General features: G+C 43.0%; 2 protein-coding genes across 2 annotated transcripts; both read right to left on the reverse strand.

Moving 5' to 3' along the window:
- Positions 1–1,181: 1,181 nt before the first annotated feature.
- Positions 1,182–40,735, reverse strand: NEK9 (NIMA related kinase 9). Its single transcript, XM_052646169.1, has 22 exons — positions 40,383–40,735; positions 37,801–37,978; positions 35,860–35,915; positions 35,242–35,312; positions 33,929–34,034; positions 32,153–32,284; positions 30,489–30,599; positions 29,426–29,490; positions 24,722–24,772; positions 24,068–24,260; positions 22,167–22,311; positions 21,316–21,516; positions 21,085–21,131; positions 19,710–19,865; positions 17,994–18,102; positions 16,970–17,131; positions 12,811–12,981; positions 12,009–12,068; positions 9,280–9,482; positions 7,738–7,899; positions 5,157–5,366; positions 1,182–3,657 (listed from the first exon to the last, which is right to left on the reverse strand). Exons 1-22 carry the CDS (start codon positions 40,599–40,601, stop codon positions 3,535–3,537), a joined length of 2,931 nt encoding a protein of 976 aa, XP_052502129.1. The 5' UTR covers positions 40,602–40,735; the 3' UTR covers positions 1,182–3,534.
- Positions 40,736–46,023: 5,288 nt separating this feature from the next.
- TMED10 (transmembrane p24 trafficking protein 10) lies at positions 46,024–80,812 on the reverse strand. The gene is made up of 5 exons (XM_052646574.1): positions 80,540–80,812; positions 62,605–62,716; positions 57,173–57,246; positions 50,029–50,155; positions 46,024–49,586 (listed from the first exon to the last, which is right to left on the reverse strand). Exons 1-5 carry the CDS (start codon positions 80,762–80,764, stop codon positions 49,465–49,467), a joined length of 660 nt encoding a protein of 219 aa, XP_052502534.1. The 5' UTR covers positions 80,765–80,812; the 3' UTR covers positions 46,024–49,464.
- Positions 80,813–144,179: the final 63,367 nt, after the last annotated feature.

The following is a 144,179-nucleotide window of genomic DNA, read 5'->3' on the forward strand; positions in this document are numbered from 1 at the left end:
GTGTTCCCTTCGATCTCAACATGTTTAGGCCTTGATTACAACAGGAATATCCATTAGCCTTTTAAATTTAGCTTGATTGGATCTTTGGGAAGAAGTAAGAACCCTTTTTCTAAGTCTCTTCCTGGATAGCAGAGGATGACAGAGGATAAATAAATGCTGCTTGTTAATGTCTCTGTGTTATACTACTGTATCCAAGAACCTTTAGTAAGTAGACGCTATAAATTTTTAAAGTTCAAAAGGTTAAGGAATGGGAAAAAAATCTCAACAGTAAGACTCACTTCCTTGAAAAGTATATGCAGACATGCTGAGAGTATTAGCAGCAGTCTGTTGAATGCAGCACAGCACCTCTGGCCAACATTTGCTGTAGGTCATCCATTTGTCACTTTTCACAGCTACACAGGAGGTAGCAGAGAAATGATATAGTGTTTCCCTCCTTAATGTTCATGATTCTGTGAGATTTAATGATCAGCATGAACCACTAAGTTATATCCATGGTTAATCACTGCAGCGATAAATGATTTTTTGCTTTGTGGCTGGAAGGAACATGTTTTGCCGTCCTGACTACAGCCACTCTGCCCTGACACTACCGTGAATAGTACTACTTTGGAGGCCCAGGGATGCTCATTTGAAATTATTTATTTACAATACATCCTTGCACCAGAGTTGTTCTATTATGAATGTTTCCAAATATATGGCAAAATCGAATGAAATGTGAGTTTAGGTCTGTTCTTGCTTTTAACCTTAGTGAAATGTTCAGCCAAGAGAAGTTACAACTTGGCTGTGCTATGTCAGGGAGACCAAATACAGTTCAGCCTTTCTGAGGGAAAACAGTTTTATAAACATAAACTGGCAGTATCACTTGAAAAAGCCCACTGTGACTGAGGAGATAAGTACAAGACATCACCCTTCCTCTTTTAATGGCTCATGTTTTTTTCCTTCGGCACCTTGAGCACTATATTTTAGAAGTTTGAGGGTCAGGGGAAGAAAGTTGTAGCAGCAAAAATGATTCTATTGGCAAGAAAAAACAAATTGGAAAGAAGCAAAGATTATTTCTTTGCAAATGCCCCTTGCATTTATTTATTTATATAAAGACTCACTGAATCAAAGATTCACGAAGGCCTGGAGTCTGTGTGTATCTGATCCCCAGTGACTAAGGTCATGTGCAGGCTCAGAGGCATAGCACTGATTGAGAGTTGAAATGTTTATTTAAAACAGAAATGCCAAACCACTCCACCCTCAACCTTTCAAACATCTGGCTAACAACAATAAGCTAATTCTTCAGCAACAATGTCAGAGCAAGGAGTAACTCAGGTTATACTATAAGGCAAAAGCAATACTACTGGAAAACTTAAAACACCTAGCACTACATAAAGAAGAAAAGTAGGACACAATTTAAAATTAGCTATAGAAAACCAGTCAAAGGCATTTCTGCTGCCTCACCTTTCACTTTTTTATCTGATGTGTGGTTGCCACCTATGAACTGGTTTCTGTTTGCATAGCTTTTTGGTGGGAAAAATCATATGGCTGTCCCAGGCACAATTTGGGAAAGTGCAAATTGTCTCTAAGGCACAGAACTTAGATTCTCAGCCAGATTAACAGCAAACCAAGACTTCCCAAGGGAACATGCTAGAGCAAACGACCCCAGCGTCTCACTGCTGGAGAGTGACTCCCTCTCTGGAGCCAGGGCTCCCACCCTCCCTTCAGTGCTCCTTCACCCCACGGTCTCAGCAACGTGCCCATGTCCCTCGGTTCCATGGCACAAGCAATACTCATGATTAACACCCAAACTGACCCTGCCTCTCAGGCCTGCTGAGATGGTGAGCATAAGGGATACAGGAACATGAAAGGCCAGTCAGTCCTTTTTAAAAAAAATCAAAGTTGCATTTACATGATGAACCAAAACCCATTGTTAGGGTTTGTTGCAAACCCCCCAAGTCCCCAGAACTTGTAACTTTAATCCAGGGTTGGCCCCTTCCCTTATTTTAAGAAAAGGCTTCGGTGATTACATTAGTACCATTGTACTAGGCTTCCCAGAATTGAGAAAACAATGGGAATATCAAACCAAAGAAGATCCCATTGAGTAGAGTTGCCCATCCCCAGCTGTGGGGTTTTCCTGGAGCAGCAGCCTTCACACCACCAATTTTAGGGAAATGGCAAAATTTCCATTGCACAGGTCCTTCCAAAATATTAAATAGATACCAAACATTTACTTGTTGGTTGGGGAAAATGAAACAGATCATTTCAGCTCTTTCTAAGGAGGTAGGAGTGACAGTCATCAAGGCAGCTCATGTAAAGGTGAGCTGGAAACACAAAGCTCACCTCCTTAAGTAAAACCATCAAACGTTTCTAGGACACTTGCTCTCTTTGGAAGAGCTGGCTTGCTGCTGTCTACAAGGACACGAAGACACAGGGATTGGCTCTCAGCCAAATTCCTCTCCAAATTGGCAGGATCCTCCTGTTCTGTCAGGCTTCAGGGACTACCAGGTTTGGGTGCTGGCTCTGGGCCACTCAAGTAGGAAAGATGATACAGATTCACTGATATGGCTTCATAAAACACCAAAAGGGGAAAAATACTGACTAGACATACAGAAAGGGAGTGGCTGGGGCTGCTGATGTCAAGATTAGAACCCTAAGAGCCACGAAGGCAGAGGCACAAGTAGCCTTCTCAGGGGAGAAGACTCAAGTCACTCTAGGTCCTCTCGAAGATGCCAAGCAGAGGCAGCTAAGGAGGATCTCCCCTCATGGTTTCCTCCAAAGTCCATTCCCTCTGCCCCATGGACTCAATTCTCTGAGACGCCTCATCTCTCAAAAGGCTTTTCCAAAGCTAGGAAATCCCACCCTGACACTCCTGCTGTGTGACGAGGAGGGACCTGCCCTTCTTTCTCTGCTCCTCACTGAAAAAGTTCCACTCAACTCTCAGAGGAAAAGCAACCTAAGCCCATTGTTCCTCCTAAAGCATTCAGCTGCACAAATTCAACTTTCTGAAAACAAGCTGGAGATTGGCTCCACCAGACATACTTTCCTGGACTAAGGCTCCTGAGAGGGCTTAGAACACTTCACCACTCTCCAGATGACCCTGGACGGGCTGCACCTGGTTGCAGCCCTCTCCAGCTTTACACTTTAACCTCCTCCACCCAGAGGTGCAATGCCTGGCACTGAATTCCCAAGGCAGCTTCCAATTAACGGTGAAAGTGATAAGTGGGATATAAGCTGCTAGCAGCAAAATGAACGTGAGCATCGTGTCTCCTCTTCAAAGGTGGGATCACCAGATGAGGTACAGAGCTGCTGTTGCTATGGCAGTCACTGAGGACAAAGCCAGGGCCATGGGGCCCTCCGTTCTCCAACACAAAACCACTCCTAGATCCTAATAGGCAGTGCTACTCTCCAAGTGTACACGGAAAGTGCTTCAGAACCTCCGCCTCGCGCTCCTTGTCTGCAAGTGAACGAAGCCAGGAAAGCGCGCTCTGCGTTCAGTAAGTGTGCTGTGAAGGTCTTTGGATCCCAGTTTCCTGGAGGCTAGACAGGCTCAGGAGACTAGAGGCTGGGTCTACAGGAGTCTGTTCCCAGGAGACACCAGGAATCTGAATCTAAGTCAGGCTTTGGATCCATTTCCGTCTCATCCTTTGCTGTCTGAGTTCCTTTGGAATGCATCCCCACCTGTCCAGATAAAACACAGTTCCAGGTTAACTGCCACTTGGTTACGGCAGTTCAGGACTACATTTTCAACGCCAACCCCTAAGAATGTATAGGGCTTTGTATAGGGCTCACGGTTTTGTGAGCCCATACTACTACCTGAGTAACAGGACTTTATGTAAGGTCCACTCCTGTACACTTGTTGCAGGTAGGGTGACCAAGTGTTGCAATCTGCCTAGGGCTGCAGGGTTTTCTGGGCTGCAGAATTTTTGGTTTTAAAACTCTAACAGCCCTAGGCAAAATGGTCCTCCTGCCTGCTACTGCTGCCAATCACTCCATGCTTACCTCAAGTGTGTATATTACTTTCCAAAATACCTTCACAGACATTATTTCATTTCATCCTCAAAACAACCATACAGGGTAGGCAGTATTATTTTCTTCTTTCAGGTGAAAACAAGGGCTCAGAGAAACAAACTGATTTGTGCAAACGTGTAAAGCTGGTAAAGGAAAAAGCCAATGGTTCACAGTATTTCCCTATCCTAGTTCACTCTATACAGAGCAATACTATGACCCTTTAAAAATGATGCAAGCAGCAACACCAGTGAAGTATTTTTTACCAAAAATGCTTAGCTTGAATCTAATCAAGCCTTAAGTCTAGCTTATAGTTTACAGAAATGACAAGGGACAAAAGAACAAGTGAAGCAACGTCTCGAGAAGATAAAACAAAGCCAGAACTTAGGACATTCTGTTACACGACTAACCCTGCTGCTTCTATAAACCAATGCTATGAAAACTACTTTTAAAAAGCAGGTAGGAGTGGTCATGCAGGGAATTGTTCTACATAAAAGAAATAAGAAACATAATGTAAAAGGAGGTTCTTAACTGGTTGCTGGTCTGATAAAAAGTTGTAAAGAACATTTTTTTTTGTGGGAAACCTTGGAAAATTTGAGTGTCAACTGAGTACTAGTGAGAATTAAGAATCCTAGTGTTATTTTTGTTAAGTGTGATAATAATACTATGGTTCTCCAGAAGAATGAATGTCTATTTTTGGATGTATGTAATAAAGTATTTAGGGCAGCTATGTCATGACTTCCATAATTTATTTGAAAATGGTTTAGCTCAAGAAAAAAAATATATACACACATACACACAATCCTATTTCAAATACACATGGATAAATACCAACACATATTTAAACATATACACTTTTGAAACAATCACAGCAACATATTAACGACTGCTGAATACAGATGGTGGATATACGGGAGTCCACTGAACTGCAATGTTTAAGATTTTTCATAAGTAAAAGAAAAAGGTAACAAAAAAACAATGGAAGTTATGTGATGAGATGATTCAATCCAGGTGCCTAAAGACAGACCGAGCTTCTGGGGTTAATTACAAAAACTACACCATCAAAAAATAAGTACTTGCAAAGAAGTAAGTCCATTTCAGTGACTGGTGTTCTGTTTCTGTGATTCTTCAAAACAAAATTAGAAACTGAATTATTCTTTTAATGCTCTCACCTGCTGCCCTCCTTCGAATTTCTTGTTCAGCTTCTGTAGTTGGGTAAAAATCTGAAGGTTTTCTTGTTGTAACTTCTGTTGTTCAGCCAGACACTTCAACACCAGACCCTGCAATCTCTCAACCTCCACCTGCAGAGTACTGCACGCACAGGTAGGAGCCAAGGGTGTTGCCTTCCCAGCACATGTTCCTGCAGGATTCAGCCGAGGTGGCTAGAGAGACAGGAGAAAAGGGGTCATAGGAGCTTCTGCCTGGATTTTACAGCTCCCTAATCCAATGTCCCTTCTATGTGCTACCAGATTTTACTTTTAAAGTAACAAGAAAAAACACACATACACATGAAGTCAATGTAAGAGAAACAGAAAACTTCTGGGATTACTGTAGAGGCTGGCTCTAACGTCACAGAGCCAGGGAGCTCTCAGTGCCTCAGTTGCATTATGGTAAGGTAAAAGAAAAATCATCTATTTTGGAGGACTCTGTGAAATAATTTAAAGTCATTAATATATTCCCAATATTAAGTTGTGGGAGAATACACAATTTGGTTTGGAACAAGTATGCTCACAGTGAGGACACCATAATTCAAAGGGTCAATATTCATGAAATATAGTGGATCACACTTTAGAAGAGATTTAAGAGGTGTTCCATAAACTGTATCACTAAAACAATTCAAGACTGCTAACTGACAGAGGAATAAAAATGTTTACCTTGAAGTTGCAAAGGCCTTATTTCCTCTTCTGGGAAGCTTTTCAATTATGCTAGCCTGGATTTTTCTCCCATCTTCTACTATACTTTTTAAAAAGGATTAACAAATGATAGCCATAGGCCAAATCCAGCCTACGGCCTGTTTTTGTAAAATAAAGTTTTATTGGAACATAAACATGCACATTCATTAGGCATTATTTTTGGCTGCTTTTATGCTACAATGTCAGTGTTGAGTGGTTACAAGAGAATGTATAGTCTGTAGAGCCTAAAATAATTACTATGCAGTCCTTTAGAAAAAGTTTGATGATCCCCCGTTTACAGTTTTATTGAGATATTTACCACAATTTGATTTCTACCAAAGTTGAGAATAAATGCATCGCTCTCCCAATAGACTACAAGTATTATTTCTTACATATACTTAAAACTCCAACCTACCCTCACAATGTCAGGAAAAACTGGTCTTGAATTTTGGAATTTCAATTTTGGTACTTCTAAGGCAGAGAGAAAAACATCGACTACTGCTTTATTGACTACACCAAAGGCTTTTACTGTGTGGATCACAACAAACTGTGGAAAATTCTTAAAAAGATGGGAGTACCAGACCACCTGACCTGCCTCCTGAGAAACCTGTAAGCAGGTCAAGAAAGCAACAGTTAGAACTGGACATGGAACAACAGACTGGTTCCAAATCGGGAAAGGAGCATTTCAAGGCTGTATATTGTCACCCTGCTTATTTAACTTATATATAGAGTACATCATGAGAAACGCTGGGCTGGAAGAAGCACAAGCTGGAATCAAAACTGCTGGGAAAAATATCAATAACCTCAGATATGCAGATGACAAGATCCTTATGGCAGAAAGCGAAAAAGAACTAAAAAGCCTCTTGATGCAAGTAAGGAGAGTGAAAAAGTTGGCTTAAAACTCAACATTCAAAAAACTAAGATCATGGCATCCAGTCCCATCACTTCATGGCAAACAGATGGAGAAACAATGGAAACAGTGAGAGACTTTATTTTGGGGGGCTCCCAAATCACTGCACATGGTGACTGCAGCCATGAAATTAAAAGACGCTTACTCCTTGGAAGGAAAGTTATGACCAACCTAGACAGCATATTAAAAAGCAAAGACATTACTTTGCCAACAAAGATCTGTCTAGTCAAGGCCATGGTTTTTCCAGTAGTCATGCACGGGTGTGAGAGTTGGACTATAAAGAAAGCTGAGCACCAAACAATCGATGCTTTTGAACCGTGCTGTTGGAGAGGACTCTTGAGAGTCCCTTGGACTGCAAGGAGATCTAACCAGTCCATCCTAAAAAAATCAGTCCTGAATTTTCATTGGAAGGATTGATGTTGAAGCTGAAATATTTTGGCCAATACTTTGGCCACCTGATGCGAAGAACTGACTCATTTGAAAAGACTCTGATGCTGGGAGAGATTGAAGGCAGGAAAAGAAGGGGACAACAGAGGATGAGATGGTTGGATGGCATCACTGACTCTACGGACATGAGTTTAAGCAAGCTCCAGGAGCTGGTGATGGACAGGGAAGCCTGGCGTGCTGTAGTCCGTGGGGCTGCAAAGAGTCGGACACGACTGAGCAACTGAAATGAACTGAACTGAACTGAAGGCAGAGAGAAAAGAAAGACAATCATCTGGTATAGAAAGGTGTCGGCCTGTCAGAAATACGAAAGGGTAAATACTTTCCACAGAAGTCAGTTTAGCCTTGCGTAGAGGCTTTAAGCACTACTGAACAGGAGGTGTGAGTTGATGCTGGGCAGCTGGGAAACAATGAAGCTAGAGGGAGAGACAGGGAGGCCAGGAGAATGGGGCAGAGCTTATAGCCACTGTTTATCTAGTCTTGATTTAAAGGCAAAAGCTCAGTTACCCAGGCTCCTGCTGGGGGCCTGTGTTCCAAAGGCGCTTCAGAAGCCATCTTGAGTCCTTGTAGCTCGTCATACGGCAGAGTATCTTTCTCAGATTCTGAAAAAGCTGCACTTAGGGGAGATGGGCTGTCAGGCATAGGGATGAATTCTGCATTTTCCAGCTCCTACGTATGAGAGAAAGAATCTCATCAGTTCCATCTGAGCCTTTCACTTTTGTCCAAATTCCTTCCCTGCTATAGCTTTCACGCTGACGTGTCATCGGCACCCTCTAGCGGAGCAGGACAGTTGTGGTTACAACACAGCTTGCCCTGTCAGTCAATGTACTGGCAGTCCTTCCTTTGAGGAGCAGATAGGGAAGGGAATTCAAACTCAATTTCAAGAACACTTTTTGATACCCAGTGTGATGCCTCAACACGCTCAGTCAACAAAGGCTATTCAAGTTGGGAAGCTCTAAGGTGATTGCCGTGAGGCTAACTGCCAGGCTGCTAAACGCTGAAGTTTTAGATGGAGCTGTGCGCTGCTTCTTTCATTCACATTCCTAAGTAGCTATCAAGTTTAATATTGTTACAGAGGGAGCCTTACATCTAGAGGTTCCCTCTTTTTTGTTGGGGGGGGGGCGTGATTTAAAATTTCTCTTTACTATAATTTTAAGATTTTCTTTTTTAACGTGAACCATTTGTAAAGTCTTTTTATTGAACTTGTTACAATACTGTTTATGTTTCATGTTTTGTTTTTTCTGGCCACTAGGCATGGAGAAGGCAATGGCACCCCACTCCAGTGCTCTTGCCTGGAAAATCCCATGGACGGAAGAGCCTGGTAGGCTGCAGTCCACGGGGTCGCTAAGAGTCGGGCACGACTGAGCGACTTCACTTTCACTTTTCCCTTTCATGCACTGGAGAAGGAAATGGCAACCCGCTCAAGTACTCTTACCTGGAAAATCCCAGGGACAGAGGAACCTAGTGGGCTGCCGTCTATGGGGTCGCACAGAGTCAGACATGACTGAAGCGACTTAGCAGCAGCAGCAGCAGGCATGTGGGATCTTAACTCCCAAATCAGGGATGGAACTTGCATCCCCTGTTTTGGAAGGCAAAGTCTCAACCACTGGACTGCTAGGGAGGTCCCTAACTATAAATATTGACTGTAGAAAATGTGCAAATATTGATAGGCAAAGGGACATGATAAAAATCACCCGTAATTCCATCACTCACAGGTAACCACTGTTAAGGCATTTTTCTACTGTAAGGCATTCCAACTACCTTGATATTCTACGAACCACAGTACAAAATCTATAAGCTTAATCTTCGCACACATGCATTACAAACACTTCTTTCAAGGAAGGTTACGTTAATTTCCATTCACTTAAGTAATATAGGTATGAGACCACCTTATCTTTTCTTGTCAGAAAGAAAAAGGATTAGAGATTTGATGATTTCGGCTCAGGCAGAAATCAGAAACCTAGATGCCTGCTGCAAAGCACTTGAGCAGCACATGGGAAACAGAGATCCTTCTAGCCCCTACAGAGTTCCTGTCACCAAAGGAACTACCTTTCGAAGCCAGCCAGGACAGGAGCTGCTGGCCCCACTGCTGATCCGCATGGCCTCAGTGGGACTGACGAGACCTTCCATGCCTCGGTCTGCTTCCATTGTTCCTCGGAAGCCTCCACTTGGATCAGGAGTTTCAGATTCCTGCTGACTGTCGTCTTCTCTTCCGCCACCGCTGCCACCTCCTGGGCTAGAGCTCTGAACCACTGACAGATACATAGCACAGAAATATAGAGCTTTGCTATGCAACAGTATTTACCAGCTGACAACCCCACCAACCCCTGGAGAGTTTCTGAGAGTTGTGTGAAGTGGAACAGCAACAGTGTAAGTCAGATACCTGGGCCTAAATTTCTAGTTCTTTACACAAGGTATTGTGCATCAGGATCTTTATGACAGTATTCACTTCTACTTTCCAAACTTGCTTGTACTTATGTTCAGCAGATTATCAATGTTCTACTAGATTACTGAATAATCACCCCAACCACTGCATCCAAACCTTAAATATTCAGAGTCCAACATCCTCCATAGAGGTTCATCTTATATATTGAATACAAAAGATTTTTCACATTTGAGCCAAACATCTCTTAAAGTTGCCAGATAAACTCACCATTAATTCCCTTTCTAGGAAAACAATTGAATAGAGAAGTCCTCAACCATTAAGTTCATCAAATTCTTTACTGACTACCTGTAAGAATTTAAAAAAATATGAGGGCTTCCCAGGTGGCTGAGTAGTAAAGAATGTGTCAGGAAGATCCCCTAGAGAAGGAAATGGCAGCCCATTCTAGTATTCTTGCCTGGGAAATCCCAAGGATAGAGGAGCCTGGTGGGATATAGTCCCTGGGATTGCAAAAGAGTTGGACACAACTTAGCAACTAAGCACAACAACAAAAACAAAAAATGTGATGGCTGATTCTTTAATGTCACGCAGCAGATTCCAAGTTACCTTTAATGAAGATGAGCTGATGCACAGTCAGGAAATGAAACTGAATTTTCAAATGGGCCAAAGAAAAATATAACTAAGAAATTTGCCAAAAAACAACAACAAAAAGAATTGCATGGTATCTTTTACAGTTAAATGTAAAGGATTATTTATTCATGGCCACCAGCTAACTTGGTTTGAGGACTGCACTGTGCCACACTGTGCTCGTATTGAAGCAGCACAACTGTAGATGCCAAAATAATCTCTGAAGCTTGCTTTTTTGTCTTAAATGGCTTTAAAAAAATTACATTACAAAAAATAAGTTATATTTCCATTGACATATACATAAGGCTATTTATAACGTGTAAGTTTTGAAGCCTAACAAAATAAACATACATGAATCTACTATGTGAAAGTACAATTACTTTCCAATATGCTAGCAATTAGCTATATTTTGTTATTTAAATTTAAACAGGATTAAAAATTCAGTTCTTCAGTCACAAGAGCCACTTTTTAAGCGCTTGGCAGCCACATGCGATTGGCGGCTATTACACCGGACAGCACAGATACAGAACATTCTGACTGTTGCAGAGTTATAGGACAGGACTGAACAAGGATATTGCTCTATCGACCTTGTGAATTCCCTTCCTTCTCTGGCATCCTACTTAGATATAACAATCTGATTTTGTATTTTTCATTTCTTCTTGAGGAAAAAAAAAACTTTATCACACACTTATGTATCTTTATACAATATATTATTTATTCTGCTTGAACTTTATAGATGTTGTTCATTTGAACACATATAATATTTCACTGGATGGCTGTAACACATTCAATCAACAATACTTACTGACTAATTATAATACCATTTGCAAGGCACTCTTCTAAGCAATGTGGATAAAATTATTGAAGAGAAAAGACAAAAATCCCTGCTCTTACAGAGTTTACATCTTCCAGATAACGGACATGTGCTTTTAATCTTATGTTTTTCCTTTAAATACTGTTCCAGTAAAATAAAGCTGTAACAGAACAGCTGTGTTTAGCAAAAAGATACTTTATCATTTGTAACAGATATTAATATGGACAAACAGACGCGGAGCAATGAGTTACTAAAGAAAACTAATAATAGGTATGATGCGTGTTTGTGTCAACTAGAGTTTAACAAGTCTGGATTAGATTTTCAGCTGTCTTTTTGGAGGATTAATCTGCTTTCATTCTGGGTCTTTATCTGTTTTGATTCTACAAAATATCCAGTTTTGAGACATCAAGGACTATACATAGGTACTCTAGCAAATGGAAAACCAAAAGGAACACAGATTCAGTTTCCTAGCAAGGCCCTAAACAAGGGAACCATGAAGAAAGCAGCCAAAGGAAAAGTATTAGAGACCTTTGGGCTGACTTTCCTGACCACACTGAAAGTAAAGCCAACTTTTAATTCTGAGGGCCTGTTTTGAAGGCCTATTTCTATAGATTAGAATACCCCTGGAACACCATAGAAGTAAAGGGTGGCCAGAACACATGGCCCCCGGCATTCTAAGGAGAGAACAGTACAGAAATCACATTGCACTGTTGGGCTAGCCGCGTAATTACTCCCACATGTGTGGTGGCAAAGATGTACTCTCCCCCTGACCACAAAACGAAAGTCATCATCTATTGTGAAATCTACCAAAATATGCTCTTCCCTCTTGATCACTGTGCTCCTAATTTCCCAAAGATATTTCCTATTTCCTTTTTTTGGGGGAGACTGCATGGAATTCAACCCAAAGACTCGCACCTGAGAAAAACCACTGGTACCTGAGATACTGCTACTTACCAGTTCCGATGGATAAGCCACTGCTATTGGAACGGATGGTCTTAGAATTCAATACTTTCTCTGAGGAAAAATATTCAGTAGGTAAGCATTGTTTACAGCTAGAGGCAGGAAAAGTGACAAGACTTGGATAGGGACTTAATCTAGGCAATAACTGCTATCTCTCACACCAGACAACTAATTACTATTTTAGATATAAATATTAGAAGCCAAGCACCACTAGCAGCTCTAACTATAATCACTATGTGAAGTAGCAACTCTCTACCTTAACTATTCTTTGGAATTAGCTGGGAAGCTTTAGAAAGTAGCAATGCCTAGGTCCCAATCCAGAGGTTCCGATCTAATTGGTCAGGACAATGGGATTTCTAAAAACTCCTCAAGGGATTCTAATGTGCAGCCAAAGCTGAAAACCACTGACCTTTGAACTTGTAGACCTTTACACAGGCCTTTATAATTTAGTTCATAACAAAGGAATCTTTATGCAGAAAATAGTTATGATTTAGTTTCTTTTTAAAGGTGTACTAAATGTTTCTCACAAAAGCATGATTACAGATAAACTAATTAGTAGACGACCAGAAGTAACAAATTCTATGTTAAGGGGGCAGAGCCCAAAGTTTTCATGAGATAGCAAGTGACAAAACTGAGGAAATAACAATGTTCTGTTCCTCCCATCTGATCACTGTTAGATTACAGAAGTAGCTTCTTTTCTTTAGGACACTTTGTTTGTAAGAGTGTGACCCTCAGTAACTTAGGTGTGGGTCAATCCTCTGTCAAAGCCATCCTAACCAACACGTGGAACCCTTACCAACAATGAGAATGGTGTGCCAGCCTCGGCAAGACAGGTCTGGGACATGATGCAAAGATCCAAAGATGGGCCGAGGCCATGAAGTGCAGATATCTGAGCCGTGGGGTCTCTCTGTGGGGGTCATTGCCAAGCGACCATTACCACCATTGCCCCAGGCAAAAATGTGATTATCTGTAAGAAATAAATAAATAGCAGAAAGTTGAACAGAACATTGGCTTCCCAACTCTTTTGGATTCCCCACCTTTATGCTCTAGAGCTAAAAAGATTTTTTGCCCCTGTTTATTCCCTTGTATAAAGCTTAAACAATTTCTGATGCCACCCAGGTAAAAATGACCATCACTTCTACACACTGCCATCCATTCATTCACTCATTCAACATTTTTGGTCATCCATTCAAGTATTTATTGGGCATCTACTTCATGACAAGCACTGCTTGAGGTGCTGGGAAGACGGCAGTGAACAAAACAAAGTTGCTGCCCTTGTAGAACTGACCTTCTAGTGGGGAGAGACTGATTAATTACTTTAGGTAGTATTAAGTGCTTTGAAGGAAGATCAACAATAAGGAAAAGTGGAAATAAACTGTAACAGTGGAGTATCATTTCTTTAGATAGTGTAGTCAGAGAAGTGCTTGCTGATACTTGAGCAGACCTACTGAAGTGAGAGGGAACCAGGTCTATCCAGGGGAAGAGCTTTCCAGGCAGAGAAAACAGCTGAGTACAAAGCTCCATGTAGGTAAGGTGAGTATCACAAACACAGAGGAAGAAGTCCTCTGCAGGTGGAGCAAAGTAAAGGAGTGGACGGTGGCTACAGAAGAGGTCAGGAGGTGACTGAGGTCTGGGTCATGTGGGCCACTGCAACGACTTTAGTTTTTATTGTTTGAGATAGGAGACCAGTAAAGATACTTAACAGTAGGTATTTAAAAGTATCCCCCAGGTTACCATGAGGAGAACGGACTGCAGGGGCCCAAGGGTGGAAGTAGAGAGATCAGTTGTAGTCATGAACTGACGTAGTAGTGAAGTGGTTGGATATATTCAAAGATAATCTATAGAATTTGCTAATGGATGGAATGTGAGGTGTAGGACAGAGGTGTTATTTTCCGAAACAGGAAGGCTGCAGGAAGAACGAATTTGAACAAAAAATCAGAAATTTGTTTTGGAACACAGTAAGTTTGTTTGGGATGCTCATTACATCTTCTACAAATCAGGACACTTTTTAATGAAAAGGGGGTGCTATTAACAATTAAGCTCAGAGAATAGGCATGAATCAGGACCAATCTGGGAAGACTGGGCTATAAAGCCACCTTATCTTTAGACATTCTGTTGAATCAGTGGGTCTGGGAGTCAGGGATGGTAATATAAGGCTATTAGTGTACAAGGGAGGATTTAAGGTAATAACCTCACTCAGAAAATGAAGGGAGGGAAGGATTGAGCCCTGGACACTTTAAGCTTTAGAGCCGGACACTGCAATTAACAGCAGAGAACCTACCTGACTGCACTAATCTGTTTATATGTATATCTCCCCGACCCTACTAGACTATGAATTCCCTGAGGAGAGCAGCTTTCTAAGACTTTTTTTAATTAAGTATAGTTGATTTATAATATTTTATTAGATTCAGATGTACAACATAGTGACTCGAGTTTTATAGATTATATTCCACTTAAATTTACTGTAAAATAATAGCTATATGTTCTTATGCTATGCAATATATCCTTGGTGCTTATGTTTTTTTTTTTTGTGCTTATGTTTTATACATAGCAATTTGCATTTCTTAATCTCATGCCCCTAATTGCTCTTCTCTACTTCTTCCTCCCTGCTGGTAACTACTAGTTTGTTCTCACTCTCTCTGTGAGTTTGCTTGTGTTATGTTATACTCATCCATTTGTTTTATTTTTTAATTCCACATGTAAGTGCTAATATAGAGTGTTTGTCTTCCTTTGACTTATTCCACTAAACCTAATACCCTCTGGGTCCATATACGTTGTTGTAAATGGCAGTATTTCATTCTTTTTAATGGCTGAGTAATATCCCATTCATTGTATAGGTATACCATATCTTCTTTATCCAGTCGTCTTTTGGAGGACACTTATGTTGGTTCCATGTCTTGGCTATTGTAAATAGTGTTGCTATGAACACTGGGGTGCATGTATATTTTTGAATTACTCTTTTCCTTTTATTTGGAGATAAGCCCAGGCATGGAATTGCTGGATCACAGTTCTATTTTTACTGAAACTCACTTCCATATTCCCAGGGCCTAAAAGAGGATCTAGAGCATAGTAGGCACACAGTTGATGTCTGCCATGTGAGTGAGGTGATCAAGTACAGTTCAGAGAAGCAGAGGAACATACATCAGTAGGTAATATGCCCAGTCACAGAATCTAATTCTAAACTCATCATTCTGAAGTTTAACTTGAAAAGTACACAGATGTTTACACTGAAGAAACGTTCCCTCTCTAAGGCCCTGTCAGAAAGTGCTACTGAATTTGCTACAGTATTTTTAATTCTCAATGACATCCTGATTCTATTTCTAACATTTCCAGTTATCTAGCATGAACTAACCAGTCTGTTCCCTAAAACCCACTGTTTTGAGATAAACAACTCTGAAGGCTGGTTCACTTCCTTAAGTATGGTAACAGATCATTTGTCTGACACTATTGCTGGATCTCTCCTGTATAAATACCAGGCACAGACTGAAAGAAAACAAAGACATCTCTGAGCATGAGCAATAACAACAACAAAAAAAGAGTCAACAGATAAGAAAATGAAATGTGTTTTGCTGTTCACCACTTACCAAAAAGAAGTGGCTACAAAAATCAAGGTGATACAGGAAGAGAGAAAAAAAGAAAGCAGAAGAAAGAGGAAAGGGAGTAAAGGGTAGCAGAAGTAACAGCAAGAAGATGCTGAGGAGAAGAAATAGCTGAAAGGAAAGAGAAGAAAATCCCATTAGACCAATTCAGAAAGTTGAGAGACACACGGTATACAGCCTTTCAAGTTTTAGCAATCCCTTATGACCAACCTAGATAGATAACATGTCAAAAAGCAGAGATATTACTTTGCCAACAAAGGTCTGTCTAGTCAAGGCTATGGTTTTTCCTGTGGTCATGTATGGATGAGAGAGTTGGACTGTGAAGAAAGCTGAGCGCCGAAGAATTGATGCTTTTGAACTGTGGTGTTGGAGAAGACTCTTGAGAGTCCCTTGGACTGCAAGGAGATCCAACCAGTCCATTCTGAAGGAGATCAGCCCTGGGATTTCTTCGGAAGGAATGATGCTAACGCTGAAACTCCAATACTTTGGCCACCTCATGCGAACAGTTGACTCATTGGAAAAGACTCTGATGCTGGGAGGGATTGGGGGCAGGAGGAGAAGGGGACGACAGAGGATGAGATGGCTGGATGGCATCACGGACTCGATGGACGTGAGTCTGAGTGAACTCCAGGAGTTGGTGATAGACAGGGAGGCCTGGCATGCTGCGATACATGGGGTCGCAGAAAGTCAGACACGACTGAGCGACTGAACTGAACTGAACTGAAGGACATCACTGCAGTGCAGTGACCTCAACCTAGGAGCAAGGTCAAATCATGATGTTCTCCTCTCTAGCCAGGTGGCACCAGTGATAAAGAATCTGCCTGCCAATGCAGGAGACACAAGAGATAGGTTCGACTCCTGGGTCAGGAAGATCCCCGGAGTCAGGAAATGGCAACCCACTCTAGTATTCTTGCCTGGAGAATACCATGGACAGAGGAGCCTGGTGGGCTACAGTCTGGTGGGTCACATAGAGTTGGACAAGACTGAGCACACAGGTGCGCACACACATTCATCTCTCTAGCTACTCAGCCAACATTTATTGGAACCAATATGGTGCTGGGCAAGGTATAAGTATTTGATAATTCTTAAAACATTGTGCCAAAAAAGTAAAAGTAAAAAAAGTAGGAATTTAAGAGTACTAACTTGCCATTTCCTAGAAATCTAACCTTTTTACAACAATCACTATGTTGGACAGATGAATAGTTAATAAGGTTACATAAAAACATGACCACCAATTTAACACAAATAAAAAAGTAAACATATGACCCAGCTATACATGACCAGTCCACCTCTTTCACACCCCCAAATTAAAATAGACCCATCTGTCCAGCAAGTTTGAAATGTGAACAGACTCACCATCAGTAGCAGCAATGGTAAACTCATCACCGCAGGAGACTCTGATCACTTGTTTTCCACCTAAGGGTCCCCCCAGCAGGTTGATTCCTAGACGCTTCTTATAATTTCCAACGCCCAGCTGTCCACACTTGTTGCAGCCAAAGGTCAGCAGCCGGCCTCGCTCTGAGACAGAAGCAAAAATAAATAACCAGGTACAAATGATCATGAAACAGAGAAAAGGCACACAATGCAGAGTCCCACGGACTAGCTTCTGGTTACTGAGAGTATACAAGTATAAACTGCCACATAACTTCGGACCTAGGGCAGTTAGGGGAACTATGACCAATTAGAGAGAGGGAATGACTCAATATTATATATTCTTTAAAAAAAAATAATCTATTTTATTTTTGGCTGGCTGGATCTTCACTGCTGCAATGGCTTTTTCTCTGGCTGTGGCGAGTGGGAGCTACTCTCTCATTGCAGTGTGCAGGCTTCTCATTGCCATGGCTTCTCTTGTGCAGCACAGGCTCTAGGGCATGTAGGCTTCAACACCTACACCTACACACAACACCTGCAGCACAGCAGTTGCAGATCCCAGGCTCTAGAGCACACGCTCAGTAGCTGTGGTGCACAGGCTTAGCTGCTCTGTGGCATGTGGGATCTTCCTCAACCAGGTATGGAACCTGGGTCTCCTGCATTGGCAGGCAGATTCTTTACCACTGAGCCACCAGGGAAGCCCTATATACTCTACTTTAAAGGAGGGAAATGGGTACTATTTAACTTAGAAAACTTATAGATGGTGCTAATTAGAGACAGTATTTGCCAGAAATTATAGGTATGACATTTTCCTTAAGAAATGTATTGATTATACATTTGTAATGATTACCAATAAAACATTTACTTGAATGCCCAAGTCGTTAACAAGATAATACTTGATGATGGGGGGAAATAAGGAGAATACATTTAGTTAAGAAGAGCTACTACTTGATAGAATAAAATAACCTGAAATTCTAAAGCCTGTGCACACAGTTGTAAATCAACTCACCATCAATAGCAGCAGTGTGAGTCTTGCCTGGGGCGATTGTACGAATCTTATAAAAGGACAACTGTTTGGCCAAGGTAAAGGAGGTGGTGTAGGGAACTTCGTGGTATGCCTGGAACAAGATAAGCAAAGACTCATGAGGTAAAAAATGGAGGGAAAATAGGCTGAAAATATTGTCAGGGTGACCAAAAGGACTTTCAAGCAAATCATGTTATTAAGAAGGTACCAGGTAACTTTTCATCTCCAACAGAATAAAAAAAGAAATAAGTTCAATATGTAACCAGAGAATTTAGTATGAGATTGGACTTTCTGACAACGGAATTTTAAATTCCTAAATTAGGGTATGCAAAACATGAACTCTCCATCCCAGAAGGCATCTATATAAGGACAGAATCATTGACATTTGTCTTGGTTATACACTGTGCATAGCTAACAAAAACAGGGCAAGGAATTAAAGAATCTTGAAGACTCTCTAACCTACTAAGCTATCAGTTTACTGTGACCTAATTTTACCTACAAAGTTCTCAACCTGTTAAAACCCACATCCCCTTAGATTAGCATAAAAATAAATCTTGTCATGTAAATTTAAAATTTCACAATATAATGCAATAACAAAACCCAAATCAAGTAACGTTAATTCTGAATATATCTTTTCAAACTACACAGACACCCTCCCAAGACTTGCTCCAAATGTGTACTCCCCCATTTCACGATCACTACTTTAAAACAGAGACTGCTTAAAATTAATTCCATTTTTTTCCATTGAGTCAGCAAACTTGTCTATTAATACGAATCTTTAGAAAAGGATGAAAACTCATACTACCACAAAGAGAGGACTAGGGCTTAATATTAGAGGTGTATTTTATGACATGCTTGAAGGAGGTAATAGTAATTACATTTAATAAGCCTATATAGGATCAGTGATTTGAGAGTAATCTTAAAAACTCTCCTGGGAGGTGATACATGGAAAAATGTTTCTTTTCATAATGTTAATTTTCTTGTGTTTATATTTCAGGGACAAGGTAGAATCTGAATTCCATCACTTGATTGTTTATAATCAACTAATTTATTGAGGTATAATGTACTATATAATACTATACAGCTTGATATATTTTTCTATAGGTATATAAACATAAAAACTACCCAGATCAAGATACAGACCATTGCCACCATCCTAGGCTCTCTCCTATCTTTCCTGTTAATGCCTATACCCCTCCTCCCAGAAGTAACAGAAGTGGTTACTTCTGTAACCACTATTTTGACTTCTGCCATAAGTTAATTTTGCCTTTAAACTTCAAACAATGGGCATCAGTGGGCTTTCTAGGTGGCACTAGTGGTAAAGAACCTGCCTGCCAACGCAGGAGATGTCAGAGATGTGGGTTTGATCCCTGAGTTGGGAAGACACTCTGGGGGAGGGCATGGCAATCCATTCTAGTATTCTTGTGTGAAGAAGCTCATGGACAGAGGAACCTGGTGGGCTACAGTCCATGGGGTCGCAAAGAGTCAGACACGATTAAAGAGACTTAGCACACAAATTTCAAATAATGGGTAGCATATAGTATGTATTCTTTTGTGGCTGGCTACCTTTCCTGGACTTAGTATCTGTGGAGATCCTCACTTTATTCTTAAGTGATCACAAACCAATAATGGCATTTTCAAAGAAATTTCAACCTAGAGAGGTTCTGATGGTTTATTTAGGACACCAAATGGGATACTCACTTCATGGTTGATGATTCCAGACATGCACTGATTCAGACCCAGTTTGTTGAACTCATTGAGTCCACAGGCTAACACTTTGCCTGACTGGGTCAGCAGAAAAGTCCCATCGCAGCCACATTGAACCGCGACAATAATTAAGGCCTTGGGAACATCCACCTGCAACAAAAAAACAAATTAGAAAAAAAAAAAAATCTACCCAACATAACTTGTATTAGGAAAAAAATCCTCAAATTCTTTCAAAACTGTCATGTCCTGCATTTAGCAGAATGACTACAGGGAGTTCTATTCTCTTCAGATTTGCCCAGCAGCTTAGAGGCTACTGTTTTCAATAAGGAGCTTAAGTTTTATAATAAAGAGGCAACTGCAGGTCGGCTAAATAGATAGCGCCTGTCAAATTTTAGCAATAGGCACTTAGTTACTACTTAGGAACACTTCTCAGAAAACACTGGGGAAGGAGAAGCTTCAATCTATTACTGATTTAGTCCTCTGAGATACAATATCCCATGATGGGTACAGAAGAACTCAGACCTGTGGAGTCCCAGTCATACAATAAGTGAGGTGACCAAGGATTGAGGCAGCAGCCAAGATGTCTGAAGGCTCATATCCCTCTGCAGTTAACTAGACAGGGCTGGAGAATGGTGGGGGACATGATGGGTGTACCTGTGAAATCTGAAAACTCAAACCTTCTAACAATACTAGAGCCTTTTCAGGTGAAGAGGAATAGCTATGAATTCTACTCAGTGAGAATGGTCTCACAGATATATCAGTTAATTTTTAAAATGTAAATAAACATCTTTAATAGTGAATGGTATAGCCGATTACAGTTGGCCTTCCCATGGGTGAGCCTGTGTCCCAGGGTGGGAACGTGGCCACGCTCTCTCTCAGCTGGTTTCCCCTCCCACGCAGGCTCTGGCAGTGCCCGCTTCCACAGTGCTGAGGAATTAGGTATTATGCTTCATACACTATGACCCCAAATACAAACAACTACTTCATCTGGTGTCCAGTTGTGGAAGGAGGAAGGGAAATGGCTGTGCCAGGTGAAAGAATAGCATATTGCTTTCTAGCATCTTTCCACGCAGGGTGTGTTTAGCTTGATGTAACTTTTTCACTGTACATGCTAATTTCAGTGCTCACTAATGAGCAAGCTGTGACTCCAGAGTGTCCACAGTAGCTACATCATTTCTCAACTTTTCATGACTTAGGCAGATGACAAGACCACAGAGTGCTAAATTAGGAATCCTGGATTGTCAATCTCCCAGATAGGGAATATTTCAGAAAGAAAATACCTTGACATGAGGCGGCAGGGAAGGAGGACTTATTACTGAAGGCTGTGTGACCTCAACAGGCTCTAAAAAGAAGCTGCCTCTGATTTTACCTTTTGTGGTGTATAGTAATCCTCTTCTGAATCCAAACCCAGGCGTCCTGAGACAGACATGAGAAAGAAAATCATTAATGTGAGGGCTCCCGTCCCAATGAAAATGTTCCGTAAGATTCTTTTACTAAATTAACACTTAAATAGAGGCTGCATGACATGTTTAGAGGTGCACAAGCTTGAAGTCAGGCTGTGCCCCTGCGAATAAGTGTAGAGAGTCAAGGCAACACCTACCATATTCACCACAGCCCCAAGAGTAGACTTCTTTGTTTCGTGTCAAAACCACCACATGATTATCTCCACAGGAGACCTGCTCCACTGGATTGCTCAGGAAGAAGTCCAGCTGCATGGGTTCTAAGACCTCAGCACCAGCAACCTTGTCCACCCCCATGCAGCCATAATAGTCAGATCCAAAGGCATAGAGCTGACCTTCATCTGTGAGAGGAAGGAAAGCAGAATCCACCAAATGAATTACTTGTTTTGTCTAATGAGAAAGCTGGACAGGACTGGAACGAGGACGACCTCACACAGGGAGCTCATATGAGATGATTGCAGCAGAGAAATCTGACAGACTGTCTATGAAGCCTAGAGTTCTTTGTATTTAGAGGGTCTTGCATACTGTTATGTAACAGTTTTTTTAAAAATGGTGGGATGATTGTGTTAAAAAGGCTTAAAATTTTAAGCCTATTTTACATCTCTATTTTACAGAAAAAAAAGGAAGCACAAAGCAATCATAAAGTGAATAACGGTAAGACCAAAACTAAATTTTAGCTCCTGATTTCTGATTTAGTATTATCTACACCTGACTAGGTAGTGAGGTTATTCCTTCTCAGCCCCCTCAAAATGGGACAGACAATATATTTCTCCTAGTCCCACCTCTTTTGTTACCCACCTGCTTTCTCCTTGCTCATCACTCCTGTAATGCTATATCAAGTTGGGCATGTTGCTATTAAAGTGTATATTTGCTCACTGTCTTTGGTTCTTTGGAATCTTATCTTTTGTGTAAAATCCCAGCTAAAACTGCATAGAATTAAGTACATCACTCCACCTGAAATGCACCTGGGTGCGTTCTGCTGCTGGCTTACCTGTTACACAGACAGTGAAATCATCACCACATGACACCTGACGGATAGCTTTGCCTTGCAACTTTTCTACATGCTTTGGCTGTCGGTAGGAGGCTTTGTCGCCATGGCCCAGCTGACCATGGAGTTTAGTACCCCCTTGCATGTTCTGTGAAATAAACAGGACTTGTGAAGTTTTAAACTTTTCATGCGAAAGCAAATCTTTAACATCACTTCTTATCAAGAAAAACAGTAGGAAAAAGAATCAGCTGATAATTAAGAAACGAAAACAAAACAAAAAGGTAAGGGCATTAAATCTTTTAATGACAGATAGTAAAAATCCCCTGCCAACAGATAAAGATTTTTTAAATATCTTATCAGGACTTAAAAGGAAACATTCCCAATTCTGTCTTTTTCCTCCAAGTCTAAGGTAAACTAATTATGGGTGATGATGAAAACAATGTCTTTATATAGTTTAGCTTGATTTTTTCTATAGGAGGACAGGCTCTTGGAAATCCTTACAAAAGTTTTTACAAATTTTGGTCACAAGGGGGCTTCCCTGGTGGCTCAGCTGGTAAAGAATCTGCCTGCCAATGTAGGAGACCTGGGTTCGATCCCTGGGTTGGGAAGATTCTCTGGAGAAGGGAAAAATTACCCACTCCAGTGTTCTGGCCTAGAGAATTTCATGCACTCTATAGTCCATGGGGTCGCAGAGCTGGACACAACAGCGTCTTTCACTCCCTGAAATATGCAAGTCATGAGGAATTGGGCTACATCAAAGAGGCTGCTAGAAGGCACTGACAATAGTCCTAAATGACTTCCCAGCAGTTTTAGAGAGGCGTGACATTCTTCCCATTTAATAGCTCAACTGTAAGGCCTTCTATAAATGTTTTTTAAGGCACTAATTTCACTCTACCTCTAGAAGTACCCCCAGAAGCTAGTCTTCAAGTGAGAGGATTTTTGGAAATAACAGCAAGCTAAAACTCTGTAACAGAGGTCAAATCACTCATTCTTTCTCTCAACCAATAGCTGAGTGTCTACTCTGTCACACGCTGGGGATAAAGCCTGTCCTCTTGGAGAACTTACCTGAAACTACTGGAAAAAATGAGCTCCCTCCAGAAGGAGGAAGAGTGGGAAGAACTGACGTTCTAAGACAGGTTGGGTAATGAAAAAGCAGCATGAAGTGAGCCTAGGAAGGCACAGCTGAAGAGACAGGAGGGAAGCCAAGAGAGGACAAGGCTTCCTGCAAGAAGGAAAAGTGACCAATATGTTAATACTAGAGGTCAAGCAAGGACTCAAGGGCACCTATCTGTTTCGTTTTCATAATTTAGAGGTCATTTTGTCAAGAGTAGTTTCAACTGACTGGCAGGTGAATGAGGAATGAGTGGGAGGTAAGAAAAGAGACAGCAAAAATATGCAATATGTTCAAGGTGAGAGAGAAGGTAGAATCTAGAGGGGAACAAAGGAAAATTCTACTCAAGATATACCATCTTCAATCCTGATGGAGGTCTTAGAATTTTCCTGACATGGTACACTACTTCATTTATTTACAAAGCTACTTCACAGATATAAGTTGCTCTGAAATGCATGGTAATAGAACAGAGTAAACAAGTGACTTTCTGAAGTCACCCATCTGTAAATGAGAATCCAGTCTCCTGAGTCCGAGCCTTTTAATTCTTTCTCTCCTTCTCTTGCTCTCTCTTTCATTCATTCATTCAAAAAACACTTAAAAGTGTCTAACATGTACCAGGCACTTGGGATACATCAGTGAACTAAACAGAAAAAATCCCTCCTCTCAAAAGAGCTTATATTCCATCATCTTATGCTGCCACTTCGGTAGCACATACTCAATCAACAAAATTCTTATATATCCTGGGCCCAGTGAGGTGCACATCATTGTTCTAAAGTATGTAGCTTTCACTTACCACCCAAGTGTATAGCTCCTTCTCCACTGTGACCACAGCAAAGTGGGTATTCCCTGCACACACCTGCCGGGCACTACAGCCACTCTTGATGACATCCAGTTTCTGGGGAGTGGACTTCCCACCACCCCAGACATAGACTTCACTTGTTCGGGATGTTACCACAGCAATGGGTGCTTCAGTCACAGTGCTTGACCTGCCAACAACCCCCAGAACAAAGGCACATTTAACATAAAAATTATATCAAAGAAAAATGCTTTCAGCCTGTTCCCTGAGTAGAACTGCCAATTATGGTATGAGAAAGTATGTTCTTTCTCGACAACTTACTCCAACCCTCTATCATGGCAGGCTTTGCAATTCTTGCCTCAGGGCTTCATCACAGCCCAGCCAGATCAGATACTAGTCTGATCCATAACACCTACACTTTTCAACTTTTCAACATTCACCACGATAATGAGGTCCACTTTGGTAAGAGGGTGAAATTACAGCTTTCTTTTCCTCTGAAATGACTATTTGATATTTAAATGGATGCTGGGCTTCTGAAAGGATGCCAAAGGCTTCTTACTGGGATCAAACAATGTCCAGACCCAAGAAAGAAAGACCCCCTGGTGGTAATTTAAGATATATTACTTTTTTCAAGAGTCTCCTGAGCATTACCTTGGTCTCTTTGTAGGTGCATTAAGCAGTGTGACTTTTTCCTCCATCTCTCTACCAAAAGAAAAGCAAAGATACATGAGAGAAATAATAGGCTCTATATTGCACCAGTGTCTCTTTAAAACCTTTCACAGACTTAATCTTCTGTAAACCATATGCCTCATACAATGTTATAATACTTTTAGCAAAGTACTTCGATACAACTCAAACAGTTACATAGGCCTAGCATTAGACAATTCATTAACCACAATGAGGCCAGCAGTCTGGGATCATTTGTTTTCTATCTCTGAGGACTGTTCTAGGCTGTACCAGAGAGCCTTGAGAACTTCTTTCTGATGCACATTTTAGGAACCTGCTAACATCTCCATCTAGTCTGTCCAGTGACTCCCTAAACTCTACATTCCTAAAGGTCAGCTCATTGTCTTTCTCCCGATACAGATTTTCTTCCTTACTCTCCTGATTCTTTAACCGGTACCTTCAATCCTCCCAGTGAATTAGGCTTAAAACTTCAGCGATTTTGGATTCCGCTGTCTTCTTTTCTTCAATATTCAAATTCTACAGATTCTACTTGTACAATGCCCTTTATCCTCACCTGTCCTTCCCAGTCTCACCACTTTAGCTCTGGGCAACTTTACTTCCCAACTAGGCCGTTCAGTTCAGTATGTCCTACTCTTTGCAACCCCATGGACTACAGCACACTAGGCTTCCCTGTCCATCAGCAACTTCTGGAGCTTGCTTAAACTCATGTCCATTGAGTCTGTGAGGCCATCCAACCATCTTACCCTCTGTTATCCCTTTCTCCTCCTGCCTTCAATCTTTCAACCTTTCAATCCTTCAACCCCAGCATCAGGGTCTTTTCCAATGAGTCAGTTCTTTGCATCAGGTGGCCAAAGTATTGGAGCTTCAGCTTCAGCATCAGTCCTTCTAATGAATATTCAGGACTGATTTCCTTTAAGACTGACTTGATCTCCTTGCAATCCAAGGGACTCTCAAGAATCTTCTCCAACACCACAGTTCAAAAGCAGCAGTTCTTTAGTGCTCAGCTTTCTTTATGGTCCAATTCTCACAGCCACACAACTAGGATATGGTCCAACTCTCACATCCATACAACTGTCCAACTAGACTGTCAGTTCAATTCAGTTCAGTTGCTCAGTCGTGTCTGACTCTTTGCGATCCCATGATTCGCAGCACGCCAGGCCTCCCTGTTTATCACCATCTCCTGGAGTTCACTCAGACTCACGTCCATCGAGTCCGTGATGCCATCCGCCATCTCATCCTCGGTCGTCCCTTTCTCCTCCTGCCCCCAATCCCTCCCAGCATCAGGGTCTTTTCCAAGGAGTCAACTCTTCACATGAGGTATCCAAAGTACTGGAGTTTCAGCTTTAGCATCATTCCTTCCAAAGAACACCCAGGGTTGATCTCCTTCAGAATGGACTGGTTGGATCTCCTTGCAGTCCAAGGGACTCTCAAGAGTCTTCTCCAACACCACAGTTCAAACACATCAATTCTTCGGCGCTCAGCTTTCTTCACAGTCCAACTCTCTCATCCATACATGACGACTGGAAAAACCAAAGCGTTGACTAGATGGACCTTAGTCAGCAAAGTAATGTCTCTGCTTTTGAATATACTATCTAGGTTGGTCATAACTTTTCTTCCAAGAAGTAAGCGTCTTTTAATTTCATGGCTGCAATCACCATCTGCAGTGATTTTGGAGCCCAAAAATATAAAGTCTGACACCGTTTCCCATCTATTTGCCATGAAGTGATGGGACCAGATGCCATGATTTTCGTTTTCTGAATGTTGAGCTTTAGGCCAACTTTTTCGCTCTCCTCTTTCACTTTCATCAAGAGGCTTTTTAGCTCCTCTTCACTTTCTGCCATAAGGGTGGTGTCATCTGCATATCTGAGGTTACTGATATTTCTCCCGGCAATCTTGATTCCAGCTTGTGTTTCTTCCAGTCCAGGGTTTCTCATGATGTACTCTGCATATAAGTTAAATAAGCAGGGTGACAATATACAGCCTTGACGGACTCCTTTTCCTATTTGGAACCAGTCTGTTGTTCCATGTCCAGTTCTAACTGTTGCTTCCTGATCTGCATACAGGTTTCTCAAGAAGCAGGTTAGGTGGTCTGGTATTCCCATCTCTTTCAGAATTTCCCAGTTTATTGTGATCCACACAGTCAAAGGCTTTGGCATAGTCAATCAAGCAGAAATAGATGTTTTTCTGGAACTCTCTTGCTTTTTCCATGATCCAGCGGATGTTGGCAATTTGATCTCTGGTTCCTCTGCCTTTTCTAAAACCAGCTTGAACATTAGGGAGTTCACGGTTCACGTATTGCTGAAGCCTGGCTTGGAGAATTTTGAGCATTACTTTACTAGCATGTGAGATGAGTGCAACTGTGTGGTAGTTTGAGCATTCTTTGGCATTGCCTTTCTTTGGAATTGGAATGAAAACTGACCTTTTCCAGTCTTGTGGCCACTGCTGAGTTTTCCAAATTTACTGCCATATTGAGTGCAGCACTTTCACAGCATCATCTTTCAGGATTTGAAACAGCTCAACTGGAATTCCATCCCCTCCACTACCTTTGTTCGTAGTGATGCTTTCTAAGGCCCACTTGACTTCACTTTCCAAGATATCTGGCTCTAGATTAGTGATCACATCATCATGATTATCTGGGTCGTGAAGATCTTTTTTGTACAGTTCTTCCATGTATTCTTGCCACCTCTTCTTAATATCTTCTGCTTCTGTTAGGTCCATACCATTTCTGTCCTTTATCGAGCCCATCTTTGCATGAAATGTTCCCTTGGTACCTCTAATTTTGTTGAAGAGATCTCTAGTCTTTCCCATTCTGTTGTTTTCCTCTATTTCTTTGCACTGATTGCTGAAGAAGGCTTTTTTTTAATCTCTTCTTGCTATTCTTTGGAACTCTGCATTTAGATGCTTATATCTTTCCTTTTCTCCTTTGCTTTTCGCCTCTCTTCTTTTCACAGCTATTTGTAAGGCCTCCCCAGACAGCCATTTTGCTTTTTTGCATAGCTCGTTGGTAAACTAGGCTGTAGTAGCACCTAATTGGTCTCACCAAAGTTTCAATCCACTTTATTCAGTCCTGGACTGACTTAACACTGATATTAGTATTGCTAAATAACTTTTCCTAAGATTCCATCTCTCATCACATGAATCGCCCTCTCAAATATCCAACACTTCCATACAATTCCCTGAATACAGCACAAATTCCTTCATCTGGCATTCAAGATCTCTACCTACTTTTAAAGGGTTCCTTCCTTTAGTTCCCATGTTTCAGCTCAGGGTTCCTATTCTGCCTAAACCAATTATACCTGAAGACCTGGGGCGGTGCTTAAGCACCAGTAATTTTTGAAAGTTCTAGTGGTGTTGCTATTGAGAATGCCAGGTCTAAAACCTCTAGTGTAGTCAAACAGGACTTAGTGCTTCCTGAATATTTTCACAATTCTCTGTGTCTGTGCTTTATCTGGAAAGCTCTGTCTTATGTTCTTCCATCAAAGGACAAAGTTCTAAGGAAGTACTATCTGTAAATCTCCAATTATCTCAATAAAAATGGCAATTAAAAATTATCAATGGAAATATTTAAATAAGAGATTTAAACAGTGATTATACTGTTAGAAAATAAGCCAGATAAAGAATTTAAATATGCCTATCCAGCCCTAAAGGGTGACTGCCTGAATATGAATAGAACATAAATAAAAGGTTACAGTGTTGCATCTGGAGTGTTATATGTAATTCTAGGCACTAAAACTCTGGCTAGAGATCAAATGGAAAACCAGAAAAGATCAATTTAACACAACAGAATAAAGGTACTGACCAAAGAACAGAGATTATGGAATTAGCTATACACTTAATGCATCCAAGGGCAAGACTTGAATTTGAATGTTGGGAAGATTCACAAAGAACTGGCAGAAGAAGGAATTAGTAAGGCAAAAATAGTGTAAGAGGATGAAACAGAGACTAGGACATTTAAGAAGCATAAAGAAAGTCTTTTCTTTTGAGCTAGGGTTTGAAGCCTCCTACAAAAGGTGAGGGATAAAGGGCCTTCCTTCTACCTCTAGAGACCTCTAATACTGAATAAATCTCAGAAAATAACCCATCAGGAATCAGTCAAATTCGACTATGGGACATGGGCAAAAGGTATCTGAAGAGGACCCCTACAATTACAACCTATCATCGAAACAAATGCACTAAAAAGCTATGGCCCAGTCCAATCCTACACTCCTATCCAACAACTGCTGAGCATCTTGTGCCAGGCCCGGGGCTGAGCCCTTTATATGCATTGCCTCCTTCAATCCTCAGCCTACTTCACTTCATAGAGAAGAAAACTAAGGGTCAGAGATGTTAAATAACTTGACAAAGACAGTGACAGAACTCAGATACAAACGTAAGGATGACTGAGTCCACAGCCCTCCTCTCTTAATTACTACACTCTCATGCCCAAACTCTAGAGTAGAACTCACAGAAGATGGGGGGGTCTAGGGCCTCATCAGGATCGATTCAGAACAAACTAGCAGGGGCGAGGGAGGTCGAAGTCGAGCGATGAAAACGGAGATGCTGGAAGAAAATAGCACCAGAGTGGCCAGGTCAGGAAACATCACCCTCTCTCTGCGGTACTCTGGTCAGGCCTATACAGTTAGTTGACCATCTACAGAAAGACAATGAAGCGACTTCTTTGTTTTTTACCTTCTGCGTTTCCTGAGAAGGGGTCTATCCAGAAGTTCATCTGCAGTGGGTCTCTGCTCAGGATCCTAAAAAGTACCAATGAGTTAGTTTTAACTTAAAGGAAATGGGCGAAATGGGATCTAAAGAGGCATTTTACTTTTTCTTAGAAGGCTGTAGGTTTGCTATTCAGAGACCACTATATATCATCCTTTTTATTTCAAAAACCTATTATGTCACATTCTATGCTTCATGCTCATTATCATCAGCACTTACATGTGAGAATGAGAATGTACCTTCCTCATGGATTTTAACTGTTAGGGTAGTGGTTCTCAAATTTCAATATACATAAAACATAAGAATCTCCTGGAGTACCTGTTACAAATAAAGATTTCTGGGCTTTATTCACAGAAATTCTGATCCAGAAGGCCTGGGGTAGGGCCCAGGAATCTTCATTTTCTTCTTGTAAGACTTGCCCGCCCCCTGGCGATTCTCATGCCCATGGTTCCTGGACTACCTCTGAGTAATACTGACCTAGAGCTACACTGCAAGGCAACTGTGACATTTAGAACTATATACATTCTGTACATGAGGAATTCTAAATTACCTCTTATACAGTTTATAAAAATTAATCTTGATTATAAAAAATGGAGCACAATTTCACAAACTAATAAAGGAAGAATTTGTTGGCTGAAGCACACAGCTCACATGAATTGCCAATGCTTAGTCATCTGAATGGACTTCCTTGGTGGCTCAGATGGTAAAAAAATCTCCCTGCAACACAAGAGACCTGGGTTTGGTCCTTGGACTCGGAAGATCCTCTGGAAAAGGGAATGGCTACCCGCTCCAGTATTCTGGCCTGGAGAAGTCCATGGACAGAAGAGCCTGGCAGGCTACAGTTCATGTGGTCGCAAACAGGCAGACACGACTGACACTTTCACTTTTCATTCACCTGAATACAGCCACAAATACATCCTACCCTGGGGACGTGGACGTGGTTTTGTGCAAGTTCCTCTGTGCCATACTCCAGACACTAAGGCTGGAAGGGAAAACAGTGAACTGAAATCAATATGCAAATCACACTTACCTGGTCAAGGCATGCATGGACCATTTGGATCAGTTCCAAAGAGTACTGGCTAGAATCAACTTCCATGGCCCGGATGCCTTGTACAATCTTCACACACAAGTTGAGTGGATTCTATGAGAAAATGATTATTGTATTGTCCTTGGTTATATAAAGATGGCATTACAATCTACCAGTAGGGGCTTTGAGATGTCTGTGCTGATCATATAAAGAAATGGTAATAGCTGTAAATTAGGTCTGACTTCTTTTTGCAACTATTAGTATACTTCACTAAGAAATGGCTGGAGATGTACTACTATCATCAGAGAGAATGAAACCAACTGGCCAACACGGAGGTATGACTACGTGACCAACAGAATAATATTCAGAGTATATTATAATCTGACCCCTCAAATGACTCCCAAGAAAAAGGAAAGCAAAGTTAGCAATGCTTCTTGGCTCTAAGTATCTCCTTTGCCAACTAATTTGCCTCCTGATTTATATTTCCTAATAATGGTCAGGTGATACTCTGCTGCAAAAGACAAGGCAATGAATAAGTTGATAGTGGTAAGAAATTATTATAACAATGCCACCACCACCTTTACTGAGAGATCACTATGTAACATAAGTTGCACATATGTTTTTTAACTCTTGTAAACACCACACAAGGTTATCATCACCAATTCAGAGATGTAAAGTAACCTGCCCAAGACTACACAAACAGTAAAAAAAAAAAAAAAAAAAGGAGGCATAATTCCAATCAAAGTCTGTTTGACTCCAAAACTCATTTTCCTTCCACTATATTATTTAAGAAAATAAACTTCAGGACTTAGAAAAATAAACAGGTCTCATAAAAGGCCAAAGAACTTTGCATTATCTTACATTTGCATTTTCATATACATTAGAAGAGCAGCTCTATAAGGGGAATATGTATCTTTTCTCTTGTTACTGACAAAATAGAGAATCAAAGAGATGAGGTGATTTGCCTAAGTTCTCACATCTGGTTTGTAGAGGATAATGGATGTGAATCCACTTGTGCTACTCAAATTGCGGTCCATGAACGAGCACCAGAATCGTCTGGGAGTCTGTCAGAAGTGTAGAGTATCAGGACTAGGTCTAGACACACTAAAATAGAGTCTGCATTTTAACAAGATGCCCAGGTGATTTCCTATGTATATTAAAGCTTGAGAAGCACTACTTAATACCAGGCTTTATTTTAAGAAGAAAAGAGACTTAAAGGTATTTGTTGTTTATAACACAGTAAGTTTCTAGTAAAACTAAGAGGTCAGTGTGTAAGCTTTCACAAGAGAGACCAAAACACTTTAATGAGTATTATATAATTTGCCTTAGCTTTTATAAAACGATGTAGCTGAAGTATAAGAAGTGAAATGGCTTATCCAAACCGCTGCATCACACAGATGATCCCAGAGTCAGTTTTAAACTTATAGTCAGTGGATTCAAGGCATGCTCAAACTACTTGATTATGATTTTTTTCAATGGGGAATTCAAGTTGGAAATAAATCTGGTCTGTAGTACTTTACAATACACTACTAAGCCAGTGCCTGAACATTGGTTATTATTTTGCCTACAGTTGATTTCTGTTCAAGAAGTCAGAAGCTCAGGGATAGATTCTCTCAACCAAATTGTACCATTTGCAAGGACAATGTAGGGATAGTACATCAACTTACTGTAGCATCAAATGTTCTCTTCAGTGTAAGCAATTCAAAAATGACACAGCCTACTGCCCAGATATCAGACTTGAAATTGTATTTTACTCCTTGGCAGAGCTCTGGAGACATATAATATGGCGTTCCCACAAGCTAAACAACAAAGAAAGCAATCAAAAATTAACTTCTTTTCTGAGGTAACTATATTAATATTTTAACAACTAAATTAAATTTCCCAGGAGTTAGTGATAACTATAGAACATTCATCAGCATATCCTAAAACATTCCCATCAAACAGCATATCCCATCATCATTCTGAGCTGATGCCACTCTGGGGAGAAATCTTATTCATATCAAATGTCTGGGCCAGTTATAAAGAGACAATCTCTGTGGTGAAGACCTGTGGTAACTTGGGAGGCAGAACAGCTCTGTGATTCCTGGATCACAGAAGATCCAGGCATTCAAGGACCACTGAAGACTTCACAGACTTGGAAAAAGCATACTTGGTAAAAGTTCACCAATGGAAAAAAAAATACAAAAACTGGCAGCGGGAGATGGTAATTGAATAAAGGGGTTTAAAAGTTCTAACTGAAACACACAGTAGTAAAACTCTGTGAACAACTCAATTTAACATTTGTAATACTAACATAGTGAACTTCTTCCAAATTCAAAAAGATCTTCTGAGTTCAAGAATGTGTTGGAAGGAAATAAATGTCCTAAATGGAGGTCATGTCTCTCCCGAGATGAGAGACAATGAGTACCCAACAAATTCCAGTAACACTGACAGCCATCTTTCATAAGGAAAGTAAAGCAATTTTTCAGACAGCTTACATGACATTTATTTTATTGGATTATTCTTGATAAGAAAAATCCATGCAAGGGCATGACTACTTCCTCAGAAACTCAGTATAGCAACATCATACAAGCAGACTCTGAGTCCCTGAAGCAGACTCCCAACCCTGGCTATCAGTATCCTTGGATGTTTCTAGATTGCTTGCAGGGATATCTCAATATTATTTAAAAAAAAAAAAAATCAGGACAAAATTAATTTTAGTACCTTACATTTTCAAGTTCTGACAGAGCACTGTGAAACCAGAAGAGTAATAATTGGGTTTTATAAGTCCTAAAAGGATCAGATCACTATCATCAGAGATCAATTTATATCTACTCTTTATCAATGGTCTTTCACAGGATCAGGTGAGAAGGGAGTCCTGTGGTGCAGACTGTGTATCACATTAAGGATGAGACTGTTTTCTGGGCATCAGCCTTTATTTGTAAAACAGGGTTTCTGAACCAGAAAAAATTCAAAGGAAACACATGAGACGTCTAACATTTGAAGCTCAAAACATTAAATGAGAGATAAAGTAAGATCTACTAAAGATCCTAAGCTGGAAAAAATGGTAAAGCATTTTATTGCTTTTGGAAAAGTCTTTAGTTAGGGTTGGAAAGGGCAATGATGTTTGAGCTGTTATATGGACAATGGCTCTTAAAAAAACACCTGAGCACGTAAATTAGTGGGTCTAGGAAGAAGACTCCTTTTCTAAGTATGACTTATAAAAGACTTGCTTTATAAGTATGAAGAACTTGCAAAAACATCGTGAAAAAGCATGCAAGATTTAGGGGGTATAGTTGTATCTCAAGGTACAAGAAAGGAAAAGAAAAAAAGAGTCAAGGGGGGATTCTCTGGTGGTCCAGTGGTTATTAGAACTTTACTTAAGGTCCCTCATGCTATGTGGCACCACAAATTAAAAAAAAATTAAAAAACGCCTAACTGAGTTAATGATAACACATACTTACTGTCTCAGCCATGGAATACTCAGAATTCAGTTTCTTTGCTAGGCCATAATCTCCAAGTTTTATCAGGTTTGCCTTGGTCAGAAAAATATTTAATGTCTTTATATCCCTGGGGAAAAAATGCAGTATATTAAATCCATACACTAAACTGTTTTATCTCATCTACCTTCCTGCCCAAAATTAGTACAAAATAAGAGTGTGTTACCACTGTTCAGGCTGTTATGGAATCCAAAAGAGTGTTCATTATTTTCTCATACATTTCAATACTGAGAAGGGAACTTGGGGGAGTAGAGGCAGAGAATTACTTCATCCTCCAGGGATTCACAGCACAGGCACATTCCCCCAAACACTGAAGTCATTAGGAAAAGTTGAAAGGTCAGATTAAAAAAAAGTGCCCTAGGTAATTCCTATAAGGTGCACTGCCTCTTCAATTACCACTGGTGCCTTGAATTAAGTGATATCCAGGCAATTTTAACACTGAGTTTTGTCAAAGTTTCAAATCTGTTAAGGCAAGAGAAGCACATCCCAGCAGCAAAATGATTAGGCCATACAGATCACCTAAATAAAATCACCAGCTATCTTTCTGAAGATGAACTGACCATTTGTAACACAAATAAACTGTGCCTGGTTCACACTGTACCTTCCTTTATTGAAAGATGTGAAAAAATCAGAACAATATTTTGGATAATTTTCAAAAATAAAACAATATACAACTGTAGCCACTCAACAACTATCAAGAACTATATGTTAAATGGACAAACCAATAAAAAAGAAAACTAGTGTATTAATATTAATCTCTAGCAGTAGTCCCTGACTCATTTAAGGGTATAATGAAGTGGCAATGTTCTTATAAAGGTTCTCTCCTATAGCTAGAAGTGCATAGAAAGCTGTTTCCCCCTGGTCAAGATCTGGTAAAACTGCATAATTAATTATAAAACAATGAATAAGCTTTTTACTTAAAAACAAATGCCAATTTTATTGCTCAGAGAAAACATTTACCGTGAATTCCAACTAGTCTAATACGACTTTTATAGTGGCCCTCTAGGCTGTACTGATGAATTAATGAACTCACCTCTAAAATAAAGAGATGACTGAGCAGTACTAAGCTATTGAGGAGACTCTTCCTAGATCACAAACAGTTTAACTTCAGGAAGTGAAGATAACGCCCCTCATTACTCACTCTTTCCTTCCTAAATCATTATCAACGGAAAAGCCTTGACTGTTTAATCAAGAAAATAATAGTGCTGATGGGAGGTACCCAAGGTGGGGGTTGGACTGATAGAAAAGAATCCATCCCATATTCTCCCACTTATTACCTATGAAGGATCCCAGCTTTATGGATACAGCTCACAGCTGAAACAATCTGAAATAGGTACCATACCACCATCTGCAGAGAAAAAATAAATTATACTTGGACTGGAAACAAACAAAAAAATACCATTTAAATAAACACACACACGCACACACACACGCAACAAAGAAAACTGCAACTAGAGGTTATGATTCAACATGACTTGACATTTCTTGCTTGTAGGTTGAGTAGGCAAAGAAAAGTGGTAGGGGTAAAAAAAAACCACAGCAGATTATCATAAAATAGTTTGAATGTTGTTATAAAATATAGTATGGTGAAGCAGACTTGTGGAAAGAAATCCAGGAAGAATGCAAAGGTAGAGAAAACTGGGCATACCAGTATGCAGTAATAGAACCGGGAAAGAAAGCCCATAGAGAATCATGATGTGGAGGTAAACCGTTTAGGAAGCAGCTATAGACAGCTTCCTTGTTAGAGGTTTCCTTTCTCATGAATATCAATCAGAGCCTGGAGGAGTATGAACAAAAGGGAAAAAACACTCTTCATTGTTGGAAGAGTAAACACAGAACTAGAATGCAAGAATCACAATACAATTCTAGCTTCCTTTCACAGAAATATGAATTACCTCTTCTTCAAACAACTTGTCCTTCTGACGAAGGATTTTATCATACAGGTTCCCTCCTGCAATTAAATAAGAAACAGGTTTGAATTGCTTAACAGAGATCAAAGCTACTAGGATTTTAACAGGTGGCACAGCAAGTAAAATATTCTGCATGAGTGTGTGCATGCTCAATCATGTCTCACTCTGAGACCCCATGGACTGTATCCCGCCAGGCTCCTCTGTTCATGGGCTTCTCCAGGCAAGAATACTGAAGTAGGTTGGATTTCCTCCTCCAGGGGATCTTCCTGACCCAGGGATCAAACCCACATCTCCTGCATTGGCAGGTGGATTCTTTACCACCAAGCCACCTTGTTCTGCTTCCTTTTAAAAGATATCCCCTCTTCCTTTCAGCTCTTCACATGGGTACAAAACTTCCCATCTGTCAAGGACTATATCTGAAATATTCTCCAAAGATTCCCCTCCCTAATAGAAGAGATTCAGTATGAAAATGGGAAGTACAACATTTTTAGAAAAGATAAAAACAAAGACCATTTCTCTAGTACCTAATTTATGAAAGTACTTTGAAAGTCTTCAAAATCAATGACTTTCTTTTCCAAAACTCCTATTAAAGGAATCTGCAATAATTTGGTAACAACTTCCACAGTCTATTAGAAGATTTGGGTTATACCTGTGAGGTGATGTTTTACAAAAATAGGTATATATCACAATCAACTTCTTTTTCTTTCCACTTCACATTGAAAAGGTTTCCCAAAATTTAGGGTAGACTCTAGATTGCTTTCAATTATCACTCCCTTTATTAACTCACTCCTTCAGAGTAAGTCTGAATTTCCTTCTCCTCTTTATTATCAGGTGACACAGATGGCAAATGATGATGGTTCGTTTTATTTCCTATCTGCAGCTATAACTTACACTGTAGTCCTAGTTAAGTTTCACAACTTCTTCATAATTTAGTAACTCAAAAGTTTCAATAAGTGTACCATCCGTTCTAGTTCCTCCTAACCACAAAGGAAGTTAAGAGGCCTCTGCTACTTCAAAAATCTCTTAATATAATTTCATACATTTAGGGTTGAAAACAATCACGATACACAAGAATCTAGCAAATAAATGACAAATCTAGGAGCTCTCTCTTAGAGATTTAAATGAAGAATATGCTTGGACCATTTTAGCATTTAGCTCAAGAACGGGCTTTGGGCATTCTCTTAGGTAAGAAGTTAGTACAAAATCTATCAAAAATTTGCTACATATCAAGAACTACTGTAAATAGTACACTTTCCCGTAGAATAGAAATGTTAAAGTTGATGGGGCTTTATAGATTCATTTAATACAATAACCCTAGGAGGTAAGTACTGCCTATTAGCAAACTTACTTAAGATGAGGAGGCTGAGGCACAGAGAAGTAGTCTGTGCAAGATTACAGAGATTAAAAAGTAGTGAAGCTTAGGATATGGGTTCAGGGTCTATTTTTTAACAAATAGGCTATATGGCTTTTTTTTTTAAACAAGCAAAAGGGTTCAAAGAAATCATTTTCAGTCAGCTATGGTCTTTAGACCACTTTTCAGTAGGACAGCTTTAGCTAAAATCATTATAAATAAATATCACCTACAAGATTTCACTATCAAGTGTCAAACCATACTATGCTTCTAATGCCTGTCATTTCATAAGGGAAAAAACCTTGAAAAATGAGTGTAAAATTCAACTGAACAAATAATTTGAAGATGGAATTATCATCACAAAGCAAAATTTGAGTATGCAGGGGGAAAATCCCTCCCCTCATTTTGTGGATCACTTCAAAACTTTTCAGGGCCTGAACTACTTCTCTTAAACTCTAGCAGTCCTTAAAGTTCTTGTTCTTTGTCAATATGGATCTTATTTTTCTCTCCCCCCCAAGGTAAGTATAAGCAAAGGAATGTCTTGCTGGAGGAAGTCCCACTGAACTCTACCTTACCATTACAATATTCCAGCTCAATCAGCAGGGTGGTATTATCCATGAAGTGATTGTAGTAGGCAATAATGTTGTCATGCTGCAGCAGCGCCAGAATAACAATCTCATTCAAGGCATCACGACGTTCCTTCTCAGAGAGTCGGGTCAAATCAACTTCCTTCCACACGACCAATGAGTCATCCTATAACACAGCAACAGAGGTATCGTGCTTTCCTCGAGCCTGGCAGAGAATGAATCCACACCCGGATCTGAGCCTAGAAAGAAAACTTCCTAGATGGGCAGAAACTGACTCCTTTTTCTCCTTTAAATAAAACATGAAGACTTTAAAAATTCTGCATACAATTGAGCATCAAAATTTACTGCAGGTCTAGGGAAAGCATTAAAATGTTGTTCCTACACTTGATTTACCTAATGTCAATTCCAGGTAAAAAATATGGCATGGAGGTAGATCTCAGGGTTTCTATTGAGGGACATTATGAAAGACTGCTAGTCATGGTGAGGACTGTAGTATGGTTCGACTATTGGAAAAACAAGAGAACTGGAGAGTGGTTATCTATGGCTGATATTTCTTGTAAAATAGACATGTTAAAATTGCCTCTAACTTTATACAGATTTCTCTAGTGGTTTTCATTTATTCTTTATAGATAAGAATAAGTCATGTCTAATGGCTCTGACTCGATGGACATGAGTTTGAGTGAACTCCGGGAACTGGTGGACAGGGAGGCCTGGCGTGCTGTGATTCATGGGGTCGCAAACAGTTGGACACGACTGAGCGACTGAACTGAACTGAAGGGCTCTGAGTTCACTTTCCTTACTCTGTCACATTCTGTGACTCTGCTTCTCCTGCAATTTTATGTTATCACGTTTTCTTCTATTCATGAAGACTTATCTGCAGCTCCTAATATTCACTCCATTTTATAACATCTCTAATTTACTGATGTTGTTCCCCAGCTCAGAAGCATCCCCACCTAAATAACCCTCCCTGTCCTTTAGGATTGCTGTGCTGGGCCTTTGAAACTTCAGCAAGAGATCAATGAACCTTCTACTGTGCACTCCCTTAATTTCCTTCCACTGAAATAAATGTCCATTCTTTTACACTTATATACACATACAACTTAAATGCTATTTGTTACTAACAAAACTAACATGTCTTGCCACTGAAATATATGCTTCTTGAGGGAAAAATTTGCTTCTAATTAGACCGTGGTAAACTCACAAAAGTAATAAACATTTGATGTTATGGATAATGCTATGCAATTTTGGGGAAAGTGTAATCAAACTTAACTTAAAACAACCTTGGTAATCAAGTTCAATGCAATAATCATGGAAAGGCATGGACAAGCAGATGTGACCTTCCATTCCAGCCCAGGATTTGCTTCTAATTTAAGTGAGCGAGTCACTTAAATATACTACCTTAGTTTCTTCAACTATAAAAATACGAATACCAAAGCACATCTCCTCATTCTCATGAGAACACTAACAGTAACTCATAATACATTAATCTTGCAACCACCTCTCTCCTCACCCATCTTTTAGACTTAAAAGTACTTGGAACACACAACAGACCTGCAGACAGATCAATGATAGAATCTCATCTTCAGCAACCCCGCACTAATTAACTATTCTGAAAGCAGAGTTTTAAGACTTTAGTGATGAAAGTTTATGATCAATTTTGGAAGTAGACTCCCCACTCTAGGGTTTTAATCAGTGAAAGTGAAGTCGCTCAGCTGTGTCGGACTCTTTGCGACCCTGTGGACTGTAGCCCACCAAGCTCCTCCGTCCATGGGATTCTCCAGGCAAGAATACTGGAGTGGGTTGCCATTTCCTTCTCCAGGGGATCTTCCTGACCCAGGGATCGAGCCCAGATCTCCCGCATTGCAGGCAGACGCTTTAACCTCTGAGCCACCATCAAAGAATCTCTTCAAAGGATTTGTATGTGTGCAATAATGGATAGGCGGGAAGGTACCTTTACATTAAGTTCTCAAAGAAGTCCTTTATCCCTCCTGAAGTTAAGAACGAATGGTTTAAAATATACCAAAAAAAAAAAAAGTATTTCCCAGGCATAAACGCTGCTGGATCATCACTGATGAAGAAGCCCACACGCTACAATCTAACCAATGACCTTTAAGAAAAATCCCCGAGTGTTCATATCTGAGCTTAAAGATTTGGCAAAGCCAGTGGAGCTGCCGCAGATGTGGGAATTTTCAAGCTGTCCCCACCTCTCCACCTCAGCCTTGGAGAGATGTACAGCATGAAAGGTAGGAAGTTTTGACAATACTCCCCATTCATATACTACTTTAACTCACAGTCTCCAAAGTATCCTCCTTCGATGATCAAAATAATCTTAAATAATATTACTTTTAAGGTACGTTGCTATTTCTAATTCCAACTTACAGACGGGAAAACTAAGGCTCAGAGAAGGTTCAATGCCTTGCTCAGTCCCCATGGTAAACAAAAACGACCGGTTAGAAAAACCAGTGCTGTTACCAACTCCTAGTACAGGAGCGGTGAGTACCCCAAGACAGACACCCCTGCGGGACCCGATCGCTGAGCGAGGACGAGGCGGGGGAGAGCGGGGCCGCTACCTCGGTGCGGCGGTACAGCGTGGCCTCCCCGAAGGCGCCGCGGCCCAATACACGGATGGGGATGTAGTGCAGCTCCTCCTGCTCCGCCGCGCCGCCGCCGGCTCGCGGCACCGGACCGGCGCTGGGCCCCGGGCCCGAGTCCCCGCCACCCCCGGACTCGCTCCCAAAGTCCGAATTGAGGGAGTCGCAGTGTCGCTCGTACTCGCCCAGCACCGACATGGCGGCGGCGGCGGGGACGGGACCGGCCTGAATGTCCCCGGTGGCGCTGGCGGCGCTGCGCCTCTCCCGCTTCAGACGCCGGCCCGCGGCCCCGTCAGCCCCGCGGCCCCGTCGGCCCTGCCACCCCGCGAGGCTCCATGGCGACTCCTTCCCCCTTGGCCCGGAAGCAGTTCTGAGTGCTTCCGGGCCCAGGGGGTTTCCTCCTTTGCCGGTTGTTCCTTTAAGCCCCGGGGCAAGATTTCTTTCCCTCCATGCAGGCTGGGAAAACGAAGCCTCGGGCAGGGGTTGGCGGCGCCCGGTGGAGACCGAATGGGACCAGATGGCTCCCGCAGGGGCAAGGGCGTCCTCCTCGGGTCTATAGACCCCTCCCCTGATTCCTAGCCCGGTGCCCAGTTTTGAGGTCCAGAGGTCGTCCAGTCTCATCTTGGCGCCAGGCCTGTCTCAAGGGCAGTCACTGGGGGAAGCAGCCCTTCCTAGCGTAGCACAGCGCTGTTTGTTTTAGAGAATTGTTACAGCAAAGATATCTTTGCGTGCGTGTTAAGTGGCAGTGGTGTCCGATTCTTTGTGACCCCATGGACTGTAGCCTGCCTGGCTCCTCTGTCCATGGATTCTCCAGGCGAGAATACTGGAGTAGGTATCTTCCCAAACCCAGGGACTGAACTATGTTTCTTAGGTCTCCCGTTTACCTCACCTCCCTTCCCTCTCCCAGCGTAAAATTCTTGCCTCCTGTCATCTTTTAGTGGGCCCAGTTATTTCTTCCAGAACTACCCTGGGTCCCTGTCTTCCACACATCTTAGAGAATATTTGAAGTCAACCCTCCTGACACTCACTCCTCCCTTTCCAGATTTCACATTCTTCCAAGTGTATTTCCAAATCTCTGACCACCTGATGATCTCATGCAACATTCTTCATGCCGTAAGTGCCAGATACTGTAATCGGAGGTGGGGAATCTGCAGAGCCCTGAAGTCACTAAGAGAACTGCAATACAGTGGAAAAGCGTGTTCCATCAGTTATGTGCCTTGAGCAACTTTACATCGCTAAGGTAACTTTTTAGTCGTAAAGTTATGGGAATTATTGACCTACAGAGATAACAGCTAACATTCATTATATTTATTATGTTCCTGGCACTATGCTAAAGGTTTTCTTTCCATGTGTCATTCCATTTAATCTTCACAGTATTCCCATTCTGCAAAAGGAGCTGAGATAGGGGGTTAAGTAACCTACTATATGTTACATAGCTATTGAGGGGAGCTGGGAGTCAAAGCCCACACAAGGCCTGGGATCTCTTTCAGAGGGCAGGATATTTGGGGGCTAAGAGAAGATCATGTGGATGGAGATCATGGTATTTGTGGGATAGAAGCAGAAGACAAGGCCTCAAATATTTGTTTATATAGAACTTGATATTTCCTGTGGGCAATGGAAAATACTAGACATTTTTAAGCAGAGGAGTACATGATCTGTGTGTCTGTATGTCCTGATTTGCTGGGGGGGGGGGGGGTCCCAATTAATACTTTTCCCCACAGCATAATTAATGAGTCTTCTTTGTTCATGTGCCCAGCACAGATAATAAATAGTAAGGTCACCTTGCATAAGACCAAAGCTATACTTTACAAAGAACTGATGACAACATGGAAGATAAAGACAGGAGGCCTAGAGACAGGCACTCAGGTGCTATCAGTGTGAATGGAGAGGGGGGCCAGATTTAAGAAATCCATCTGAGAAACATTTAGAACTTTGTGATCAGTTGGGATATGGTTGGTGAAGCAAATCTGAGTCCAGGAGACTTGCATCTAGGTTTTTAAGTAGGTGGATAGTGACAGCAAACATAGGAGGAAGAGAATGGGTAGAATGGGGTGAGGGGTATGGGAGCTAATGAGCTCACGTTCCTCTGACCTGAGTTCATCAGGGTTCCTTTTAAAGTATGATATCCTACACTCTGTGTAACATTCCACATTGGGTCTGAACAGGAGGGACTTTTGTCTGTCTTGATTTGGATCCATTTTTTCTATTAGTGTACCAGACTTGGTACACTAATGTGTCTAATGATGGTCTGCTTATACTGTGCTTATATTTAAGCAAACCTCTTTTTCACATCCAATCTGATCCAAAGTAACACAGTTCTCCCTCCAGATCACATCACTCCTTATTTTCTTCACAATGTTTATCTTTAAAATTGATGTCTTATTTATTGTTTACTTTGACTACCTCCATTCATTAGAACATAAGCTCCCTGAGAGCCCGGATTTTGCCCTCTTGTTCACAACTATGTATCATCAGTGCCTAGAAAAGTGCTTGATATAACAAGCCTAAAATTTATTTGTTGAAAGAATATCAGGTCATTGTTATTGCATATGTACATCTCTTAAACCAAAATGCCTGACTGATAACACCCTGTTAGATTTTCTACTGGTTTCATTCCAGGGTTCTAGACTGTACAGATAGTTTTCAATTTTCAATTCATTCATCCAGCAAACACTAAGTACCAACTTGTGCCAGGTGCTGGGTTACAACAGAGGACAAAATAAACATGGTTCCTCTTCTCCTGAAGCTTACAGTCCATATAAACAGACAAATAACCAGGCAATTACAATGGTGTCTAAGTGCTATTATAAGGAAAGCACAATCTTCTAGAAAGGTGTTTAGGAGGGGCATCTTTCCTTTCCAAGACAAACTAGCTGGGTTAGTGAAAGCTTCCTTAACATCTACAATGTTAAGTCAGTGGTGGCTAAAGCAAGCATGGAGATCATGCTGGACAGAAGCCATCCCATCTACTTCCTCCTATGAATTAGAAAGCACTTTGAGGACAGGTATTGCTTCTTTTTTATCTGGGTCTACTCCAGAGTTTAGTTCAGCACATTAAACAGATGATCAATAAATTTTTGAGTTGCATGGAAAAAACAGTTGCTTATAGCTAGAAGTGCTAACTTGCATTCGGAGAAGCTGAATAGGTTTCAGCCAAAGCTTAAAAATTCATTTTTGTGTGGAAACTAAAAGTTTGCAATGTATAAATAGTATTCTATAACTTGGTTAGCCTGATATTGTGAATTATTCTGGTTATAATACATAGATAAAAGCTTAACAAATGTCCCTTTCCATCTTAGACAATACAAAAGAGAAACTCAAGCTCAGCACTTCATTACATCAGATGTAAATGAAACTAAATATCTGACTTTTGAATACTCATAAGCCCAGAAATACTCAACATTTTAAAGGTATAACTGATTTTAAAATGCTTTTGGTAAAAACTGGTATTTCCATTTTATATCTTAACAAGTAAATGGTTAAATTGCCGAAGTACTTAGCAAAGTCTATAGCTTTGTTGTTCAATATGGTCACCACTAGCAACCACTTGAATTATGGCTAGTCTGAATGAAGACATGCTGTAAAATGCACACCAGATTTCAAAGACTATAAGGAAAAAAGAATGTTAGACATCTCAGTCATTTTTACATTTCTATATTGAATTTTATGTTGAAATTCTATTTTGGATCCGCTAGACAGTATTACTTCCCTGGTGGCTCAGACGGTAAAGTGTGTCTACAATGCGGGAGACCTGGGTTCGATCCCTGGGTCGGGAAGATTCCGTAGAGAAGGAAATGGCAACCCACTCCAGTATTCTTGCCTAGAAAACCCACGGACGGAGGAGCCTGGTGTCCATGGGGTCGCAAAGAGTCGGACACGACCGAGCAACTTCACTTCACTTCACTTCAGACAGTATTACACACTATTTATAATAGCCAGGACATGGAAACAACCTAAATACTCATTAACAGATGAATGGATAAAGAAAATGTGGCACACAGATATCACAATGGAATATTACAATATACAATGGAAATTCAGCCATCAAAAGAACAAAATAACGTCATCTGCAGTGACTTGCATGGACCTATATTGTCATACTAAGTGAAGTAAGTCAAAGACAAATATGCTATCGCTTATACGTGGGATCTAAAAAAAGTGGTACAAGCAAACCTATTTACAAAACAAATAGTCACAGATGCAGAAAACAAACTTATAGTTATCAAGGGGGAAAGCAGGGGAGGGATAAATTGGGAGATTGGGATTGACATATACACACTACTATGTATAAAATAGATAACTAAGAAGAACCTATCATATAGTACAGGGAACTCAGTACACCGTAGTGACCTATTTGGGAAAAGAATCTTAAAAAGGGTGGATTTATGTAAGTGTGTAACTGATTCACCTTGCTGTACAGCAAAAAACACAACACTGCAAATAAAATTAAAAAAAGTCATGTTCCTTTATACTTTTTAAATGTGGTACTTGAAGGACTTGAGTAAGAACATAAGAAGGGTTGGAAGAACTCCTACAAATTAAAGGGTCTTGCCCCACTCCAGTACCTTTGCCTGGAAAATCCCATGGATGGAGGAGCCTGGTAGCCTGCGGTCCATGGGGTTGCTAAGAGTTGGACACGGCTGAACGACTTCACTTTCACGCATTGGAGAGGGAAATGGCAACCCACTCCAGTGTTCTTGCTTGGAGAATCCCAGGGGCGGGGGAGCCTGGTGGGCTGCCGTCTATGGGGTCACACACAGTCGGACACGACTAAAGTGACTTAGCTGCAGCAGCAGCAGCAGAAAAATTTATATTATTCATGGGGCTTATGCTATAGGAGATTGTAGCAGACTGAACAGATAATTTGCAGAACATGCACAACCATTTAACAAATATGATACTGCTGAGACAATTACATTTAAATTTAAATTCACACAAACATTTTGCTGCCTTCACTATTTATGTTCTCTAAAGTATCAGGGAGAAATGAGACATTTTCTAAAGTATTTCAAATGTTGAGAACCACTACTTTATAAACTAGAGATTCACTGACATTAACTTTTTTTGAGGATTAGAGAAAGAGGCTAAATTGGAGGCTAGCTAGTCAATGTGTAAAGCACTTCATGGTGACTCTTATAAAGAAGCTTTATGGAAAATACTCAACTGCAAGTAAAAGGAAAGATGATCTTGCCTTTACCTGCTGGAGTAGCGTTTTACATAGATGTGTTGGTCCAAAAAAATAAGTCCTAGAGGTTCTAAATTAGGAGGGGTATTTTGAGAATGGAAGGAAAGGGAGAAGACTCTATAGGAATAACTTCAAAATCAGTTTCTAAAACAGAGAAGCTACAGAGAATTCCTGGCTTACAGAACCCTATTTAGTCTTTCTGAATTAAGAATATTATTTCAATATACATATTATATAGTTATACATTTACAAATTAAGTATAATGAACTTTTGCTAGATCACATAAACTTTATCCATCTGGAGTACACTACAAATATTTTTTTCTCTAATTTGTCACATATAATTTGCCATGCTTTTAATACTGAGGAATATGGAGGAATTATTGCCAATCCAGACAAACAGATACTCATGAGTAACAGAAAAATACACCTAAAATGGTTTCTGCTAGCCTTTATTTGAGAAAATTTACATAAAAATCCCAATCCAACACTTACAAGTGCATCTGTATAAATCCCACATGCCTCTTTCCATTAAACAAACAGAAAAACAGCTTATGACAGGGGCTTATGACAATGATATAACAAAGCATACTTAAAACTATCACTCTGATCAGTAATTTAGACTGTGTTGAACCACAGATCCCCAAATGGAGGAAAACAGATAACATCCTTGTTTTTAAAGTTGATTTGCTCTTGCACTAGTCTTTTATCAAAAAAGAATAAGTTTACTTTTCAGATAAAATCAAAGTATAATATCAATGAACTTTAAACCCAAAGCACAAATGTCCAACTTGGCAGTCTTGACATGAGGAAGGGAAAGGACGTGAAAGAATTTCAGTTTCATAGTCACGTTTGGGAACAAAACATTAGCAAAATAAAATATCTTCCTCTCCTATCTTCTTCTTTGACACTCTGTCAGAAGACTACAACCAACGGAGCAGCTTTCATTGCTTCTAAAAAGGGGAAAGACACCAGTTGGAAACGAGGATCTTGTTTGGCTAATGGTACGAAACAGAATTTCACCTTTAAATGTCTGAAGATGGAGCTTAACTCACAGGTTGGGTTATTCTCGCCCGTTTCGATGTATCCTCTGTTGTTTAGTATAAGTAATACCACAGACTTCCTCAACATCTGTTGCTCTTATGGGGTGTCCCTGATGGCTCAGATGGTAAAGAATCCGCCTGCAATGCAGGAGACCTGGGTTCGATCCCTGGGTTGGGAAGAACCCCTGGAGAAGGGAATGGCTACCCACTCCAGAATTCTGGCTTGGAGAATTCCATACTGTATACTCCATGGGGTCGCAAACAGTCAGACTTTCACTGAAACTAAACACTGTTGCCCTTATGATGAGATCTGGCTGTCCGGGTTTCAGAAGCAGTACCTATTTCTCAACAGCAGATGGCAGTGTTACACAAACTGATGAAAGAACCACTTCCATGCCACATGGGAGGAATTTGTTGAGTGTGTGCTCAGTTGCTGAGTCGTGTCTGAGTCTTTGCGACTCCATGGACTGTCTGTCGCCCACCAGGCTCAGACTTTATCCATGGGATTTCCTAGGCAAGAACACTGGAGTGGGTTGCCATTTCCTTCTCCAAGGGATCTTCCTGACCCAGGGATGGAACCCATGTCTCCTGCATTAGTTAAGTGTATTCCTTACCACTGAGCCATCTGGGAAGTCCAAGAATTCATACAGGGAGTCAAGAGAGGATGAAAAGCCTTTTGTGTTTACAGTAGCTGGAACATTAACAGAACAGGCTGAGATTTTAGCAACATAATTTGCCCCCCTTCCCCCTTCGTACTTTATCCAGGTCATCACAACAGTGTTCTGTTAATTCTAATATGCTGCTTCTTAACTGCAAGCTGCACAGCCCTAAGTCCTGTAATTCTTGTCATTGCAATGGGACAAGCCCTGTAAGAGTCAGCAGACTTAAAAAACGAGAGAGAGAGAGAGAGAGAGAGAGTACAGAAAGGACAAACTCCCACCCACTTTACTGGGAGAAGTGGGGAAAATGTCAAGTGATATTATGTCACTAACTGTCAATGAACATAGTCATTTGTGCCCACACTCTTATTCATATTAGTATTGGCCTTTAGGCAGGCACATGTCCCAAAACGACTCTTGGCTTTGCTTTTACAACAAATATTTTCAAGTATTTACTCGGTTCATGATCCTTCTAGGTGTGTTTACTTCATATATCTTAATCTCTTCATGAACACATAAGAACAGAAATTAAGTCGGTGACTTACCATGTAAGAATACTCGGCAAATTTTACTTGTTTTTTCTTCTGTAGAAGTTATGTTAAAATTTAAGCAACCACAAAACTGACAAAGGACTTGTATCTAGGATATATAAGGAATTCTCAAACTCAATAGCATAAATCAACTATACTTCAATTAAAAAAAAAAACCTCAGTAGGGAAAAGAACACACAATCTAATCATAAAACAGGCAAAAGAATAGATATTTCACTGAAGAAGATATACAGATAGCAAATAAACACATGAAAAGATGTTCAACACCATTTGCTAATAGGAAGATACAAATTAAAACCACATGCCTCTCAGAATGACTAAAAAAAACTTTTTAAAAAATAATAGCAAATACTGCTGAGGATGTTGAGAAACTGGATTGGTCAGACATTGCTAGTGGGAACCTAAAATGACACAGTAACTCTGGATAAAGAGCAGGACGGCTTCTTACAAAAATAAATGTGTGTTTACCATACAACCCAGCAACTGCTCTTTTGGGCACTTATCCCAGAGAAATGAAATTTGTGTTCACATAAAAACCTGTACATGAATGTTCACAGCAGTTTTATTAGTAATGGCCCAAAACGGAAAACAACACTGATGTCCTTCAATAGGTGACTGGTGAAACCACGGTACACCCACACCACGAAAGACTCCTAAGCAATAAAGAGACACAAACTACTGACATATGCAACAACTTGGATAAATTTCAAGGGCATTATGCTGAGTGAAAAAAGTCAATCTCAAAAGGTTATATATATATACCATTTATATAGCATTCTTGAAATGACAAAATTAGAGAGATGAACAGCTTAGTGGCTGCCAGAGGGTGGGGCTTGGGGTTACAGAAGGAGATGACTGCGGCTATAAAAGGGAACCACAGGGATCCATGTGATGAAATGGTTCTGCATCTCGTGGTGGTCACACAAATCCATACATGTGATAAAATTGCGTGGAACTAAACACACATAAATACACAAAAAGAGAAAAGTTCAAGCAGCTGAGCACAAATGTTTTAATTCTCTAAAGTGAAATTTTCTTTAAGAGCTATCCACAGTTCAAAGCTCATTTCTATGAGGTGTCACAGCCATCACCCTTTTAAGAGACATAAAATTATGAAAAGGTATCACCAGAAGCTAACTAAACATTTCAGCTAAGGGTCAAGAGAAAGTTAAGGGTGTTGTCACACAGAAATCCAAAGAGGACAATCAGAAAGAAACAAGTTCAACATGGTCATACAAATGTTGGTAAAACAAGTAGAATGGAAGCCCAAGCTGGTGAGCAAGTGGGAGAAGGAAAGAAAACATGGTTCAAACAGATCATACGAGGAAACCCAGTACAAATGCTGGCTTTGGCATTATCTAGGTAACCCCTGTTTTTTGTCATAGGTGACTCTAATAATAGTCTTGTTGCAAAACCAGTCCAAATCCTACCAGGTTAAAAAGAAGTCCCTCTTTGACTTCTTGGGTGAAGGTGGTAACCCACGTCCTCCCACATCAAAGAGATCAGTTCTGGCAAGAAAGCTCCAAGGTGCCTTGATGGTGCTGTTGGTAGGATGCCTTTTGCCAGGCATGTCCCAGCGATGTTCTGCTGGCCAAGATTCAAGGTGGGAGGAGACTGGGCTATATTACTCAATCAACTTCTTGGCTTTGAAGAAGCGACGCAAGTAGAAGACCTGCCAGGTGGCCAGACCAATGAGGCAGAACATGGAAAAGATGCTGAAGTACAGGACCCGAGTGTTCGTGGACTCTAAAAAAAAAAGAAAAAAAAAGTGGTGTAAATATAGTGGAGTGAGGCTCAACAGGCTAAATGGCCAGGGGAAAAGGCAATTAATTAGCTTCACTCTGCCCCTAAACCTTACCGTAGGACTTCAGATAGTTTTTTCTTTAATTTTCATTATCCTATATGTAAATGTTAAAATTACAAAGATTAGTGCTATTAATTTGATACACTAAGCTGACTGATATGATCAATTGCTTATTACAGAAAAAAATGCTATTCCCTTGAAAATCAAAGAGGGCTCATTTACCTGTAACAGCAAGAGCACTGAAGTGAGCAATTGCCCTTTCATAAAATGCCCTTTGGTAAAACTGAGAAAAGGGTACACCAGAATTTAAAGTATGGGGACCTGTCTCCTTTACGGTGCTGAGAAGTAAAAGTCAGTGAGAAATAAGAGTCGCCCTCCCCTCACCATTGGTATCGCGCATTTCTTCTTCTCGCTTCTTCATGTAGGCAAAATCATTAACAATAGACTCTGAAAGGTCTTCTAGGCGTCGCAGCTCCACCTCCAAAGGTTTGAGCTTCTCAACTTTTGCAATCTGGAAAAGAAAGGAATTATAAACCCATTCCCTAAAAAAATTGCTCTGGTCAAGAACACTATGTAACAGAGGAGTCTTTTTAAAAGTTTTACCGATCTTAAAATCCGTCATCATTCTAACACATTTTAAAATTTGGGGTTCTTCCCATCCCTACTGTCTAGATGTTTCCATCTCAGACTTTTTATATACTTTAATTTTGATTAAAACCTCCTTAGAAATACTAATAATATAGTAGGCTATATTTCCCAAGATTTCTGACTTTAATAAAGCATTTTACTTGCCATTTCACTTTTGTCTAAGAAATAAGCAATATTATTAGACGTAAGTGTGAGCATCATAGTATTAGTCAAATGTGATTTTAAGAAGAAAACATACTAAATTCCCAATAGGGAATGCACAGGAATGAGAGAGTACAGATAACTATAGCACTAAGATAATAACTCAAACTGCAATGCCAGTTATCAAAATAAATCCCCAAGGATATCCCTGTGTGCTAAGGAATATACAGTGTGAGAAATAAACTTGCTTCTTTTTTCAACCCAGACCACTGTGAAACCTCTAAGAGCATTTAGTAACTGAAGGCACATATGACCAGAGCAAGGATTTCATTATCCTATTTGTTTTTTCTTATCAATCTTAGATTATGATTTACTTTAAAAATGGGAATATAGTATCAGAGCTTTCCATATCTTAAAACTCATGCACCAGTTGCTCTTAATTTTCTACCACAGAGAATTCTTCAAAAAATATTTCTGCGTCTGCTTCTTTATTCCCTATACATTCTCTACATAACTCCCTACTTTTTCTTCTCTTTTGTCCAATGAAACTTTCTTGTACTTTCTCTGTTAAATGTTGACAGCACTTAACATGGAGTGAATGGGAACAGTTTGAGGGTGTTCTTATGTTCTATTTACTGAAGAACAAGCCAAAGTTATTAAAAAAAAAAAAAAGAAAACTAGAAACTGTTAAGATAGGGATATAAAAATTGACTTTATATTTAAGGTACCTAAAAATATGGTGATGGGTTTGTAATGATCCACCTAAGTTTTCTTTCACTGGATGTACATTTTCTTATAATTATAAAGGGTTGGGTAGAGTTAATGGCATGACTGACAGCTGCAGAACAGAATAAAGCTAACTGGGTATGAGATTTACACAACAGTCAATACATTGAGCTAACACTCCTAGCTGAACACACAAATGTCAGCTTTTACCATTAATCTACAATACATATCTATTAATTGATCTCACATAGAGATGGAGAGCAAAGAACCCTCCCCCCGCCCCAGGAAAAGGATACAAGACACAGAATTAAATAAGTTGAACCCTAGCCTGTAAACATTTTCCCTCCTGGTATAGGCTTTCCCCTCCAAAGCTTCTTGAATGTGATAGTATAAAGGCAACAGCATGATATGTCTTTATAGAGGTAAATGATTTAAGGCTCCCGAGATAGAACCTTGGGCTTCCCTGGTAGCTCAGCTTCCCACCGTTGCTCCCTGCTGCGTGAGAGACCTGGGTTTGATCTCCGGGTTGGGAAGATCCCCTGGGGGAAGGCATGGCAGTCCACTCCAGTATTCTCGCCTGGAGAATCACCATAAACAGAGAAGCCTGGAAAGGGCTCCCGTCCATGGGGTCGCAAAGAGTCGGATACAACTGGACAACTAAGCACAAGCAGACAGAAACTTACAAAAGGAACGGGAAGTGAAACTGGCTGCACCTTTCTCTGCCAGCTGAAACTAATATTCTTAAAAATCACTTTGAAGACTACTTCTAACTCCCCATCCTGTTTTTGGGTTAAGAAACAATAGCCCAAAGACCCAAGATCCAGAACAGGAGGACCTAATGAAAATAAATTTGGTACTGAGAACAGCCTTAGTAGACAGTCTCCTCAACCTGCTCCCGGTCCTTTTCCTTTCTGGTGCCTCCCTAATATTTTAGTTGCACAAGAAACACATTCCTCCTACTAAAGAATTTAAATTATTCAGAAGTAAAGAAAATAGAAACAAAAGGCCCATCTTCACAGCTCCTCAATCCCTACATCTGCCCATTCCTCCCTAAAGATAACTTTGGTTATGACTTTAGTGTATATCTTTAAAGACTTTGATAAAAGATACCACACGGTTTATGCCTTTGTGTGTATACAAATGTACAAAGGAAAATATAATTTAAAACGTATCTATAAATATGACCATAAAGTGTATGTTGTTCTATGGCTTCCTTTTTCTCATTTAAAAAATCTTTCTAAACACTTCAGTGCTTGTAGATTTACCCCATTCTTAATTGCTGCACAGTATTCCATACAGTACAGGGGCCACTGTTTAATCATTCAATTTCCTAACCCCTTTTCTGGTATAGATCCTATTCTAGACTCTATACTTCTATTCATAACATATCATCCAAGTTGAATCTCATTTCCCCAATGAAATCCCAACTCAATCCTGTCTTTAATTCAGTAAATTATCTCCACACTTCTGAGTGGGATGAACATCAGTACAAAGAGCTAACAGGAAAATCTGTATCAATATCCCTACTGACTGTTCTGCTACTCTAAACATCTGATTTAATGTTCATAGAGTCTTTAAGAATGTAAAATTAAACCTGTTTCGTGGAGGCAGGCCATTATTATCCTAGTCTACTCTTCTCTTCCATGACTAGAAGGATGACGTGTGTTTTGCCAACAGTTTGATAAAAGCAAAAGCCTATTTCACAGGTTCTCCACTAGGAGGTAGCATTCCCCTTTTAGGCTGCATTTAACCATTAAATAAATACCAGGGCTAAGAGAGACTTCATTTTACAAATGAGGAAACTGACGATTTCATAAAGTTACTCAGTCCTCTGAGTGCAAGACCAAGACCACCAGTACCAAAGTCTCATGACTCCCTATTCAGGGCACCAAAGCATTTATTTAGCATCAAAACTCCAAAGCTCTGCTATAAAATGTAAGCAAAAACGAATCCCTGACTTCCAAAAGCACACATATTCAGTGTATCCAAATCCCACCTATCTTTCCAGCCTTAACCATGAAGCCTCCTTTAACCACTACTGTCCACACTGATCCCCTCTTCTCTAAAGCCCCACAACACTTAAGACTGCCACACAATTAACACTCAGACACTGTCATATCCACGTTGTTTTGTTTTTTATCCTTTTCCCCCACACTAGTTTGGATCTTGAATGCAACAGCATCAGAATGATATATACTTTGTGTCGTCCCACATGCCTAATATAAGGTACATACTTGAAGCTGACCCATTATGTCCATTCTATGCCTTCTTCAAGGAGTCAACTTCCTATAGCAGATATTAAGTGCTGCTGGTCCCCTGAAGCAAGTGCTTCTTGAATGTTAAGAGCATCAACTGTCAGCATTCACTTTCACCAGGCCCACTGCCTAGGAGAAAGTTTTCTCTACCACAGTATCTATCACTCTCATCTGTAGTGGAAGGTATTGTTTGAAAAAGCTTTCCCTGCACATCTACAATACCTTCCAAATAACTGTGAAGTTACCCTTAAACTATACCCAAATCTTCCATTCCTCTAATGATGATTTGAAATCCAAAGAGTTCAGAGTTCTATGTAATCATACCAAGGGAAGGTGATAAATCTGAAAGACTGCTTCTTGAAACACACACGTGGAACCAGCCTCTAGGGGATCACTGGATTCTTTCCCTTGGTGGAACTTTGAGAAACTCAAGACAGAAGCTTCATGAGGAGAGCCAGATTCAGGCAAATGACTGTTATCTCCATACCCGCATCCTCAGCCCCTGCAAATTTTAGAAGCATAGCAATCAAAGAGGAAACCACCCAGTCTTAACACAATCAAGACAATGAAGATAGACTTACACCCAAAGCCAAGTCTACTTTTGCACGAGGGCACATGGATCACAGGCTTCTTCAACGAAGCTCAGAAGGTCAACAACATGCCAAAATAAGTCCAGAAAAGACTGCCAATCTTAGGACTAAATGAATGAAATTTAGAAAGATCCTATTCACTCTGTCATAGCCATGTGGCAGCTTCTAGGTGGGGTAGAAGGGAGCTAAAATCTACTGAACTGATCGCCTATGTGTCAAGTAGCTTACCCATGTTATTTCATTTAAGCTATGTCAAGAAAGGGCTTTTGGATCTAGTATGTAGAACCAGAGTTCCTCCTTCATGAGGGCATTCAGAGAAACAGCTTTTGAAAAGGCTTCAGCTGATGCTTCAAAAAGTGCAACTGTGTTTTTGGTGTATCTGTTGGTAGCAAATGGCATACTAATAGAACATTTAGGCAAAAAATGATTTTAGTTGTGCTGAAAATACAGACATCTAAGCAAGAAGGGACATACACAGCCCAGTGAGTTAGAGGATATGTCAGACAGCTCCTTCCTGGTGGGATAACTGCCTTTATTCCCACAACTGTAAGATTAGATAATAAGTCCCTGCAAACAGCTGTTCTAGCTCACAGACCACAAACTAAAAAGAAATGGCTCGATTCACATACTGATTCTACCAAAATGGTACCCTCTTAGGGGCAAAAGATGGTGGTGAGAGATCCTTAAAATCTATTGGAGGGAATTAAAAATGTTTTATTTCTGAGGAAATATGCATTCTTTCTATTTAAAGATTTCAAACTACAAAACTACATTTCTTTACAAAATGTCAACCATTCTGCCTTCAAATAATGTCACCTTACATTTGTCAAATGTAATTTGACAATGTAATTACAAATTACATTTGTTTACATAGCAATTCACACGCGTAAATTCACTAAACCTCCATAACAATTTGGCAGGTAGTGTGGTTCTCTGTCCAGGTGTTTAGACAATGATTACTACTTAATTGTACAGGACCATGTGGGATTTCAGAATTATGAAGTCCACAACTGTGAGGCAGAGAGATGTTCGATGTGAAAAAACATTAAAAGAAACATGCCACCTTCCTGAATTCAAACACTGATGCCAAAGGGCCCCACTCCTCTGGAGATAAAGCCTTGCCCTTGCCCCCAGGGCCTGAAGTTAAATGCCTCAAAACCTCTACATATGCCCAGTGCTCTCTGCTAATAAACTACACAGCAAGCGCTTCTATCATCCATGTTCCTGTCTCAGGCACTGGACGAGCAACAACTAAACAGCCATTTCTGAGCAAGGTTCAAGGGAGCCGGCCTAGCTCTGGCCTGAGAAATGGGCCGGTCTTTGGCCTGTGTCATAATCACGTCATCCTCTGTCTCAGTTTGATCTGCTTTTTGATTGAGGGGTGGGGGAGTGGGGAGGTAGGTCACCGAAGAAAGTAGTGGGAGGAGTTTCTTGGTTAAGAAAGAGAATTTTGAGCTGTGTTGTAACCATGTGCGTAAAGAAAGGCTTAGGACGTGCTAGGCTGCTGAAGCAGGAAGCAGCAAAGGAAGCACCGTGGTTTCCTTTTTGCTAGGGATTCCCCTCTTGGGTTAAGTAAAAGGTCAGGAAAGATAAAGGCCCTTTCCTAGTGTCAACAAAGTCCAAGGATGATGGAAATTCCAGGTGTCGGGGTATGGGGGTTCTAAAATGCATACGGTGGATGTACACATCACTGTATATGTAAACTGAGAATAACACTGTCTGCTTTAGAGAAGCAGCAGCTATGTCTAGCATCTAATCTGAGGGTGAGACTATAACAGCAGTATTCAAAAACTGGAAATTCTTTTACCTGTTCTTCAACATCATAATAATACAACATTTTTCTTAGTGTTTTATATCATACAATAGTGCTTTAACTTATTAAATACAATTAGGATTCCTCTGACTCATAAAAGTTTAAAAGGATTTTTCAATTTACTCTTAAGTTCATTGAACAAAAAAGCTCTTGGCTTTATTTCTTTTAATTAAACTAGCCTGGAGACAGAAACAAGCCAACCAAAGTCTCTATCAGGAATTGCCTTCCATTCACAACTGCATCACTTGCTCCGATATACTGCCTACAAATAATTCAGTCTAGTTTTGTTCAACTGGACACATGAACTAAGAAAAAAGAGGAGAGACCTGGAGAGCCACAATTACTGTACTACTACTTCCTGTTGCAGAGCCAGCCACTGGCTTCCAATCCTCTTCCATTTTAGGATATTTCCCTTCCAAATTCTGACCAAAGATAGAATAACCTCTCCTGTTCCACCATTCCTAGAAAATTCTCTTAAATCACTTCAAGCAACTTTCCTTTGTTTATTCAGTTTACATTCTTCAAAATCCATTTAATACTTCCTATAGCCCATCTCTTCTATATGCCTTTAGGTACTTTCATAAAAAGACTGACCTCGGTAAAAACACTTATCTTTCTGTAAAGATCAATCCTCCAGTCTTAAATAGGTCTTGTGGTTTTCACAGGTAGTCTTCATTTAAAGAAGCTGTGCTGCCCCCAGAGTCTCTCACAATAGATTAAAAGAGCCCAGTCCCCCTCCCCTAATTTTAAGCACACTTCCAGCTCCCTGCCACCCAAATAAACGCCTATTTTTACTACAATACATGCTGTCAGCAAAACTCCAAGTCTCTTGTAGTTTTCTTCTTCCATCTTGCTCTCTTTTTGAAAAATTTGAAATTATTTTAATTAAAAGCTACTTTTGATTATTGTGTTTTTTCAAAGACAACACAATTGTTCAAGTCTAAACAGCACTGAATCTAAATATACACATAGCTGTCAGTCTGGGAATAAAAACCATAGGAATAAAAAAAAATCACTTTTCTTAACCTTGAACATCAACATTAATGAATTCTAGCTTTTAGAAATTCTAAATATATATCTGGTTTCTGTCTCAAAAGCACTGCTGGCATGTGCTTGAGTGTTTTATCATACCAACATTTCTATGGGACGGTTGGTCCAGTCATTTGGCTGACAGCACAGCCAGAATTATTGTTCAAGGCTGTTAACACAACTTTTTTATATCAAGCTGGCTGTCACATGACTGCTGAGAAAACCACAGCCTTCTGGGCAAAGCACAGCCTGCTGGCCTGACTAGGTCACAGAAACCTCACAGAATGGCAAGCTACTGCCTCCACTGGCTGTTAAGCAGGACGTACCTCTTCGTAATTTTTCGCTTCCACTCCATGCTTCATGTCTAGGATCACGAGTTGGTCAGGTATCCGCCCTGTTCCTGAGAAAGAAATCAAAGGGTTCATTGTGAGGAATATTTAAAATTCCGGGAAATCACCCACCCGCCCTCCCTCTCCCTAACCCCTACCCTCTCAATAGAGGGAAACAGTCGCAACTCCTCCCCCTACTCAGCTGCAGAAAATTCCTGGCTCTGGTTAAAAATCACAAGCATTCCAGACAAAGCCTCTATGTGTGTGGGGTGCCGGAAAGCGACAAGAACATGCTGCTGGCAAACATCTCTGAGGGAGCAGGACACACAATCCTGCAGCTGGCAGAACAGGAACAGAATGGGAGAGGAGAGCACACACAGGCTCACTGGTTAGGAAACCCACTGTGGGGCACAGACCAGCAGGCAGTGGGCACCCACACAGGCTGCTCAGGCACAGTTCCACATCTGAAAAAAGTCGACCTGCCAAATTCTGAGAGAAGGATTACTAGGTATATGCTGAGCTTGGATTACTTAACACAAATATGAGTACTGAAAACTACACAGGATTTGTCTACTATTCCACTTACTTCAAAGGTTTTGGTCAATGTAAGGCCATTTCAATAGGTAAATAAAATGGTACAGGACTATCCCCACAAAGCCCCTAGAGGAGCCCAGGAAGAAACTTAATAGTAAGAATACAATTCTCAGGAATACTTCTTACAAACAGAAAAGTCCATTTGGGATATAGTAGGACCAACAGAGCAATGTTCCCATGAGAAATGGTAATCTGATCAAAAAGAATTCTACTCTTATCAAGTAGGAGAAAGGGAAAGATTGCAAAGGGCCCCAGAAAACTGCTCAGTACTCATCCTGTAAAATTCACCTGATTACTTATAAAACTAACAACTACCTGCATGAAATCAGGAGTTCTGGGAAACAGTGCCACTTAACCATTGTGGTTTCTGAGACCATAAGCCATACAGAACGGTACTGTACCCTGAGAAACACTGGAGGTTTTCTGAAACATCAATTCAAAAAACAACTCACTGAGAACTCCCAAGGTGCTAGGACTGTGGTGGTGACTGCAATCTGTGCCTTCAAATAATCTGATGGGCATCTAAGACACAAATATGCCTAATAGCACAGTGAAATACAAAGGAATCTAAAACTTTAAGGAAAAAACCAAACCAAAAATGGTTCAGATAATCCTGGCTATTGAGCAAAGGTTAGAAGAGGGAAGAGATTAGCTGTGGACAGACATCAACACCTGAATGCAGATAAAGAAAGTATCTAGGCAGAAGGGAACACATGGGCAAAGACTCAGCTATTGAAAGGAATGGAGGACTTCCCTGGTGGGTACAGTGGATAAGAAACCGCCCACCACAACTAAAAAGTAGTCCCCACTTGCCTCAACTAGAGAAAGCCTGCGAGCAGCAACAAAGACTCAGCACAACCAAAAACGAATAACCAGGAAGGAAGAAAAGAGTGTAGCACGTTTAAAAGACAGTAGAGACGTTCTTTTGGATAAACTGGACATATCAAGTTGAAAGCAATAAAGTAAGACTGAATAGGTAGGATCAAGAAACTAAGCCCTGGTGGTCCAGAGGCTAAGGCTCTGCACTCCCAACAGGGGACCCTGGTTTAATCCCTGGTCAGGGAACTAGATCCCACACGCCACCACTAAGAGTTCACATGCCACCACTAGAAAGTCTACATGCCGCAACAAACACTGAAGATTCCAAAACTAAGGCCCGGTCAAATCAATAAACAAATACTAGGGAAAAAAAAAAAAAGAAACTAAGCCAAATCACAGAGCCCTTCTGAGCATTAAACCAATTAGGGTTCTAAGAACAAAAGAAAGCAAAACAAAAAAGGGACCCTCATGGAGGTCTCTTCTCCCAAATCCAAGTCTTTTGCTTCTTTTTCCTCATTTAAAAGTGAAATCCAAGCAGCTCATAGCTCCATCTGCTCCAAATGATCAAGATACTCTCCTAACAGACTTCTCCCACAATCTCTGTCACAGCACAGCTTTAGCATTATTCAAACACAAGAGAAACCACAAAACCACAGACCATCGGAGTCAGACCATACAGTTTCTTGCACAGAATAGCCAGCCTATCCCCTTAGCTGACATCATGGCTCTACAGGGTCTCCTTTGTAAAAACACCTGTTAGTAATCTCTCTTTGTACTTGCCTGGCAAATGGACCATCTTTTAAAAGGTGCTCCAAAGACCATGGGGTATCAGGTCTTCATATCAGAATAAACAAATGGATAAACACAAATAAAACTAGAAATTCAGTGTTGACTATGTGTGTGTATACACGTTTATATATATATATATATATATATATATATATATATGTACACAGTTTAAAACTAGTTCCTAGGCATTTACATGCACGGCATCAGCATATAAGAAATTTAAAACAAAAGATCTTTGCTTTCAAAGAACTCAAAATTGGGAGTGTAAAATATACACATAAGACATTTAAACAACACAAGGTTGTGTGTGTGAGATACATGTATCTCCAGTAGTAAGTGATGCGCTATTCGGAAGAAGCCACAGTTACCCCCTTGCTATTTCTGAGACATGCTCAGCATCTCAAGGTGTTTGCTTTTTCCCCAAAGCCCTCATGACCATCTGACTTATATTTGCCTATTATCTACTTGCTCCAGTGAAAATGTAAGCTCCATTGAGAGCAGAGACTTCTATTGTATTCATTGCTATCTCCCCAACACCTAGAACAGCAATGGATAAATCAGTTAATTGAGATATTAAGCAGACTAGAACAGCTAAGGGATGTATTAAAAAAGATGTATTCTAAAGGTTCAAGTCAGTTCAGTTCAGTCGCTCAGTCATGTCCGACTCTTTGCGACCCCATGAATCACAGCATGCCAGGCCTCCCTGTCCATCACCAACTCCCAGAGTTCACTCAAACTTACGTCTATTGAGTCGGTGATGCCATCCAGACATCTCATCCTCTGTCGTCCCCTTCTTCTGCCCCCAATCGCTCCCAGCATCAGGGTCTTTTCCAATGAGTCAACTCTTCACATGAGGTGGCCAAAGTACTGGAGTTTCAGCTTTAGCATCAGTCCTTCCAATGAACACCCAGGACTGATCTCCTTTAGGATGGACTGGTTGGATCTCCTTGCAGTCCAAGGGACTCTCAAGAGTCTTCTCCAACACCACACTTCAAAAGCATCAATTCTTTGGCGCTCAGCTTTCTTCACAGTCCAACTCTCACATCCATACATGACCACTGGAAAAACCATAGCCTTGACTAGATGGATCTTTGTTGGCAAAGTAATGTCTCTGTTTCTCAATATGCTATCTAGGTTGGTCATAACTTTCCTTCCAAGGAGTAAGCGTCTTTTAATTTCATGGGTGCAATCACCATCTGCAGTGATTTTGGAGCCCCCCAAAATAAAGTCTGACACTGTTTCCACTGTTTCCCCATCTAAAGGTAAACATGTTAATATAGATGAGAGCATTCCAGCAAATTAATAAATGTGACAAGTTTAGAGGGAAAAACGAACCAGAGTGGCTGAAGCCTGATGGGCAGAGGGTGATAAGGCTGGATGGAACAAGAGTATAAAGGCTATTAAAAGCCATGGTGCCTAAAATCTCGTCTAGCTTGAAAATTTCATGATTATGGGGTTCATTCTACAGAACAGGAACATTACTGCCACTATAAAGCAGCAAAAGCTTTCAAAGAAGGACTGATATAATGAAAGTTTTAGGAGATAAATCTGGTGGCAGTATCTGGATATATGAAAAGCAGGGATACTAGTTAGAAGGCTACTGACATAATCCACAATTTTATAGTCAAGAGTTCAGAGTTGTGTGGTGGCAGATATAGGAGGTATTTCAAGGAGATCCAACCAGTCCATTCTGAAGGAGATCAGCCCTGGGATTTCTTTGGAAGGAATGATGCTAAAGCTGAAGCTCCAGTACTTTGGCCACCTCACGCAAAGAACTGACTCATTGGAAAAGACTCTGATGCTGGGAGGGATTGGGGACAGGAGGAGAAGGGGACGACTGAGGATGAGGTGGCTGGATGGCATCACGGACTCGATGGATGTGAGTCTGAGTGAACTCCGGGAGTTGGTGATGGACAGGGAGGCCTGGCGTGCTGCGATTCACGGGGTCGCAAAGAGCCGGACACGACTGAGCGACTGAACTGAACTGAACAGCATAACTTGATGACAGACCAGAAAAGACATAAGTATGTAATTTCAAAACTGTGAGCCCAGATAACTGGATGGACAGTGGTAATACTGATGAATAAAGGGAGCTAGTCTGAAAGAGGTGGTCATGAATACAGTCTCAGATGTCTGAGTTTTGAGGTAAGAACAGTACAACCATCTAGAATACTACTGAGACATGGAACTGGCAGGGAGAAGGGTATCAATCATGAAATCATTATTATAGTCTTTTAATGTTCCATTCTGTTGTTCCATTTACTTTGGGAGAACTCCTTTAGCTTTCAGACTAAACTGACCCATTTGAGGTCAAGGGGTCAGTTTTTGGTTAACTGTTAAAACCTGCTAGTTCTTTTGCTATTCCTGGGAATCCACTGGTGCTGTTGGTGAAGGTGCTTGCTTTTCTTCTAGGATCATTATGTTCTGAACACTGTATAAATGTAAAATTGCCAGAAGTCCTTTTGCTACCCGACGGAGAAAGCCTGAGAATAAAGTCAAATGGAGGCAAAAAGCACTAAAAATGAGGTAAAATGCCCATGATGCTGTTTTAAAATGCCCAAGATACTGTCGTGCCTGAAGCCAGCACCACACTGTCGACTCCCCTGTTCACAGTCACACAGTCTTTCTTTAAGCCAGTTTGAGATTCGTTCCTTTTGTCCTGCAGCCCCAAAGGGCCCCAAGTAATACAACAGGTATAAATGCATACAGTTTTTAGAGTCTGGTGTCCTTGAAGCTGAAGAACAGGGAGTGAAGAAGCATCTGCTTTTTCACCAACCACCATGAGCAGAAGCCATCAGATAATCAATCAGCCTAAAAGTAGGGCTCTTGGCCTTGATATGCACAGAACAAGCCACAGCAAGACACCAGGACTGGGAAACAGCAAGTGCCCTGGAGATCAAAAGTGTTTCTGACGAGATGTGATTTGTCAGACAGACCCTACTTCTAACCTCTAAGAAAACATGTCACTAGCATATAAATGCACTATTTTCTAGCATCTATACAAAATTTAACTCTGTTATTCAAGCCAAGTACAGCATTCAAGAAATGCCTACTCCTGTACATGCAGAACTCTACCCACTCGCCGACTTTGACTTATATGTGTATGCACCCCAGCAAATGTTTTCATTTCCTCTTCCTGCCAGGAGAGGCCAGGAGAGAAAAAGTTCATGCTCTAACTTACTTGGAAGATGCTGCTTAATTCAGGGAAAACACTCTGATTTACTTACCCTTGCTCTCAAAACACACTTCAAACATGTCATAATCTTCAGTGGTAAAGGCAAACTTCCCCTTGGTTGCATCCTCCTTGGAGTACAGAATATGGCCAGCAGAATCTGTGATCTAAAAGTAAAAAGTAAGAACAGGTAGCAAATAGTACTTGGGAAGAGAACTTACAGAAAGTGGAGAAATGGAAGAAAACACTGTCTATAAGACAGTCTATTATGATGATATGGTCCAAACACTCCCAAACACAAGAATTAGATTAGAAGGTGAAACCCAAATACAGTAAATTTCGAGTATTCTAACAGTTGATACAGTTGGTATAAATGACTTTATTAGCAAAAACTCACTTTATAGATTGCAGGCCAGTATCATTTCCTAGAGAGAGACATGTCACAAAAATACAAGTGAACAATTACCAAAAGAATATACTACAAAAGGAGAAAGATGTACGAGGACACATTTCTTGTATAACACAAATCTTGATGTGGTGCCAGTAGAGAGTGGAAATGGGGCCCCTGATACAAGGAGAGACAGAAAAGAAGGCTTGCTGGAGGACAAGTCTGGGAGAGCTACTCCTGCAAATTTCATGTTAATTATGCCAAGGACTACAGGAGGTTTGGGAAGATGGGCGTGGGGATAAGAAGTTACTCCTAAAAAAAGACATCTTTGCTTTCCACAAATAACAATCCCTGTCTTCTAAGTTGTTGGCTCTTCTAAGTTTTCCAAACTTAAACTGCCCCACTCCTAGATAAAGGCCTGTAACAGAAGCAGCTGCATATATTGCTAAGTGAATGGTCGCAAATAAAGCAAGGGTTTGACACAATATTATGACAGACTTGGTCTCAGGCTTCTTTTCTAGAGCACATGACTGTCTGGGCAGAAGGCATATTTCATTACCTAAGACAGGAAGCTACTTGCGATGTGGAACACAAAAGGAGTGGATTCCTTATAATAAACTGGATGTTCTAATACTATCTAAATCAAGATTCAATTATTAGGTGAGATTTTAAATACTAAAATTGAGTAGCATACATATAAACATATTTAATTAAATCATTTTAATAATATTAGTTATTTTTGAGTAGTGAGATTTCTCTACGCTTTTTTTAAAAAAATGAGAGTAATGTGATTCAACTTGCAATTTAGAAAGATAAATCTGCTAACACTGTGAAGAGACTCAAGAGGGAAGAATACCAAAGAAGATGGGTTAGGACAGTAACCCAGTCATTCAGGTTAGAAATGATAAAGGCTGTGGGTACAGAGAGACAGGGGCCAGATTTGAGAAATTTTAAAAACAGAGAGCCCACAGAACAAGACCAAAAACATATGCCCACAAGGATTAAGCAAGCAGCATAAACTGAATTTAATGGGTCAGAATAAGCCCATAAGGTAGCAAACAGCAAGCTCGTAAAGGATTCCCTCTTAAACAATAAAAGAACATTTTTAAAATTTACTGTGAAGTTCTTAATTAAACAAAGGTAATATCAAGCCATAAAATCTGTCCATATGACATCAAGGAATAGGAAGTTAATAAAGGTCTGTTTCTAGACAACACCTTCTGAAGAAAAAAGGCATGGCAAAGTTCACAACTTGTAAAGTAGGAAAATGTTAATTGTACATGCACAGTAGCTGATGTCAAGAATATGTGAATACTCACATCATCAAATAAGTGAGAATATAGGTCCGCTGGGAACACAGACTCATTTAAAACTGAATTTTCTTGGACCATTCTAGGTAGTGGTCGAGAAAACAGGTTCTGGGCAGGTCCTGCTCCAGAAGCCTGACCCTCTTCCTTTGCCACACATTCAAGATAATACCCTGCCTGCTTCAAAAGGATCAAGTAACTTAGGCCCAACCACCAGGCAAATAAAGCAATTAAGAATTTAAGGAACAGCGTTCACCTGGAAGAAAAAACAAATAGGTACTATCAAACAGAATGAAGGCACTAACAATTAGAACTAAGCAAATGGCATCTGCACAATAAATCTGGCTCTCAGTTTTCCGGAAGCCAAGATTAAGAAAGAAATAAGTTGGGTTACACATCATTTGTTTACCGATGAAAGCTCACAAATTTATCTTCAGAGATTAATTTTCCTGGAACTAAACAAGAAGAACAATTTATCAGGAAGGTCCTTGTGAAAGGACTGTGACCAATATTAGACTCTCCACTTTCAAACATGGCCTGGCTAAAGATACAAATATTAACACAACTGAGACGGATCCTTTTAGTGACATGCCATAACATCCACCTGATGTAATGCAGAGGCAGGACCTGAAGGAACTGGGTGAAAGCTCCTGAGCCATGGCCTCCACGCTTTAGCACCTAGGTCCTCTGGCTGCCGTGTGTGCGTGAGTGCATGCGTGCGTGTGTGCGTGTTTAAATGTCAGGAAAAGATATCTTAAAATACTACTACCCATCTAGATCTTGGGCTCTAATTACCATTCTTCAATAAAAGGCCCCCTTGGAGAAACAGCTGAATCCAGGACTGGGGCAAGAAGCACACAAGATGAGCCTGGGGCATCTTGTAGTGCCAGAAAGTAGAGAAGCGCTCAAAAACAAAGCAAGACAAAAAACGACAACGGGGTATGTCAAAGGGACACATGGACCAAACGAAAGGACACGCAAAAGCCAAAGCTGAGACAATCTGAGCAAAAGAATAAAGTAGCGCTGGGCTGTAATGCAGAGTATAAAATAAACAGCCATGAAGCCACACTGATATAAATGATCAAACAAGCAGGGGAAAAGAGAAAAATCTCCCGTGAAGAACACTCTCAAATAATTTATGCAGAGACAACATCCTCAAGGAGGTCGTGCATAACTCCCCACTCAAGTGTGGGCCGTACACAGTGACTTCCTTCCAAAGAGTGCAGTACAGAAGGGGAGTAACTTGAGAAGCCTACAGACACGACCTCTGCCATACGATCAAGGTCAATACAACAGTGATAATTCATGTTGACAGTATGCTTCCGTATGTTCCATATGATATGATGAAAATGACACTTTACTTTTGTGTTCTTCCTTCCCCAAACCCATAATTCCAGGTTTCATCACAGGGAAAACATCAGATGAACTCTAACAGAGGGGTCTCTTGTAACATACTTGACTAGTATGCCTCAAAACTCAAATGGCTTTAGAAACAAGGAGAATCTGAGAACTGTCATAATCTAGAGGAGCCCAAAGAAATATAACTGAACGTTACAGCTCAAGGATGGGACCCTGGACAGGAAAACAAAACATCAGGTTAAAAACTAAGGAAATCTGAATCAAGTACAGACTTCCGTTAATAATGACATATCAATACTTGTTCATTCCTGTGACAAATGTACCATACAACAGGGGGAACTGGGTGTGGGGTACCTGGGAACTCCATTATCTTCACTGTTTTTCTGGAAATCTAAAACTGTTCTAAGATAAAAAGTTTATTTAAAAAATACTATTCAGAAGGATGAAGTTAAACACATACATACACATATACCTCCAGAGTCTTAAGAAATTTATAATCAAAGTCAAGCAAGCAAACAAACATTTTCATTTACTTATGTTGTGTCTTAGTTGCTCAGTCGTGTCTGACTCTTTGCAACCCCACAAACGGTACCCGCCAGGCTTCTTTGCCCATGGAACTCTTCAGGCAAGAATACTGGAGTGGGTTGCCATTCCCTTCTTCAGGTATCTTCCCGACCCAGAGATCGAACCCGGGTCTCCTGCCTTGCAGGCAGATTTGCCAATGTCTGAGCCACCAGGATGTATTTAAACACAAACAGGTAATTCAGACAGGTCTATACCTACTCTTGTAAAGTGACATATTGTCTGTGGGGAAGGTGGCAAGGCTGTGACTTTCTACTGACACAGTTCACACACTGCTTTCATTTGCTGAATTGGCTCCACACTCTAGCAGTCCAGCTCCATACACCACTCAGCACATAGCAGCAGAGGTCAACCAACTTGAAGCTTGAATGTAATTGGTGAAATTTTGAAAATGTAATTTCCTTCATACAGGCTCCTACCCTGCACTGTCTTCCTTAGGTTTATGATCAGTCTGTGGTATAATACTGAGTATACAAAATGTGCATGTCATTTTAAGGATAAACATCAATCTTGTAGCTTCTGAACAACTAAGGAATTCAGAAACAACCAAGTCCCTATACATTGAACAAAATGAACTAAATGTATAGAACCAAATGAACCCTATTCAGTTCAGTCACTCAGTCGTGTCCGACTCTTTGCAACCCCATGAATCGCAGCACGCCAGGCCTCCCTGTCCATCACCAACTCCCGGAGTTCACTCAGACTCACGTTCATCGAGTCCGTGATCCAGCCATCTCATCCTCTGTCGTCCCCTTCTCCTCCTGTCCCCAATCCCTCCCAGCATCAGAGTCTTTTCCAATGAGTCAATTCTTCACATGAGGTGGCCAAAGTACTGGAGTTTCAGCTTCAGCATCATTCCCTCCAAAGAAATCCCAGGGCTGATCTCCTTGCAGTCCAAGGGACTCTCAAGATCTTGTCTTCTCCAACACCACAGTTCAAAAGCATCAATTCTTCAGCGCTTAGCTTTCTTCACAGTCCAACTCTCACATCCATACATGACCACTGGAAAAACCATAGCCTTGACTAGACGGACCTTTGTTGGCAAAGTAATGTCTGTGCTCTTCAATATGCTGTCTAGGTTGGTCATAACTTCTCTTCCAAGGAGTAAGCGTCTTTTAATGAACCCTATAGAATGAACCAAATGAACCCTATACAATGTATAGAGAAGCTCTATACATTGCATAAAAATGAACCGAAACAGAAACACCTACCCTTCTCTCCCTCTGAGAGACAGTAGAGCACAGTAGTTAGACTGAAGGTTCCAGAGTCAAACTTCAAGTCGGTGTTCAAGTCACAGTTGTGCCACTTACTAGCTGTAAAGCCTTGGGTATGTTCCTTGACCTCTCTGTGCCTCATATGTAAAATAAGAACAAGAGTAAGTGCTTCATGAGGTTATTGTGAGAATTAAACACTTAGGTAACTAACCATGCTTCCAACCTAAAAGTGCTAATGGATGGCAAACTAGATCAAGTAGTCTACATTGACTAAACCCAGGGATGACTAGGGCCGACATGGCTGTTACATGAAAAAGGAAAAGACAGGTAAACTCAAAGGAAGCTGCAGAAAGATTTAGAAACTGAAGGGACACAGAGTACCTGACAAAGCAGGTACTTGGTTTGTTAATGCAGCACTTTAACAAAACATGTTAAAGGGATTCAAGGGATTACATCTGATAGAGTGCCAGAAGAACTATGAACAGAGGTTCGCGACACTGTACAGGAGGCAGTGATCAAGACCATCCCCAAGAAAAAAGAAATGCAAAAAGGCAAAATGCTTGTCTGAGGAGGCCTTACAAATAGCTGAGAAAAGACGAGAAGCTAAAGGCAAAGGAGAAAAGGAAAGATACACCCATCTGAATGCAGAGTTCCAAAGAATAGCAAGGAGAGATGAGAAAGCCTTCCTCAGTGATCAATGCAAAGAAATGGAGGAAAACAGAAGAATGGGAAAGACTAGAGATCTCTTCAAGAAAATTAGAGATACCAAGGGAACATTTCATGCAAAGATGGGCTCAATAAAGGACAGAAATGGTACAGATCTAACAGAAGCAGAAGATACCAAGAAGAGGTGGCAAGAATACAGAGAAGAACTATACAAAAAGGATCTTCATGACCCAGATAACCACGATGCTGTGCTCACTCACCTATAGCCAGACATCCTGGAATGCAAAGTCAAGTGGGCCTTAGCATCACTACGAACAAAGTTAGTGGAGGTGAAGGAATTCCAGTTGAGCTATTTCAAATCCTAAAAGATGATGCTATGAAAGTGCTGCACTCAATATGTCAGCAAATTTGGAAAACTCAGCAGTGGCTACAGGACTGGAAAAGGTCAGTTTTCATTCCAATCCCAAAGAAAGGCAATGCCACAGAATGTTCAAACTACTCCACAATTGCACTCATCTCAAATGCTAGCAAAGTAATGCTCAAAATTCTCCAAGCCAGGCTTCAACAGTACATGAACCATGAATTTCCAGATGATCAAAAGTTGGATTTATAAAAGGCACAGGAACAAGAGATCAAACTGCCAACATCCGCTAGATCACAGAAAAAGCAAGAAAGTTCCAGAAAAACATCTACTTCTGCTTTACTGACTACACCGAGGCCTCTGTGTGGATCACAACAAACTGTGGAAAGTTTTTCAAGAGATGGGAATACCAGACCACCTTACCTGCCTCCTGAGAAATCGGTATGCAGGTCAAGAAGCAACTGTTAGAACCAGACATGGAACAAGGGACTGGTTCCAAATTGGGAAAGGAGTACGTCAAAGCTGCCTATTGTCACCCTGCTTATTTAACTTACATGCAGAGTACATCATGCAAAATGCCAGGCTGGATGAAGCACAAGCTGGAATCAAGATTGCCGGGAGAAATATCAGTAACCTCAGATATGCAGATGACACCACCCTTATGGCAGAAAGTGAAGAACTAAAGAGCCTCTTGATGAAAGTGAAAGAGGAGAGTGAAAAAGTTGGCTTAAAACTCAACAGTCAAAAAACTAAGATCATGGCATCTGGTCCCATCACTTCATGGCAAATAGATGGAGAAACAATGGAAACAATGACAGACTTTATTTTCCTGGGTTCCAAAATCAATGCAGGTGGTGACTGCAGCCATAAAATGAAAAGACACTTGCTCCTTGGAAGAAAAGCTATGACCAACCTAGACAGCATGTTAAAAAGCAGAGATGTCAGTTTGCTGACAAAGGTTCTTCTAGTCAAAGCTATGGTTTTTCCAGTAGTCATGTATGGATGTGAGAGCCGGACTATAAAGAAAGCTGAGAGCCAAAGAATTGATGTTTTTGAACTGTGGTATTGGAGAAGACTCTTGAGAATCCCGTGGACTGCAAGGAAATCAAACCAGTCCATCCTAAAGATGATCAGCTTGAATTTTCATTGGAAGGACTGATGCTGAAGCCAAAACTCCAATACTTTGGCCAGCTGATGACTCATTGGAAAAAACCCAGATGCTGGCAAAGACTGAGGGCAGGAGGAGAAGGGGACAACAGAGGATGAGATGGTTGGATGGTATCACCAACTCAATGGACATGAGTTTGAGCAAACTCCGGGAGTTGGTGATGGACAGGGAAGCCTGGTGTGATAAAGTCCATGGGGTGGCAAAAAGTCAGACACAACTGAGCAAATGAACTGAACAAAGCAGGTATTCAATGAATCATTTTAGCTGCTACCAGCCCCAGTAAGAAGTATCAGACGACTTCAGCAATTCCTGCATGTGTTTTACTGATAAGTAATAAACACGAAGGACTCAACAACATTAAGTTTGGGGGAGAAGAGAGGACTGTGGATGCATATATAATGACCAGAGGTTGCAAGTCTATACGTTTCATTTTGTAAGAGTTCACGCTGCATCTAAAGCTGTAGGGTCTATTACTCTAATGGGAGAGAACACCAAATCACCGAAGATGCTGCAGTTTTACACTAGAAAAGTAGTATCAGAAACACTTCCAAGAGGCTATATACAAACAATATGGATGACTCTGATAGCCTAGCAGCTGTATTTAATGGTCATAAAACAAATTTACTCTGATCTTTCAAACAAGATTAAGTATGAAGTCTACCAACAGCATCCCTGAAATCAAACGACATCTAGATTTTACCCAGAACAGTCAAACTTAGAAGGCCATAAGCAGCATCTGCTGCTGCTGCTAAGTTGCTTCAGTCGTGTCCGACTCTGTGCGACCCCACAGACGGCAGGAACAATGCTAAATCCTTTCATATTTCCAACACAATTCAGCAATGGCATAGCATAGCACAGAAGGGACGTTTAAAGAGGCTTCTGAAGTACTGAAAACTAGACATGGAAAATTTCCAGGCAGTGGTATGATAATGGATAGATGCTCTCTTCCTGATTCCATCAGCATTTACTGTATTAACTCAACACAGGCAATACGTCATGGGGGGGTGGGGGTGGGAGTGAGGGGGAGTGCAGGGTAGGCAGGGGAGAAAGAGAGGGAGGAAGAGAAGGGGAATGAGAAGGAAAGACCAGTTGCTGCCCTAACAATACTGCTGCGGGGGTGAAGCCAGATCAAATGTTTTTTTTCATACTGTTCCAAAGTTATTTACGGTAAAAACCTCCAGTGTGACACTTTCAGGCACAAATAAAGCCTTGTTCTTTCTTAACAACTAGTCCCTTGATTTCCCACAAGTTGTGTCGAACAATGAGGTTGGGAGCACAGGATAAAGCAGATGACATCAACCTCCCTCAAGTCGGGGGCTTGTTTGGGAGCCCAAATTCTAGTCTGTGGCCAGCTGGCTGATTTGACAGAAGGCTCCACTGTCCAGGCTGCGAGGCTGCATATGCATATGGGGGCCACAGCTCAGTATCAACCACCAGCCACCAACTCACACAAGAAACAGTAAAGAAGCCACTGCAGCCCACTAGATTACCTTTAGAAGTCAGCTCCCCTTTCCTAGAAGCATGAGAAGTCATCATAAGGATATGATACAGCAATTTCAAATTCTAAGCAGCCCCCTTCTCTAGATCACTTGAAAAGAGAGAAGAAGGCTGTGGACAAATGTCGAACGAGAGAGGTTTAAATGAAGTAACGTTATTTAACTTTTATGGAGATGGAAACACACAATCAGGTTTTAATTTAAATCTAGAAATTAGTATATAATACAAAAAATAAACTAGATTTTAATATCATTACATTTTCATGTACCAATGAGCCTTCTGTACTAAACCATCTATTTACTGATCTGTTTCTAATCCACTGGATAACAATCACATCAAATGTAAATTTGAGAAAGATGTAATGTTCTAACTTATGAGAAAAAGATCAGCCCTCAGCATAGACAACAGTAATCATGAGCTTAAGCGTAACTACTCCAAATAAAATCAATTAAATGTGTAGTGCACGAGTGCGCACACATGTGCGTGCACACAGACACACACACACAATCTTTTCATACAGCTTTCAGTGTGAAAAAAATTACAGGCCAATGGTTTCCCAATGGCCAAGGTTCTTCTTGATCATTTTTAGGCTTACACTGTGATAGGCCTATGACTTAAGGCTGAATTTTCCAAATGATCTTGTTTGGCTTTCTCATCTGTAAGCTAGCTGGGAAACACTGGGACCATATCTGAGTGTAATAGCCAAATAAAAAATAATCTCATTTGGCAAAATGAATTATTAATAGCAACAGCACTCTTGAAGAATGACAATGAGAAAAAAGTTAGACCAATTGGATTATTTGGAAGAAGCTAAAAATGTATAAGTGACCTAAATTATTACCATTAGGCTTTTCTTTCTCTTCTGGTGATGTTTATGACATCTCCTCACAACTGCTTTCTCTTTTTTCTGTAATGTATTTCCAAAGTATAAATCACCCTTAGGCAATAACTCATCTCATCCCCTAAAATTAATTCATCCTCCGATTTTCACTATTAACACGGATTCCAAAGAACAACTGATACCGGAATCTGGATCATTTAGTCTTTATGAAAATGTGGTTTGTAACTCACGGATTCTGAGTCCCTACAACAGGCTTTTATTATGGACCTGAAGTAATGAGGAAACTTCTATATTCACTATGCATGATGAGTTGGTACTTCTTGCTTCAATTCTGTGCAACAATCTTGAAATCTGAAATTATTTAGCCTCATTTTATGAAATGAGTAGGGAAGGGATAACCTCAATTGGAAATCTCAACAAAAAACACATCCCAGTATGGGCCTGAAGGAGAAATCTTTGCAACATAGTCCCACCCATCATTTCAATCCACTTCTCTCTCTGTTCAGAAAGGCCTTGGCTGGGGCTTCCCTGGTAGCTCAGTGGTAAAGACTCTGTCTGCCAACTGAGGAGACAGGTTTGATGCCTGATCTGGGAAGATTCCCGCATGCTACCAAGCAACTTAAGCCTGTGGGCCACAACTACTGAGCCTGTGCTCTAGAGCCTGGGAGCCACAACTACTGAAGCCTGTGTGTCCTGGAGTGGGTGAAGCCACTGCAAACCAGAAGCCTGCTCACCGTGACCAGAGAGTAGCCCCCACTCCCAGGACTGGAGAAAAGCCAATGCACAGCAATGAAGACCCAGAACAATCGAAAACCAATTAATTAAAGTATTTTATAAAAAAAGAAAGACCTTGGCTGGCCACTCAAATACATTTTACCCTATTAACCACTCCTTACCACCTATTGCTTGATTTTTCATTATAATCCTTATTACTACCTGAGATTTGTCTGTATCTTTTTAAACTTATATTTTGTCTTTGTTCTCACTAGAGGTCAAGGACCTTGTCTGCTATTCATGCCTATAACCCCAGCTATGTCTGGCATTTGTACTAAGTATTAAATAAATATTTACTGAATGAATGGGAAAATCACAAAACCTCGGAATTACTCTCATTAAATGCTCTTTATCTGTCACTGCAATGACACAGGGAAAGGAAGTCAGATAAGCAATTCAATTTTCATTTACTAGAGAGAAAAGCAAAGTACTAATATCTATGGCCCACTGCAATAAGCCCTGCACAATAAAGAGCTCATCTCCATTAGCCCTTCTAATAATTCTACGAACACTATCATCCCCATCTTACATATAAGAGACTCAAAGAGAAAGGTTAAGTAATTCCCCTAAGACCATACCCCCTTTAAATGGTGGAGCTGATGGGATCTGAATCCAAATCTGTTTGACTCCAGACCCACGCTCAATAAGACTAAAATATTTAACTCAGTTGTACAATAATGCCTACACAGTAGACATGACATTACTTTCCATTACTGGGGAAGCACACAGGAGAAGTGTACAGGCAAAGACTGGTCCCCATTAAGAGAACATTGTGCTCAAAGAACTGCAAGGTATTCAGAATGGCTACAGTGAGGAGTAGGAGGAGACAAGTGAAGAGGAAAAGATTAGATTTGAGATTAGGACAGTGCTAATTCATTTATTCATTCATTGCTTAGGCTGAAGTCCTACTATGTACCATCCACTGTATTCAGTTCAGTTCAGTTGCTCAGTCGTGTCCGACTCTCTGCGACCCCATGAATTGCAGCATGCCAAGCCTCCCTGTCCATCACCAACTCCCGGAGTTCACTCAGACTCACGTCCATCGAGTCAGTGATGCCATCCAGCCATCTCATCCTCTGTTGTCAACTTCTCCTCCTGCCCCCAATCCCTCCCAGCATCAGAGTCTTTTCCAATGAGTCAACTCTTCGCATGAGGTGGCCAAAGTATTGGAGTTGCAGTTTCAGCATCAGTCCTTCCAATGAACACCCAGGACTGATCTCCTTTAGCATGGACTGGCTGTATCTCCTTGCAGTCCAAGGGACTCTCAAGAGTCTTCTCCAACACCACAGTTCAAAAGCATCAATTCTTCAGTGCTCAGCTTTCTTCACAGTCCAACTCTCACATCCGTACATGACCACTGGAAAAACCATAGCCTTGACTAGATGGACCTTTGTTGGCAAAGTAATGTCTCTGCTTTTTAATATGCTGTCTAGGTTGGTCATAACTTTCCTTCCAAGGAGTAAGCTTCTTTCAATTTCATGACTGCAATCACCATCTGCAGTGATTTGGGAGCCCCCCCAAAATAAAGTCTGACACTGTTTCCCCATCTATTTGCCATGAAGTGATGGGACCAGGTGCCATGTTCTTAGTTTTCTGAATGTTGAGCTTTAAGCCAACTTTTTCACTCTCCTCTTTCACTTTCATCAAGAGGCTTTTTAGTTCCTCTTCACTTTCTGCCATGTGTTATCTGCATATCTAAGGTTATTGATGTTTCTCCTGGCAATCTTGGTTCCAGCTTGTGCTTCTTCCAGTCCAGCGTTTCTCATGATGTACTCTGCATATAAGTTAAATAAGCAGGGTGACAATATATAGCCTTGACGTACTCCTTTTCCTATTTGGAACCAGTCTGTTGTTCCATGTCCAGTTCTAACTATTGCTTCTTGACCTGCATATAGGTTTCTCAAGAGGCAGGTCAGGTGCTCTGGTATTCCCGTCTCTTTCAGAATTTTCCACAATGTATTGTGATCCACACAGTCAAAGGCTTTGGCATAGTCAATCAAGCAGAAATAGATGTTTTTCTGGAACTCTCTTGCTTTTTCCATGATCCAGCGGATGTTGGCAATTTGATCTCTGGTTCCTCTGCCTTTTCTAAAACCAGCTTGAACATCTGGAAGTTCATGGTTCACGTACTGCTGAAGCCTGGCTTGGAGAATTTTGAGCATGACTTTACTAGTGTGTGAGATGAGTGCAATTGTGCGGTAGTTTGAGCATTCTTTGGCATTGCCTTTCTTTGGGACTGGAATGAAAACTGACCTTTTCCAGTCCTGTGGCCACTGCTGAGTATTCCAAATTTGTTGGCATACTGAGTGCAGCGCTTTCACAGCATCATCTTTCAGGATTTGAAATAGCTCAACTGGAATTCCATCACCTCCACTAGCTTTGTTCATAGTGATGCTTTCTATGGCCCACTTGACTTCACATTCCAGGATGTCTGTATTAGACACAGGCATTTCAATGATGATTCAGACACAGGCTCTGCTCAAGCTTAAAGTCTACCTGAGGAGACGGGTAAACAATGAACTACAAAGCAGAGTGATATATGGTAACACTCATGTATTCATTGGACATTAAGGTGTTCCTTGACAGGAGGATGATGAATGAGAGAGGTTTATCAAGACACTACATTCACAAAGATCCTTCTAAGGGAGACTGCCTCAATCAGGGCAATAGCTAAATGCCAAGCCTAGGTGACCAACTTTTGCAGAAAGTATTCATTTCTCCAAACCGTGGCTGCTTAAATCAGGGGTGGATATATGACCAAAAGGAAGATAATTAACAGGCTGTTTGGAGACCTAGAATATGGCCTAGGATATAAAAAGAAGCTGAACCACTCAGATCCTTGCACACTGGAGTTGCACCTCAGAAGGTAAAATGATGCATAGAGAGAATTCTTGAGGCAGAGTCTGGGCAGTGAGTGGTCAAACTTTAAGAGAAAGCAGACCTAAGTGGACAGAGGCTATGAAAAAGGTTGCAAATTGTGCTAAGGAGTGTGATCAAGCTCACAGATAGGTTCTGCAGCCTGCACAATATGTTAAACTTTTAAAAATGATACCTGACTTATGGTCTGTAAAATTCCATGCCTCACAAAAATGAACCACAACTTCTTGGAGGAACAGCTGCATCCAGGTCAGGGGTTCAACATACAAAAGATGAGCCAAGGGTACCACCTAGCTATTCCACAAAAGAGGGAAGCCATCAAAGTCCAACAGGACTGGGTCAAAAGGATATAGGAGCCAAAGGGACAAGTACACATAAAGAATGACTGCAACTGACTAAAACAATCACTCCAAAAATGGAAGTAAACAACAATAAAAAATGATCTGAGTATAATACTTGAAACAACCACCTTCTTCAGACTACAGTGGAAAGGACAAGGGCAACAACTACTTGCTGTGAAAACCAACAATAAAAAGGAATGAACTCTGCACTGAGCCCAAGTTTCCTTCCTGAATTATAAATTTTAGAGTAACCAAATGGCTTTAAGTGACGAATTTCTTAGGAGTAATTCCAGCTAGTAAGTATGAAATGAACAATTAGAAAATCTTCATTTCACAATCTTAATGAAACAATATATCCACATAAATCATCAATAGCTTCACAAGTTAATCAGCTTTACATTAGAGGCTCCAGGCTGTTACCAACTTTGTAGGCAGGATAATGTTCCCAACCCCCAAGAGATATCCATATCCTTATTTCCAGAACTTGTGAATATGTGATTCCATGTGGCAAAAAGGGATTTGCAGATGTGGATTAAATTAAGGGTCCTTATAAGGGAAAGAAGGAAGTAGGAGAGTCAGAGGAGATGAGATGATAGAAGCTGAGAAGAGAGAGGTTTGGGTAGGAGAAAGGAAGAGAAAGTTTTGGAGATACTATGCTTCTGGCTTTGAAGATGGAGGAAGGGGTCACCAGTCAAAGAGTGCAGGTGGCGGATTCATGTCAATGTATGGCAAAACCAATACAGTACTGTAAAGTAAAATAAAGTAAAAATTAAATTAAAAAAAAGAGTGCAGGTGGCCTCTAGAAGTTGGAAATGGCAAGTAAATGGATTCTCCCCTAGAGCCTGCAGAAGGAACACAGTCCTGCTGACACCTTGATTTTAGGATTTCTGACCTCTAGAACTGGAAGATAAATGTGAGCTGTAAGCCACCAGTGAAAGTCGCTCAGCTGTGTCTGATTCTTTGTGACCCCATGGACTATATAGTCCATGGAATTCTCCAGGCCAGAATACTGGAAGTGGGTAGCCTTTCCCTTCTGGGGATCTTCCCAACCCAGGGATCAAACCCAGGTCTCCCACATTGCAGGCGGATTCTTTATCAACTGAGCCACAAGGAAAGCCCAAGAATACTGGAGTGGGTAGCCTATCCCTTTCTCCAGTGGATCTTCCTGACCCAGGAATAGAACCGGGGTCTCCTGCATTGTAGGTGGATTCTTTACCAGCTGAACTACCAGTGAGCCACTAAGTTCATGATAATTTGTTATAGCAGCAATTGGATTTTAATACACACGACTGAATCCACTGATCTACCTTAGCAGCACCAAGGGGCACAAAAGTACTGTGTGCAGTGCCGTGATGTCACATTAAGTACACAATACCACTCATGAAGCAACCTCACATAAACCTGAATCTAGTTACCTATTTGTAGTTGATTACTTTTACAAGAACACGGGGGACAGACTCGTCAAATGACACCTCAAGGAAGCAGAGACAAATCTATAATGTAGGACATGATTTAAGGACTACTGACTCCAACAATATAATTTCAAGCATATAAAAAAAAGAGCTGGGGAAGAGAGAGTGAAACTGTTGTAGATTAAAGAGACTTGAGAGATACAACAAATTAATTTTAAATAGCTATTTTTGAGACAAGTGGAGAAATTTGAGTTTGAAGTGGGTAGGTGGCTCAGTGGTGAAGAATCCGCCTGCCAATGCAGGAGATGTGGGTTTGATCCCCGGCTTGGGAAGATTCCCTGGAGGAAGAAATGGCAACCTACTCCAGAATTCTCGCCTGGGAAAGCCCATGGACATAGAAGCCTAGAGGGCTACATTACATGGGGTCACAAGAGTCAGATACAACTTAGTGACTAAACATCAATTATTAGACAGCATTAAGGAATTATTGTTAACTTTGCAAGGCATGAAAATAGCCACATAACACTGTGATTAAGTTCGTATTTTTAAAGAGATTCATCCTGAAGTATGAAAGTCTGAAACACCATATTTAGACTTTAGTTTAAAACGATTCAGCATAAAATGAGAAGGGAGAAGCAGTTAAGATGAAATAAGTGTGACTGATTCCAATAATCTGGGTAACGTATACACACAGTGGACAGACTGTACTCTTCTTTATAAAAAATAAATGCCAAGACCAACTTGAATTAGTTGGTGATATTTTAAAATCAAGAGCTTTCGCTTAAAAATCTGGATTTCTAACTTCATTTAAAAAACCAGATGTGGCAACAGGTCCACATCAAGAGATGAATACTGACTATTCCAAACTGACAGTTTCCACTACTCCCAGTTATCCCCCATTTATCAATCACAGCTGCTGTTTTTCTTATAGCTGGCCCAATTCATTCATTTTTGTTACCTACTTGGCATCCAGGAGAAGGACCTCAGAAGTAGTCTGAGTAAGCTGGCCAGTAGCAAGAGAACAGAGCAGACAGAGGATGAGATGGTTGGATGGCATCACCGACTCAATGGATATGAGTCTGAGAAACTCTAGGGGATGGTGAAGGACGCCAGGGAGGCCTGGTGTGCTGCAGTTCATGGGGTTGCAGAGTCGGGCTCGACTGAGAAATAAACCACCACAAAGCAAGAGAACAGAGCAGACATGGGGAGAGCAAGTGTGTGATGGTAAAATGCTAGCGTTTAGATAGATTCCTGCAGCCGAGGTCCCTTCGGCTGCCTTGGATATAAATGTAATTCCTGTAAGAACGTGCTATATTATATGCTTCCTGTATTAAGTGCTTACTAGAAGCAAGGCAGTATGCTTGACATTCAGAAAAAAATGAACATGAATATAATTACTGCCCTAACGATACTAAGAGTCTAATGAGGAAGACAAGATATAAATACAAGTAGTTACACTGTAAGATGAAAATAAACTGAGTTTAGGGTACTGTTCAGGGTGGCTCATTTATAAAATGCAAAGGGGAGTGATGACAAAGTACATAAAGCTTCAGGAACAGATCATGAAGAGTGCTACAGAGTATGCTGGAAAATTTAAACTTTACCAGGTAAAGAATAGTTAAGGTTTTAAATCATAAGTACAAATCAGAGAGGTAACACTAGAGATGAGAGTAAACTCTCCTTCACTGCTCAAATTCTTTGATTCTATGCACTATACCCTTTGAAGAGCCAGAAGCAGGACCCCCAAAATACTGTATCTAAGCCTATAAAGTTATGCCATCATTCCTTTCTTGGCCAGAGAGAAGTTTGGGGCCTGAAGAGAATAACAAAAGTCTGGGTCATGGTGCAACAGTGGTGAAAACAGTTTATATCTCTCAAAGTTTAAATAATCTCCATCTGTTAACCACTGTGCATACTCAGTCGCTTTAGTCATGCCTAACTCTTTGTTGACTGTAGGCCCCACCAGGCTCCTCTGTCTGTGGGATTCACCATGCAAGAATACTGCAGTGAGTTGCCATGCCCTTCTCCAGGAAATCTTCCTGACCCAGGGATCCAACCCTCATTTCCAGAGTCTCCTGCACTGCAGGTGGATTCTTTACCCTTTGAACCACCAAGGAGGCCATCTGTTACCACTACTGGGTTCCAATACCTTAAAAATAAACTATGGTTTTATTACACCCAAAGCTCTAATATAGTGTAAAAATGTTTCTTCCTGTCTGGGTTCAAGACCCCTCCTTTTAAAAACAAAAACCAGGTGCTTATAGTGAATGAATAAAATTACCTAAAATACAATCAAATATTGACAGATATCAAACACATTAACGCTTCAAAGATCAGGTCTGGTCATCCCAAATAAATATGGGACCAAACTGGCACTTCAGTAATACTTGTCACCATCCAAGAGTATCATTGAAATTTACAGAAAACTTGGCCAAGCCCGGACTCTGGGGAACCAGAAAGGAAAGGACTAGAGACTGAGACCGTTTTGTCACCAAAAATCGACTTTAATCAATCACAGGAATGACAAATACAAGATACGTTGAGAATAAGACTGCAGCAGTTTTCTGTCACCTTACTTAACTCCCAACCTAAGAATCCACTTCAGCTCTGACACCAGCTCTAGTACCTTTCTGAGCCTCAGTATTATCATGTGTAAAATGAGTCTAAACAATACTTACTTCATAGGGTAGTGTATGAACTAAACGCTAATATGTGTACAGCAGCACGGGACCTGAACACAGCTGAAGCTCAAGAAATAACAGCTTTTTATTATTCACAGTAAATTTGAGTGATTCCATTATTTTCCTGCAGGTATCAATGTCTTATGATGCTGATCCCCACAAATAATCAGCCTCCAAAGACTTCTTTGAAGACCCCTAGTTAGCAGTTTAAGGTACCTAAAACCAAAACAGGGACAGGACCACAAGGACCCAAAATCAAGGCCCCGGCCGCTCAGCGGTCACCACATCCGCCAAGGCCCTGGCGGGCCCTCTAAAGGGTTCCCGGCTTCGGTGCGCGGTTCCCAGTCCCGCCCCACGACCGCCAGCGAGCGGGGTGAGGGGGCGGTCTCCACGGCGCGCCCTTCGCGCTCCGCGCGGCCAGGCCGGCCCTCCAGACCTCCGCCCGCCCGATTCCCCGATCCTCGGCCACCTCGCCGGCGCCTGCGGTCTCCCCTCCCCGCCCCGCCCCGCCCCGCGCCGCACCTTGAGATGGGTGCGCAGGCCGCCGGCGCCCCCAGACTGGTCGGTGATCTCGTACGCGCCCGTCACCAGCAGGTCCTTGTGGATCTCCTCGCGGAGGCACTTGCGGGAGTTAACGGGCAGGTGGAAGGAGATGGCGAGGACCGAGCTGGGGCCGAGCAGGAGTAACAGCAGCAACGCGAACGGGCAAGGGCCACGCTGAGCCTGTAGGCCTGAGGAGCCAGACATGGTGCCGGAGACTGTTCGCCGCCCTGGGCCTCGATCGCGCCGGAACCGAGAGGGCCCACGGAACTCACCTCTGACCTTCCCAAAGTCGCCGGCGCCATTTTGGAGACTGGCAAATAGATTGGGGGAGGGAGAATGTATTAGTACACCTTTATAAAGTGAAGAAGGGATATGATACTACGTCATGCCCACAAATTAAAGTGGTTAAATGAGATTTTTCTAGGAGTTTCCAGGAAAAGTTTCATTTTTATTAAGCTTAGTGCCTGCTCAGTCGGCCATAGCAAGTACGGGCAGCTCAGGAAGTAATTTTCTTTTAACTTCCGGAAGTAGAGCCCGCGAGGTTTAAGGTCGGTGATACCATAGCAACCAAGCCCCAATAGGAAACAGCCACACTGCCCATCGCTGGGCCCACCCACCGACCACCCCGCAGCGGCTGTGGGGCGGTCCTAGCACCCTGGTGACACTTGGGACGTAGAGCACCTAAGAGGAAGACTTCGAGAAGCTGAGGAAAGATTCTAATTTGGCTATTAGGCGAGTGGGAGCCAGAACTTCAGAGAAGTTGTAGAGGTCACCTGGTGAATGTGAGCTGAAGGTGTCCAGTTCGTGCGCCTGAGTGGGGGTTATTTGGGCTGTAGTAACTAATTTCTGAATGTGAATCTTATTTAGCAAATATTGAGCACCTACTCTGTCAGGTAGTAGTCTAAACTAAATTAGTATAGAGCTAAACTAATTTAGTATAACTAAATTTGGATTAATATTTAAATTGAATGAACACTGTAGATGGACCTCATGTGGTTTACCAGATAAGAGTTGTACGTGGAGGGCAAGTATTGGTGTATTTTAAACGTTTAAAATACCGTCTTACTAGTCATAGCAAGAAAATTTACATAGTAATCATTCATGCTTTCCTGTAATAAATATTTGTTGACTCCCTACTGTGTGCCAGACTATACCATTCGTACATACTGACGTGTTTATTGATTTAACCATTATGGGGATTCAAGGCTGAAAAAAATAGGAAGATGAAAAAAAGAGTAGTTTGAAATGATCTTACTTTGATTCATGTTTATTGAGCATCTACAGAAATACCCAGAGGGTGGACTGTCTGCACTTAGCAAATTAAATAACTGTTCCGTATTTATAACTTCTTTCAGTCTACCTAGCTTTTCTGGAACTGAAGTCTCACAAAACAAGAACAAACATAAAGGAGCTGTAAAGCGTTTTCAGTTCAGTTCACTCAGTCGTGTCCAACTCTTTGCGATCCCACGAACCACAGCATGCCAGGCCTCCCTGTCCATCACCAACTGCCGGAGTCCACCCAAACTCATGTCCTTTGAGTCGATAATGCCATCCAGCCAGCTCATCCTCTGTCCTCCCCTTCTCCTCCTGCCCTCGATCTTTCCCAGCATCAGGGTCTTTTCAAATGAGTCAACTCTTCGTAAAGCATTTTAAAATTTGACAAAAGGTATATAATAATTATTTTATGAGGTGTCTACTTAGGAACACTTCAGTTTGATTATTTTCTCCCTCTTCAAAGAGATATGATTGCTAATCTACTCATTGGTGATTTAGTCGCTAAGTTGTGTCTGACTTTTGTGACCCCATGGAATGTAGCCCGCCAGGCTCCTGTCTGTGGGATTCTCCAGACAGGAATACTGGAGTAGGTTGCCATGCCCTCCTCAAGGGGATCTTCCCAACCCAGGGATCGAACCCAGGTGTCCTGCATTGCCGGCAACTCTTTAACGGCTGAGCCCCAGGGACGCTCTCTTCGTGTGTGTATCCAAAGTCGCTTCAGTCATGTCCCACTCTTTGTGACCCTGTGGACTATAACCCACCAGGCTCCTCTGTCCGTGGGATTTCCCAGTACATCCTGATAATTTGCATTGGCCTTTTCCTTGCCAGTACATGGAATCAGTACCAAGTCATTATCTAATTCATTGTTTACTCACAGTCCTGAGGCTCTGCTGATCATCAGCAAGAGATTTGCAAACCATAAAAAAAACCCTATGTGTATGTTTTCTTTAGATTTCTTACATTTAAATAATAGCTTATATGTTTTAAAATATTTTCACACATATTAATTATCTTGGTTGGCACTTTCAAAAACCAGTGTGACATAGGCTGAGCAAATCTTTTGATTTTATAGATGAGGAAACTGATGTTCTGAGACCCCAAAGAATTCTTGCACCCAAAGTCCCGTAGTTTAAAAGTGACAAAGTCAGTCTGAACTATCTTTGGAAAGGTGCTATTAATATTATTTATATTTTACAGGTGAAGAAATTGAGACAGAGGAATTGAGTTACTTTCCTCAGTCATAGCTCTTAAGTCCTTTCCTGTCTCACTTATCCTGGCCCCCAGCTCTTTCCTGTCCCCTGCCCCCTCTACTCCCCCTTCCCTCCTTTATATTTTCTCCTTAGTACTCATCACTATCTAATGCTGCATATTTTACTTATTTATCATTAATAGTTTAATGATAAATCTGCCTTAATATTAATCTGTCTCCTTAATTAGGGTATCTATTTTGTTAGGCGCAGGGATTTTTGTCTGTTTTGTTCACTACTTTATTTTCTGAATCTCAAATAGTGCCTGGCACTTAGAAGGCACAATAAATAATGATTCAATGAATGCAAGATTAATTCCTTAGCTCCTAGCAGGAGGTCTAACAGCAAATCTATTCCATCATTCCTTAGCTGTTTTCACACAAATTTATTTAATCCATAATGTATTCAAAGTGTAGGATACCACTTCAGTTTCAGCAACAACATTTTTTTTTTAAATTGAAACAGGTGTTCCTGTTTCCATACAAGATTACAGGGAAAGGAAAAAAACAACAACTCCCCTCTCTGCTATGTAACTAGAGGGCAGAGTAGATACTCCAGGGAACAAGAACGTTTCAACTGTGCCTCTGTGTTAAATAAGGATTTCCCTGGTGGCTCAGATGGTAAGGAATCTTCCTGCAATTCAGGAGACATAAAAGATGTCAGTTCGATCCCTGGGTTGGGACGATCCCCTGGAGAAGGGAATGACAAATGAGGTACCATTTCACATCCCTTTGGGGAAAAGGCCTCATTCTGAATTGGAGAGCAAATGGAAAGTGTCCCATAACTAAAGAAAATGTTTTGTTTTTTTTTTTTCACCCCCTGGCCTCACAGTGCTCTGCTATCCCATCATCCTGAAACTTCCCCAGCCAGCCTCACCTAAGATTCCTGAAAACCCCAGTCCCCCACCCCAGCCTCTGGAGGTGAAGAGATGTCACCAGGATGCGCCCTCCACCCAGTCTGTCTTTAAGCCACAGAATTCACAAACTTTCGTTTGTATGAGAGGGAGTTTGTTTAACACACACCTCACTCCAGACAGTGAATCAGAAGCTCTTATTAAACATCTGCATTTGTAATAAGCTTGCTGGGCAGTTCTGTGGTTGGGAGTCTCTGGACGAGCTATGGCCCCTTGATGCCTCCTTCAAGCAGCCTAATCCTCTGGTGTGGCTTGAGGCTCCCCGGCTCCCACGCAGAGGCAGTCAAGGATGCCTACCTCCAGTGTCCCTGCCCATTTGCGTGTACAGTCCCACTCACAAAGCTGTATTTGAATAGCTAAAACAAGATGGGTTCTGTGAAGAGACAAGAGAGCCTTTTGGAAAGCAGTTTGTCATGTGTCATACTCTTTGACCCAGAGAGTGACTCCAAGGAATTTTTCTGTGGGTCCTCTAAGTTCTAGAGTCCCCTGGGGAGCTGATCCTGGAAACTCTATGCTGCCCTGTGGGTGATCTCATCCAGTCCAGGACTTGAAATGCATCCATAGAAGATAACTCCCAGGTGTGAATCCCCAGCCCTGCCCTCTCCCCTAAACTCCAGAGTCTGTATCAGGCTCCTGACTTGACATCTCCACTTGGATGACTAATAGGCAATTCACACTTAACTCTTGATTTGCCCTCTCCCCCTACTCCCAAATCTGCTTCTTTCCCCATCTCAGTAAATGACACCACTTTCTACTTCTTCACTGAGGCCATCCTTGTTTCCTCTTTCTCTTACCTCCCAACCCACACAGAGCCAGTTCATCAGCAAGTCCTACGAGTTCTGTGTCCTAAATATATGCCTATCAGTTTCCACTTCTCTCTGAGCTAGGGATCGGCCAAGAACTGCCCAGCTAGGCAGGCCAAATCCGTCTGGTAGCCTCCTGCTTTTATATTGCCCAGGAGCTAAGAATGGTTTCCACACTTGCAGAGGTTGTTACAAATGAAGGAGAAGGGTTAGGAGAGAGAGGGGGAGAGGTAGAATGTGTGCAAGAGAGCTTATGTGGCTCACAAAACCTATTTACTATCTGACCCTTTACAGAGAAGTTTTCTTCTCTCACCAAGACAAGACTACAGCCTCTCTCCTGTTGTTTCTGCTTCCATTCTTGCGCCACTATAGCCACACTCCTTAATACACCTTGTGATTTTCCTGAAAAGATGTAAATCAGATCGATCAGAATAAAGCCCAAATACTTTAGCACGTCCCACTGATTGCCGCTGCGATCAGTCTCCTGCCTACCTCCCTAATCTCACCTGACTCGATGATCACTTCCTCTTACCACCCACCCGGTCACTCCCCTACAGTCACCTGGCCTTCTAAACAGTCGAAGCTTCTACCTGCATCAGGGCCTTGGCACTGAACACCTACCTGGAACTCTCTTCTCCACACCTTTTCCCATGGGCCCTGGACGCTGCAGGCTCCTCCTGCTGTTCAGGTCCCAATTCCAATATTACCTCCCAGGGAGCTCACCTTACGTAAGCAACCCTGTCCTCAGGTTACTTTTTATCATGTGATCTGGTTTTATTATCTATATAGGGTTCATGTGCATGCTAAGTGACTCCAGTCATGTCCAACTCTTTGCGACCCTATTGGACTCTAGCTCGCCAGGCTCCTCTGTCCATGGAGTTCTTGAGGCAAGAATACTGGAGTCAGTTGCCATGCCCTCTACCAGGGGATCATCTGGACCCATGGATGGAACCTGAATCTCTTACATCCCCGGCATTGGCAGTCAGGTTCTTTACCATGAGCACCACCTGAGAAGCCCTTGCTGTTATTTGACAGTATCTTGTTCTTTCATTTTTGTTTGTTAATTATCACCCAACCCAACTGGAACTTAAGCTCTAAGAGAGCAATCTTTGCTTTGTGCCTGATGTATCTCTGAGGCCAGGCACAGTATTCTGTGCACACTGGGTGGTCAGACATTTGCTGAATGAAATACTACAACATAACATAAAGCACTTAGCACACCAGCATAGACCAGTTGCTCCATAAATGCTAGTTCCTCTATCTAGTATTTTAATTGCCATTTTTATATGGAGAAGCTGAGGTCTAACGTTGTTTTAGTGACTTGCTTCAAGCCATACGATGAGTCAGTGTTAGAGCTGAGAATAGAAATGAGAGCAGACCAGTTTTCAGACATAACTGTCATTACATTTGATAAAACATGATATATATTATTTAGTCCCCACTCTACTAAGAAGTTTTCGATTCTTCTGGGTTCTTTTTCTACTCTCACTTATATTCAAAATACAACTTTTGTGAGTTTCAGTAAATGTAAGTCTTTCAGGACATTCTTAAAGATGTTGATAGCTGATGTGAAACTTGTAGAATCAATTAACATCTCCCCTTAATTCATTTTGCTTAAAACACAAGATTTATCTTCTCTCCAGATTCTCATGATGCTGAATTTTTATCTCCCTAGTAGGAAGCATGACCTCCTCCCTAACCCTCCATCACAATTAATGCCCTTCATTAGTATTGTCTCTAGAACATTGTCAAGGTAAGGTAACCTGCATGGCATGTGGAATCTTAGTTCCCAGACCTGGGATCAAACCCGTGTCCCCTGCAGTGGAAGCAGAGTCTAAACTCCTGGACCATGAGGAAAGTCTCAGGAAGAACTTTAAAAATGAGGCAAGCACAAGATAATAATATATGTTCCCAAAGAAGTTTCAGAAAATATAAGAACCATCGCATGAACCATCACCACTATCCACGTACCTTGAGCGCAAACCAAAGCTGACAAGGGCAGGAGTGGAAGGGAGGTGTCACTTCTGTCCCATCGGCACTGTTTGCTTATGGAGAACACCAGCCCCAGAGCCCAGGGCAAAGACGTGAAGTCCTGGAGGCCAGGAAGGCAGAATCCCAAGGCAAGAATGAGATGAAAAGAAATCCACCTGGCCAGCTGGAGTGGAGGAACCAAGGTGCAAAAAAAAAAAAAAAAAAAAAAGAAAGGAGTTGCAAAGATGAGACTCTAGGGGAGAAGGATATAGGGTCAGGGAGCTAAGATGGAACTGCAGGGGCACCATGCTTACCTTATGTCCGTAGCCAATCAAGCTTCTGAAAAGAAACAAAAAATGTATTGAGAAGGAAAGACAGAAATGGGGAAATTGCTCAGTGCTTTGTGAAGCAGCTCCAGAGTTGAGGCACCGCAAAGGAAGATTCATAGCTAAATGGCATCTACCCTCATGTCCCTGGAAACAGCTGTGCCTGAAGCCTGCACACATGCAGGTCCTAAGAGCTCTCAGGATCACTTCAAAAAGCCCTCTGAGACTTAAAAAGCTTGGTGACCGAGAGCCGAGAACTACACTGGTTTTGGCCTTCACTCCTGGTTCTGAAAAGGTTTTGTTTTCTCTCCAACGCACTGTTCTTGATAGGCCACTAAGCGGTCAGCATCTGGTGTCTGCCATCACCAGCTATCTCTGGAATCTACCAGAAGTTATTCTCCTCCCCCAAAAGCTCTATCTTGTGAGTGATACAGACCATACAGATGGGAAAAGACCAGCAGCTGCAGACACCTTGATAATGCCCACTTGACTTTCTCTTTATTATTTACTTGATTCAGCTCTGTACACTGAAAGCACCTGGCAGATTTTTAAAGACTGCCAATGCCTAGAACCCACCTGGGACCTAATGCAGTCCCAGGTCTGCAGAATATCTGGCTCTTGTCTAGGGGAATAGCGTATGTCAATTGTTCCCAAACTTTGCTACACACTGGACCCATCTGGAGATCTTTAATAAACACTGATGCCTGTCTCTTCCCACAACACCCCTTCCCCCGACACCCCTTCCCCCAGATATTCAGATGCAAATGGTACGGGTGCAGGCTGGGCATTTAGACGTTTTAAAACTTCCCAACATGGCACCTAGAATTGCAAATTAATGCTGCACCTAACCCTTGGCCATTCCTATTTCCATCCCTGACCTTTCCACACCTTCCAAGGAAAACACTACATAAATATTTCTCAGTCCGATTTCCATCCCTGTTTCTCCTGCCTGAGCACTGCTGCCCTTTCTCCTGGGACACGACACGAAATTGGACCTCTGGTAAGGGCAGTCTCTGGAACCTTGCCCCAAGCTGGGGGACAAGGTTCATTCCTGGGCCAGCCATGTTCTGCCAGCTCAAGTGTCAGCAAAGGGAGAATGGAAAGCCAGGACTTTAGATGAAGAGGAAGTTCTCTTGCAGGCACATGAGGGAGGATTTTTTTTTCTCTTTCTTGCAGAAAGTCACTGTGGCACGTGGGCAAAGGAAGTATTAATAACCTTGCTAAAGAGATACTTCTCCAAGATTTGGTGTTTCACAGACCACAGCCAGTGCTGTCAGTTCTACAGATGGCCAACTTCTGCATTTCAGATAGTGGCTTCCGAAGATAGCTCAGCTTGCATCCCTAAAGCAGAAGACCCAGCTGTGGGGAAGGGAACCATCAGAGCCTCTAAGCCAGAGGTCAACGCCACTACCCACATGAGGGTCAGGGGCAAGCAAAATCATTAGAAGTGACTCTTTCGGAGTGAAGTTAAAGTAACAACAGCCAGGCTTGCAATAACCAGGGCTTTGTGGCAAACCCACAGTGAGAGCCTTGGACTGGACTTCCCTCAGGAGATGTGTCCTTTAGACAGGGGTCCTGGCTCTGCCCTGCCACCCACTCACTGGGTGGCCTTGGGCTAGAAATTACGCCATCTAGGTGTTGACTTCCTCCTTTGTAAAATGTGAAGCCAGAGACTGAGAACAGAGCCTTTCTTTGACTTTTTATAAGCTTGCATCCAAAACAGTGGAGAAATCGCAGACTCGCAAAGGTGATGCCACCGCATTGCTCACAGCCGGGTTCCTCTACCCTCCTCCTGGGCCCAGTGTCCTGGCTGGGGGTTCAGCAAGCACAGCTGAGCCGTCTCCGGGCCAGGACATCCACAGTTCAGCTTCTAATCGCAAAGACCTCTGATTGCGAAGACCGGCAAAGGATGGGCCGAGGATGGAAGCCTCTGTATTACTAGTCTCCCAAGCTCTGCCAATAACACATTACCACAAACTTGGTGGCTTAAAACAGCAAAAGTGTATCCTGTCACAGTTTTGGAGGCCAAGAGTTTGAAATCAGGGTGTCAGCAGGGACAAGCTCCTTCTGAAGTCTCTTCCCTTGCCTCTTCCAGTTCTTGGTGGCTCCAGGCATTCCTTGGCTTATGGCACCAAAGCTCCAATCTCTGTCTCTCTCTTCAGATGAATTTCTCTTCTGTGTCTCTCCTCTATGTCTTATAAGGACACTTGAGTTTGGATTTAGGGTCCACCCAGATAATCCAGGATGATCTCATCTCAAAATCCTTAACTCAGTTACATCAGCAGAGACCCTTTTTCCAATTAAGGTCTCTTTCACAGGTACCAGGGATTAGGAGGACTTCACCATATCTTTTTGAGGACACAATTCAATCCAAAATAGCCTCCGAGTGGAGGAGGGTAGAAGGATGTGAAAAAACATAGTTGATACTTAATATCCACAGTTTGTTGTGATCCACACAGTCAAAGGCCTTGGCATAGTCAACAAAGCAGAAGTTTTTCTGGAATTCTCTTGCTTTTCAATGATCCAGTATGTTGGCAATTTGATCTCTGGTTCCTCTGGCTTTTCTAAATCCAGCTTGAACATCTAGAAGTTCTCAGTTCATGTACTGTTGAAGCCTGGCTTGGAGAATTTTGAGCATTGCTTTGCTAGCATGTGAGATGAATGCAATTGTGCAGTAGTTTGAGCATTCTTTGGCATTGCCTTTCTTTGGGATTGGAATGAAAACTGACCTTTTCCAGTCCTGTGGCCACTGCTGAGTTTTCCAAATTTGCTGGCATATTGAGTGCAGCACTTTCACAGCATCATCTTTCAGGATTTGAAATAGCTCAGCTGGAATTCCATCACCTCCACTAACTTTGTTTGTAGTGATGCTTCCTAAGGCCCACTTGACTTCACATTCCAGGATGTCTGGTTCTAGGTGAATGATCACACCATCATGGTTATCTGGGTCATGAAGATTGTTTTTGTATAGTTCTTCTGTGTATTCTTGCCACCTCTTCTTAATATCCTTTGCTGCTGTTAGGTCCATACCATTTCTGTCCTTTATTGTGCCCGTCTTTGCATGGAAAGTTCCCTTGGTATCAGTAATTTTCTTGAAGAGATCTCTAGTCTTTCCCATTCTTTTGTTTTCCTCTATTTCTTTGCATTGATCACTGAGGAAAGCTTTCTCATCTCTCCTGCTATTCTTTGGAATTCTGCATTTAGATGGGTGTATCTTTCCTTTTCTCCTTTGCCTTTAGCTTCTCTTCTTTTCTCAGCTATTTGTAAGGCCTCCTCAGACAACCATTTTGCCTTTTTGCATTTCTTTTTTCTTGGGGATGGTCTTGATCGCTGCCTTCTGTACAATGTCACAAACCACCGTCCATAGTTCTTCAGGCACTCTATCAGATCTAATGCCTTGAATCTATTTGTCCCTTCCACTATATAATTGTAACTGATTTGGTTTAGGTCATACCTGAATGGTCTAATGGTTTTCCTTACTTTCTTCAATTGAAGTCTGAATATGGCAATAAGGAGTTCATGATCTGAGCCACAGTCAGCTCCTGGTCTTATTTTTGCTGACTGTATAGAGCTTCTCCATCTTTGGCTGCAAAGAATATAATCAATCTGATTTCGGTGTTGACCGTCTGGTGATGTCCATGTGTAGGGTCATCTCTTGTGTTGTTGGAAGATGGCATTTGCTATAACCAGTCCATTCTCTTGGCAGAACTCTGTTAGCCTTTGCCCTGCTTCATTTTGAATCCCAAGGCCAAACTTGACTGTTACTCCAGATGTTTCTTGACTTCCTACTTCTGCATTCCAGTCCTCTATGATGAAAAGGATATCTTTTTTGGATGTTAGTTCTTGGTCTTGTAGGTCTTCATAGAACTGTTCAGCTTCTTCAGCATTACTGGTTGGGGCATAGACTTAGATTACTGTGATATTGAATGGTTTGCCTTGGAAATGATGAGAGATCATTCTATCATTTTTGAGATTGCACCCAAGTACTGCATTTCAGACTCTTTTGTTGACTGTGAGGTCTACTCCACTTCTTCTAAGGGGTTCTTGTCCACAGTAGTAGACATAATGGTCATCTGAATTAAATCCGCCCATTCCAGTCCATTTTAGTTTACTGATTCCTAAAACGTCGATGTTCACTCTTGCCATCTCCTGTTTGACCACTTCCAATTTGCCTTGATTCGTGGACCTAACATTCCAGTTCCCATACAATATGGCTCTTTACAGCATCAGACTTTACTTCCATCACCAGTCACATTCACAACTGGTGGTGTTTTTGCTTTGGCTCTGTCTCTTCATTCTTTTGGGAGTTAGTTCTCCACTGATCTCCAGTAGCACATTGGGCACCTACTGACTTGGGGAGTTCATCTTTCAGTGTCCTATCTTTTTGCCTTTTCATACCATTCATGGGGTTCTCAAGGCAAGAATACTGAAGTGGTTTGCCATTCCCTTCTCCAGTGGAGCACGTTTTGTCAGAACTCTCCACCATGCCCCATCTATCTTGGGTGGCCCGACATGGCCTGGCTCATAGTTTCATTGAGTTAGACAAGGCTGTGGTCCATGTGATCAGTTTGATTAGTTTTCTGTGATTGTGGTTTTCAGTCTGTCTGCCCTCTGATGGGTAAGGATAAGAGGCTTATGGAAGCTTCCTGATGGGAGAGACTGACTGAGGGGGAAGCTGGGTCTTGTTCTGATGGGCAGGGCCATGCTTAGTAAATCTTTAGTCCAATTCTCTGTTGATGAGTGGGGCTGTGTTCTCTCCCTGTCCTGAGACCAAACTATGCTAGGGGTAATGGAGAGAATGGCGACCTCCTTCAGAAGGTCTGGTACACACACTGTTGCGTTCAGTGCCCTTGACCCTGCAGCAGGCCACTGTTGACCCATGCCTCCGTGGACTCCTAGACACTCACAGGCAAGTCTGAATCAGTCTCTTGTGGAGTCACTGCTCCTTTCTCCTGGGTCCTGGTGCGCACAAGGTTTTGTTTGTGCCCTGCAAGAGTCTGTTTCCCTAGTCCTGTGTAAGTTCGGTGATCAAATCCCAGTGGCCTCCAAAGTCAAATTCCCTGGTGGTTCTCAATCCCTTTGCCAGATCCCCAGGTTGGGAAAGCTGTTGTATAGGTCCTAGAACTTTCTTAACAGTCAGAGAATTTGTTTGGTATATTTGTTCTGCAGTTTGTGGGTCGTTTGCTCGGAGGCTCTATGGTGGGGTTAATGGTGGCCTCCTCCAAGAGGGCTTATGCCACACGCTGTGTGACCCAGGTCTGTTGCTCCAGGGTGTGGCCACAAATTAATTAAATAAATAATTTTTTTTTAATCTTATGATAACTTGTAAGGGAAAAAAAGGTGAAAATAATATATATTTATATATATACATATAAAACGGAGGCACTTTGCTGTACACCTGAAACTGATGCTGTTGCTAAGTCACTTCAGTTGTGTCTGACTCTGTGCGACCCCATAGATGGCAGCCCACCAGGCTCCCCATCCCTGGGATTCTCCAGGCAAGAACACTGGAGTGGGTTGCCATTTCCTTCTCCAGTGCATGAAAGTGAAAAGGGAAAGTGAAGTCACTCAGTTGTGTCCAACCCTCAGCGACCCCATGGACTGCAGCCCACCAGGCTCCTCCATCCATGGGATTTTCCAGGCGAGAGTACTGGAGTGGGGTGCCATCACCTTCTCCAACACCTGAAACCAGCATGATATAAATCAACTATTGTTGTTGGTTAGTCATATCTGACTCTTTTGTGACCCCGTGGACTGTATGTAGCCCGCCAGGCTCCTCTGTCTTGGGATTTACCAGGCAAGAATACTGGAGTGGGTTACCATTTCCTTCTCCAGGAGATCTTGAAACTAACATAATGTTATATGTAAGCATACCTCAGTTGAAAAAAAAAAACCCAGGTCAAATGCCACCTTGTCCAGGAGGACTTGCCTGTTTTCATCGCCCAGATGTTACCTCACTGGGCCATCTAGTAATTCCTGCACTTTGTGTTCCCCTCCCAACTCCAGACCACGAGCATCAGAATCACCCACAGAGCTGATTAAAAATACAAATTTCTGGCCTCCGTGCCTCCAGGGTCAGGCTTTCTGAGCCCTGCCCCTCAGTGTGTGCATTTTAGATCATCTCCCTGGGAGATTCTGGTGAAGCAGAGGTTTGAGAAGCCATACTGTGTATACTCCGTGACCACCTCTCTGCTGTATCTCTAGATGCCTTACATGTATTTAAGCTGATGAGAGGCAGGATGTAAGTGTGTGGTCCTAGAGTCAGAATACTCAAGTTCTGTTACCCATGAACTGCATGACTTCAGACTGGTTACTTAATCTCTCTGTGTGTTTGCTTTCTAATATAAATGGGAAAAATTACAGTGTCTACCTTTTAAGCTTATGGTGAGGATTAAATGAAATAAAACATTGACAACATCAAGAATAGTTTCTAGCATATAGTATGCACTCAGTAAATGTAAGTTGTCATGAAACAGAACAGGCTGGCACAGCTTTTTTTTTTTTTTTCCACTGTATTCCTAGATCCCTCCCTCCCAGGAACATCCCCTATCATCACCAATTAACTGCTAATATTATTGAATCTTTTTCTTTTTTGGGCACTGTGCTAAGCTCAGTACATGTGTTATCTCACATTACCCTCTCAACAATGATATAAAGCAGATGGTATTATTTCCTCCCATTTTGCAGATAAGGAAACTGAGGCCCAGGCTGGTTAAGTAACTTGCCCAGAGTGCTGCAGTCAGGGAATGGTGAGGCTGGGACATGCAGTATCAGCTTGGGTCCCCACTCCCTCTGCTTGCCTACGTACTCTGCTTCTGCGATCCCCCACAGGCACCCCCGCAACGCTTTCATCAGGCCCAGCCATTTCTCTGAACCAGCTTGCCAAACCTTCCCTCCGCAGCTTCCCCACAGCAAGCTCCACCTGTTTTTCTGTTCCCTCCCAACCGTGCTTTTCCAGGCTTTGCCTCCTCGGTCTGGGGCCCTCCAAGAAAATGTCCTCTTCTCAGAGGTGTTGAATCAAACCATAGTTTCCCTCCATCTTCCTGGGGAGCACCTTCCAATCCTACCTCTGCCCCTAGGGTCTCCCCAAAACCCAAATCCTTCGCCTCACACACAGCCACTTGGGCTGGTTTCTTCCTCAACCCCCAGGTGGCCCTGGTGTCCACAGAGAGCCTGCCTCCCTCTTCCTTCCCTGTCCCTGTTGCCCCTTCAGGTGGTTGAGACCTGGATGCCAGGGAAGCAAAGCCAGCCAGGCTCCGGGATGCGGCTCTCATCCTCCACCGAATCCCAGGTGCACAGCCTCCCCCTGAGTCCTCCACTCAGCTGCTGTCAGGGAGGGGCTTCTTACCGGGCCCCACTCTGCTGCCCACACTCCCACTTCTTGTCAGCAGCCCAGGACCTGGGGCCACCATCAAGCACACAGGCCTTATCACTACACAAACACTTCCTCCTTCCCCCAATACTTTCTCTCACACAATGGGTAATCAGGCTGAACTTCCTCTGACAATTTACTGAGCAAACACTCACTAGGCCCCTGCCCTAAGCTGAGGCTTGTGGGGCAGCCCAACCTGGTCCCCACCTCCAGGAGCCTTGAATCTGGTTGAGATGAAGCACACGCAGGAGTGTCTGGGGCCCTAGTGCTCTGTGGCCCAGGACACCGGGGTGCTGATCCCATTTCTGCTCTTCACTGGCTGGCTGTACCTCAGAGCAAGTTACTTACCCTTTCTGATCCTGAGTTGTCTTAGCTGTAAAATAGGAATGATGCTGCTTAGGTTGACCGTGGGAATTAACTAAGATATAATTCACAAAGGGCCTGGCAGAGCCCCGGAGGTAATTATGTTAACTCCTGAGTTCCAGGGGGACGTGGGGTAGGGTCTTCCAGGAGTTGCAGGAAGTTCCCACCTTCCTTCAGGTGGGAAAGGATCATGGTTATAGGAACGGTTTCCTCCAGGGACTGAGTTTCTGCTTTGAATGCAAAACATCATACAGAATGGCTTCTTTCTCTAGTCCCTGCTCTTCTGAGATCTAGGTGGAGGTGTGGTTTCGACTTCTCAGGTTTCAGTTGAGTGGTCCCAGCATATAGGTCAGCCAATCACTTAGTCAACAAGAACTCATTGGTAACTCAGGTGCTGGGAAACCCAGATGGAGTGTACAACAAAACCCCTCAGTCTAACATGGGGTGGCGGCAGTGGCTGGTCATAACATGCCCACATGCAACAAGAGCACGTTAGAGGAAAAGTCAGTTTCCCAGGTAGGCGCTAATACTGTGGGCACAACCTTTAAAACAGAGATCACGGGAGGCCTGGAGTGGTTGGGAAATTTCTCATGGCTGAGGAATCAGTATGCAAAATCACTGCAATGCAGGTGAAGCATCAGCTTCGTGTCGAAACAGGAGTGAGAGCGGTTCCCTCCCAATGCCCTTCCATCAACACTTGCAAGCCAAATGGACAACGTTTCAGCCTCCACATTTGGCTTTTTTTCCCCTAACACTTTCACTTTAGAGTTTCTTTGTGTTCTGGCCTGGGTTTGTAGGAAACACGGTCGAGGAAGAAGAGAGAGGGACCAGAATCGGCTGGGCACTGGTAGAGGGCACCCAGGGGGCCGGGGCCACAGAGCAATTGGCGTTGGGTAGCAGGAATTGGGAAGCTGGCTCCTGGCCTCGAATGGGGTGGCCTGGGGGAAAAGGTGATGCTGTTTATCCCTCCAGTGAAGGAAGATTCTAGAGAAGGACACCAAGAGGGAGCATGGTACGTGGTAGACAAAGACTGAGCCGAAGTCAGAGGCCGACTCGGTTTTACATTGAGCACTGGACACTGATCTGCCAGGTGACCTTGGCCAGGTAAGTTATTTACCTCTTTGAACCTCAGTCACCCAATCTCTCAATAAGAAGAAAAGCATCTGCTCCATGGAGCTTTTGTGAGGACTGAAAATTACAGAGCACAACGCCTGCCAGAAGGTAGGTGATCAAGTTCCCTTCCCCCTTCTCAACCTTCTAGGAATGCCCCAGAAATACAAGACTGACTATATTTAGTGTCTGACTCCCTCCTCCGCCCACCCATGGTAAACTTAGAATTAAGCTACTTACGCTAAAGCCCCTTCCAGTTCTCAAATTCTCTGGTAGCACGCGGGGACTGAGTGGGAGGGGACAGTCGTCAGTTCACCTCCTGGAGCTGTGTTGGCTATTGCTGCCACAAGCCTGGACACTGAACAGCCCACACAGTACCCCTGGGTGCAAGAGCCTACTAGTTGGGACCCTGCAGGGGGTGGGAAAGGTGCCCAGAAGCCTGACAGCTCCTCCTTTTCCTGTCCAAGTTTCCCATATTTCCTTCACTCCCCTTTGCCAAAATTTGCCTTGTGTGATGGTGGGTGTGGAGATGGGGGTGAAGGTGGGGATTCCCCACAATGGTGGTTGTACAGGAAAGCTACCCAGAGGCTGATTTTAGTCCACTCTGAGAAAGAACATTGTAGTAATGGGATGTCCAACACTTGGAACCGTGTCTCAGGCATCAGAGAGAGCTTGGGCTCTGGAGAGCTCACCCAGACACAATGGTTCTCAATTCTGAATATATTCCAGGGAGTTTTGGAAAAAAAACCCAAACACTCCCATTAGCCTGGCCCCATCTAAGAGACTCTCATTCTTTTGGCCCGAGGCAGTGGCTGTGGAGCCTCGGAACTTTGTTAGCAGTGGCCCTGGGGGATTGCACAGCGCAGATGGAGATGAGTATCAGGGTTCCCCAGGCTGGAGACCCTCCCAGGCATCCCTGCGTCTCTGGGCCAGAGCTCCTCCGTGCTTCTTTCTGAGTCTGGGGAGTCCACGTGTGTGCGGTGATATGTTGTAATCACATGGACTTGCTTCCGTCCTGGCTTCTTGTCATACACTGAGACACAGCAGCCAGAGCCATACTTTTTAAACATAAAATAGGATTCCATTCCTTTCCCACTCCAACATCTCTGCCCTCTGCTTGGGGTGCTCTTCCCTCTTCTGGTTCCAGCTTTGCTCCTCATCCTCTGGACCTCGCAGGCCCCCTCTTCAGAGAAGTCTTCCCTCACCTGGCCAGCCCACGTGGCACTCCTCTCCAACACCTGCACCTCCCTATCACATCACTCCCCCACTAGAAAGTAAGTCCCATGAGAACAGGGAACTTGTCTAACTGGTTTAACCACAGTGCCTGGCACAAATGGATTCTCAATAACTATTTGTTGAATGAATGAATGCATATGTACATAGAATATGCTTATATATTAAAATCACTTGTTTTATGTGCATATTCCTGTATATAGGAGGCTTCCCAGGTGGCTCAGTGGTAAAGAATCTGCATGCCAATGCAGGGAGATGCTGGAGACAGAGGTTTCAGATTCCTGGGTTGAGAAGATTTCCCCTGGAGGAGGAAATGACAACCTATTTCAGTATTCTTGCCTGGAAAATCCTATGGGCAGAGGAGCCTGGCAGGCTACAGTCCACGGGGTCACAAAGAGTCAGACACAACTGAGTGACTGAACACGCACACATACATCTGTATATAATGAGATAGGAGGTCTGGAATGGAAATGAACAGACATTGCTAGGGAAGATGCTCTTGAACTGTGGTGTTGGAGAAGACTCTTGAGAATCCCTTGGAGAGCTAGGAGATCCAACCAGTCCATCCTAAAGGAAATCAGTCCTGAATATTCATTGGAAGGACTGATGCTGAAGCTGAAACTCCAATACTTTGGCCACCTGATGTGAAGAACTGACTCATCTGAAAATTTCCCTGATGCTGGGAAAGATTGAAGGCAGGAAGAAAAGGGCACGACAGAGGATGAGATGGCTGGATGGCGTCACTGAATAATGGACATGATTTTGAGTAAACTCTGGGAGCTGGTGATGGACAAGGAGACCTACTGTGCCGCAGTCCATGGGGTTGCAAAGAGTTGGACACGACTGAGTGACTGAGCTGAAGTGAACTACTAGGAAAGAGGGCACTGTCGGAGAAGAGAAAGGAATGTCTATTGTGGACAGACTCAGAACCAGGCACTAGGTTAAGTTTTCATACATGTGATTCTCACAACAGAATTCTCATGATCCACAGCCACCACAGACCAACAGAATCAGAAACTTGGAGATGAAGGACAGTGTTATTGTCCCCATTCCACAGATAAAGAAACTGAAACTTACAAGAGGGAAAATCACTTGCTTGAAGTTAAATTGCTAACAAGTGCCAGAGGTGGATATAAACCCCAGTTCATTGGACTCCAAGCTTGCCTTGTTCATTGCATCATTCTTGCAGGATAAATTAATTATTACCTCTCTTCACTATTGGGAAATATAAGACCTCTGGTGAATGCGGCTACAGATAGCAATGGCTAGTTGGTAACTGGAGCTAATAATGTTGGCAGACGGAGCAGAACAGGTACGGAAGGGAAAGAGAATTTACTAAGAGTCTTGCCATCAGATCAATCCAAAATCAGCACTTTTTAATTTTATTTGTGATCAGTTTAGAATTTGTTTTCCCTTCTTTTCTCAAAAAAATTTTGTGGTCTTCTAGACTTGAGTTCCTAAAACTCAGCACTTATGAATAAGATTTCCTGGGTCATTAAGATGTCCTGAAGGTACAAATAACCTTTCTGAACACCCAAATGCATAATTCAGAGGATTATGATATATTAAATCCAGGAGCATCTGGCCCCATTGAGCATCAGGCCCTCTATCTTAAGTTTCCAAATCTAATTTCTCGCCAAAAAATTAGAATACATCCTCTAGAACATACTTTAAAAAATTTCCAAAAAAAAAAAAAATTTCCTCAGAACTTGATACCCAGATTCTCTGTAATCTTAGTCTCTGGAAATCATTTCTACTCTGAGCCACAGAATGCCTTTTCTTACTTTAAAATGTCAGAGCTAGTTCTCAAGTAAATCTGACCGGAATATATTAAGCCATCTGGCATAGGACAGAAATGAGTTAGACCTCCTTCTTGCCCATAAAATGCAAACAGTCTGATAGCTATCTCCCAGGGGATTGTTACACAAGGGCTTAAGCTTAGTTAGGGAAGAGCCAATGAGTGAGATGCAAATACAATGTGGAGAATTTGTAACACAGGATGAGAAGTTTGTCTGCTTCCTTCTGTAAAAAAACAGGGAGCTGTATCATTCAGGGCTCTTTAGTTTCAGAAGACAGGAATCAATTCTAGGTTAGCTGAAATGAAAAAGAGGACAATCTATTGGAAGGACATTGGGGAGTTTATAGAATTGAAGGGAGAACTGACCAAGCGAGAGAAGATCTCCAGAGGATGAATCCATGACTCAACTTCAAATCTCTCATCCCTGAATCCCCACTCAGTGGTCAGATTCTGAGGACAGAGTCTCATTGGCTTAGCTTGGATCACGTGCTCACTGCAGAGGCTTTGGGACTGACCTGCAGAATACTGCAGAAGTGGGAAAGGGAGACAGTTCCCAAAGGAAGAGATGCCAGTCAGCCAGACTAATGGAGACATGTAGGCTCCACGAGCTAGTGGTGCTTCTGAGCACAGAAACAATGTGGTTAACTTAGATCACATGTCACTAGCTGCTTGGATCCATAGTTTTGTTTGATCCTTACAACAACCCAGTAATGTGGGCACATTTCTTAACCACTATTTCTAAACATGAGGAGAAGAACAATTTTGAGAGGTTACATGATGACTTTTCCCAAGAAGGAAAGCTCTTTTTGGACACCAAATCCTATTTCTCTTTACTGTATGATTTTCCTGCTCATTAGAGGCATTGGTTTGGCTCTAAAGTGTTTAAAGATAAGAGAGAGGCAGAAGATGGGTTAGCGAGCTGTCAGGGTCAACCAACATGGGAGAAAGGAACTAGGCTGGGCCCATGGGGAACGGAAAGAAGCCACGAGACATGCGTCACAAGGGCTCAAAAAGTAGTTTGAGAAGTTGACTGAACATCAGAACTGTCAGGGCAGCTTGTTACAGGCACCAATCCTGAGAGTCTGTCTCTGACCTGAACCAGAATGCTCTCTGGGTGGTGACTGGGCATCTACAATTTTAAAGCACACACCCATCCTACGGTGGCAATCATTTTGCAATATATAAGTACATAAATGAGCACATTGCACACCTTCAATGTACACGATGTTATATTGTCAATTGCATCTCAGTAAAGCTGGAAAAAAAACTTAAAAACACACACCCATCCTCCTTACAGGTGCTTTTTCTGTAGCCAGCAGGACACTGGTCTATAGACCAGCGTTTAGAAATCACTCACCTATTAGACCCTTTTTTCTAAATGTCCTCTAGTCCAGTTTCTTGTCTTATCTCCCTGCTGCTGCAGTTAAGCTTTATCAAGGTAAAGCTTTCGAATAGTTGCAACTTGTACTCATTACATTTAGCGTCATATATCTGCATTATCTTTTCTGAGGTCTGAGGGATAAAAACAAGAACAGAGAGGTAGGGTGGCTCCTGGCTGTCCCCTTATTTTGTCACTGTGTCTGGGGTTGGTGGCTTCTGACAGGGACTTCTAGGAGATGACTTTGCCAGCTTTCCCTCTGAGAACAGTCCTGGGTTCTTCCTCTCCCTCTCGCTATAGTAAGTCTCCATAACAAACACACCCAAGTCTGGCATTTCTGAACTTATGGCTCCATGCTGAATACATACTGTTCCTGGAGCTGGGCTCATTCTACAGTCTCTCCTCCCAGCCCCACCCTTTGGTCCTGTTGATGGGCCAGTCCAGCCTTGACACATGATAACTCCAGGGTTCCTTATGTTCTCTCAGTGACATTCCAAAGAATTATAGACTTTGTGTCATGTCTGGAGTTAAAAAGAATGGCAGTTTTGGGGATGGGGTCTGGTAGAGGCTGAAGCACAGGATTTATGGTTTCAGATTGCTTCCCCTCATTCATACAGTGATAGGACTCAAGAATGAGTTACTAGGGGACTTCCCCGGTTGCCCAGTGGTTAAGACTTCGCCTTTCATTGCAGAGGGTTCAGGTCCAATCCCTGGTTGAAGAGATCCCACATGCCTCACAGCCAACAAAAGAAAAAAATTAGTTACTAGGAAAGGGTTTTCCAAACCTCAGTCACTTGAATACCATCTCCATCATTGTTGCCAATTCTGTGTGCCATCTGTTATTTCTTTCATATTTTCATTAAATTAATTAACATGTTTTTCTGGAGTGCCCACAATCCATTCTAGCCTTCCCATAAGCAATAATATTCATGAAGTCACTGACACATGAAATCAGGTCTGATATGCTACCCATCAATTTTCTCCTAGAACATTTAAAAATAAATATGCATCCACTAAAACTGTGTAAATGTTCACCCACGTACTATCTAAAATCCTCCCATAGAGGGACGCATATGTATCATTAGAGCATCACACTTTGGGAACCTTATCCTAGAAAAGCCCAGGTGCTGGACACATGTAGTCCCAGACCCCTTAATTCACCACAGTGTGGATGTCTACCCTAAGAACATTTTTTGAGAGTCTGTTTAGTGGCAAACTATGCTTTTATATACTCTTGCTGCAGAATTTAAGGTTCAAAGCAAGAAACAGAAGCCACTTAAAGTATTTTAAGCCAGAAATAAAATTAATAATTTTATAATTATCAGAAGAGTTGGAGGACTGAGCTCCCTCTTGGAATGAAAACCAGAGCACTGCAGAACTAACCTGCCTGGGGAACTATGACTCCTCCATAAAGGAGGCTACTAATGAAACTGCTTGATTTAAGAATTCACTACCACGGCTGTAATCCAGGGATCAAGTACCACCTCTGCCACAACTTCCACTTGACACTCACAGATCTTGAAACTGAACACTGGACTGCCGCTGTAGCTGTCCATATGGTTTCAACATTGCTCTTCAGCAGATATAGCCAAAGCATCAGAAACGTGCCCCCTGACTCCCTTCTGCCATTTAAATAACTCATGAGTGCATTTAATTGATGGAGCCTAATTTGCATCATTCAGAATGCTAGCCACAAGGGATTCTGAAAAACAAAGTTTATGGTTCTCTAGCTTTTAAGACAGGAGAAGGCAATGGCACCCCACTCCAGTACTCTTGCCTGGAAAATCCCATGGACAGAGGAGCCTGGTAGGCTGCCATCTGTGGGATCACACAGAGTCGGACACGACTGAAGTGACTTAGCAGCAGCAGCATCTCCAGTAAAAAGTGGAAGTGAAAGTGAAAATTGAAAGTGTTAGTTGCTCAGTCGTGTCCGACTCTGCTACCCTATGGAATGTAGCCCTCCAGTCTCCTCTGTCTGTGGAATTCTCCAGGCAAGAATACTGTAGTGGGTTGCCATTCTGCCATTCCCTTCTCCAGGGGATCTTCCTGTGCCAGGAATTGAACCTGGATCTCCTGCATTGCAGGCAAATTCTTTACCATCTGAGCCACCAGGGAAGTCTTTTGTAAAAAGTGGAACTGGATGCTGAACACCAATTCGTCTCACCTAATACTTTGCCTGTCAGTGGCAGCTCTGCTGCTGAGTCCCAGTGAACTAAGAAATCAGCAAGCCAAAGGGGAAAAAAAACAAAATCAATGCAGGTTGTTAACCAACAGTTGTTCTTTTGTGAATCAGAAGTGTTTGTGTGTGTTTAAAAGTGGGTTTTGTGTAATCTGAAAGTATACACTTGCGAACAGGCTGGCTAAGTCAATAAAAAGTGACTTTGGTAGCATAAACTGACATGCTAGGCTAAAAACCTCATTGGCTCCTTACTGCCTGTGGGAGGGAAGTCTGGTAATAGCCTCATGTTCTATGCCTTTTATCAACTGGCCTTGACACCCAGCGTGTTCTGTGACAGCACTCCACTCAAGTCAAAAAGGTCTGGTAATTCACAAGAAGGCCCTACCGTCCTCTTTCTTCCCTGCCTTTCCTGCCAATAGGTCCCTGCTTGGAAAACTGTTTTATCTTCTCTGCTTACTTGAATCCTAATCTTCCTTCAAGGTCCAGTTCTGTGCTTCTTCACTTTCTAAAACATGCTTTGATCACTCTCTTTCTCTCTCTGCTCCCACTTTAATACAAACTATTCTCCTTCGTTGGGACCTGGTTTCCACCCTTCTAGTCACTGTTTCAGGTCTTCCCTTCCCAGTGACCCACGAGGGGAGGTGCTGCAACCCTGCGCTCCCCCTGTACTTGAAACTTCTATCCACAGGGATGTGAAACGACTGTTGCCCTCACTCCCCTGGAAAGACAAAGACTTGGGAGGAGGGCAGTCTTGACTTAAGGACTGAATCTGGTAGATCCTTACAAGTGGTGACACCAAAGCGTTAGTCAAGTCATCAGCTGTGCAGAGGAAAATCTGGAGCTGGGGAAAATGGAATTGCTCTACAAATGATGATAAAGGGAGAAATGGGGTTGGCTTCTGAGAGGCAGGAAGAGGTAAAGTGGTGCAGGATGGGAAGTTAGGGAGGGGGCGAGGTGGTTGTTGTTGTTCAGTCGCTAAGTCGTATCCGGTTCTTTGCGACCCCATGGACCGCAGCACGCCAGTAGAGAGGGGAGAGGGCCAATCATCACAAAGGAACTCCAGGGAGAGAAATGCTTAGTGCTCTTGGGGCGATGATAGGGCGCATGTCTCAAAGCTTGGTAGGGTCTGCTGCTCCCACCAAAGCCATAGCGAGTGACTTTGGGGGCCAAGACCGAAATGGGACTGAGCTCCAGATCCCGGTTCTCACGGAATGGAACAGAAGAGACCTTTCATGGGGATGGCAAGAAGATTTACAGGCTGACCTAATTCAGGGGAAGGAGGAGCTTGGCCCCAGAAGTAACCGTGATCACCAGAATCCTGCAAGAGATCAGATAAAACACAAGGTTTATCTGTGTGCAATCTCTGAGTGTCTGCAGTCAGAACAAGGCCAGGACACGCCTCCCCAGAGCGCATCAAAAACATGGCACAGTCCTCTTCCCACTCTCACCATCAACCTCATGTAGCACCAAGACCTGCTAATTAAGATTCCAAAGCTCCATTTGATTCCTAGCTCCTGTAGCAGACAGCATTTCTAAAATGGTCCCTGGTCCCCATCTGCAAACCCGCAGATAGCTGACTCCCAGAAACTCTGCAAAGATGATATGACTCCCTTGATTACAGCATGTTGTATGGCACAGTTGACCTTTAGAGAGGGAGATTATTCAGGTGGGACTGATCTAGTCATGTGGTCCCTTAGAAGCAAGGAGTTTTCTCAGCTTGCAGCAGAAGAGGAAGTTGGAGATTCAGAGAGTGAGGGAGCTTTTACTGGCGGCTCAGACGGTAAAGAGTCTGCTTGCAATGCAGGAGACCCAGCTTCAATCCCTGGGTGGGGAAAATCCCCTGGAGGAGGAAATGGCAATCCACTCCAGTATTCTTGCCTGGAGAATCCCATGGACAGAGGAGCCTGGCAGGCTATAGTCCACAGGTCGCAAAGAGTCAGACATGACTTAACAACTAACACTGATGGCTTTGAAGCTTTAAGAGGCCACTTGAGAAAGAATGTGAGTGGTGTCTAGGAGCGGACAGTGGTTGACTCTGGCTGGTGGCCAGCAAAAGAACAGGGACCTCAGCTCTGTAGCCACAAGCACTTGAATTTTGCTAATACCTGGATGAATTTAGAAATGAGTTCTTCCCCAGCGCCTCCAGATAAGTACCCAGCCTGGCTGATATCTTGAGTTCAGCCTTGCGAGAACCTATGCAGAGAGCTCAACTGAGCCTGCTGGGCTTCTGACCTATTGAACTGTCAGCTAATACATGGGTTTCTTCTTGAGACACTAAGTATGTGGTGATTTGTTATGCAACAATAAAAAATGAATGCAAGAGCTGACCTTGGCATCACCTTTTGGGCCCATGGGACTCATGTACTCTTTAGTTAAAGGATGATTTAGTTGGGATCCCTTTTCTTAGCCCTTCAATATTTGTCACGCTCTACTGACCCTATGTGAACATAGGCCTAACCACCCTATGTTGCATCTCAGGGATCCTTGAGCTGCACCTGCAAGGCCTCTGGTGTACTGTGCACCGTTTCCCTCCAGTTGTTTGGGTAATTACAACATTTAACTGACCTGGACTAGAGTCCTGTATTGAATGGGATATTTATTACCCATATCCCCAACACCTAGCATGGTGCCAGCCATGTAGTTGGTGCTCAATAATATGCATTGATGATGCTGGTGAATACAGAGAGAAGGAAATCTCTGGATCACCCCCATCGTACATTCCCAGAGTTGGCATGTGATGCTCTAGCTATGTTGTACTATGTGCAATTCCCAGGAGATACCATGGTCTCCCTTGCCTCTGAGTTTCTCCACCCTTAGCCTGCTTTTCCTCCACCCTCACCCCTTGTATCTTCCTCCCTCTTTCACCTGGCTAAGTCTTCTTATTCTTCAGCTCTCAGCTTAAATATGACATTATAATTGTCAGTCAGCTTGTCTGGAATCCCCACTAGGTGGTGGGTATGTTCTCTGATGGTGGGATGTGCTTCCTTTTTTCGCTTGAGACTCCAGCATCTTTATAGGGCAGGTTTTCAAGAAATGTTTGCAGAATGGCCATGCTTCTTTGTCACCTGAGAATCCTGTTAAAGCACGGGTTCTGATTCCTAGATCTGGGTGGGGCCTGAGATTCTGTAGTTCCAACAAGCTCCAGGGGATGCTGATGCTACTAGCCCATGACCCACACTTTGAGTAGCAAGGTAATAGGGTAGACACTCCCACCACTATCCCATTGTGGTAAAAAGATTGTGTTTCAGAGAAGCTGAACAAGATTTAGGGTGCAAATAATGGCCACAGAAGAAAATTTCCCCTGTCACTGCTAAGCTGGCTGACTCATTTACAGAGATGGAGCCAGTAACCTTGGCCTTATTAACAACTGAGCTAACTGCCACAAACCAATAAATAACAACATTTGGCTGATTTGCATTTCAAAATTGTTTCCTCCCCTTGTTCACACTCTATAGCAGGTGCTAACGAACCATGAAATGTCTGAGGCTTTGGCAGGAAGGAGAGAGACAGCTGACCCACACCTGACGAATAATGATCCTTAAAAATCAAGAGCCACAAAACTCAGTGTGGTATCCTGGATTGGATCTTGGAACAGAAAAAGGATAGCAACCAGAAACCGGTGAAATCAGAATAACGCCTAATGAAAATGCCTCAGTGAAGCAGGGCCTTTAGTGGATAGTAATATCTCAATGTTGGTTCCTTAGTTCTGACAAAGGTAGAAACTGGGTGACTGTTATACAGAAACTCTCTGTATTGTCTTTGCAACTTTTCTGGAAATCAAAAATTAGTCATAAGTAAAAAGTATATTAAAAGAATCAAGAGTTAGACTGTATTGATTTTCTTTACTTCCTGTAATGGTATTATAAGTCTCTGAAAATGTTTTGGGGTTGGGGGGACTTCCCTAGTGGTCCAATGGTTAAGAATTCACCTGTCAGTGCAGGGGACATGGGTTCGATCCTTGATCCGGGAAGATTCTTGGATGCTTCTAGAGCAACTAAGCCCGAATGCCGCAACTACTGAGCCAGGGCACATAGTGCCCAGGCTCTGCAACAAGAGAAGACACCGCAATGAGAAGCCCAGGTACTGCAGCTGGAGGGTAGCCCTGCCACAGCTAGAGAAAGCCTGTGTGCAGCAATGAAGACCCAGTGCAGCCAAAATAATAAACATTAAAAAAAATTTATTTAAAAAAATTGATAATGTGTATTCTTGGGGGAAAAAAAATCTCCCTCTAAAACTCAGTAGCAGTCAAGGAAGGAGTTGGAGGATGGCTGGTCCTAACAGCATACCTGCAAGGTTGCATACCAGTGATACCTACCCTCCAAATTCCTTGGCCATATGCCATGACTCCAAAATATTCTGCCTGCTGTTTGCTCCTGATTCCTGCCTTTATTTATCCAACATGCCTTGAATTTTTTCCATTCTTGAGAATCTCTTGATTCTATACTCAGGATTCAGGGTGTTTTTGTTTGTTTGTTTAACAATATGATCTTAAAGACTTGGTCAAGATATCCCATTTTGCTTCAGCTGTGTTTGCTTAAGAGACTCTAAGCTTGAGTTGTTTGGGAGACTCTAAGCCTAGTGAGGTCATGGTTTGAACTTATCCATCACTGCATGCCCAGCACCTGACTCCTAACTGGACACATACATTATTAATAATTATTTGTTGGACGGATGAGTAAAGGAGATACTTTAGCATTTGAAATGAATCCCTGCCTGAAAAATATACATTTTCTGATGATATTTCATTATGTAAAGGTTTCCCTTTGGTGGAACTTGATGAAACTTAAAAGGCCTTCAAATTTTGTCAAACTTATCAGGCCTTTTCCAACTCTGGTGAATTTATGGAAATTCATGAAGGTCCTATTAACTCTTATGGAAACTATGGCTTTAACTAAAACAGTGTAGAGTGAGTGTGCTCTGGCCTCAGGGGGCTGCTCCCTGGAACGTGCATGAGGCCTGGGATCTGAGCTGGCCGCAGACGTATGCTCAAAGGCTGTGTGGTCAAAGGCTCACGCGTGTATTGCTTTGTCTTTTCTTCAGCAGCACCCTCCCTAAGGAAGCTGCTCCTGTCCCACTCCAGTGTGCTGGAAAAGGAACTCACAGTTCGTCTGTCTCCCAGGTAGGCTTCTAGCCCCTGCCAGGCCAATTGGAGCCTTCGCTGTGGTTTTTAAAGTTTGGAGCTGGAGGAGAAGTGGCCTTGGCCTTTTAGAGCACGGAATTGGGAGTGTGCAATACAAGCACAGCTGTCAGCCTCCTTCCCTGCCACCCTGAGAAAATCTCCAGAAGGATAGAGGGTCCTCAGTCAAGAAATGGCAATGCAAAGAAAAAGAGAACCCTAACACCATGGTTAAGGGTCTGGGTCCAATTGCACTTGGGTTGCCTCGTTCCTCTGAACCTCCCAGTTCAGGGAACCAGCAAATGCCCTTTCTCCTTAGGCTGATTTGGGTTTTTGTCAGTTGCCATGAAGAGTTCTATAGTCTTGGAGGAAAACATGAAATTTCCTTCCCATACTTCAGTCAGTCAGTCAGTTCAGTCGCTCAGTCGTGTCCGACTCTTTGCGACCCCATGAACTGCAGCGTGCCAGGCCTCCCTGTCCATCACCAACTCCCAGAGTTTACCCAAACCCATGTCCATTGAGTCAGTGAGCCATCCAACCATCTCACCCTCTGTCGTCCCCTTCTCCTCCTGCCCTCAATCTTTCCCAGCGTCAGGGTCTTTTCAAATGAGTCAGCTTAATGGGGACTAGCACCAGCTCAGTCAGGAAACAGCTCTGCTGGTCTCTACTTGGACAGGGCACTGTGGCCGCGAAGACCAACTGCCCTCCCCAAACTCAGGCTCTCCCCTCCCTTGCAGACATTGTCACTGGGGGATGGCACCCCCACCCTGCCTTCCCCAGATTATACTTCTCATCTTCTACATTTAGGTGAGAAGGCATGGTTAGCTCTCATCAGGCAAATGAATGGAAATGACATGTAATGATTTCAGGCTGGAAAGCAGTGAAGAGGCAGGGGTTCCTCACCATTCTCTTCTTTTCCTGCCCATTAGCTGGTTAAAGAGGATTCTGAGACCTTCAAGGATAGCAGAGCCACAGTTGGAAGGAGCCTGGGTCTTGCCTTAAGACCAGGAAAGTTCCCCTTTGACTGTTCTGTGAGTGAGAAATAATTCTTATGGCGTAAAGTCCTTGAAATGTTGGGGATTTGTTGGTTACAGCAGTGAGCACTACTCTGACTAATACACTTCCAAGAGCTGGAGCTGGGTTTAGCTGAAGATTTTGTAAGTACAAAGAGTCACAAGCAAAGCATGAGAGAGACAGGCCCAGAGTTGAAACAAGAGCTTAATTCTGTGATTAAGTCCAAGAGATAATTTTAGGAATGGAAACAGGAGACAGAGTTGGAGGGTCAGTCCCCAGGTGGGCCCTGAAAGAAGCTGTGAGTGGGGAACCAGAGCAGGGACAGATACGGGGTGAGAGCCAACCAGATGGGGAGCCTCTGGCTTCGTTTTTGTGGCTGCCAGCAGCATGGAATATGAATAGGTCTTCTGGTGTAGAGACGCAGGGGCAAAACAGGCAGGAAATACAGGTAGCCTGAGGAAATTGTGCCAGGTGTTAGACCAGGTGGATGAGTCGAATCCACAAACAGGAAATCAGTCACAATTTCAGAACCTCCAAGTCTTGGGAACATTTTGGGATGTAGAATGGAAAGCAGGTCAAGGCAAGTGGTTTAGAACTAATGAGCTAGGTATTTTGGAAGCCTCATTTCCCTGTGGAGTCTTGAGATGGGCCTGGTAGGTAAAGCAAAGCAAGGTAGCAGGCTAGGTGGGGATGGGGCCAAGGGCACATACCCTGTCCAAGGCCACTGTTGCTCAGCTCCTATGGATCATTGCAGCGTGGACATGCAACCCAGTGTCTCTAGATCCTCCAATTTTTCAAGAAAAGCAGGAAATCCTGATTTTTTTGGTGTGTGAGTGGGGGAGGGGATATCTCCTGATTTTTCAATGCTGGCAACTAATTCAAAAATTTGAAAAACAGCCTGTAAGCCAAAGAAAACACATTCACAGTCTGAATTGGCTCATAGGCTGCCAGCTTTTAGCCTCCAGCTTAAAGGAAATGGGCAGAAATAGACACATGTAAAAAACAAAACCAGAAAACATGAAAATCATTTACAGTTTCCCTTAATTTCCAAACACCGCAAGATACTACTAGAAAAAGAGCTTGGCAACAACTGCTCACAAAACCACAACATGTTTGGTCTTCAGAAAAGCTATGGGCTTCTGGAAGTTGCCAGAGAAGCACCTTGTAGTTCTCCAAATCTGTTTCAGTTTTCCCCAAATTGGACCTATAGCTTTGATGGAGTGAGCTCATTTTCTTGCATCTTTCTCTCAGGCCCATCAGGTATTTTGTTGTTATTTATTTGTTTTGGTACATCAGTTTTTACATTTACTTTCTTTTCTGAAAGGCCAACAACTCTATCTTGACAGCTGTGTTTCCAGTAAAAGCAATTACTTGAGTGAAGGCAATTTAGAGAAACAGTACTTGAGCCAAATAAGAGTTTGGCTAACTAAATTTTATGATACAAAATGTCTCCAGGCCAAAAACCTCAAAAAGTTATCAAAGGTTTTCAAAGACTGGATCCAACTAGTTCAGTTCATTAACCTTGGCCTGTGTCCGAGCTCAGGGTCAAGCTCAGAGAATGTGGCAAACATAGAGTCTGATTTTTTAAAAATATTGTCTCTTGGATGGTATGTGTCTACATGACTAGCTGCTGAAACATTCATTTGTGGTGCCCCAGCTTAGCCCTTAGCTTCAGGCTTTGCACATCCCAGCTGTTCTGTTTGCCCAGGACTGAGATATTTCCTGGGATGTGAGACTTTCAGTACTAAAACCCAGACAGCCTTGGGCAAACTAGGACAGTTGGTCATCCTGCATCCCAGGATCCTTTTCTCAGGGTTTATGCTCTGAAGTTTTGACACCGTTTGACTGTTCCTGAAAAAAACAATAAAAAAGACCAAAAAAACAAACAAACAAACAAACCCCCAAACCCAAGCAACTCTCCCTCCTCAGCTACAATAGTGCCATGCTCTCCTGATTTTCTTCCTGGTACTCTAATTGCTCTTACTCATCTCCTTTGTGGCATTCTCTTCCCCCTCCTACACCTCAACTATGAATTGCATCTTAAGGTCCAGCCCTTGAGCTTCTGTTCTATTTTCTGCCCACCTCAGCGGACTCATCTTTACGTGGAAGATTTCCACGTTTAGATATTGAGCTTCTAGTTCTACCTGAGATCCAACCCTCCAGCTCCAACATTTTCATGAACATTTTCCACTGGGATATCCGTCTAGTCAAGGCTATGGTTTTTCCAGTAGTCATGTATGGATGTGAGAGTTGGACTATAAAGAAAGCTGAGTGCTGAAGAATTGATGCTTTTGATCTGTGGTGTTGGAGAAGACTCTTGAGAGTCCCTTGAACTGCAAGGAGATCCAACCAGTCCATCCTAAAGGAGATCGGTCCTGAGTGTTCATTGGAAGGGCTGATGTTGAAGCTGAAACTCCAATATTTTGGCCACCTGATGCGAAGAGCTGACTCATTTGAAAAGACCCTGATGCTGGGAAAGATTGAAGGCAGGAGGAGAAGGGGACGACAGAGGATGAGATGGTTGAATGGGATCACTGACTCAACAGAGATGAGTTTGAGTAAACTCCAGGAGTTGGTGATGGACTGGAAGGTCTGGCGTGCTGCAGTCCATGGGGTTGCCAAGAGTCGGACACGACTGAATGACTGGACTGAACTGATCCTTGATCATCTGATGCCAGGTCATTTTCTTGCAGCCCTATTCAGCTCCCACTTACTCACCTAGCATCCTCTTCCATTAGAAGTATCAGTGTTTTTTCAAGCCTTCAGTCTTAAATCCTGGAGATGCTAATCCTGAATTAGCATCCATGCATTGTATTACCTATCCACAGCTGCGGGGCTTCCCAGGTAGCTCCGTGGAAAAGAATCTGCCTGCCAAGCAGGAGACATGAGTTCAATCCCTGGGTTGAGAAAATTCCCTGAAGAAGGAAACGGCAATCCACTCCAGTATTCTTGCCTGGGAAATCCCATGGACAGAGGAGCCTGGAGGGCTACTGTCCATGGGGTCGCAAAAGAGTTGGACACAACTTAGCAACTAAACAACAACAGCAGCTACCTTCCTGCTGGGCACATTGGAAGGACTCAGTAAATACTTGATGAATTAGATCAGATCTTGGGAATGAGTCCAAGGAGGAGGACATGTTACAGCATCCGATCAGAGGCTCAAGATATTCAAGGAAATAACCAAGATTTCCTGGAAAATGCCAAATGAAGATCTGGCAGATACGATCCAGACGTAGTTATTCAAATCTTCACTGATTCAACTTCATCCATAGACATTTGACCATCTGGTAGTTAACTCAAGTGTTATTAAATTTCTAGTTCACTTTGTTTATGTTGACATAGGTCTCAGGGGCAGTCAAAGATATTTCCAAGGTTCTGAATAATGACAAATGTTACATGACAAATATGGATTTTATTCTTTTGCTTTATTTTTCTGGGTTCCTGACGAAGAAGTACGTCTTTAATTACCAAATACTCAGAACCAGAGCAAGCTAGTGGCCAGAAGCTAGGTGTTTCTCCTTTGTCCTCTGTCCTTTCCTGCACTTTTTGCCTTAAAAAAGTATTTATAAGACAATAATTTATTTTTGTTATCATTTCATGGTTTCAATAATTTTTTATTGAGGTATAGTTGATTTACAATGTTGTGTTAATTTCTGCTGTGCAGCAAAGTGATTCAGTTATACATATATATACATTCTTTCTTCAGTGGTCTTTTCCATTATGGTTTATCACAGGATATTGAACGTAGTTCTCTGTGCTGTACAGTAGAACCTTGCTGTTTATCCATTCTGTATACAATAGTTTGCATCTGCCGACCCCAAACTCCCAATCCATGTTGCTGCAAATGGCGTCATTTCATTCTTTTTATGGCTGCGCGGTCTTCCATTCTATAGGTGTGCCACACCCTCTTTATCCATTCATCGTTTATTTAAAACATATTTTTGAAATAGAGCTGTACCATATTTTGAGGCGGAACAACAGCTTGGAAACATTGCTTTTATCTTTAGGAAAATTCTCCTCCCACTAGGTCTTCATTTTCAGACATCCCCAAGATTGGGGATTCACCCAAGTACCTTTTCTTTGCATCTGTAAAGCAGAGAACACCCCTTAGACTGGTTTCCCAGCCTTAGCACTATTGACATTTGGGGGCTAGATAATTCTTTGATGGGGGAGGGTGCTCTTCTGTGCATTCTGAGATGCTTAGCAGCATCTCAGGCCAGCAATACACACACACTCACACACACACGCACACACACAGCTTCCAGCTGTGACAACCAAAACTGTCACCAGACCTTGCCAAACATCTCCTTGGAGCAAGTTGCACATGGTTGAGAATCACTTTCCTTGATTCTTTTACTTGGAAATGAAAGCGGAGTCTGTTAGCCTGCACCCCTGGAATGCCTCTTTGTTCTTTGAGTCCCTTCAGACCACAGGCCCCAGCCAGTTGAGTTCCCAAAACTGGGAGAGAGGATTTTCTGCAGGCAAGGCTCAAGGCTGGACTTGATAGGCCCATCAACCTAGGAGGCCCTAATTGGATCCATTACTTATCTGAGCAAATTCTCCTTTATAAAATCACCCTGCTCCACCTGCCTCTAGGATAATCTGCCTTTCCTTGTGGGGATGGGAAGGAGTGGGGTGCTGGAGAAGGGCTGCGATCTGAGGTGCCACCAGAATGGGTGGCCTGAGTCAGCGGAGCTGTTCTGGGTCTCGGGGATTTCCAGGGGGAACTGTGTGGACAGAATTCCCCTGGGATGATGGTCTAGACAGGGCTCACCCTTCCCTCTGTTCACCAGGGCCTTCTGCTTCCCCTTTAGGAAGAGGAAACACCCAGATGTTTATTTTGGGGTTGAGGATATGTTGTGAATAAGCCCCAGGATGGGTCGCAGGACAAGTCTTCCCACATGGTATCTCAGGAAACAGACAGCCCTTGTCACAGAGCTCCAGAAGGACCATTGATCAAGTAGGGAAGTAAAGGAAGGGACAATGCCTGAGATTAAATCTAGTAAATAAGGAAAAGTAATTTAAGAAAAGTAAATAAAAGAAGATTAGAATTCTTGCTAACTTTCCTCATCTTAAAACCAACCTATTTTTATAAAAAAAAAAAAAAATCCCATAGCCACTGACAGCCATTATTGGAGTAAATTCCAAGTACAAATTAACATAAAGAGCTAGGTTTATATTATACATGGAAAGTGAAAGTGATTATCACTCAGTCATGTCCAACTCTGCAACCCATGGACTATAGGCCTCCAGGCTCCTCTGTGCATGGCATTTCCCAGGCAAGAATCCTGGAGCGGGGTGCCACACCCACCTCTGGGCCATCTTCCCAACCCAGGAATCAAACTCAGGCCTCCTGCATTGCAGGCAGATTCTTTACCATCTGAGCCATACTATTACATAATATACCCCCTAAAAAAATGTGTCTTCTAAACACTATTTCATGTTGATAATCATGTATGTTCTTTATCATTTTTAAAGACTAAACATGCTTTCAATGGTACAAATATGCCATAACTATTTTAAGTAAAATCTATATTGTTGTTGAGTCACTAAGTTGGGTCCAACTCTTTTGTGACCCCATGGACAGCAAGCCACCAGGCTCCTCTGTCCATGGGATTTCCCAGGCAAGAATTCTGGAGTGGGTTGTCATTTCCTTCTCCAGTGCATCTTCCTGAACCAGGGCTCAAACTCGAGTCTCCTGCATTTCAGGTAGATTCTCTACTGCTGAGCCTACAGAGATGCAGGAGACGTGGGTTTAAGCCCTTGGTGGGGAAGATCCCCTGGAGAAAGAAATGGTAACCCACTCAAATATCCTTGCCTGGGAAATCCCATGGACAGAGGAGCCTGATGGGCTACAGTCTATGGGGTCACAAAAGAGTTGGACACAACTTAGTGACTGAACAACAAAATCGATACCTAAACACTTCAATTGTTTATGTTTTTGTCATTATAAAGTATGCTTGCAACAATGTATTTGTCCATATATTCTTATGCTTTTCCCAGCTGCCTTCTCTAAAACTTTTAACTCATTTTCTTTCTTCTTTTTCCCACCTTTCTTCTCTTTTTCCTGCACCTTCCTCCACTCAAATGAATGTTGACAGAAGAGTATGTATTTTTCTACACCTTTCTCTCTGCCTAAGCAATGATGTACAGCTTGTCGTTGTTCAGTCACTCGGCCGTGTCTGACTCTTCCTGACCCTATGGACTGCAGCACACCAAGGTCCTTCACTGTCTCCTGGAGTTTGTTCAAACTCATGTCCTTCGAGTCAGTGGTGCCATCCAGCCATCTCATCCTCTGTTGTCCCCTTTTCCTCCTGCCCTCAGTCTTTCCCAGCATCAGGGTCTTTTCCAAGGGGTCGGCTCTTCGCATCAGGTGGCCAAAGTATTGGAGCTTCAGCTTCAGCATCAGTCCTTCCAATGAATATTCAGGGTTGATTTCCTTTAGGATGGACTGGTTTGATCTCCTTGCAGTCCAAGGGACTCTCAAGAATCTTCTCCAGCACCACAGTTCGAAAGCATCAATTCTTCGGCGCTCAGCCTTCTTTATGGTCCAGCTCTCACATCTGTACATGACTACTGGAGAAACCATAGCTTTGACTATATATGCCTTTGTCGGCAAAGTGATGTCTCTGCTTTTTAATATGCTGTCTAGGTTTGTCATAGCTTTTCTTCCAAGGAGCAAGTGTCTTTTAATTTCATGACTGCCATCACCATCTGCAATGATTTTGGAGCCCAAGAAAATAAAGTCTGTCACTGTTTCCATTGTTTGCCCATCTGTTTGCCATGAAGTGATGGGGCCGGATGCCATGATCTTAGTTTTTTGAGTTTTGCACCAGCTTTTTCACTCCCCTCTTTCACCTTCATCAGGAGGCTCTTCAGTTCCTCACAGCCTATGGACACTTGTATTCGTTTGGCCACTTGTTTATGAGTAATGGAATGCTGCTCCACATTCTTAGTGATTGGCTTCTTTCTCTTTTTTAAAAATGATATTTATTTTTATTCATTTATTTGGCTGTCCTGGGTCTTAATCGTGGCATGCAGGATCAGGTATCAAACCTGGGCCCCCTGCATTGAGACTCTTAGCCACTGGACCCTCAGGGAGGTCCCATTAGTTTCTCTGTTGATGAGAAACCCTCTATCTCTATCCATATGTTCTTTCCCAGATGTGAGCATCCATGGGATCAGGAGATCTGAAAACTCTCTCTTTACATACCTTCCACTGCAACTTGGAGGCATTGGACAGAAGCCATTATCTCCTCAGATTTTAGTTTCCCTGCCTATGAATCCTGTTTCTTCGCAGGATTACTTTGAGCAAAACTCTCAATATACAAAATGAGCCTTGACTTGTTAGCTGTTGGTGGCCAAGACACACTGTGTGCTTTACTTGCTAATTTATAACATCCCTGATCCTTTCCTGCTTCTGTGCCTTTGCTTCCACCATTCACCTTGCCTGGAATATCCTTCCACCTGCTCCCCTGTCCAAGTCTGACCCACCCCTTAAAGCCTAGTTCAAACCCCATTTCTCGCATTGTCTCTGATGCTTCCAGCTGCAAGTTCTCTCATCCTCCTCAGGACCTTTCATTTCCTGCATTACTCACTCATTTCCTTGTGGTTTCCTGCTTTCAGTTTTTAAAATATGAATTTAAAAGCTCCTTAGGACAGGTATTATATCTTACATGTCTGCTGTTACCATAGGGTCCAGCAATCATACCCATTTTGCTCTCAAATATTTGTCAAATGAAAGAATGAATGAATTGAATGAGTAAGTAAATGAAAGTTTTCTGTTACTCCTACACAAACATTCCTCTCCATTTCAGGAAGAGATTAGAATCATGGAAGATATTTTGGAGGTTCTTTCTAATATTTTGCCCTTGTTGGAAAACACTGCATGGTGGAAAATACAGAAAAGCACAAAGATAAAAATGGAAATCACTCACAGTTTAGCCACCCAGAGAAAATTCACCTTTAATATTTTAACATGCATCTTTTTAGTCTTTCTATGCATATATACATTTATAAAATATGACATACATGTATTTATGTATATATAGCTCCCCCACACGTTACATACATAATTTAAATATATATATATATATATATAGCACTTGTGCTCTGTAGGGGAGGAGAGGAGATGGGAGGAGTAACTCTTGGATGGCCTGGACACTGCTCAGGGGTTCTAGTTCTGGAAGATCCAGAAGCATTTCCAGTAAAGGCAAGTTGAGGCAAGTTCCTGGGGCCCTTTGGGCTCCCTGAGTCACTGATGGGTGGAGAGGGACCCTGAGCAGAGAACTGTAAGCCCCTCGGGGTCCTGTGACTCTTGGTTCCCCATGGGACAGAGGAGCAGCGTCTACTGCCTTCCTTCTTCCTCCATTCACTCATTCTTACCCCTCTGCAAGTCCCCCAAGGACTTCTGGGTCTCACTCATCTAAGAAAATCTCAGCCCTGGGGCCACGGTTTCCCCTGCTGTTTGCTCCAGCCCTTCCTACAGGAAGAATCAAATGTAGAAGAATCCCCCAGGAAGTGGGTAAAGGAATTGGTGAATTGGTTCTCCCTGGGAATTGGGACCCTCCCAGAGGAGGCAGAGGCGTCTGTGCATGCCCCAAGAGAGAGCCAGTCTGTGGCTGTTGGGTTGAGGGTGTGTCAGGGGTGGGGCACTGGATGAGAGCACTCATTCATTGTGCCTTGACTCTGTGCCAGACGGTGCTGGCCCTTTACACTCTTTCTCATTTAACCTTCAAAAGAAAGCCTCAAGATGCTATCTCCATGCCCATTTGACAGAAGAGGAAACTGAGGCTGACGCCGAAGCCTCTAAAATGAAACTGTGAGCACACCTGGTGTCACGCACGAGCGAGCACACTGCTGTTCACTCGCAGACACTTCCTCATCACCTCCTCCCCTGCCCAGGCTGCCTCCCTCATTCGATGAGTGCCCTTTCTCCTTCCAGGAATGTCCCTGACTCTTTTCCTTGCCTCGGCATCCAGGCCTTTCACAAGACCTGTGGACTCGGGCTCCAAAGCATCTCCCCAGTCTTCCTTCATCCCTCCATCTTCCCTGCTCCCCCTCCGGCCTAAATCACCCCCATTCTCTCCTAAACGATTGCAGGAGCCCCACTGCTTGATGGTTTAGTCTCCATGTCAGAGCTAAAATGCTCTTCTAAACAGATCATATCATTCTGCTTAAAAGCCTCTGAGAGGTTCCCAACAAGTCTTCAAACCCCCAACTCTTTGCCTTGGCATATAAAGCCTGACAGGATGTAGCTTCCTTGTTCCAGCCACACCTCCCATCCCTCTCCCCTCCCTTCCTTCAGCACCCTCCTCAAGGACACTATGGCTGTTTCTGCTCTTGGCTTGACCTCTGGACTCCTCTCTTCTCAGCTGCCCACGGGGCTGGTTCCTTCCGGTCATTCAGGACTCAGATCAAAGGTCATTTCCTTTGAGAGATCCTCCCCAACCACCTGTTCTAAGTAGCCATTTAACCACTCGCTATCACATCATTCTGTTTTAATGATCTGCATATAGTACTTTCCACTGTGGGGTACTTTAAAATTCTCACGGTGCTGGGAAAACTGGACAGCCATATGTTAAAAAAAAAAAAAAAAAAAGAAAGAAAGAAATTAGATCATTCTTTAACACTATACCCAAAAATAAGCTCAAAATGGATTGAAGACCTAAATGGGAGACCGGACACTATGAAGCTCCTAGAGGAAAACAGGCAGAACACTCTGACATAAATCACAACGTCTTTTTTGATCCATCTCCCAGAATAATGGAAATAAAAGCAAAAATAAGCAAATGGGACTTACTTAAACTCAAAAGCTTTTGCACAGCAAAGGAAACAATAAACAAAACAAAAGAAACCCACAGATGGGGAGAAAATATTTGCAAATGATGTGACTGATAAGGGATTAGTCTCCAAAATTTACAAACAGCTTATGACATTTAACAGCATCAAAACAAACAACCCATTCAAAAAATTGGCAGAAGACCTAAACAGACATTCTTCTAAGGGGGACATACAGATGGCCAGTAGCCATGTGAAAAGATGTTCAACATCACTAGTTATTCTGCTGCTAAGTCGCTTCAGTCGTGTCCGACTCTGTGCGACCCCATAGACGGCAGCCCATCAGGCTCCCCGTCCCTGGGATTCTCCAGGCAAGAACACTGGAGTGGGTTGCCATTTCCTTCTCCATCGCTAGTTATTGAAGAAGTGCAAATCAAAACTACAATGACATATCACCTCACACTGGTCGGAATGGCTATCATCAAAAAAATCCACAAACAACAAATGCTGGAGAGGTTTCGGAGAGAAGGAAACCCTCCTACACTGTTGGTGGGAATGTAAATTGGTACAGCCACTACGGAGAAAAGTATGGCGGTTCCTTACAAAAATAAAAGTAGAGCTACCATATGACCCTGCAATCCCACCCCTAGGCTTATACCCAGAGAAAACCATGATCCAAAAGGATGCATGCCCCCCAGTGTTCATTGCAGCACTGTTTACAATAGCCAAGACATGGAAGCAACTTAAATGTCCATCAACAGAGGAGTAGATAAAGAAGTGGTACATATACATGATGGGATATTACTCAGCCATTAAAAAGAATGAAATAATGCCATTTGCAGCAAACATAGATGGCCCTAGAGAGTGTCACACTGAGTGAAGGAAGTCAGATAGAGAGAAATATCATATGACATCCCTTGTGTACCAAATCTAAAAAGAAATGATACAAATGGACTTACTTACAAAACAGCAAGAGATTCACAGACTTAGAAAACCAACTCATGGCTTCCGGGGAGAAGGAAGAGTTAGGGACTTTGGGAAGGTCATGTACACACTGCTATACGGATAACCAACAAGGAGGTTAAAATGGATAACCAACAAGGACCTATTTTATAGCACATAGAACTCTGCTCAGTGTTTTGTGCTAGCCTGGATGGGAGGGGGATTTGGGGGAGAATGGATACACGTATCTGTATAAGTCCTTTCACTGTTCCTCTGAAACAATCACAACATTGTTAATTGGCTGTACCCCAATACAAAATAGTTTAAAGTTTGGAACAAAAATAAATAAAAAATGAATAAAAATCTCACTCATTCATTCATTCTCTGTGTCCTCCCAAATAGAACCTATCCCTACTGCCAACAGTGCCTAGCATATAATGGCTCAATATAATTCTTTGTTCAATGAATTTGTGAATGAATAAATGACATTTTCCTCTATTTAATTAATTCAGTGAACGATTTATCATCTCTTAGGGGCCAGATGCCATGCTAAGGGCTATGTGAAAAGTAAAGTTGAACAGAGCACATTAACCCTTAGGAAGTGTTTGATTTATGATGTCTGTCTGAGATGTATCTTCAAATAATCTAAAGGGCGGGGGGAAGATGGAGAAGAGATGAAACAACATTGGCCTAATGCTGATGATGGTTGAGAAAGCATGATGGCAAAGAGGGGGTTATCATATTATCCTCTTGACTTTTGTTTATCTTTGAAAAAAAATTAAAAAATAAATATTACCAAGATGGAGAGAAGTGTAAACAAATAACTACTTTGCTACAGACTGTTGGAATTGGATAAATGAGGGAGTTTGTTAGTAGGTGAACTTTTAATATAGGCTTCTCTGGTGGCCCAGTGGTAAAGAATCCACTTGTCAATACAGGAGATAGAAGCGATGCAGGTTCATTCCCTGGGGCGGGAAGATCCCCTGGAGGAGGGCATGACAACCCACTCCCATATTCTTGCCTGGAGAATCCCGTGGACAGAGGAGCCTGCAGGCTACAGTCCATGGGGCCACACAGAGTCGGACACGACTTAGCAACTGAGCGAGCACACATGAATATTTATTACATTGACCAAGCGTCTAGTGCGTAACAGGCCCAGTGCTGAGTGTCAGGAGTATAATGATAAATGAGACATGCGGGACCGGCTTTGGTGCAACACACAGTCTAGTCTATAGACGTGGGGACAGGAGCTGCTTCAAAGGGCAAACACAGTGTGCAGGGAGAGTGTGTAACAGGGAGCACTCACTTCGTCTGGGGTTCATGAAAGTGGGGGCAGGGACAGCCTCTCCGAGGCAGAGGGAAGAGCTTACACAGTGGCAGTGTGAGGCAGCATGGCTCATCCCAGGAGCCAGGAAGGCCAGCATTTGAGGGCAGACAGAGCGTGGAGGCAAGTGGAAAGAGACATGTCTGGACTAGTGAACAGGGACCAAACCCCACAGGGTTATGAAGATCCTGTTGAACATGTGGGACTTTACCCTCCACCACTGAAGAAGGATGCTGAAAGGTTTCTTGAAGTAATGCAACCTATGAACAAGGCTTTGAAAGTTGGGGACAATTGCAACAGGCAAAAGTAGCTCCAGAAGGCATTCTTAGCAGAGGTGACAAAGTGAACTCTGCTCCGGAGGGAAAGAGTTCAAGGTATTGAGGAAATAGTGGGTGTCCTGGCATGGGAGGGGCACAGGTGTGTGCCGGGGTGTAGAGGGCAATAAGCCTAGAGAGGAAGGTCAGAGACAAGCACCACACGTGGTATGTGACATAGTTTGGACTTTATTCCTCAGACAATGGGGAGCCGCTTGTGAGTCTTCGATCATCAGACAGATATGATCAGAGCTGCCCTTGGGAAGGCTGTATTTGATGGAGAAAGCAGGCAGGAGATTATAGATATGAAAGGCAACATGGGTCCAGCTTTAAAACTCAGCAATTTGCTGAGCACGTACTGGGTGCCAGGCATCAAATCAAAAGCTAGAGAAGCAAAGCAGACAAAAGGACTGCCTCTGTCCTGTCTGTCCTGAGCAGAGTTCAGAGATGAGTAAAGTGAGAGCAATATTATATAGTGACAGAGTGACCGGACTAGCCAATTACAGGAACCCTCAAGAAAGGGGGCCACTGAACTCTGCCGGAAGTGGGGGCAGTGGTCCGGAAAGGCTCTCAGTACCACATGAAGCCTCAATGAGCCTTTCTAGAGGGATGAGGTACTGAGGGAAAGCTGGAGAGCAGCCTTCCAGGCAGCAATGGGAGCATAGCTTGGAGGTTTAAGGGCAGAATGATTGCAGACGTGGGTTGAGGCTGGAGAAGCTGGTATTGGGCTTAGAGAGGAGGCCAAGGAGGGGAGAGGGAGACAGAGTGGAGGCTTTGCATGTCAAACCAATTTGTTTCTTCTTATTAAGATAAGGGAAATTGGGAACTTTGCCAGTGGTCCAGTGGCTGAGACTCCGTGCTCCCAATGCAGGGGGCCAGCGTTCAATCCCTGTCAGGGAACTAGATCCCACATGCCACAGCTAAGACCTGGTGCAGCTAAATATATATATATATAGATACATAAAAATAAATACATATATTTATAAATAATATATATTAAATAAATATATATTAATACATTTTTTTTAATAAGGGAACTTGATTATCCCCAATTCTTCCCTTTGTTCCCTCAGCTCTGGGGGTGGCGGTAGCTCCTCCCTATAGTTGCTGCCTCAGTGATACCTTAGCTTTCTCTCTGTCTATTCTGTTGACAACTTTAGACTTAAACAATTGATCTGAAATTAATCCTAAGTCTTAAATGAGTTCTGTTATAATCATAGCTGGTGTGATTTCAGTTCCCTGATGGGACCCTGATTGATAGAGAGGGCTTGAGAGATTTTAAGAGATTTATATTTTAGAAAGCTCTCTCTAGGGGCAATTATGGAGAACAATGCCTGGAGGCAGGGGTCCCGGATCCAGCAGCCACTGCAGTATTGCAGGGGAGATAGACCTAGAATGACAAATGCGGATGGAAAGAAGGGGATACAGCCAAGAGAGTCTAAGGAAACAATTAACGGAGGAAGATGGAGATCAGTTAGGAGATCTGCTTAGGCTCCTGGGTTTGCACAGTGTACCATTTACTGGGGCACAAAATATAGAAGAGGTAGGTGGATGTCGAAGGGATTGATTTGAGGGCCTGTGGGACCACCTGGTAGAAATGGTCCACAGAGCAGCTATATATACAGATCCATAGTCAGAAGAGGGGCCTGAGCCAAACAGGTGGTTAGGAAATCGACAAGGTACAGCATGGTTGAAGTCCTTGTTGCGATCACGCAGGGAGGATGTGGGAAGGATGAGAGAAGCAGACTGAGGGTAGATCCCCTGGAATCCCAACACTTAGGAGATGAACTGAGGAAGAGGAACTCACAGAAATTCCTCAAGAGAAGGCTGGGAAGCACAAAGATGGTGGAGGGAGGACCAGGAGGGGCCTGGTTCTTCTTAAAAGGAGAACGGAGCCTGGGCACCCCAAGGAGGCTAGGCTTGGCAAGGGGTGTGCATTACAGGCACACAGATTGATGTGCATTTTTAAAAGTAATTTGTTCCCATACATTTGGAATATTTAGCAGAAAGTTTTTCATATCAAGTCTGAGGCCACCGGTAACTTGGCCCAACACTTCATCCTTGTCCACGTGTGTAGGGGAAGCCACCTGGCAGGAAGGAGCCAGGTGGAGCAGAGTCTTACAGTCAATAATCAGTGATAAGGTGTGGCAATATCAAATAATCAAGAACCAGCGTCATCTCAGGTAGCAGGTAGTGGTCAACTGTCTTCCGTCAGGAGACAAGGAAGGGGTGGAGAGGTGTCCCCCGACGCCTGGGAGGGGAAGTGGGAGAGATCACACATTTATGGATGGGGGAGGCTAAGTGCTAGGCTCTTTGCATTTTATCTCAATTAACCCTCCCAGAGCCTTACCCCATTCAAAGATAAGAAAGCTGAGGCTCAGAGAGGTTGAATAATGTGCCCAAGGCCACATGATAACTGGGTGATCTAAGGTTTGAACCCAGAAGGCCAAAGCCTGTGCTATTTCAAATGAGCCCTCGGTCTCCAACTTAAAGCTATTTTCCTGATAACCTGAAGAGCCACATTCTTTAATTTTGGGGGCCACTGATACAAACCTTCCCACTGAAGCTTGAGTTGAATGATGGCTCAGAGGCCCCAGGTCATTGTTCTGCATGAGTGGGTCTCTGCTAATGCTTGCTTCCAAACCAGACTTCCTGTTTCATCACGCACACCTATTGTCTTTCTCCTGGGTTTCTTGCCAAATGCCTTCCTCGCCACTCCCAGTTCTGGGGTGAGGTGACTGGGGAACCGGCTGTAATGAGGAGTCTGTCAGACCTACTTATCTTGCAGAGACCCTGAGGCCTGCCGAGCAACCAGCAGCTCTGAGGGCAGGCCTTCCACCTGATTTTTGAAACCATGAAACATCCCTTTGGAGCTTGATTACCAGTCAAATCAGGATCATAGCTAAAGAGTACTGGCTAAGTTTTCTGTATGTCAATCTGTGTGCCTTACATGCATTGTTTCATGTAATCCTTAAAACAACCCCATGAGGTAAGTATGATTATTGAATCCATTTTGCACGCAAGGAAACAGGCTCAGAGAAAGGTGTGTGCACCCAGTAAGCATCGGGAATGTCTGAATCAAAGGCACAGAGAGGTGCCTGTTTCACCACCTTCACTTCCTCTTCTGTCCCTGCTCTCTAGGCCCCTGGCTTAGATTCCCTCATCCATGAGAAATTGCTTTCCTTTTTTTTTTTTTTTTTTGTCTTTATTGAATTTATTGCTATATTGCTTCTGTTTTATGTTTTGAAGTTTTTGGCCATGAGGCATGTGGGATCTGAGTTCCCTCACTGGGGATTGAACCCTCACCTCTTGCATTGCGAGGTGAACTCTTAACCACTGGACTGTCAGGGAAGTCCTCTTTTTTTTTTTTCAGGCCCAAGAATTCTGGCCAGGGGTGCAAAATGGTGGCCAGGGAAACGTGTGCTTTGGGTGTACCCAGAGTCCCATTCAGGAGCTTAACTCCATAAATCTTTTTACACAGAGAGAAATAAAAAGCTCTGTGCCCTGCTACAGATATTTTATATTATTGGTGGAGCCAAGAAACAAAGGGTGTGTGTGCATGCAGGTGTGTGTCTGTGCATGTACACACATGTGTATATGAGGGTGGAGTAGGATTCAGGCAAACTAACCTTGTAGAATGGTCCCCTGTTTCTTTGGTCACGTGTAGCTTTAGTGACTGTATTTTCTAAACCAAAAGTCAGGACACATGGACTGGCCAGTATAAATGTCTTTGAGGGGACAACATAGCAACAGTGAAACTGATCCCATTCATGGGATATATAAAGGCTGTTGGCTAACAGTTCAGCAGAGACGTTCTGGTATTTTGGGGATGTCCCAGAGGCCTCTGGGAGGGACAAGATTTGCTAAGAGTTGAGACTCAGGTATGTAAGTATGTAAGTATAGGCTCTCCAATGGCATGTAGATCACTTAAGATCAGCAATATATGTGATTTTAAAGATGCCATTACGGAGGATCTGATATTCCTAGAACATTCAAGAGAAACATTATAGCTGGAGGGGAGATCTGTGTGTGTGTGCTAAGTCCCTCAGTCATGTCCAACTCTCTGCGACCCCATGGACTATCGATCGCCAGGCTCCTCTGTCCATGGGATTCTCCAGGCAAAAATACTGGAGTGGGTTGCCATTTCCTTCTCCAAGGGATCTTCCCAATCCAGGGATCAAACCTGGGTCTTCTGCATTGCAAGCTGCTGCTTTACCATCTGAGCCAGCAGGGAAATTTGAAACAATATCTGGATTTAGGAATGATTATGGGATGCATTCTATTAATAATTGCATCTATTTATTCTTAAATTGTATTTATTTATTTTTGGCTGTGCTGGATCTTCACTGCGACTAGGGGCTACTCTCTAGTTGTGGGGCACAGACTCCTCATTGCTGTGGCTTCTCTTATTGCGTAGCTTGGGCTCTAGGCACCCAGACTCAATAGTCGTGGCGCATGCAGTTGCTCTGAAGCGTGTGGGATCTTAACCAGACCAGGGATCGAACCCACATCTCCTGCATTGGTAAGTGGATTCTAAACCACGGGACCACCAGAAAAGTCCCCCCATCTCCTTTAGAAAAGTCCTTTCCCCAGAGGTTTTGCTCCAGGAACTCCTGGTCTCCCCATCAGCACACCACAGTTCTGTTGGTCTAACAAGATGAATATCCACTCTCCCTAGAATGTTATGCCCAGGCTTCCATGGGGGAATAGACTCTTGCTTACCAAGTCAGCTTCTGGATGTTCCTTTTTTTTGTGTGTGTGGATGGAGACATCAAACAGTGGGCAGACTAGAGAGGTCTAGAAGAAGCCAGAGACAGTAGACAATCTACACGAAAATAAAGAGCTAATCGAGAAGAAGCTGGGAGAGAGCAAGAAATATCCACAAGAGCTGGGTGTCTGGAAGTTTCAGGGGCTCAGAGCAGCTATAGGATTTAAAAAGGAGAAGAAAGGTTCAGAAGTGTGACTATATTCATTGATTAGATCTTTGTTCTTTTTTGATCTTCTCAGTATTTAAATAAAGTAGGAATTAATTTTGAAATTAGTTTATTTCTCCTGTGTATGTGTGGTTTTGTTGTTTTGAAAGGTGATACTGTGCAGAACTTGGGCCACATGGGAGCTCAGGATTTATTTGGGTTACCTTGAAAGGAAAGGGACCTGGGGCTTTCCTGGCAGTCCAGTGGTTAAGACTCTACGCTTCCACTGCAGGGGGCCTGGGTTCAGTCCCTGGTTAGGCAACTAAGATCCCGCAAGCCCTATGGTGCAGCCAAAAAAAACAGGAAAGGAAAATAATCTGAGAAATCACTGATTCCTCCTTGTGAAACAGTTTGATATGTTACCACTCTGAAGTATTTATTTAAGAGAGGACTCCAAGAACAGAAATCTCTTTCCCCCCTTACCCCTTAGAATAGTGAAAGTATACTAGAATTTCAGAGGTAATGGCAGAGTATGATGACTCTTTCTTCAAAAAAGAAACCTGGTTTCATGTCATCTTATCTGTACGATCCATGTGATTTCTCTGGTATCTGGTTCCTGGGGTCAGCTGGGCTTTCTCCCTTGGAGTTTATATCTGGTACCCAGTGATCAAGATAAACTTGTGACTACATGATTATATGTTGTTGTTTGAAAAAAAAAAAGTCTTTTGCCCTGCCTTCCTGCCTTCCTGCAAGCAGAAAAAGAAAACAAAGCACCCAGGTGCCTCAGTTGGACAGCATTTCTGCCCTCTACCCCTGTGTGCAGTGATCACGCCTTTCATCTGAGATCAAGACCCAAGGTCTACAGAACAGTCAGCCTTTCCCTCTTCTTGATTTCTTGGCACAGCCTTTTTACATCCAGGTTGTGAGTGTGTTTGGGTTTAAATACAGTAGGATTTTGTTTTTGTTTTCATTTGTCTTGAAGAGTGAGGTTCTAAAGGAGTGGGGGGCATTCCCACCCCTATATGGCCTATATGGGGTCAAGACCCCCATATAGGCCAAAGAGAAGTGGTATGGAAGGACGTGAAGAGGAACTGGGAGGTAAAAATGGGGTCCTGTGTGGAAACTGACTTCCTCTGGAAAAGCCTCGAACATCCTTCTTAAAGCCCAGTACAGACAAGCTGTTACAGCCATTCCTTTGAAATGTATTCCTCAGACCAGGGCTCCACGTGGTGCACAGGAGCACACACACACACACATGCACACACACACACACACCTCTGTCTGCTGACAGATTGGGCCCGAAGAATCTGGCAGTCTGCATGGCCCATGGCAAAGCATCGGGCCTGTTCTCACTGTCTCCCTGGAGTCCCAGTGCAGACGCAGGTGCGCGTCAGTGCCTGCTCTAATTTTATCCCTGGTTGATGGAGGAGACTAACTGAGCAGCAGGGAGGCTGCTATTTTGGGTGTCTCCGTGGCTCTGGGTTATATAAAGCCTATTGCTGTGACCTGCACTGCTTTGCGGCTGTGTCTCACTCTTGCGCGTTCTGTCACAATATGTCATCAGTTCAGACATTCACACACACACACCCCCGGAGCTCTTGGGGAATGAGAAGGGAGGTGTGTGCTGGGGGAGTGTATGTGTGTGTGCTCGTGCTCCTGCCGGCTCATGCAGGAGGAGGCCTGCTTTTACGCCTGGGAGGGGGGGATTGTACGTGAAAGAGGTTTGTTTTTGAAGGAAATGGAAAGATCTCTCTGATGGAGAAACGTGAGTGCGCGTGCTTTGGGCTTTAGGTCACAGCGTGTTTGTGAGATGATGTTGTGGGTCTGCTGTTGGCATGGAGATGAGAATAATTTCTATTTCAGTAACTCTTTTCATTTTGAAGGAACCCAAGAGTTTCATAAATTATACACAAAGAGTTCTGCCTCTCAATGGCAGGGATTTTTTTCCTCTGGAATTAGGAGCAAGCAGCTAGATGAAAACCTGAGCTTAGGCATGGGTGGATGGCAGAAGATGGCATTTCTTACATCACTGGGTACAAATCATGCTAGGAAAATTTTCCTTGTAGATCAAAAAACCCTTGTCTGGGAGAGGGGTTCAGGGCAGGGGGACTATATGCACACCCGTGGCTGATTCATGTCGATGTATGGCAAAAACCGTCACAATATCGTAAAATAATTACTCTCCAATTAAAATTAATTTTAAAAAATTTAAAAAAACAAAACAAAACCCTTTACTGTGCCAGTCTTGGGACTGCTGTGTAAAGACAGGCGCTTGCTAACTAAGTCAGGTATGATATCTAATAGGTCTTTGGTACCCTCAGTACTGAATCTTAATAAATATTTTAAAATATATACATTTTGATGGATGAACACATAGAAACCAAATGTAATACAGCTCATTAGTCTATGGATATGAAAGAAGCAGGTTTCCCCAAATATAAACCATACACTGAGAACAAGCCTAACAGAGCCTCCTGAGGTCGTCCCACAGGTATTTGTCCTGCCCCACCACCCCCACCCCCACCCCTAATATGAGCGCGGGGGAAGGGAGATAGGTCTATGCTTCGTGAGCTGCGGGTTTCTCATCTATAATCTCAGCGTATATTCTGGTGACATGATGAAACCCACAAGGCATCCACTCCCCGGGGGAATGAAGATTCCACAGGGACGGACACAGCTTGGCTCTGGGAACCAGGCAGCACACGAGGCTTCAGGCGGGCGCTCGTGTTTCTGATTCGGGTTTTCCCGTCACCGGGCAGCTGCCACAGCAGCTGGGGCTCCGGTTCCGAGTGACCTGACTGAGGCACTGTTTCGTCGCCGCTCTTTGAAAGGCACTGAAGACCCTCTCTCCCTCCAGCCAAAGCCCTTTAAGGGTTTTACAGAGAAGCACTCAGGCGCTTTCTATGAAGAAAAGAAGAGTCTGGAAGCTTGCTACCATGGGCTGAAGAGAACGGGCACTTCTGAGCCTTCCGGAGAAGGGAGTTGCTAAGGGAAGCAGGAAGGGGAACCGTCCCAGAATCAGAAACAGGCTTGTAGGGCTGGATGGGGAAATGAAGCTGGGAATGGGGAAGGGATAAATGAATCACCGTGTGTCTAGTTTATTAATAATTGACTTAAGCAGAATCTCCGCACTCACGCCCCTCCCCCCACCCCTGGCTGAGGGGCAGCAGCTCACTACTCCAGCGGCCTTGGTGGTCTCCTTGACGACCTCCAAGTCCCCCTACCCGTCCTTGCCCCATCGGTGTCCAAGTGACCTTTCTAAAACGCAAAGCTGGTCACCCAAACTGCGTGAACTTTCTTCAAAGACTCTATTTCTGTCTCCAGAGAGGACAGCCAAATGCATGAGCAGATCAACCCGGGGCCTGGTTATCTCTCTGGCTTAGGTCACACAGCAACCCTCTTGACCCTCCCCAAAGCGGTCCTCCACCCACCCACCTCATTCTGCTCCCTGACCCCTTAAACCTTACTGAAACACTTGTAATTCCCTGGATAGGCCAAACCCTCTTGTCTTCTATGTGTTATCATGGACTGTTCCGTCTACCTGCAATGCCCCTCTAGTCATCCCCATCCGCCCCCCAAGCTTCCCTTAGGCCTCAACTCCAGCATCACCTTCTCCAGGAAGTTATGTTAACTCTTCCATGCCTGGATCAAGTGTCTCTCCTCTGCATCCTTTGGTTACCTCTGCCCTAGTTCTTTTTTTTTTTTAAAGAAACTTTCATCTTTATTTATTTATTTTATGTCTTAGACCTGGCCATGCACGGCATGGGGAATCTTAGTTCCCCGACCAGGGATTGCACCCGTGCCTCCTGCCCTGAGCATGTGGAGTCTTAACCACTAACCGCCAAGGAAGTCCTTGCCCTAGTTCTTAAACGCTCTGCAGTCTGTCCTGCCTAGACCATGGGTTTCTAGAGGACGAGGACTCTGCAGCTCCTGACCTGGCCTGACGCTCAGCCTGCAATGGTGTTTGTTGAATGAACTACTGAGTTTGAGCTGAAGTCACATTTCAAAAGTAAAAGTTCCTCAGATGTCATGAGAGATGGGGTTGGTGGGAAATGCTGATGAAATTGAAGAGGAAAGGCCAGGTCCTGGGAAAACTGACCATGAACAATACCAGTGAGCCCACGACTGTCTCTGAAGTTCAAGACAGAGGCCTGCCCTGTCCACTGCCGTGTCCAGCAGGTAGGACTGTGGCTCGGGGCACACCAGGTAGTGCCAGGCTGGTGCCCTCATGGTGATCAGCCATCACTGGTCAGCATTTCTCCCTTGGTCTACACAGGGTCTGCCCCTGCTGCCCTCCACTCCACCATGCTTCTGTGGGGTGGGGGTAGAGAACTTGCATATGGATTTCAGCTTCCCAGGCAGCACAAGTGGTAAAGAACCTACTTGCCAATACAGGAGACGTAACAGTTGTGAGTTCCCATCCCTGAGTCAGGAAGATCCTCTGGAGGAGGGCATGGCAACCCACTTCAGTATTCTTGCCTGGAGAATCCCATGGAGAGAGGAGCCTGGTGGGCTTCAGTCCATAGGGTTGCAAAGAGTCAGACACAACTGAAGCAACTTAGCATGACCCTCATGGAGGAACACAGGTCTCCCGCCACGCCCTCCCCGTAGTTGCGTCAAGAGTTATCAAGGCAGCTGTGATTCTACCACAACTACCGGAACCGCATGGCTCCATCCCAGGGGCCTGGGTGCTCCCTGTGCTCTGCCATACTCTGGAGAGGCTGGCCTGGGGCACGGGAGAGAAGCCAGCATTCTGAGCACCTTGCACTTGACCAAATTAGATTAAGCCACCTTGGGTCAGGGAATTCAGTTCAGCGATTCTGGTGGTAGCTGACACTGCATATTTCTGAGGAAGCAGAGACAGGATCAGAGGAGGCTCCATAATATACATCAGATCTCAAACGCACTGAGACAGGCTCTTTAATTACATCCCTGATTCAGCCTTCACATAGGAAAGACTTGTTAAAAAGATAGTTAATCACCACTTAATTAATCTGTTTCAATATTCCCATTTCCATTTATTGGGCTTTATTCAAGTCTACCTTTTCTACACTCTCTGCCCCAAATATTTCTATTTAACACGTTGTTGGAAGCTGCCTACTGATCTCCCAAAGACAATTCTCTGTGTGTGTGTGCACACGCATTTTCCTAGGTCCTCTGTCCCTCCCTGCTCTCAGAGTTGCCTCATGATAATAGAATAAAAATGATGTGGGCCCAGGAAGAAACTGGCAATGGGGAAGGTGGGAACATAATCGGTATTTTTCTCGGAAACTTTCAGAATTTTAAACAGTGTCTTTTTTAGGCTCATGAATCCTGACAGACAGTCACCCTGTGCTGTGACAGAGAAGGAGCAGAGAGAGCCTGCGTGGATGGGAGCCGGGGGAGTAGAGAGGAAAGGAGGGTGGCTGTGGGCATGCTCACAATTTTAGAACAGCTGCGGTGCTTAGAGTAGCTCCCCCTGAATGAGATGACGCTGGGCCGCTTCAGGGAAAGAAAGAGAAAGAAGATTCCACCGCTGATGATGATGATGGGAGAGGGGACTCGGTTTACACCGTGAGTGGGTATTAAAGGATTATGTATTAAGCACTGTTACCATAACCCAGAAAAGCATGTGCTATAACTGCCAAGAAACCAATAATGAATTGGAACACCTTCCAGGGATAAGAACAAGTTAAAACAATGTATTCTGAACTCAATATGTAAGATATTTTGAAATTGGTAGCACATTTGGACTGATGGGGCATTCTGAGGGAGAAATTTAAGAGGATCTCAAGTTTGTCAATTTATTTTGGTGTGGTTTTTTTTTAAGTCACATAATAGGACTCTCCTTAGTGAAGATATTAGCCAGTGTTTATTGAGTGCCAACTACATGCCTGTTGCTTTTCTAAATGTTCTACATCCATCAGCTCAGGTCATCCTCATAACTTTATGAGCTGGGTACTCTTAATATTGGAGAAGGAAATGGCAACCCACTCCAGTATTCTTGCCTGGAGAGTTCCACGGACAGAGGAGCCTGGTGGGCTACAGTCCATGGGGTTGGACATGGCTGAGCAACTAACTTTCACTTTCACTCTTAATATTACCATTTTACAGATGGGGAAATAAAGCCACAGATAGATTAAGTAACAAGCTCAAGACTACAAAGCTAGCCAGTGGAAGAGCTAAGATGAGGATTTAGGCATTCTGGCTCCAGATTCTAAACCTATAATTGCTCTTCCATACCATCTCTGTAATAGCTCATGTGTCCTTTTAAAACTGTTGATGTTATGCAAAGCATTTTACCTCAATGCAAAAGAATGCAAGGAGCTATGTGGAAATCCTGTGTGGACTACAGCATGACATCATTATTAATACATGCTTATGGATCCAGGTCAGTCATGTCACCTTCAGGACTTAGCAGCAAGTCCATGGATGCCTCAGAGTGAGTCTCATTTCTAGATGGCCTCCCCCAAAGGATTCAACAAGCCATCCTTTTATCTACTGAGCACTGACCCTGTGCCAGGCATGTCAGATACACTGTACTAGGCTCTGGATATAAAACTGGAACTAAGGCATAGTCCTTGTCCTCAAGGAACATGTAATACATGGACATTTCTCAACCAGTGGCCAACAGGTTAAAAGTGTAACAATATCCTAAGGGCCAATGACCACCTGTTGTCCATTTGTTACTTGCCTCAGATGTGTGGATAATTCTTGTTTGCTGGAGGCCTTAGGGCAGCTCAACCACTGGCCAAGTGGGCAACCATCCCTGGAAGTCACTTGTGTTCAGAAATGTTTCCCCAGCCTTCTGTCAAGAACTTGAAGTTCTCACCAGGGAAATGACATGGAGGGATGTCAAAGATGGTAGTTGAGACGGACAATGGTGAGCAGAATGTTGCCGGGAGACAGCGTGAGGAATCCTGCCCATGGCAAAGGTCATGAGGAAGGAAGCCCGACAAAACGCAAAGGCGTGATGTGGCTTCAGGGGTTCCCCCTGGGTTTTCCTGAATATCTACCCCCCAAAACCAGAGTCAGCCTGACTTTATTGTACTGTGCTTTCCACTCTTCTGACATTCTCTGGAAAAAAGTAAACTCAGGGCTTCAGTCTCCTGCATATGAAAGGAATGTTTCAGCTCAAACCCCTCTGATGGCTCTCTAACTTGCCTGACAGGTTCCCCGCCACCTCCCCACTTTTACAATTTGTGAATTGCTTACAGCCCCCCAAACCGAGAGAGGCACAAAGCTTAAAGCATCTTAAAGATACAGAGCCTTTTCTAACGAGCTAAAAATTTTATTGGTGACAGGTTTTCACTGCTGACCCAATGACTGCTGCCAGGCCTCCATATTCTTTATCTTTTAGGCACCTGAGGGATATTAATCACTGTAATTGGGATATAGAAAAAGGAATATAGTAGTTTTGATGTTAGCAACACTAGACTTTTGAGTTAATTATTTTTTTCTTTGTTATAAATCACTGTACTTCTTTCTTGTTATAAAATGTTGTATCCTTGCTATGTAAGAATGTAACTTTATTTAGTGCTTTCTGAGAGTGGCACCAGACTTTGGGAAGAACAACACTTTTAAGACAAATAAGTCTTCTGGTTGACAAACACTTATCAGAAAAGGGCCGTAAAATGTTAATTGGCCTTCTGGCCAGAAGATGATGTAAATCACCTAAGACTTGTGTATACAACTAAGTATGCAGAGAAAAAGCCTGGTCTCGATAAGAGTCAGGGCTGCTGACGCTACATAATTTTATATTATCCATTAATTTCTATGTACCAAAAAAGGTATAAAAGGCCTTTCTGGACAATAGAGGATGGGCCAGTCACTGGACTGGTTTCCTCCGTGTGGTCTATTCTCCTTCTCTCCTTTTCTGGCTGAATTCCCATCTGGGGCGTGGAGGCTCACCATGTCTACTTACTTGCCATGGCTTCTAAGATCCACACGAGAGGGAGCCCAAGGCGGGGCACCCCCCGCTATTCAAGGGGACGCCAGTGGCCTAACGTAGATGGTGCAAGTTCCTTGTCTTGGAACTTTATTGGTTTTCCACGTAAACCAAGTTATTCAGCCTCTTTTCTCCACTAAATTTCCTAATACACTATTTCTTCCTAATTCCTTTTATATTTCTAAATAAATAAGTTTTCCTCGCCTACGCCGTCTCCCCTTTGAATTCCCTGGATCCACCGGGGCAGGACCCCGGCAGAATGTGTGACGTGAATCCATTGTGGTTTAAATAAAATATATAGAATAAATATATAGAAAGGTTTAGGACTCGTTTCCAGGGATCAGCCTGTGGACCTGAAAAGTTCAGGGGTGCCTAAGTCAGGCAAGGCTTCATCTAAAAGCTCCAGGACTCACCTATGGAATGAGAGGTAGATTCAACTCCACATGAAGCACAGGGATTGAGAGTAGGAAGGGGTGATTCCCTGAAGGAAGATGAGAGGTTCAGCCACCAGGAGAAGCAGGAAAGAGTGTTGGAAGGTAAAGAAAGAAGTCTACCACATCAACCAAGGAAGACATGCATTTCAGAGGAAAACCTGATGGGGCCACATCACTTCAGCTGATTTATTTTCTTGAACATTTCCTCGTCAATATCCCTCACATCCAGACCTACCCTGGAGTGGAGCAAAGAAACAACACTTTCTTTCTGCTCAGGCAAGGGCAAATTATAAACAACTGTTTAGATCTAGAGTGGCTGGCACTAGTGACCTGGAAATCAGGAGTCTTGTGCAGGGAGGAATAAGTAGGTGAAAGTGAAGGCTTGAATACACAGGAGAAGATCAAACTCGGGATGTCAGGAACCTATACCTGGCTCCTCAGGGTGCCAGCTTTGTGACTGCTTTTCAGATACACAGACTGTAAGTCTGGAATCTCAAACAGACCCTGAGACAGGCAGGGAAAGCAAACTAGGGCAGTGGGCTGCTTCACGGAACCCAAGACACATGCACCGCTGAAGGAGGCAGCTGTCACCCACTATTACCATTTCTCCTTCCAGTTCAGTTCAGTTCAGTCACTCAGTTGTGTCCGACTCTTTGCAGTCCCATGGACTGCAGCAAGCCAGGCTTCCCTGTCCATTGCCAACTCTGGGAGTTGGCTCACCGACTCAAACTCATGTCCATTGAGTCGGTGATGCCATACAACCATGTAATCCTCTGCTGTCCCCTTCGTCTCCTGCCATCAGTCTTTCCCAGCACCAGGGTCTTTTCCAATGAGTCAGTTCTTCGCATCAGGTGGCCAAAGTATTGGAGCTTCAGCTACAGCATCAGTCCTTCCAATGAATATTCAGGACTGATTTCCTTTAGGATGGACTGGTTGGATCTCCTTGCAGTCCAAAAGAATCCCAAGAGTCTTCTCCAATGCCACAGCAAAAGCATGAATTCTTTGGTGCTCAGCTTTCCTTATAGTCCAACTCTCACATCCATATATGACTACTGGAAAAACCATTGCTTTGACTAGATGGACCTTTGTCAGCAAAGTAATGTCTCTGCTTTTTAATATGCTGTCTAGTTTGGTAATAGCTTTTCTTCCAAGGAGCAAGCATCTTTTAATTTCATGGCTGCAGTCACCATCTGCAGTGATTTTGGAGCCCCCAAAAATAAAGTCTATTACTTTTTCCTTTGTTTCCCCATCTATTTGCCATGAAGTGATGGGATCAGATGCCATGATCTTAGTTTTCTGAATGTTGAACTTTAAGCCAACTTTTTCACTCTCCTCTTTCACTTTCATCAAGAAGCTTTTTAGTTCTTCTTCACTTTCTGCCATAAGGGTGGTGTCATCTGCCTATCTGAGGTTATTGATATTTCTCCCAGCAATCTTGATTCCAGCTTGTGCTTCCTCCAGCCCAGCGTTTCTCATGATGTACACTGCATATAATTTAAATAAGCAGGGTGACAATATTACAGCCTTGACATACTCCTTTCCCAGTTTGGAACCAGTCTATTGTTCCATGTCTGATTCTAATTGTTGCTTCTTGACCTGCATACTGATTTCTCAGGAGGCAGGTAAGGTGGTCTGGTATTGAATCTCTTTAAGAATTTTCCACAGTTTGTTGTTCTCCCCACAGGAAGGTTGTAAACCCAGATTGGACGTGCATGCACACATATGTGAGCTCTCTCTGTTTCTAAACATTTGCAAAGAAGCAAATTTAAAAATACATTATGTGGGTTGGAACAGAAAAACATGTCCATCGGTTAGAATCTGCCCATGGACTCTTGATTTGTGATATCTGAAAGAGCCATAGCGAATGCAAATCCTTTCTCTGTTTGTACAATATTGAATCTGTGTGCTAACCCGTGCCCAAGTCAACAAACGCCCAGTGACAGCCCACTGCCCACAGTTCAGCCCTTTCATCTACACTATCTAACTAAAATCTGAAAAACACCATGTGGGCCAGGAAAGGAGAGGGAACAAGACTGTGAGAACTGTATTTTCGTTTCCTGGCGGGGGTGTGGTTAAGTTCACAACTTCGATGTGATACTAACCGTCAGAGGGTTTTACATTCGATTTCCTGTTTCCTTTTCTTAATAAAGAAAGGAAAAGCAGCCCCCGCAGCAACAGTAGGCTGAGTTCCATAGGAAGACACCATGGGAGTTCCCATTTGGCCACAAGCAACAACAAAACATAACCCCCGCTACCTGGTAAAGAGCAACATGCAGAAGACCTGTGAGTTACACAGTTGCTCAGGATTGTTTTGATCACCTGCAGCAACTTTCCACTCACTCATTAAACCAGTGACCAAAGTCCTCTGTGTTAAAGTTGCTGCAACCATTTCCCATGAAAGCTTTAGAAAATAATAATGGTGAGGTGCTTCACATGTCTCTAACCTCATATAAACTCTCTAAGAATTATCCCCATTGTACAGAGGAGAAAACTTGGAGGAGACTTGGAAGAGTTCAGATAATTTGTCCAAGTCGCTTGTAAGTCACCCAGCTGGAGTTCCTTTCTTTCATTCCTCAGGTAGTTAGTGGTCACCTATGTATTGAGCCAAGCACTGCAAAAATATTTATGGCTGAAAGTAGCTAAGCTCAAAAAGATTCTCACTTGCAGAAAATAACCTCTGTGTCGAGGCTACCTTTGGAATGTTTATCTTGAGCTTTCTTTCCTTTGTTCAGACACTTGGTGAACATCTTACTGTGTCCAGAATTGTAGACTGAGTGCTGAGGGGTACATGCTGACCTTGACATTCAAAGGCTTATAGTTTAGGAGGGGAGACAGAGCCAATGCAACAGAACGTTTGAATAATATAAGATGAATAGAAGATGATGCACAATTAAGTGTCCAAGTAGATGGCCCAGATGAAAATCTCGAGGGACGCGAGACTACTTTGGGCTGGAGTGGCTGGGACAGCAGAACAGAGGAAAAGGTCTTGAGGGAAGGATGGAGTGGGGATGGATACAGGAAGTGTGCAAGAGAGAAGGGTAAAGCACAGCATACACAAAGGAGGGAAGACTACGGTGACACTGCATAATTTGGTGTGTAAGTGCTCTGCTTTGGCAGGCAACACGATACGGTCTCAGGTGTGAAATTCAGAATTGACACCTTTCTACTTGTGTGATCCTGGATCAATTACTTTACTTGTATTGAGCTTCAGTTTCCTAACCTGTGAAGAGGGCATCATGAATGAAGGAAGCAGATAAAGCAATGCCCGGCACGTGGCGAGCCTTCCGGGGCAGCTAGAAGTATGAATATGAATATGGTCTCTTGGTGGGGGTACCTTGTGGCTGTTCCATCTGAATAGTGGAGAGAGAGAGGTCTGTGGCTAACCCCAAACCATAACGTAAGAGCCGAAAGGAGGACTGGAAACTCTACAGCCATGAACTGAAAGCAGCAAGTATCAGCCCTAGAATCGGGTAACACAACCACACCACAAATGTGCTGCTCAGGGCTTTAAAGTTTGACTGCAGGCAAGACCCACTGTAAACTTACTCTGTGTGAAGGAGTCAAACCACAATTTTTTTTTCTTTTTTTCATCAGACTTCACAGGAAATACAGATTTGAGATAAGCTACCGCTCCGCCTTGACTCTCCTTCGTGGCATTAACTCACCCATTAAGTGGCTCACTTTCTATCCTGAGCCCATACCATCAGCAGCTTATATTTAGTAGGCCAGTGTATTTGTATTGGTGTTATGTTAGAAGTTAAATCTATGAAGACATGGTTTGCAGTCAGACTGAGATGATAATCTAAGAAAAGGAAGGTGCAAGTCCCCAGGGGACACAACCAGGAGGTGATGGTGGTGCTTGGCTTTTTTTAAAGGTTATTCTGCCATCAGTAATCCCCTACGTTGCTGTTGCTCAACAATTATTTTGGGTTTCCTGACTTTCAGCCTAACCTCTGTGCCCAACAGGGATGCTCTGTATCGAGGTGCTGACAACAGTTTCTCAGCAGCTGTTACAAATTAATAGCTTTGGCTGCCTTCCCAAGTGGACCCATTAAAACTCTCAAGAAAATTGGCTTTAAGGAATTTCCCAAAGACCCCTGACCTAGTTGAAAGAGATCTTTCCCCCCCCTCATTCTAAGAGTACCCATTCCTGGATCTCTTCAGGGAGAACTACATAAAGACTGACAGCCAGGGACTTCCCAGGCAGCCCAGTGGTTAAGACCCTGTGCTCCCAGCGCAGGCGGCCTGGGTTTGATCACTATTCGGGGAACTAAGTTCTGACATGCTGCAACTAAGCCCACGTGCTGAGCTGCAGCTACCAAGCCCATGCACTCTACGGCCCATGTGCCACAACTAGAGAAGCCCAGTGCAGCCAAAATGAATAAATAAATAATAAACTATATTTAAAAAAATAAAACAACTGACAGCCAGAGAACAGGGAAGAAGGAATATAAAGAGTTCCTTAGCGAGGGAGAGTTTAGAGTCAGTTTTCAACTAACATATATCCAGGAAAAGATGGATGCCAAGAGATAAACTATCACAGCTACAATAATGCCCAACATTTATTGAGCATATTTTTGCACACATACATTATTTCAGTGTCCTCCCAACAATAGTATAAGGATGGTACTATTGTTATGCCCATTTAACAGATAAGGAAACTGAGGCCCAGAAAAATTAAGTAATTTGGAAGATAAATATTTTGCAAGTGAGTGTCAGAGTTAGGATTAGAACCCAGGAAGTCTGGCTCCAGGGCTTGTGTTCTTAAACACTACTGAGGAGTGTGTTTTACTGACAGGAGGTGGAGGGAGAGGAGGTGCTGTAAAAGGGCCAGAAATAGAAGGGTACCTTGAGGATTTTGGCTTTGGTCTGGCATGATGCTGTCCCAGTCACTGAATAGATGGACAGGGGCATATTCAGGCAAATACTCAGAAATATGACATAATTTTACACCTAATCTCTGACCCTTATCCATTTCTGTTCTTGTAGAGTCAGCCAGTCTCCAGCCCAGCTTTAGACTTCTAGCAGGGGACCTAGTTAGCCTAAGAGAATTAATGAAGCCATCTCTGGCTCATGGAGAACCAGAGTGGTCAGTGAGAGCCTGGGGGCCAGAATCCATTTCTAAAGAGGTGGACCATCCGCAGTAAACTGGATCTGGGGGTTTTGAACCCTTCCAGACCAATATGGAAATGTCTCAGGACTTCGCCCTGGACCCACATCACCATTGACTCTGAGGGAAGGTCCTCCACTGTGCTCTGGGTAATTAAGAGCACAGTCTCAGGAGTCACCAAGTCCTGGGTTTGAATCTCACTTATGGCCTGTGCAGACTTGGAGAAATGAACTGTGCTTACAGTCTTCCATCTGTCAAATGGGGATAATAATAGAACCTACTTCATAGGGTTGTTATAAGGATTAAATAAATGAATCCATATCAGCCATATAAAGCATGCTAAGCACTCAATAAATGTGGGCGATGGTAATTATCTACATCTTGTCTCCATTTAAAAAGTAATTTGGTCTTGAGCCTACAGTGTACATTATCACATCTGGTAGGGAGAGGCCTGGTGAACAAAGCCTGTGGCCTTGCCAGGCCCTGCAGCCATGTGCTTGGGCCTCTCTGGAAGAGGAAATGGTCTCATCACCCGCTGTCTGGGTCACAACCACTTTCTTCAGGGAAGGGCTCTGTGGCCTTGTCTGCTGGACGGGCTTGGTTACGACAAGCACCCAAGCCTGGCTCTGCCACCCACTCCCGCAGCCTGTGGAGAGGCACACACCCACCTGCCCAGTAGAATGCTCTTCCATGCCGTGCCAGGCTCTCTGGTGCAGGGGAGGGTACCATGGAAACTAGTGCACTTCTGTAGGTTCTTCCACTGACCTGGCTGGACAACCGTGGCTGTCACCAACACCAAGATAATGCCTGCATTCAGCGAAAGGCTATCGAGGGTCCAGGGCAAGAGAAGTTTCTAGACGTGGTAGAAAGGTCCTTTTCAAGCTGACTCGGGAGCCTTGGAAGTAAAGTGTGGAGATGACGGGGTGGGGCCTGGGGACTAGGTCTGTGTCTGATCCCCGTGGTGTCTTTAGTCCCCTGCCCAGTGTTGGCCCCCGAGGAACAGCACACCATATAGTGGTTAAGCATGCGGGCTCTGGAGCCAGACAGCCTGCTGTCTTGGCACTGTCTTATTAGCTGATGACCTCTGGCAATTTCCTTTTTTTAAAAAAAGAATTTTTAGATTTTTTATGGCTGTGTTGGTTCTTAGTTTTGATGGGCAGGCTCAGTAGTTGTGGTGCTTTGCTTAGTTGCCCTTTGGCAGGTGGGATCTTAGTTCCACCACCAGGGATGAAACCTGAGTCCCCTGCATTGGAAGGTGGATTCCTAACCACTAGACCACCAGGGAAGTCCCCCTCTAACAATTTCCTTAACTTCTCCCTGCCTCTGTTTTCTTATCTGTAAAAAAGGAGGATGATAATAATAATATCTCCATACCTCTTTGCTGCTAAGTCGCTTCAGTCATGTCCAACTCTGTGCGAACCCAGAGACGGCAGCCCACCAGGCTCCCCCATCCCTGGGATTCTCCAGGCAAGAACACTGGAGTGGGTTGCCATTTCCTTCTCCAATGCATGAAAGTGAAAAGTGAAAGTGAAGTCACTCAGTCTTGTCCGACTCCAAGCGATCCCATGGACTGCAGCCTACCAGGCTCCTCCATCCAAGGGATTTTCCAGGCAAGAGTACTGGAGTGGGGTGCTATTGACTTCTCCACCATACCTCTTTAAGTTGTTGTAAAACTTGAGTTTTCAAAAAAGTGCTTAGAACACTGTCAGGCATGTAATAGGGTTAAGTGTTAATTGTTATTTCCCACATGTTAGGGATTTTAATTCTAGATAGAGGCTTAGGCAAGTAATGGTGCAAATCCAGATTTATAGACTATTTGATCTTGAAGTCTGCTCTCTTTGAATGCTACCACCGTGTATGAAAAGAATACCTTACCTTGGATACTTAAAGAAGACCCAGATTTCAACTTCAGGAACAAGAGTCCCCCGAAGTGTCCAAACCTTTGCGACCCCATGGACTGTAGTCCACCAGGCTCCTCCATCCATGGGATTTTCCAGGCAAGAGTACTGGAGTGGGTTGCCATTTCCTTCTCCAGAGGATCTTCCTGACCCAGAGATTGAACCCAGGTCTCCCACATTGTGGGTAGACGCTTTACTGTCTGAGCCACCAGGGAAGTTCCCCAAAGTAGAACACAATTGTCAGACCTTGGATTTTTGTTTTAGATAGAGAAGTTAAACTGCCTACGGGTAGTAGGGATTTAGCCCAAAGGGACGGAATCAACCGTGTCCTGGTCCCGGATCCCAGGGCAAGTCTAGTAAGCTTGCCCTTTGACCTGAATCTGGGTGACGTTAGTAATACAGGAATAGGTGAAATGCCAGCCACACTTGGCTGGCCCATAAAAAGGAAATACTTCCCACACCTTGCTTTTGCACACCGAAGGCCCCCAGGTAAAGGCATCCCCGCCACAAGCCTCTGGCTTTAATGTCTGGGTGTGACTGCAGGAACCACCCAGTACAAACCGGAGTGAACCGGCTGCCCTTTCCCTACTCGGCTGCCAAGTCAAACAGAACACAGAGAACACAAATAGAATCGTCACAATAAACTGGTTGTTGGAGGCAGACACAAGAGAACCCACTCCCTGGCATGGCCACCCTCTTTGCGGGTCCAGACATGAGGTGCTCCGAGGGCTGAAGAAGGTGTGGCCCATGGGCATTCCTGCCCAGCGAGAAACCCTCTGACTTGTCTGTACTCACTGCCACCCACATGGATCCCTCCAGGGACTGCTTGCCAAGACGGGAGGGAGGAGGGTGTCCCCCAAGCTCTGGACCGGAAAATGCCCTTCCCACCCACTCGACTAATGTTAAGGAGGGACCTTTCCAGACACTTTACGATCCTAAAGGCATCTGCGGGTTTGGAGGAATTCGTGCTAGACGTGCTTCTCTGAAGGGTCAGGCACGGGGGAGGAGAGAGGAGAAGAAGCAGGGACCAGGCCCAAGTGACGGCTTCAGGTAAATCTGGGCGGAGCTCTCCAGGTAGCCTGTGAACTTAGGTGGTGCCCTCCCTAGCCTGGGGCAGGTCACAGTCTCCCAGAACTTGCCCAAACGTTTCTGCTGTGTGTGCTCTGGGGCATGTCTCTCTTTGCCTCTTGGATCTCAGGCCAGTGAGGAAATAGAGGTGAGTCCTAGGAGGCTGGGACGGAGCCATGTTCTTACTCTGTGGTGTCAGCACCTTTTCATGATGTTCTAGCAGATCTCACAAAAGATCTTTAATCTCTTCTCTGCCTTTTTGAAGAAATAAATTTTGTAAACAAGGGGGCGAGAGTTTGCCTGTGGAAAGGTAAACTGTAAAGTGACCCAGGTGGAGGTTTTCTGGGCATTTCACCTCATCTCATGGGAATGCAGGAAGCGCAGATACTCTGAAAATGGACATCTGAGTTGGAAGACTGGCTCTGTACCACATCCTTGGGCAAGTTGCTTAACTGCTTGAGCCTCAGTTTCTTTGGTAGTCAAGATGGGCACAAGAAAACTTAGTTCACAAGAAATGTTGGAAGGATAAAATGATATCACATATATGAAAGCAAAGAACATTCTATATAGTTTGGCACATCAAAGGGCCAGATCAACCTTGCCTTCAGTTATTTTCTTCCCCCACACTCATTGTCAGTGGCTTGCTGGGTTCTTGATTGGCCTGAAGAATTGGAAAAGAGATCTAGAAAGAGATAAAATCTTATGGTAAACAAAACTGTCTTATTCTAACTTAAAGTTTTAAGTGGGGAAGATAAGGACTGCTACTCCACTTTCTTTCTAGCCGGTAAGATAGGTTATTTTTATGTCTGTGGGTAAATCATTTCAATGCTTTACATTCTCATCTGAAACAAAGGACAAATCACTTCATTCTTACGCCCAAATTGACTCAATCTAATCTATCCACAAGTTGGACCTTTCCATTAACCATACTTTGGCCACCTGATTCGAAGAACTGACTCACTGGAAAAGACCCTGATGCTAGGAAAGATTGAAGGCAGGAGGAGAAGGGCATGACAGAGGATGAGACGGTTGGATGGCATCACCAACTTGATGAACATGAGTTTGAGTCAGCTCCGGGAGTTGGTGATGGACAGGGAGGCCTGGAGTGCTGCAGTCCACGGTGTCACAAAGAGTCAGACACGACTGAGCAACTGAACTGAACTGATTAACCTAACTTGAGATTTTTCCCTTTTCCATATGCTTTATGCTCTAGGTGTTGTATTATGGGGGTACGGGTGGTGTGGGTAGTACAACTCATATTCTCAAAGGGGTCTAGTTTGATCATCAGTAAACAGGAAAAAGTCAAAATTATCATTACCTTCCTGAAAATGTCAGAATTAGTAAACTGCTGCCTTGCCCACAGTGCTGGGATAAGCAGAGTCTGCATAAGGCTTGAATATGTGTCATGGTCTCAGCTATTATCTGGGGATTTTTGTTTCTAAGTGCAGATGATGGCTTTGTTCAACTCACTAAGCCCTTCCTCCTGTGTTCAGCCAACGTTTGCAGAAGACTGCCGTCTTTTAGTAAGTAGGAACCAGACAGGAAAAACATTATGGTAGAGATGGGTGGATGGTGGCAAGGGTTTGAGGGGTGCTGGTCAACTGGGTACACACCTGGGGAGTGGCAAGAGAGTGGGAAGGGAATCGAAGGAGAACTGTTTAGAGAAGGGAGTCAGGGAAGTGAGTAATAGGCAGGTCAGAGGATGGAGCAAGGGAATGCTGAAAGGGAACGGATATGCTCTGTGGGCAGGTAGTAAATATCTGAATGGGAGCACAGGAAGGCCTAGCACGGAGTAACAGGGAGGCAACCCT

Source organism: Budorcas taxicolor, chromosome 10 (genome assembly GCF_023091745.1).
Source record: "Budorcas taxicolor isolate Tak-1 chromosome 10, Takin1.1, whole genome shotgun sequence".
In the NCBI taxonomy this organism is placed as follows: domain Eukaryota; kingdom Metazoa; phylum Chordata; class Mammalia; order Artiodactyla; family Bovidae; genus Budorcas; species Budorcas taxicolor.

Excerpts from the sequence above, each read along its gene's own strand:
- TMED10 (XM_052646574.1), bottom strand. The coding sequence starts at position 80,764 with ATGTCTGGCTCCTCAGGCCTACAGGCTCAGCGTGGCCCTTGCCCGTTC. Across the intron at positions 62,717-80,539 it reads GCCTGCGCACCCATCTCAAG|ATCACAGATTCTGCTGGCCA; the intron begins GTGCGGCGCGGG and ends TTTTACTTTTAG. Across the intron at positions 57,247-62,604 it reads AGTGTGTTTTGAGAGCAAGG|GAACAGGGCGGATACCTGAC; the intron begins GTAAGTAAATCA and ends TTTCTTTCTCAG.
- NEK9 (XM_052646169.1), bottom strand. The coding sequence starts at position 40,601 with ATGTCGGTGCTGGGCGAGTACGAGCGACACTGCGACTCCCTCAATTCG. Across the intron at positions 19,866-21,084 it reads ATTACTATACACCACAAAAG|GTGGATGTTCCCAAGGCCTT; the intron begins GTAAAATCAGAG and ends TTTTTGTTGCAG. Across the intron at positions 3,658-5,156 it reads AATTCGAAGGAGGGCAGCAG|GTGGGGATGCATTCCAAAGG; the intron begins GTGAGAGCATTA and ends TTATCTGGACAG.